At 44.8% G+C, this 120,627-nt stretch overlaps 3 protein-coding genes and 3 pseudogenes across 19 annotated transcripts in view; 4 read left to right on the forward strand and 2 right to left on the reverse strand.

The window, feature by feature from the left end:
* Abhd12 (abhydrolase domain containing 12) overlaps positions 1–4,406 on the reverse strand; it is a 72,287-nt gene extending 67,881 nt beyond the window's left edge. For 2 of the 4 annotated variants that reach the window (NR_151505.1, NM_024465.3), the window contains exon 1: positions 3,984–4,358. Coding sequence is in view for 1 of the 4 variants with exons in the window: in NM_024465.3 (NP_077785.2) it covers positions 3,984–4,174 (191 nt within the window). In the remaining 3 variants the exon portion in view is untranslated. Of the gene's footprint in view, positions 1–1,121; positions 1,163–3,692 lie in introns of all 4 variants that reach the window. The other 2 variants (NM_001356549.1, XM_006500367.4) reach the window with 2 other exon arrangements.
* Positions 4,407–9,182: 4,776 nt separating this feature from the next.
* Gins1 (GINS complex subunit 1 (Psf1 homolog)) lies at positions 9,183–30,907 on the forward strand. 3 transcript variants are annotated; one of them, NM_027014.1, is made up of 7 exons: positions 9,221–9,420; positions 12,408–12,472; positions 15,763–15,861; positions 17,496–17,586; positions 25,509–25,625; positions 27,669–27,743; positions 30,468–30,907. In NM_027014.1, the coding sequence occupies exons 1-7, from the start codon at positions 9,346–9,348 to the stop codon at positions 30,534–30,536; spliced, it is 591 nt and encodes a 196-aa protein (NP_081290.1). In that variant the 5' UTR covers positions 9,221–9,345; the 3' UTR covers positions 30,537–30,907. The 3 variants fall into 3 exon arrangements, with proteins under 3 accessions (XP_006500196.1, NP_081290.1, NP_001156948.1); XM_006500133.2 differs by lacking the exons at positions 27,669–27,743; positions 30,468–30,907 and adding an exon at positions 26,933–27,343 and having other exon boundaries at positions 9,183–9,420; NM_001163476.1 differs by lacking the exons at positions 27,669–27,743; positions 30,468–30,907 and having other exon boundaries at positions 25,509–25,699.
* Gm20550 (predicted gene 20550) lies at positions 26,907–27,326 on the forward strand (annotated as a pseudogene).
* A 1,684-nt stretch (positions 30,908–32,591) lies between the features above and the next one.
* Positions 32,592–33,917, forward strand: Gm14143 (annotated as a pseudogene).
* Positions 33,918–34,145: 228 nt separating this feature from the next.
* On the reverse strand, positions 34,146–109,038 carry Ninl (ninein-like). Of its 12 annotated transcripts, XM_030252243.1 has the most exons (25): positions 108,858–109,036; positions 79,625–79,818; positions 79,060–79,156; positions 75,417–75,589; positions 73,731–73,797; positions 70,651–70,841; positions 69,607–69,759; positions 65,951–65,991; positions 65,705–65,869; positions 63,761–63,897; positions 62,982–63,122; positions 59,395–59,569; positions 58,378–58,488; positions 58,183–58,263; positions 55,199–55,331; positions 52,933–53,039; positions 52,112–52,419; positions 48,966–50,006; positions 44,711–44,815; positions 44,208–44,277; positions 40,299–40,457; positions 39,480–39,593; positions 37,181–37,348; positions 36,574–36,687; positions 34,314–35,066 (listed from the first exon to the last, which is right to left on the reverse strand). In XM_030252243.1, exons 11-25 carry the CDS (start codon positions 63,029–63,031, stop codon positions 34,875–34,877), a joined length of 2,928 nt encoding a protein of 975 aa, XP_030108103.1. In that variant the 5' UTR covers positions 63,032–63,122; positions 63,761–63,897; positions 65,705–65,869; positions 65,951–65,991; positions 69,607–69,759; positions 70,651–70,841; positions 73,731–73,797; positions 75,417–75,589; positions 79,060–79,156; positions 79,625–79,818; positions 108,858–109,036; the 3' UTR covers positions 34,314–34,874. The 12 variants fall into 12 exon arrangements, with proteins under 12 accessions (NP_997087.2, XP_006500469.1, XP_006500474.1 ...); NM_207204.2 differs by lacking the exon at positions 65,951–65,991 and having other exon boundaries at positions 34,146–35,066; positions 108,858–109,025; XM_006500406.3 differs by lacking the exons at positions 65,951–65,991; positions 108,858–109,036 and adding an exon at positions 90,212–90,853 and having other exon boundaries at positions 34,146–35,066.
* Gm14141 (predicted gene 14141) lies at positions 91,792–92,633 on the forward strand (annotated as a pseudogene).
* Positions 109,039–120,627: the final 11,589 nt, after the last annotated feature.

The following is a 120,627-nucleotide window of genomic DNA, read 5'->3' on the forward strand; positions in this document are numbered from 1 at the left end:
GGCCAGCTGTGAACTTCCTCTCATTTTAATCTGTAGGTTAAGGATGATGATGAGACACACACGCAGGGATGCATGGCATGTAAGCTGCAGGCGATACCTTGGAAAGGCTAAAGTCGAAGGGCATGGACCCTGACCTCAGCCTCCTGTCTTTCTGATAAAGTCAGCAGCATCTTGGATGGTTGCCCTTCTCTGGATCAAGGAAAAATGGGAGGTGCTGACTGTGTTCCTTGGTATTTACATGAAGAGTCATAAGACTACGAAACCTCCCATGCAGCTCATTGTATCTGTCCATCCCTAGATTTGGTCGAAAGTCTGGGAGAAGAAAGGCCATCCCTGTAGGTTGAATACGTGTCTTCTCAGGGTCCAAGTTAGAACATGTGTACCTTCTATGCACTGTCAAGAATTCCAAGGTTACAAGAAGAAAAAGAAACTCCTACAAAATCCTTCATCTGCCCATCTCTGCTCATCAGACAAAGCAAATTATTATCATTCCTCTTCCCAGGGCATAGGGTTCCTATATTAATTATATCAAATATTTACCTTCAAAAAAAAATCACCCTTTGGCCCACCCAGAACTTAAAACAAACAAAATGGGGGCTTTTGGTCTCAAATTTTTTTCCATCTGAATTAGCTACAGTGGGATTTTTTGGTTTTGTTTTTAAGTTGATTAGACCATATTTAAAAAAAACAAAACAAAACAAAAAAAAAACCACCCCACACAAATGGCACTTAAAAATCCAGCTACCATTAAAAAAAAAAAACAAAACAACAAAAAAAAAAAAAACACCAGCAACAAACTCCTTAGCAAAAGAACTAGCATTACATTTAATGGCAAAAACCAAAAACAAACAAACAAACAAACCATCAAAAACACTATCAGTAAAAGCATGAAAGTGCCCAGTATCAGACATAGCACTTAACTGTAATAAAGTCATGAACTAGTCAAGGTACCCGGTATCACCCACAGTTCTTGGCTGTCAGTAAAGTCATGGACTAGTCAAAGATGTCCAGAATCATGGATAGTACTTGGCTTTCTGTCAGGATATACCATGCATCAGGAAAGAGACGGAAACAAGTGACATAAAAATTTGAAGACAAGGGACAAAATTCTTATTACTTACAGTTGTCATCACAGAAGACTTAGAAGACCAAAGAGAATGGACTGTAAAAACCATGAGAAATAATGTTACTAGTTATGAGCTAAAACAATAAGAATACATGCTATGATAAAGAATCCTATTTTCAACAACAACAACAAAAGAAATAATTAGGATAAAAATGCATAGGAGAGAGGCCAGCAAGATGACTTATCCAGTAAAGGGGTGTTGGAGAACTGAGTTCAACAGCAGAACCTACATAAAAGTAGAAGGGAAAACAAATTTCCTGAAATTGTCCTCTGACCTTTACATTACACAAGTAATTCCACACACAAATCATACATACACAAAATCATAAATAAATAAAAAGAGTGTATAGAATTTTTCTAAAGGAAGTACATAGGGAACAAAGAAAAAGAAAAACAGAATTTTAAGATAAAGTAATCAGTAAGGCATTTCTGAGATTTTAGGAAATGGCTGTGCAGACTGGATGTTATACATAGCTGATATATGATACCCCACTATTACATTGTTTCAAATCACTTCTTTTCATTCAAGTAATTCTAAAGTACTTATAAATAAAATCTGCTCAAAAATAGTCTAGTTCCCACCCTGAGGGGAAAAAATGGCGAGAAGAGGAATGATTCTAGATGCTAAACAGTGACAGCTTAAAAGTGTGTGACAGATAGAGGGCCATCAGAAGATTTTATCCACTTGCATGTCGCTACAAGTATCCAAAAAGAAGAGTTAAAAGAAATAAGCAAGGTCCAAATGTCTTAGGAGCAGGCAACCTACACTGACAGAGGTCACGATCAGTACTAATTCTTCAGTGCGGACTTTGGCTTTACCTGCTAGTTATCAACACACCCTCCGGCCAGCAACTCCACTTCTAGGAATTTATTCCGTAGATACTCACTTACTCAACGGGCTTTTTAAATTTTATTTGTTTGCTTGTTTGTTTGTTTGCTATCTCTTGGCATGCCCTGGGAATGCAGAGGTGGAGAGAGCAACCTACTCTCATTGCATTTCCATTCTTGTTGGGGAGGAGACAGGTAAAACAACTCAACAAGTATTCATGCGTTACAAAGTCAGGTAAGTAAGACGGTAAACAGGGCTGCGCTGGGCTGGCCTGAGTGAAGCGCCAGAAAGCCTGGCCAAGGCAACAGGGGAAAACAACTATGGAGTAATGGTCCGGTCCGATCTGGCCTTCCTTCATTATGCTTTATTCCCCCAAAGCCTCTGTTCATTCAGAGGATGTGGGCACCATCTGAATGATTCTCTTTGTACTACAATATCAATCAGGTCCTTTTAATGCAAGGAAGGTGTCAGAGCAGTATTCCTGCTGGCCTCCCAAACATGGCTGTACATAGCAATTTGATTTTTTTTCAACGAAAGAATTTCTAAGTTATCTAAGCTATATGCAAAGCATATGAATAAAAGTGCAATCGAATTATCAAGGGATTTTAAAGAAGGTAAACTTTTCTTAAGACAAAGTAAAGAGTACATAAGTCTTTCAAAAGATTGATCACCTGCTAGTTCATTTTTAATTACATGCTATCCATTTATTTTGTGTGCATGTATGTGAGGTGGTCTGCATGGAGGTCAAAAGCCAACTTATGGGAGACAGTTCTCTCCTTTCACCATTAAGTCACAAGAAGGATAGATCTCAGGTCATTAGGCCTGATGGCAGGAGCCTTCCCCAGATCAGCAATCTCACCCACGCTCTGGTAGTAAATTTTACCTACAAACAGCCAGTTCTGGTCTTTCTGCAAGATGGAGAATCACTGACTTAAAGATCTCGGTAGTTGAAGTTCATGATCTTTTAAGCACAGAGCTTCAAGCTCTGATTTTCTTTCTTGGGTAAATGTTTAACATATACAACAAACGATCAATTGATGCAAAAAGAAATGACTGCTACAACTCCTGACTTAGGAACATTGCAAACTAATATTTCTGGTCATACACTATCAAGGCTTCAAAACTGCCAACAGAGATAATAGTCTACAAACTATCAAATTAAGAAACCAGATAGAGGGAAAGAAACCTATTCCTATATAAAACAGGCTACTCAATTTTGAGATCAGCTTTACATAACTGCCTCTTCTCCATCCTAAAAGAAGGATGCAAGTCTAACTCACCGACCAATCCCAGAAGATTCCAGGACCTTACAGAGTAATTTTCAATGACCAATTCCTGTGCAGATTTCAAGTGCTTTGTAACTAACTACCTGCATAGACAACCACCAGTTCTCTCCAACAGCTGAGAATGGATGCATCCATCCATCCTTTCCTTTGGATTCTGAAAACGGCTTAACCCTTGAAAGGGGGTCGGTGAATGCAGCTCTGACCTGCGATTAGCTAGCGAAGGGAAGGACCAGACAGGAGAGTTGCTACTGAGCTCCATATACGGTCAAGGCAAAGCAGGTGAACTGGCTAAGAGCACTTGCAGGGTCTTTGGTCTTGCCGTTCACCCTGCGTGGTCCTCTTCTTAAGGGCAGCCTTTCAAACTCCTCGGGAGACTCTTTCCAGAGCCAGTCAGGAATACTGGGCCCCTGATTACTATGGACTCAACCACTAAGTATCTCTGCAGGCTAACCTGATAAGGATGCCAGCCAGGGTGCTGGGTGGGTTAGTGAGCAGCTCGTGGAGGGGGTGGGAGGGTGAGATGGGGGTTGAAGGAGAGCTCCAGAGGCAGATGTTTGGAGGAAAGAATGGGGTTGGACGGTCCCTGCGGGCCAGACGAGGGGAGGTAGTCTTTAGAAGGGTCGAAGAGGACGCCGGGAGGATGGAACCGTGTGATGCTCCCGCAGCAGATCTCTGAAGGTGGGAGCCTGGGACTACCTGCCCTCCAGGTGAGGGGCCCGCGCGTGTCTGCACCGCATCTCACCTGCCCAGCGCCCGCTTCATGCCCGCGTCGGATGCGCTGTGCGGCTCTGCCGTCCCCTTGCCCGCCAGACGCAGGTTCTGCTTCAAGCTGCAGTCGGCGTCCAGCGCCGCGGCGGCCGAGCCGGAGGAGGACGAGCCTGAGGCGGCGCAGCGCTCATGCTCCAAGGTGACGGGCTCGGTCCGCTTCCTCATCCCGCGGCCCTGTCGGCAGCAGCTCTCGGCGCCCTGGTTTCGCCCGCCCGCCTGCGCCGACCTCGCTGCAGTCGCCGCCGCTCACAGCCGTCACCACCCGGAGCCGGGAGCCCACTGCGGGTCACATCCCAGCCCCAGGCCGCGGCGCCCGCTATGGACCAGCGCCGGAGGCCGGTCGGCCACCGCGGCCAATCAGCGCACGAGTCCAGGAAGCCCCGCCCCAGACACGCCCCCGGCAGCTCCGCTTCACAAGCAGCGCGCCCAGCATCCCCAGCGCCAGCCACAGCCATCTTGGAGAAGGGCGGAATAAGCTGAAACTGCGGGTCATTTTCAGGGCAGGGCTAGTCTGAAGGGTCTTAGTGCGTTTACGAAACGGATTAGGGCCAGTTTGGATTCTCCTGCTGGGTTGCTTTAGGTGCAACTCAGGTGCCCTCTGCCTACGAACTGAGGCAGGCCCTATCTAAGATCTAAGTGGTCCGAATGGGGAGGGTGCTAGGGAGTCCTTGAGGGCACTAGCTCCGTTTGCTGGGCAAAATAGGCTCTCTCTACTCCCTCTTTAGGGCATTTGGCGCCCCTAAAAAGCTAGAGCCCCAGATGTTCTCTAGATTTGATATACTCAACAAAAAAGCTTTACAGAGAGAGAGAGACTCCAGTAGCTAATGTATTGTTTAAACAAGTTTATATTTACTTTTTTTTTTTTTTTTTTGTCTTTTCGAGTCAGGGTTTCTCTGTGTAGCCCTGGCTGTCCTGGAACTTACTTTGTAGACCAGGCTGGCCTCGAACTGAGAAATCCGCCTGCCTCTGCCTCCCATATATTCACTTTTTCTTTCGCTGAATGTAAGAAAATGAACTGCCTGCGTATGCTTTGAAGTCTTCTATTAAAGTTTGGATCTTCATAAGAACGATTAGGACTGGTAAGAAGGCAAGGAAATCCGTTTCAAAGAGGAATTTGCACTCTGACATCCAAATTTAATAATTCAATCCACCTGAAAAAAAATGAAAGGACACGTTGTAGCTTTTAATAGTTTTTGTTTTGTTTGATATAGCATGCATTTTACTAATGAGTTACTTTTGTAATTTCAACATGCATGTAATCAGTTTGAAAAATATTGGCAACTGATAAAGATTTAATAGGAACTTAGAAATGTAATGGATTATGTTGTTGCCTTTGTAATGATAGTTACAACTTGCAATTCAAGAATTTCTTTACCATTTTTGCTATATTATAACCTATGTTCATACTGTATGAATATCTACAGTCTTTAAAACATCAACAAAATAGTACTATAGATTTGAATATTCAAAAAGGAAATTAAATGCTTAAAGATAGTTTTGACCTATCAGTCATAAAATCTTTATAGAAAAACAAAAGAACAAATAGCCCTGGTAGGACATGCCTGAAGTTATTACAGAAGCTGACATCAGGAGGGTTGCAGATTGGAGGCCAACCCAGGCAATTTAGCGGCTTCTGTCTCAAAATAACACAAATAAAAAGAGCTGAATATAGCTCAGTGATAGCATTTCCTCAGTATACCTGAGGATTGGGGTTCCATTATACAGAGGAGGGGGGGGGGAGGAGGAAGAAGAGGAGGAGGGGAAGAACTGGAGGGAGGAGACAGAGAGGGTGTAGAGCTAGATTTTGTCAATATGATCCTTATCTCTTGGTCTCCTAATGTTTAAATATGCTTCCACACTGGGTACGCTCCCATTGTATCTCTGGGTCATACCCTTTCTAGATCTAAGGCTCTTTATCAAATGTTCTACTTCTTGTTGACGTCTAATAGGCACTCAACCCTCCTAGCTCATCCCCTTTCCCTCCCAAGAAATGAATGGGAACTCCATCCTTGGCTTTCTTGGAGTCAAGACTCTGGTTTCATCCTTGATTTTTCCTTTTTTTTTTCTTTTTTTATGACACCACACCCGTCATCAAGTTTTACATCAGCCCTGTATCAAAAATCCAGCCTCTAACCAGTTCCTATCTCCTCCACCAATCCCCACCTTGGACCAAACAAACAGCCATCATTCCTCACTTGGATTTCCTTAAAGGTCTAAGAGGCCTCTTGCCTTCACTTTTGTTTTGCTTCCTTCTGTCTAACATCTGCCACAGAACTGAATCTGTCACTAAAAACCCTTTGGTTGGTTCCCACCTCTCTCAAAACTGGAAGCTTGTATCCAAAAGGCTCTACAATAGCCTACCTGACAGAGCTCCAGCCCCACTTCTCAGGATCAAACTTCTCCCAGGATCACTGCCTCTCTCATGGTCCTTCACAAAGCTACACAGCCCCTCCCCAAGACCTTTACACTTTGATTCTTGTTGAAAAACCCTGCCTTCCTAAAGCCTACTATCTACAGAGTTACACCCCTGCCCTATGAGAGTTATGTTTGCCGAACACTTACTCAGAACTCTCAGACCTTCTCATTTTTGCTGCGTTCACCTTTCTGGGTTTATCCTGGCTAGTGCGTAGCACCAAAATACTTGACATTGATACATCTTTATCTGTATTGATGTTTTCCACACTGCAAGATAGACTCCAAGAAAGGACCTTGTTTACTGCATTATCTTCAGTATCCGGACCAATGCTTGGCTCATAGTACACACTTCATAAATATTTGCTGAAGGAAAGATAGAATCATCAAGGCTGCGCATGGGTATTCTACTGTTCCCATTTTAAAAGTAAAGAAGTCTAAAGGTCAATAAAAGACTCACCTCCTAGCTGAAATTGAAACTAGACATGGATGAAACTACTGGTTTGTGAATCATAATCCTATAGCAGTATTTTGAGAGTTTAATAGACACTATAGTACCTAAGTATCCCTAATTGACATAAAAAGAAAATCCCTATTTATTTAGCTATCTACCTACTTACCTATCTGTTGCTTTCTGAGACAGGGTCTCATACTCTAGCCCAGGTTGGCCTGGAACTCTCTGGAATACTCTTGCTTCAGCACCTGGAGTGATAGCATTACAGACATGAGGCACAACAAACACCTCAACAAGTGGTTTCTTTTTAAAGTGGGGGCATTGTCCTGTTTGCAGCCTTAACAGATCACGCCACACTCCAAGCAGCCTCCCTTCCTCCAGGAACAGCTACAGGAATATGACAGACCAGTGCTTTGACTCTGAAGTCACAAAATCTTGCCTTCCCCAGCTGACCCAGAAATAGAGGCAAACTGACTTTAAGCAGCTAGCATGTAGCATGAGGTACTTTCCATGCCTACTACCTTGTGGCTTTGGACCACCTCCTCCCTCTGCAACTTTTTTTCTAGGATCTCTGCTTAGTTTGGTGGAACCGAAGTACCCCTCTTCAGAGCCCTACCATACTGTATGTGAATTGATAAGTAGCAAAGCTCTCACTTGAAGAACAGTTTGTCTCAGGACCTCTCTCTGAAACACCTCTCTCAACATTGTCCAGTTACTCTAACAGTCTTGTTAGCTACATTTGCAAAAGAACAAGACAAAAATCTATTATTGTTTTATAGACGTTAACACTTTTTTCAAAAATCAGCTAAATAGTAAGGCAATGTGGCACACACCTTTCATTCCAGCACCCAGGAGACAGAGGCAGGTGGATTTCTATGACTCTGAGGTCAGCCTGGTCAACACAGTAAGACCCAATTTCAAAGGGGGTGGGTGTGGGTGTGAATGAAACAAGTAGGTTTTATGGTATGGTTTTATCTTGGGTTGTGAAGGTTAGAGAATTTTTGTCTACTTGACACAAACGTAATTATATCTGGGAAGAGGGAATCTTGAGGAACTGCCTTCATCAGAATCGCTTGGCCACTCTGTAGGAGTATTCTTAATTAATAATTGACTTGGGACAGCCCAGACCACTAAGGGGAGTGTCACCCCAAGGCCTGGGAAGCCATGGGAAGCCAGTAAGCAGCCTTCTTCCAGGATCTCTGAGTTCCTGCCCTGAATACCCTTTATGGCATGGAACTACAACTGCAAGCTGAAATTAGCCCTTTCCTTTTTAGTTTATCTTTGGTCATGGTGTCTTATCACAGAAACAGAAGGCAAATCAAGAGTATTTTTACTGTTTTTTGTTTGTTTGTTTTTAAGATGGGCTCCTTTAGAACTCCTGAACTGAATTGAAGTAATCTTTCTCTGTCACAAAAGTTCTGGGATTGCAGGCATTCCACCATCAGTTCAGAACCAATTTTAAAACTGCTGTTATCTGCGACATTTTCCAGTTTGTGAATATTTTTAACTGTTTTAAAATCAAAAAGTGCCAGAGCAGAAAGTGCGAAGCATAGAGATCCCATTCTAGTCAGTTTATGAGCCATGTGACCTGCAGAGAGTTAACTGTTTTCGTTTACCAGTTCTGCATACTAGTAATCTCTTAAGGAAAGTTGTGAGAATTAACTGAAATATATGTCATAGTTCCTACCATACTAAAAGTACCCAATAAAAGACGGTTTCTCAGGCTGGGGAGATGGCTCAGCCGGTAAGAGCACTGACTGCTCTTTCAAAGGTCCTGAGTTCAAATCCCAGCAACCACATGGTGGCTCACAACCATCTGTAATGAGATCGGACGCCCTCTTCTGGTGTGTCTGAAGTCAGCTACAGTATACTTACATATAATAATAAATAAATTACAAAAAAAAGACACCCCTCCAATCCCCAAGTCCCTGTTTAAAAAAAAAAAAAAAGGTTTCTCTTTAATGTTAAACAACCGGCACTGCAAAACTCAAACACTGCATCATAACCAGTACTTTCTCGACTTTTCTTCAACCTAAAGGTGCCTCTTGCAATCTAAAGATAATAAATTCAAATGGAAAAAATAAAAAGGAGGAGAAGAATGTGCACTTTACTTTGCTGGACAATCGAAAACAGCCCTTTGTTTCAGCCCACAATCTTAGACGCAATTTACTTTCTGGCTTTGCCAGGGAGGAAACCATTCTCTTTAACCCCAATTTTCCTGAAGCTCAGTGAGGTTGCTCAATAAAATTAAATGTCCCTTCTCGGCCACCGTAGCTCAGTTCTCTCCCACCCACCATCCCCACCCCGCACCAGTGCACTTCTATTGGTTGAGCCTATTTGGCGCCAAAGCGAGGAGCTGGTTGCTGGTGTTGTGCGACTCTGAACAATAGAAGTGCCGCGGCCTGGGAACTAGCGACCGTTTGGGGTGACTTGGCAGTTGACGGGACCACGGGACCCGGGCGCGTCCGTCATGTTCTGCGAAAAAGCTATGGAGCTTGTCCGCGAGTTACACCGCGCGCCGGAAGGGCAGCTGCCGGCCTTTAATGTGAGGAGCGGCGGCCGGGAAGGGGCGTGTCGAGGGCCAGGCCTGGGGGCCTAGGGCGGGGCCTCATGCCTTGGGGCGGAGCCTATGCCTGCTGTTGCTTGCTGGAGGTTTTTTTTTTTTTGTTGGTTGCTGGGCTAACTTTATCTCTTTGCTAGATTCCGAGATCGGAAACAAGTTTGAAACGGGGCCAAATCGTAGGAAGAAAAAGACTCATACTTAGGTTACCTGTTGATTTGGTGACTTGCCCCATCTGAGCGTTTCTTGTTTTCGTTTTTTGAGATAAGTCCTCATGTAGTCCAAGCTGGCCTGGAACTCTATTTAAAAAACAAAACAAAACAAAAGAAATTATGAGTATGTGTCTCACTTGCATGAAGGTGCTTCATGGAAGCCAGAAGAGGGTGTGGGTTATAGGTGGGTTGTGGGTGCCAGAGCCATCCCTCCAGATCCACATGCATTTTTATAGCCAGCTTCTTGATGAGCCAGTAGCATCTTAATATAACCCCAGTAGTTCTGGGGATTGCTATGAAGCTGTGTCCCAGCTTCAGCCTTTGTAAACCATAGATTTGCTTTTCTTGTTTGTAGATTTTGCCTCTCCCCCCCATCGCCCCCCCCCCCCCCCCCCCCGCGCCCCATGTATCTGGGTTCATTCGGCTGGCTAGGAGCTGACACGTCATGGAACAGGGCCATGTGGAATCATGTAGAATGCAGTCTTTATTTCTGGCCTCTTTTGCTCAGTATAATGTATTTGAGACTATTCTAATATTCAGTAGTTCAGTAGTTTTATAATGCTTGTTTTTTAAGGATTTATTTTTAAATTTTGTGTGTATGAATGTTCTGCGTGCATGTATATATGTGGCAGCGTGCATGCCTGGTGTCCACAGAGGTCAGAAGAGATCAGTGAATTCTCCTGGAACTGACGGTTATAGACAGTTATGAATCACCATATGGGTGCTAGATGTGTCGAACCTGGGTCCGGTTAAAGGAGCAACCAGTGCCCTTAATCACTGAGCCATCTCTCCAGCCCCTATTGCACTTTTCTTTCTTTCTTTCTTTCTTTCTTTCTTTCTTTCTTTCTTAATCACTGAGCCATCTCTCCAGCCCCTATTGCACTTTTCTTTCTTTCTTTCTTTCTTTCTTTCTTTCTTTCTTTCTTCCTTCCTTCCTTCCTTCCTTCCTTTCTTTCTTTCTTTCTTTCTTTCTTTCTTTCTTTCTAGACTTATTTATTTATTTTACATATGTGACTACACTGATGCTGTCTTCAGACATACAGAAGAAGGCATCAGATTCCATTACAGATGGTTGTGAGCCACCATGTGGTTCCTGGGAATTGAGCTCAGGACCTCTAGAAGAGCAGACAGTGCTCTTAATCTCTGAGCCAATCCCTCCAGCCCCTATTGCACTTTTCCAATGGCTATTTGTTTTATCTTTTAAAAATACACATACAAATATAAACTTGACCGTTTTAACTTAGTGTATGTGCAGTACTAATTACATCCACATTGTTTTCAAACCTTCCTCACTCTTTCCAAACCCATTTCATTACTCCAGCAGAAACTTTGTCACTGTTGAGTAGCACTGCCCAGTCCCCCTTTTCTCACAGGTCCTGATCATCACTTTTCTGTTATATTTATTTACTTATGTGGGTTGTGACATACCATAGCACAGGTGTAGAGGTTAGGGGACAAGAGAGTTGTCCTTCTACTGTGTGAGTTACAGGAGGTCAGCACTCTAGGAAGTAAGTGCCCTTACATGGCGAGCCATCTCACCTGCTCTTATTTTTTAAACGACAGTTTTCATTAAGTTGTCAAAGCTGGCCTCAACCTGAGATATTCCTTCCATTTGCTGGCATTGATTCTAGGCCTGTGCTGCTGTGTCTGGCTACATTGCTTTTCTATGTATGAATTTGCCTTGCCTGGTATTTCAAGTAAGGAGACTCAAACTATAGTCCTTTTGTGTCTGGTGCCTCTGGTTTAATGTGGAGTTTTCAGGATCTATCTATGTTTATCATGTGTCAGTACTCATTCCTTCTCATAGCTGAATTACATTCCATTGGGTGATATACCACATTTGGCTTATCTCTCCATCTGTTGTTGGTCCTTTGAATTATTTTTGCTTTTTGACTATTTTGAATAATTCTGCCCAGTCAGCGTATGCCTATAATTCCAGGATTTGGGGTGCTGAGGCAGGAAATGTAATGTGAGTTTTAGGTCAGCCTGGGTCACATAGTACTAGTAAGACCCTGTCTCAAGAAAACAAATAACAGGGCTGGAGAGATGGCTCAGTGGTTAAGAGCACCGACTGCTTTTCCTAAGGTCCTGAGTTCAAATCCCAGCAACCACATGGTGGCTCACAACCATCCGTAATGAGATCTGACGCCCTCTTCTGGTGCATCTGAAGACAGCTACAGTGTGCTTAGATATAATAATAAATAAATCTTAAAAAAAGAAAACAAATTATGAAACCCTAAAGATAAAAAAAATTCAAACACAACACAATTGTTTGTAAGTTTTTGTGTGAGTTGGCGATTTAGCTCAGCACTAGTGGTGGGAATAACAAAGCAAAAAGAAAGAAAACCCGGGCTTGTGTATAATAACCTAGGAGTGGAGTTGCTGGGTCATATGGTAGTTCTGTTTAACCTTTTTTTTTTTTTTTTGGTGCAGGCACAGAGCTCAAAGGTCTTATGCAAGTAGGAATATGTTGTTTAAGATAGGGTATATCTGTGTAGTGCCTGAAGACCTTGAGCTCTTGGTCTACCTGCTTGGCATCCTGTGTTCAGAAACTACTTCGTCCATTCCCTTTAACAGTTTGAATAGCTGTGGAACCGATTTCCATAGAACTATACCACTTATGCTCCTTGACAACATCTATAGCTATGAAAATATTGTGAAGCCTTTTTTTGTAGTAAGATATGCAAATGAAAAATAATATAGATTGAAATTAATAGGTGGATCAATGGATGCATATCAATATCAGTTTCTACATTTCAGGAGGACGGACTCAGACAAGTTCTGGAGGAGATGAAAGCTTTGTATGAACAAAACCAGTCTGATGTGTAAGTTGTGATAATATTGATGTTTTAAAAATAAGAAATGACATGTTAAAATCAGAACATGTTATATCTCTTTGGGGATGTTTGTTTTGTTTTTGTTTTTGTTCTTATTTTTGTTTTTTTGTTTTTTTGAGACAGAGTTTCTCTGTGTAGCCCTGGCTGTCCTTGAACTCACTCTGTAGACCAGGCTGGCCTCGAACTCAGAAATCCGCCTGCCTCTGCCTCCCAAGTGCTGGGGTTAAAGGCATGCACCACCATGCCCAGCCTTGTTTTTGTTTTTATTTTAATTCTCTTACTCTGTTTTAACCCACTTGTACAAGTGAGCATAGGACTAGATCTTAAAGGGTTTTCTGCTACTCTGTGGTTGGACAGTGCTTCATAGGTGCTAGATGCTTAATACGACTTCACGATGTGTTGTGATGTGTAACTTCTAAGTTGAAGGAACTAAAATAGACTTAAACAGGTGAGACAGGAGCAGATAAAGACCACAATGCAATTAAATACTTAGTTCCCACTCTTTGTTTTCATTAAGAGATGCCTTAGTGAGTTTGAAAGAGAGGGTCCATTGAGCAGGAATAGCAGTGATTGCTGACAGCATGAGTGGAGTTCATTGAGAACTGGTGTCACATTTAGCAGGTCAAAAAAGGGGCTGGGCTGTTTAAAACTGGGCATGGTAACTCCCACAATGGAGAATCTGGACTTTGTGAACAAACTTCAAAGGCTGCCATCACATAGTAAGACAAAAGCGGGTGCTGCGAGCTAGGTCAAAGCTGAGGTTGTAAAGTGTCGTTGTCCCTGCCCCCCACTTTGAGACAAGGTTTCTTGCTATAGTCTTGACTTTCCTAGAATTCGCTTTGTAATGCAGGGTGTCCTCAAAATTGGAGATCTACTTGTCTCTGCCTTCCAAGTGCTGGGATTACTGCCCAGTGGCAGTCAGAATCTTAACTGGAGAGGCTTATGAGTTACTTGGATATATAAATTAATAATCTGGGGCATAGAAAACCATAGGAACACAATGCATGCAGATAACAGAAAAATCTTTACCAATAGAGTGAGGAACTAAACAAACAGCAGGGCTGTGGTAAATGTGAGTCAGATGTCAGGTCTTAAACTCGATTCTACGAAGTTGTTAATTAATCCATTCGACAGACATGCTGATAAATGGTTCTGGTATTTCCTTGGTAAATAACATAGTCTAGATTTCTGTTCATGACCCTTCCTGTTTAGGAGACAGATCCTAAATACAAACGTGCATGATGGGAGATGTGCTCTAAAGGGAGGCCACAGGAGAGGATAGTGCTAGGAGACCATACAGAGCATAACAAATGGAGGAATTGAGAGAGTTCCTGAAGGAGAAGACATTTTAGCTGAGGCTTTAAGAATTAGATTTTACTCACAGAAGCAGTTAGTGCGGGCAGAGAACATCCAGACAGTGGCCCTAGCAAATGCCAAGGGTCATGAAGAGGCAAGTACTCAGGAAAGTCCACTTAGAGCCCAGTGTGGCTGGAACTGAGCAGGAGGAGAGGGTGGTAGCAGATGAGACATTTCTGTATGGGCTGGGTAGTCTTTGTTTTGAGGTCATCCTGGCTGCTGTATGTATTTAACAAGCAGAGAGGACGGGACACAGGGTTAAGTCAGGTCATTAAAAAAGTGACCTGGATGCCAGGCATGGTGGCGCAGGCCTTTAATTCCAGCACTTGGGAGGCAGAGGCAGACAGATTTCTGAGTTTGAGGTCAGCCTGGTCTACAAAGTGAGTTCTAGGACAGCCAGGACTACACAGAGAAACCCTGTCTTGAAAAACCAAAAAAAAAAAAAAAAAAAAAAAAAAAGAAAGAAAAAAAAGTGACCTGGACTATAATAAACAGAATAAAAATATATTTTGGAGTTAGCCTATTAGGTCTTGGTCCAGTAAGGGACTGAATTTTCTGTATTCTCTCTCTACTTTGTGCCATTGAATGATACTGAAATTTGTCACTTACTTTGTTAAGTTCTCTCTGGGGAGGTGGCCATTGTTTCTGGTTAAAATTATTTGTGAGGGGGCTGGAGGGATGGCAGTGGTAAAGAGGACGAGTGGCTCTGGAGAGTACTGGGGTTTGATTTCCAACACCCACGTGGCAGTTCACAATGGTCTCTAACTCCACTCACTGGGCATTTGACACCCTCTTCTGACCTCTGTGGGAACTCCACACATGTGGTATAAATACCCAAACATATAAGGTAAAATATCATTTATTATTATTTTATGTATCCATATATTTATTTATTTTGAGACAGGGTTTCTCTGTGTAGCCCTGGCTGTCCTGGAACTCTCTCTGTAGACCAGGCTATATCTGACTCCCAAGTGCTAGGATTAATGGTGTGAACCACCACCACCCAGTTCAAATAAAAAGGATTTTTAAAAACAAATAAGATAGGGCTGGTGGGATGACTCAGTGGGTAGAGGTACTTGCTACTAAGCTTGATGATTTGAGTTTAATTCCCAGGAACCACGAGGTGAAAGGAAAGTGAAAGTTGGCCTCTTCTCTGTTCTCTACATGAACTTCGTGCACAAATAAATTCATGCAAGAAAAAAATTTAAGAATAACTTGTCAACAGAAATGAATCCATCCACTAATCACATGTAAATATAAAAAGTTTTACATGTGTCTTCTAAATTATTCTATTACATTTAGGTAATCTTTTGAGAAAATATCTCAATTTGTAGCTCAGGCTTAGCTAAAGCTTCCTGCCCTGCTTTGTTTCCCAAGGGCTGGGATTGTAAACATGGTGCCACCATGCCCTGCTAGTCCATATGTATTGTATTGGTTCCTTATAATCCAGGAGTTATATCCTTACATTGCAAGCAGTTGTAAGGAATGTGGGAAATTAACCTGACCCCCATAGAGTGGCAGAAGTGTGTAGAATGGCGCTATGCGGTTAGTGGAGTAGTTTAGTGCTAGGGCACTTGCCCATCATGTTTGGGGCCTTGGGTTTAATCTCCAGCACCACAAAAACAAAACAGCCTAGGTATTCAGTGACACATACAAGGTCTAACTACTTTGTGTAGTCTTGAACACACAGATTTTTCTGCCTCTGCCTCTTAAATGCTGGGATTAAAGGTGTGCCCCACCACACCCAGTGCTGGTTTTTTATCTTTTAATATACTGGTGAAAGCCTTGTGGGGAGGTAGCTCCCCTGCCCTGGGTAACTGTAAATAGATAAAACAAGCAAGTCAGTCAGTCACCGTGCTTTTGCCACTCACCTCCCCTGGACGATGCGTGTCTGTTTCTTGTTCCTTACTTGTTTTTCTCAGGAATGAAGCCAAGTCAGCTGGACGAGGGGATCTGATACCAACCGTCAAATTTCGGCACTGTGCTTTGTTAAGAAATAGACGCTGCACGATAGCATACCTGTGAGTGTCTTGGGTTTTGCTTGGGGTGTCAGGGAGCCTAGGAGGGTTTTTGATGTAATTTGGTTTCTCAGTGGGTAGCAAGGAAGAATAAAAGTTTCTATTGTTTGTTCTTATGTTTTTTGTTTGTTTGGTTTGTTTGTTTTTGAGACAGGGCTTTATCCATGTAACCATGGCTGACCTTGAACTTACTATGTAGACAGGTTTACCTTGAACTCAGGTCTTTTTGCTTTTACCTCATGAGTGCTAAGATTAATGTCATGTGCTTTAAAAGAATTTTTTTTAAAAAAATTATGAAACAGTAGTATATTCATGAAAAGAGTGAGAATGATATTACTTGCCCCATGGAACTTAGTTCTTCAATCTTAGTGTTTTGTTACATTTCAAGATTTATTTATTTATTTATTTATTTATTTATTTAATTTATTATAGTGTTCTGCCTGCATGTATGCCTGCACACCATAAGAGGGCCCCAGATCTCATTACAGATGATTGTGAGCCACTATGTGATTGCTGGGAATTGAACTCAGGACCTCAGAAAAAGCAGGCAGTGTTCTTCAGCTCTGAGCCATCTCTGCAGCCCCTGTGTTTTGTTTTTATGCTGTACTGGTTTGGAGTATCATGTTAACTCACTACTGAATTTGTCATACTTTGCTTCTCTGAGCAGCAGGTGTTGCAGGAAATATTAAAAAACGATAGAACCAGCACATTGCCACACTTGTGCCTCTGTCCCAGCAGCCTGGCCGGCCATGCACTGGCAGGCAATGGCCAACCTGTTTTTATTTCTTGGAGACTCTGACTCAGAACTCCACAATCTCTCTCGCTACCATGCCAGCCCCATGATTCAAATTTCCACGGCCTTTGTGGTGTACATCTGGCAAACCCACGCTTTGCCACTGTACCTTTCTTGAACCCAGACAAGTCGCTGCGTGAAGGAAAATACAACACAAATTTAGTTCAGAAACAATGGTAACTCAATCTCTGGGTGCAACAACTAAAACCTAAACAACTAAAATCAGATTTTAATAAGGCTTACAAGATGATTTTTCTGGTGGCGAATCCTTGCAGATCCGCCATGATACCAGGAAACTCTAGCAGCTACATCTTACCAATCTGCTGTCCCTGTTCCAAGAGGGACCTAAGTCTCTCCTGCTACCTCTCTTCTTCCCTCCAACCTGGAAGTCCCAACTACTCACCCAGTGATTGGCTCCTTTATTCATTAGGTGTTTGGTTCACAAGAACAGCACCGGGCCCGTCCACAAGAAGCAGGGACCTCGTGGCCTTTGTAACTACTGCATATATTGTCACATTTGGAGAAATAAACAATGCCTTTTGGTATTTGTCATGTTGAAACAGGGTCTGATATAGTCCTGGCTGGCCTTGAACTCATGGAGATCTTCCTGCCTCTGCTTCTAAAATTCTGGGATTAAATGCATGTACCACCACACCACACCCAAAAATCTAAACTTCTTGTGTACATTTTTTTCCATTGTCCCAAAGATGTTTGCTGTTGATGTTTTTCTATCCGTAGCCAAAGTCCACATGCTCCATTTAGGGTTTTGTGAGTCTTGAGTCTTTTTATCAGAATGACCTTTGACCCTTTTATTCTTATACCATCTAATCTTTTCATGTCCTAGGTATGACCGGTTGCTTCGGATTAGAGCACTCAGGTGGGAATATGGGAGTGTCTTGCCAAATAGTTTACGATTCCACATGTCTGCTGAAGAAGTAAGTTAACACTTTTCAACTGTATTAAATTGCTGCTCTCTAATAGTAGTTTCCAGTGTTTCTTTGTTTTCAATGACTACTCATCAATTTCTAACTCGGACTAACTTCTTATATAATTATATAGGAAGTATGTGGTAGGGAGTAAGTCTAAGTACCATGTGGAAAACTTTTAGTATTTAATAAAATAGAGTCTCAATATGTTATTTATGAGTGATCTATCTTTGAGATTAAAAACTGGTATTATTACTTGGCTGCCTTATATATAATATGTGCATATATGTACAATAATCAATATTACAAATTCATATTGGTAATAAGTCTTGATTGATCCAGTAATCAAGGCACAGGATTACTCCAGATACTGGATTAGAGCCAGATAAACTTAAATTCTGACGATTTAAGAAGTGTCTATCGCCCTATACCTAAATTCTGTCCTTTAAAAATAATAGAGGTTCGCAAGGACTTCAGACACTAATTGCCTGAAGTTAGACCACACTTCACCTAAGTCTTCCATGAGATTTCCCCTTACTTTAGACAACAGTTACAAGTTTTGATGTCCCATGATTTCTATAGGTTCAGGATGAGTCATAAAACTCAGAATATACTTCAGACTTTAAAGTCTTGAAGCTAAGTGGGTACAAAGCAAAGTAGATATAGATCGGAACCAGCCAGACGAGGCTCACAAGGCAAGGGCTGAAAGGGTTGGAAACTCTATGGTTCTGTTATCGTATCCTTGTGGATCAGAGCTTGATATCCTCTTGACACACTCCATAATGGAGCACATAATGTTGTCATCCAGGTAGTCTTACACAGCACTGGTGTCAGTGGTTGGGGGTTTATGCTCTAGAGACACGACCATTGAATTACCAACCCTGTCACTGACCTCAGTCTTCTCCCCTCCCCTCCCAGGAGGTCACACTGTTAGTGTGATCCAGGGCCCAGTCTAGCTTCTGCTCCGTGTCATGACGTTAGCATAAACCAACCAGGGTCCACTATGAGTCATCTCATTAACAAGATACTCCTGATACTTATCTGTCCTTAACCCTATTTGCATACTGTACTACACCTATTGATTTGTGGGTGTTGAACCAACCTTTTGCCCTTGGAGTGAAGTCAACATACATGGTTGAGATCTGGTCTTCATGTGTCCATGGATTTTTGTGTTTATGCTCATCGGGGAACTTTGACTATAATGTTCTTTTTGGTTTTTTTTTGGTTTTTCTTTTTTTTTTTTTTTCCATTTTTTATTAGGTATTTAGCTCATTTACATTTCCAATGCTATACCAAAAGTCCCCATACCCCCCCCACTCCCCTACCCACCCACTCCCCCTTTTTGGCCCTGGCGTTCCCCTGTACTGGGGCATATAAAGTTTGCAAGTACAATGAGCCTCTCTTTGCAGTGATGGCCGGCTAGGCCATCTTTTGATACATATGCAGCTAGAGTCAAGAGCTCCGGGGTACTGGTTAGTTCATAATGTTGTTCCACCTATAGGGTTGCAGTTCCCTTTAGTTCCTTGGGTGCTTTCTCTAGTTCCTCCATTGGGGACCCTGTGGTCCATTCAATAGCTGACTGTGGGCATCCACTTCTGTGTTTGCTAGGCCCCGGCATAGTCTCACAAGAGACAGCTATATCTGGATCCTTTCAGCAAAATCTTGCTAGTGTATGCAATGGTGTCAGCGTTTGGAAGCTGATCATTGGATGGATCTCTGGATATGGTAATCACTAGATGGTCCATCCTTTCGTCACACCTCCAAATTTTGTCTCTGTAACTCCTTCCATGGGTGGTTTTTTTTTTTTTTTTTTTGGTTTTTCAAGACAGGGTTTTTCTGTGTAGCCCTGGCTGTTCTGGAACTCACTCTGTAGATCAGGCTGGCCTTGAACTCAGAAATCCACCTGCCTCTGCCTTCCAAGTGCTGGGGTTTAGGGTGTGCGCCACCACTGCCTGGATATAGTGTTCTTTTTTTCTGTTGTGTCTTTATGGAGTTTTGGTGTCATGGTAATGCTGGCTTTGTACAGAGTTTGTCACAGTTTAAAAGTGTTAGTGTTAGCTCTTCTTGAAAGGGTTGGTAGAATTTGACAGTGAGCCTATCTAGTCCTGAGGTTTTTTGTTGTTGTTGTTGGGAGGCTTTTTATTATTTCTCACCTCTTACTGCACTTGGGCTTGGACAGTTCTCGTTCTCCTAGGACCTTGAGGTACATTGCCAGGTAATTTATTTGATATCTAATTTCTCAATATAGGTGCTTATAGCTACCACTTTTCCTCTTAGAACTGCTTTAGCTATGTGCCAAGGGTTTTGGTAAATTGCATTCTTATATTATTTGATTCTAGGAAATTTTCAGTTTCTTCCCTAATTTCTTCAAAATTATATTATTAAGTCTCCAAGTACTTGTGTAGTTTCAATATTCTTCTTGTTGACTTCTTGTTTTACTGCAGTAATTTGATAAGAGATGAAAAGTTATTTAGATGCTCTTTTTTTTAAGATTATATTTTATGTATGTGAATATGCTGTAGTTGTCTTCACACACACCAGAAGAGGGCATCAGATCCTATTATAGATTATTATGAGACACCATATGGTTGCTGGGAATTGAACTCAGGACCTCTGGAAGAACAGTCAGTGCTCTTAATCACTGAACCTTCTCTCCAGCCCTCTCTTGTATTTTTTAAGACTTGATTTGTGGCCCAGAACGTGAGTTCTTTTCCAGAAGCTTGTGGGCTCCCTGCTAGATAGCCAGTCTGTGTACCTCTGATAAGCGCGTGTGATCTATGGTGTAGCTTGGTTTTTTAGATTTATGTATATGAGTGGTTTGCCAGCATGTATGTATGGACACCATGTGCATGCCTGGTGCTCTTGGAGGTCAGTAATGGGGTCAGATTCCCTGGAACTGGAGTTACAGATGATTATGAGCCACCATGTTGATGCTGGAACTGAGCCTAAGCCCTCTGCAAGAGCAACAAGTGTTCTTCACCACTGAACCATCTCATCAGCCCCTGCAGTAGAATTTAACTCAGAGGTTTCTTTGTTATCAAAGGGTTTTAATGATCAAAATGAGGTGTGGAGATCACCTACTACTTAGTGTACCTGGGTCTTTGTGACCTTTATAGACAGTTACCAGTATCCGTACCTCAACATATAGAATTTTTATGTCATCTTGTAATTCTTTTTTGCTTTGGTATATATATGTATCGGCTATAATATGTTATAGAGAGATTCTTCTCTAGACATGTGTCTTTAGAGTCCTAATGCCTCTTGTGCCTGAATATCTTTCTCTAGATTTGGGAATTTTTTGTTGTAATTTCATTGAGTAGAATCTCTCAAACCTTTACAATTTATCTTAACTTCTATCCTGTGGATTCTTAGGTTTGGACTCTTGCTTGTGTGGCAGAGCTCTCTGTCATTGTCTCTGTGGTGATGCTTGGATATAGTGCTTCATCTTCTGCTCCATGGCATCTTTTTTTTTTTTTTTAATTCATTGGGTTTTTTTTTTTTTTATTAACATTATCACAATATCAGAGTCTTTGCGGCCAGTTCTTCAGAAGAAAATTACTGACTTTCATCTCAATTTGCCCATTTTGCTACCTTACCCTGTGTATGGCTGACGTTTTCTCTTTAGGGTTTGGATGGAATGAAACCATTGATTTGCATTGTCTTAAAAGACATTGATCAGTCTTTACCAGTAAACTTCTGGAATTTTGGAGGAACTAGTTTGCCACACTTTCTATTTTTGGTCTCTGTCTCATGATGTACATTTCTGTCTGTCTGGATCTCTCTTCCTGTTTTATTTGGAAATCTTTAAGGCTTAATCTCCAGTACTCTCCGTAAAGAAAAAGCAAGTTTCTGCAATAGCAACAGCTAAGAAGCCATTCAAGATACAGAAATACACGCCGAGGCAGGAACGCAGAAGCGAAACTGGCAAAGCTGCTGCAGGATATGGGGCAAAGGCCATTTTTAGAGTGAGTGTGGAAATAGAAAATGAATGACATAAAAGAAGACAGCAGGGAAAAGGGGGAACTAGAAAAACAAGATTTAACACAAGAAAGGGGAGTTCAACAATTGGCAAGTGTAAGGAGAATATATATATATATTCTTAATGAGTACTTAAAACCAGTAACCTAAGGTCGAATTATTCTAAATATATAGAGGGAGCTATTAAAAAGGGGAAAACATGGGGCAAAAAAGAAAAAGAAAAGGAGAAAAAAACCCATTGCTTAACAGTGAAAATTATCTATAAACTAAATTAGATGAATCACAAAACCAAAAAAAAAACCTTTAAAAATGGGGAAGACTGTGCAAGAGGGCATAGACTGTAAGAGCCAGAGCAGTCTGCTGTGAGACTGTCGTCTAGAAATGACACGGAAGCGTCACTTGTCATACCTCAGCAATGTGGCTGCCTAACCAGGACCTGGAAAAGTGCACCTCAAGTAGACTGCTAACAAAGACAGAGGCTGAAAATAGAAGGTGTGGCAGAGTCCTGGGGTTCTGTCCACAGACACAGCACTGCAGGGAGGAGTTGACCTAGGGGTGAGCTGCCTCACTCATTATCCAATCCAAATGGTTAGCCGTGAAACCACATACATTCAAGTAACACTAAACAGACTGAGCAGACATGTGTATATAGCAGTATATATGTTTATCTACACACAGAAACATATATATATATATATATACACACATATATATATACATATACATACATATACATATATATATATATATACATATACATATACATACATATATATATATATATATATATACACACACACACACACACACACACACATATGACTTTGAGGGAGGAAGGATGTTACATAGGAGGGATTGGAGGGAGGAAATGAAAGAGGAAAATAATGTGGTTATATTTTAACTAAAAAAAAATTCAGCAATTTCTTTGATTGTTTTAGGTTTTGGTTTTTTGAGACAGGGATTCTTTGTGTAGCCCTGGCTGTCTTGGAACTCACTGTGTAGACTCTAGATGCCTGTAAGAGTTTATTTATTTATATTTTTGTTTTTGTTTTTCAAGACAGGAATTCTATTTGGAGCCCTACCTGTCCTGGAACTCACTCTGTAGACCAGGCTGGCCTTTAAATAACAGCAATCCGCCTGCCTCTGCCATCTAAGTGCTGGGATTAAAGGTGTGTGCCACCACCAGCCCAGCTATTTTTTCCCCCCACAAGTAAAGTAGAAATGTCCAGGCATGGTAGTGCACACATTTAATCCCAGCACTCAGGATGCAGAGGCAGGCAGATCTTTGTGAGCTCAATGCCAACTTGGTGTATACAGCAGATTCCAGGACAACCAGGGTTACAGGGTGAAATTGCCTCAAAAAAACAGACTTGCTTTGGGGCGCACAGGCCTTTAATTCCAGCACTGGCAGAGGCAGGTGAATCTCTCGTGTGTTCAAGGCCAGCCTGGTCTACAGAGTGAGTTCCAGGACAGCCAGGGCTACACAGAGAAACCCTGTCTCCAAAACCTAACCAACCAACCAACCAACCAACCAACCAAACAAACAAACAAACAAACAACCAAAGAGGTTAAATGTCTAAGTAACACTAAATAAGAGTACCAAAAAGAATAAAAGGTGAGGAGGGATTCTCCCAGAGTTTGAGAGAAAACACAGATAAGGCACTAGAGTACCTATGGCCATTTTTGAGGTCCTCAGCAATTGGAGCCTGCCAGTTCCATTCCTGTGGGCAGGGTAGCTGAGCCGTGGGCCTTTGTCTTCCCTGAGGTTTTTATAAGCTGTTGCTTGCCAGGATCCTGCCCACCTAAGGGAACGGGTATTGAAGTGGAACGCAGCGTTGGAAGCAGGGCAAAAGATGACGATCGGCTCTTCTGTGCTAAAAATGTAACTCGTTATCACTGTTCTGTGCTTCACTAAGTGCTAGGAAGACTTAACTCTTTATCTCTTATAATTCTCTGTGCTTGGTAAGTGTTAACTCTTACTTTATCATTCTCTGGCAGTTAACATACACTATATAGCATTGGAGAATTCAGTGAAGGATTTCTTGCTAAGGCTCCTTTCTTTATTGCCTGGGAGCCTGGCCCCTCACTGGCCAGGTGAGAGGGAGGCTTGGAGCAATCAGTCTTTATTAAACTAGGAAAAGTGAGTCTGTGCAGAGGGAAGCACTTTTATACATGCAAATATGCACAGAGACACACATTCATATATGCATTGATACATACATATTTTTACATACATAGGCCAGGCCCAGCCATCTGTCTCATCAGCTTACATACTTACACACACACACACACACACACACACACACACACACACACACTCACACTCACACACCCCTATACTTATACACACAAACACATCAGGAGGAAAGAGCAAAAGCCTCCATGAGCACGTTTCATTGAGCAAGCTCCAGCACAGAAAGAAGTCACACATTCTGGATGAAAAATAAATTCCAGCATTTATTGCATAAAAAAAGAAACAAATTTCTACCCTTTTTTGCTCAATGAATTAAATCCAAGTCTGTAAGAAAAAGAAGCCCTGTTCTTATCAGTAAGAAAAGCCTTCCTGCTGCTTTCTGCTCACTGCAGCTCCTTCTGCTCTCTGTGTTCTAACCTGCATCTCTTCTCCCCTCAGGCCTGTTACATTCTGCTGTCTTCTGCCTCTCTTCCATTCTCCTTCTGCCTCCTTAATGTCATTGTTCTAGTTTTTTGTACTTTTTTAGGAGAATAGATCACATGGTATTCCAAGCATCTCTCCTCAAAAGTTCACAAGTTCAAACAAATTCAAACCATAAATAGAAGTAACAACAAGATGTTTACATGTGTTTCCACTAAGACTAGTTATCTAAGTAGTTATCATTATCTGCCACTAACTCCACAGGTTCATATAAAGTTAAAAACTGTAATTTTAAGTTAGCACGTTTCTGTCAAGAGGCATATCAGCTGAGTATACTCTCATTAGTATTGAACTTTTGAATAGATGAAACCCCATCAATATTTCATCTTCTGCCCTTACACTAACAATAAATTGTTCATTTCCTTTGATGACCTTTAGTTAATAGTTTTACAACCTAAAGGAATGTTTTCCTTAGTTGTAAATCTGTCTGCTTTCTTAGTGCAAACAGCCAGGACATGTGAAGACTTGCAGAGTCTTTTTTTTTTTTTTTTTTTTTTTTTTGGTTTTTCGAGACAGGGTTTCTCTGTGTAGCCCTGGCTGTCCTGGAACTCAATCTATAGACCAGGCTGGCCTCAAACTCAGAAATCCGCCTGCCTCTGCCTCCCAAGTGCTGGGATTAAAGGCGTACGCCACCACGCCCGGCTGACTTGCAGAGTTCTAATTGCAGTTTTCTTATTACAGATGGCTCTAATTGCAGCTCTCTTAAAAAGAGTTCAATAAGGAAAGGCATATCAATAGCAAGATTCAACCCTGAGATTTCGCCTCTCGGGCCTTGCCTCCAGGAGCTCATTCCTCACAGCCCATGGTGAAGCATCTCAGGACATCACCTGCTCCGCTCTAGCCTCTCCTAGATGGGCTCTGACAGTTGCTCAGACCACACTGGCTACGTGTCTGACATTTGCCAGAACGGTTTTTATTTTGGAAGTTGTGATAGCTTTGTCAATTTGACACAACCTAAAATACCTGGGAAGATACCACTGGGCCAGTGGTCATGTCTGTGGAGGCTTTTCATAACTAAGTTAACTGATGTGGGAAGATCCAGTCTTAGCATGCGCTGGCTTTGAAATGGTAGTACTAGCCGGGCAGTGGTGGCGCACGCCTTTAATCCCAGCACTTGGGAGGCAGAGGCAGGTGGATTTCTGAGTTTGAGGCCAGCCAGGACTACACAGAGAAACCCTGTCTCAAAAAACCTTTAAAAAAAAAAAAAGGTAGTACCTAGTTAGTGCAATTTTTCTTAAACTTTGTCAAATGACTATTTTGTTGTTGTTGTTGTTCACAGACGGAGTGGTTCAACCATTATAAAAAGTCTCTTGCTACTTACATGAGGTCGCTGGGAGGAGATGAAGGCTTGGACATCACACAAGATGTGAAGCCCCCCAAAAGCCTATATATTGAAGTATGTGTACCTACTTTAATGCATATATTGTGCTACCCTCTATAAAAATAAAGGTTTACTGGCTTCTCCTAAAACGGAAAGAACCGAAACAAGACAAAAGAGCGAGAGGAAGACAGTTTCCACCATCTTTAGGATGGACACCTAAAATCTCATCAGTACACTCATTTTAGTAGTTCTGTCTTTGGTACCACAAATAGATGGCCACAGAAAGAACAAGTTTCTAAAGAGGTAGCAAACCTATAGATTAAAAGATAAGACATAAAACATAATGTGTAGCTCTGTCAGATTCTAGTTTCAACCTGGAAACTTAGAACAATATTCATGAAGAACAGGATCGATGATGACTGATCAAGAACACTGGCTGCTCTCGCAGAGGATCCAGATTAAGTCCTAGCACTCACATGGCAGCTCAGCCATCTGTAACACCGGTGAGCCAGTGCCCTCTTCTGCCCCTCTTGAACACTGTATGTACATGTGGTATACAGCTAGACATGCATGTGAAATGAAATTAGAAAAAATTAAAATATTCATGAGACAAGTGTGGGAACTTTGGGATATTAAATGAGTACAGATTGCACTTTGCATGCAGTAGGCTCAGCACCAGCCCCTCTTCCCCAAAGCCATTCCCCAAAAGCAGTGAAGATTTCCCTCTGATACTCTAATAGTATTTCTCACATTAAGTTAAAAAGCTTTAAAGTCATTGTAAAATTTCAGATTAATGTTAGGACATAGTAGAAGTACCTGCTACTTGCTGCTGAAGTCAGTGGCAGTCAGTGGAGTCCTAACTAACCCTTAGGAGAGTAAACTCTTTCTCAGTTCTTAGGAGATGAAATGCCTCCCTAATTTTCTTGATATCACTCAATACTCTCCCTTAAAAAAAAAAAAAAAACAAAAACAAAAAAACTCTTTCCAAGTAATGTGTACTTAAATGTGGCTGCATGTCCATTGGTAACCTGAGGACAGTTTTGGGGAGTTGGTTCTCTCCTTGTCCTGTGAGATGAGGGCATGAAACGTGGATCACCAGTCTTAACAGTAAGCGCTTTACACTTTGCTCCATCTTGCCAGTCCAGAGAGTTAGTTCTTTTCCACTGCAGAAGTTGCTGTCAAAGACTGCCTTACTCTCTACCTTCCAATAACCTATCTGCTTAAAGAGCAAGGTTAACAAGAACGATCTGGGATGATTAAGATTTACAAATTAAAAGATAACTCAGTCCAGTTTCACTTTTGCTTCTTATTATGCCACCAAATGAAAGTTGTGCTTTCATTTTCTGCTGCTAAGAATCCCTGACTCTGGCTCTCGGTCTTAGCACCATCTTCCTTGAGACTCCTGCGCCATGAGAGCGAAGTGGCTGAAGAAGAGAATGTGCAGGCTAAAGTGCAAGAGAAGAAAAATGAGGCAGAGGTCCAAGTAAGCCAGCCTGTGCACCCAGGACGCCTGCGGGAGCAGATGTGAGGGATGCTCAAGGCTGGGGCAGCCGAACAAGCTGTCGGACTGTATGCTGCTGTCGGTAATAAGTCTCAGTAGACCTGGAACATCACCTCGCCATGATAACCTGCGAATGACTGCCTTTCTTACAACCAAAACAGTCCTGCTGGCCCTCTGCCCTGGACCTTTGGCACTCTGGACTAATTCTGTTCTCTCTTATGGCCAAGTGTAACTCATGTACAATAAATCCTCTTGCTGTCAGCTGAAGAATAAAAAAAAAAAAAAAAAGAGACTCCCTGGAATGAATCTGCATATTGAAGATTGAAAGAATCTTTTCCAAAATTAGGAACTTACAAACTTCGCTGTGTCCTGTTCACATACTGATGTATGAGTGGGTTCTTCAAAAATGAGGCTTGAGTGGATTTAAATATTATATATTTAATATTCATACAGTATAATAATATAAACCAGTTATGGTGGGGGCACAGCTATACTGTCAGTCAGGAAGCTGACACAGTACAATCACTTGAGTTTGGAGAGCTGAGTTAGAGACTTACCTAGAAAACACAGCTAAGACCTTGTCCCTAAGGAAAAATAATGTTAATTTGTTCTTTCAGGTGCGGTGTTTAAAAGACTATGGAGAATTTGAAGTTGATGATGGCACTTCAGTCCTGCTTAAAAAGAATAGTCAGGTAGTTTCTGTTGACACATACTTTAAACCTTGTTAAGAATGTGTGTGTGAGCAGCCAGGTAATGGCTCACGCCTTAATCCCAGCACTTGAGAGGCAGAGGCAGGTGGAATGATGAGTTTGAGGCCAGCCTGGTCTAAAGAGCAAGTTCCAGGACAGCTAGGGCTACACAGAGAAACCCTGTCTAGGAAAAAAAAAGAAAGAGAGAAAGAAGGAAGGAAAGAAGGAAGAAAAGAAGGAAGGAAGGAAGGAAGGAAGGAAGGAAGGAAGGAAGGAAGGAAGGAATGTGTGCATGGAAATGCTGGTTTTGATAGCAAAGTAATATCTCCTTCTGACATTCTTCTGTATCTCAAACCAGTTCTGGATTTTTTCTAAATAATAAGACTTGAAGCAAATGTGTCACATGGCAAGAGAATGTTAATTCATTTATTAAGCTTGTGGTTATATTTAATGTATTTTTCCTGAGTAGTTATTATAATAGGTCTTATTCTAGTTAGTTGACAAAGTATTTGGGGACTATTAAAATGTTGAATTTCAGGGTTGGTAATCCACCTGAGACAGGAGGAACAAAAGTTGAATACCAAGCAGGTGTAGTGGAACTTGTCTTTGATCCCAGCACTTGGGAGGCAGAGGCAGGCAGAGCTCTGAGTTCCAGGCCAGGCTGGTCTACATAGCAAGTTCAACAGCAACCTAGGCTACAATTGTAAGCCATCCCTGGCAATTTTGTGAGTTCTTGTAAAAAGGTTTGGAGTTGTGCCTCATTGGTGAAGCACTTGTCCAGCGTGCATGAAGCTATGGGTTCATATCCATATACTAGAGTAAGAAACAAAACAGTAAATGAAGAAAATATCTAATAAAAAAATTTAAAAAAAGAAACAAAACAATGTTGGATTAAGCTTTTCCTTAAAATTTTAAAAGTTCTTAAGTAACCATTTTTAACTTATACTTCATTTTAACCTTGTCCTTTAGAGCAAGAAATTGTGATGTAGATCAGAAACCTTTAAATACTTAATATGTAAGCAGAAGAACTTAATAGGACAGATTAAATTTGCCAAGTTGTGAACGAACTGAGACTTCATATTACCACAGTTCATTTTTATCCTCTCTCCATTTTCTGAACTGGCAGTACAGAAGGGAGCGAGCCTCCGAAGGCCACTCTTTCTTTCTTCTTTACCTGCCCTGCCATGTGGCTATTGACCATTTAGTATCATGTTGTTGTGGGCATCCTGGAGCAGAGTACTTCACACCATCTGCTGCTCTGGCCCGAGAGGGTGACTCATCTGTTTTATTAGTGTGCAGGTGTCATTTCCCAAGACTAGGTTTTTAGGACGGATTTCTAGGACATCCTAAATTTTTTGTTAAACCAACTGTTCGTTCCCATGTGCCTCCTTAAACATAATGCATCAAAACCAGATGGTGAATTAAAATGCTTTAAAAACAAACAAAAAACAAACAAACAAACCCCTATGTTCTGGAGGTGTCAGGAGAACCTGCAGTTGCCAAAAGCAAAGCTGTCCTCGGAGCTATTTCAACTTGGTGTGGTTTTCTTGGGCTCTGAGGTTGATCTGCCCACTGTGTACGGAGGCAGTGAAGGCTGGGCCTGTTAATCTGCTCCTGTGTGGACATGTGACTAGCCTGAACAGCTTAGTTATCTCTATTTGATTCCCGTTTTCTACTGTTTAATGTTAAGGAATTTCTAAATGACCTGATCCTGGGCCAGCACAATGACACAGTAAGTAGAAGTCATAGTACACAGGCCCAGTGACTTGAGTTCAATCCCTTGATCCCTTAAGGTAGCAGGAGAGAACCATACACATCTGGCCACCTCTAAGACTGACTGTAGATCCATATGGCTCATCCACATAGTGTAGATATTAGTGGGGAAATACTTAACACGTATTCTCTGAAACTTTTAAATATGGTGTTAAAGGAACTGCCAAATGTGTCGCTGCGTATTTTCTCCTTTTTTAAAACACTTTTAATCGTTTTTAAAGATTGAATCATTTATTTTATGTGAGTATACTGTTGCTCTCTCCAGACACATCAGAAGAGGGACCCTGATCTCATAACAGATGGTTGTGAGCCACCATGTGGGTGCTAGGAATTGAACTTGGGACCTCTAGAAGAGCAGTCAATGCTCTTTTTTTGTTTTTGTTTTTGTATTTTTAAGACAGGGTTTCTCTGTGTAGCCCTGGCTGTCCTGAGACTTATTCTGTAAACCAGGCTGGCTTCAAACTCAGAGATCTACCCGCCTCTGCCTCCTGAATGCTGGGATTAAAGGCTTGTGCAACCATTGCTGGCAAATATATATATATCTTAAGAATTATGCAGTGGGACTGGTGAGATGGTTCAGTGGGTAAGAGCACTGACTGCTCTTCTGAAGGTCCTGAGTTCAAATCCCAGTAACCACATGGTGGCTCATAACCACCCGTAATGAGATCTGACACCCTCTTCTTGCAGAAGACAGCTACAGTGTACTTATTAATAATAATAAATAAATCTTTTTCTTAAAAAATTATGCAGTGACTTTTTTAAAAATAAAAACTTTACTAGTGTCTGATTAGTGGTATCAGTTTTACTTGGCTGTAACAGCCCATTATTTAAGGTTAGCTTTTGACTACACCGCTGTACAAGCTGATGAGGTATTTAATTAGCTGTTGCTTCTTACTGATGCAAACTATAATTGAGCTTTTCTCCTCTTTCTTTTCTCCTTCCTTTTACTTGCAGCACTTTTTGCCTCGGTGGAAGTGTGAGCAGTTAATCAGACAAGGAGTTCTAGAGCACGTGCTGTCCTGACTGTGTCCTGTGGTGACAGCAGCTGGATGTGAAGCTAAGCCAACTCACAGAAGGAAACGTCCTCACTGGACCTCCCCCTCCTTGGTTTTAAATTGACAGACATGCATTAACATAACCAAGATGGGCTGGGGTCCAGCTCATTGGTAGAGCACCTGCTTAGGATTTGAGAAACCCAGAGTTTCATCCCTAGTACCTCAAGAAACAAGACAACAAAAATCAAAGACAAAACCAAGAACTCTTGGCTAGGAGCATAAGCTGCCAGCTCTTAAGCCTTTGTTACAGGTTATATCTCTAGTTATTCCATTCCCACAGTAATATTGTACTCTTATAATTGAAAATAAACAGTCTTTGGTTTGAATCTGTTTTCACAATGGGAATCTCCTGGTAGCTTATCTTTGGTTGTTTTTGGTAGTGAATGCTTCTGGAATACGTTTCTAGACCACTCTGTCAAGTAAAGATAATAATTTATCACCAGGCTGTGGGAAGGGAAAGGAAGACCTTGGAATTCGGAGTACTGCAGTGGTAGCTCAACACTACTTGCAGGCTAGTGGGCACCAGTGTCATGACTTTGTTCTTAAAATGGATGGAAACTATACATTTTTTTAAAAAGTAGCAAATATTTATCCAATAGGATATAAACATCAAGGGGTAGGGGAATAAATCTATACTTCCCTTAGCAGTGGGATAAGCCCCCAGGAAAGTTGTTTTGGCTAAGTGAGTTTCAGTAAGCCAAAGATGATGCTGAGCCTTCAGGAGCTGTGGGAGGATGGACAGTGCTGAGCAGGTAAGCTATACTGTGTAGATGAGCGGGTCCTTGCACTTCTGACGAGTACGGCCCAGAGGACACCGTGGCACTGCTGATGCTTTGCCTCAGCCTCCTTAGTGCTACAATCAGTCTTGAGCTGCCTCGCCCAGATTCAGCTGCCATTCTGGTTTGAGATTCGTGTTCTTATTGGTTTGCTTGAGACAGGATCCATGGAGCCCTGGATGTCCTGGAACTCACTATACAGTATAGGCTGGCCTTGAACTCACAGAGATCCACCTGCCTCTGCCTCCTGAGTGCTGGAATTAAAGGAGTGCATCACTAAATCACCTTGGTTTTGGTTTCTAATTGGGTTTCATTTATATAGAGAATATACTTTTAAAATTACAAATAATTTTAAATATTTTTATTAACTTGAGAATTTCATGCAGTATATTTTCATCTTATTCACCTCCCAAATAATTTTTGATGAGGTATTGGGCATCATGATGATGGAACATACTTGGTATTACTTCAGTCTCTGTAATTTTTTGAGACTTGTATTAAGGCCCCAAACAAGGTATATCATGGTAAACATTACAGGTCTATTTACTACTGCTGTGTTTGTGGGTAGAGTGAGTTTTCTATAAATGCCAGTTTCCTGATCATGTTGTTAGGCCCTTAACCAGTTAATCTCCTTTCTGTGTGCACATGTGGTTGCTAATGCACAAACATTTGAAGCCCAGAGATTGAACTGGGTAGCTTCCTCAATGGCTCGTTACCATGTTTGTTTGTTTGTTGAGACAGCTTCTCTGTGTAACCTGGGCTGTTCTGGAACTTGCTCTGTAGATCAGGCTGGCCTCAAACTCAGAGAGACACGCACCTGCCTCTCCTGAAAGCTGGCTGGGATTAAAGGCATGCACCACAATAGCCTGGCTTTCACCTTAGTTTTTGAGCCTGGGTCTCTCACTGAACCTGAGGTTACTGATTCAGCTAAACTGGTTGGCTAGTAAGCTCCAGGGCACCTTCTGTCTCTGCTTTTGCTGTGATGGAATTACAGGTACACAGTGCTATGCCAGCTTTTTTATAAGGGTTCTCGAGATGTGACTAAACTCAGTTCCGTATACGCACGCACAGCAGGAACTTTACCAACGGAGCCATATCTCCTGCCCTCTAATCTCCTTTTACTTCAGTTCCAGGCAGAGCCCAAAGTAAAGAAGTGCACGTACTGTGAGGTAGGTATTTGCTTGTTTGTGTTTTCTTTCTTTCTTTTAGTCAGGGTTTGTCTGTATAGTCCTGGCTGTCCTGGAACTTGCTCCATAGACCAGGCTGGTGCCTACTTCTGCTTCCCAAACCCTGGGATTAAAGGCATGAGCCACCACCACTGTCTTTACTCTTTAGTTTTGGCAAAGCTTCTACTGGTATAACACAAACTATAATGAGACTTACTATTTTACTGGTTGGTAAAACTAGACCTTAAGTTTTAAAAGTGCTCCCTTCTGGAGTGAAGAGCTGATTGGAGTAAGGAATCCCTGTTGGTTTTCTGGTTTGTGGTTTTTGTTTTTTTCAAGACAGGGTCTTACTAGGCAGCTCTGGCTATCTTGGAATTTGCTATGTAGACCAAGCCAGCCTCAAACTCAGAGATCCCCCTGCCTCTGATTCCTGAGTGATGGAATTGAAGCCGTGGTTCTCTTAACCATCCTAATGCTGCGGTTTCTCATGTTGTGGTGATTCCAACATAAAATTATTATAGCCATGTCTAATTGTAATCTTACTACTGTTAAGAATCATAATGCGGCGGAAGGGGCGGGCCGGGTACGAGAAGGGCTGGGCCGAGGTGCCTTGGGGTTGCTGGAGGGTCGTGGGCGGCGTGCAGGAGACATGTCGGCGGGCAGCAGCTGCAGCCAGACTCCTAGCCGGGCCATCTTCACTCGCCGCTTAGCCCTCAGCGATGGCGTACAGCTCCCGCCCCGGGGACTACAGCACCACCCCAGGCTGCACGCTCTTCAGCACCACCCCAGCAGGAACCAGGATCATCTATGACCGGAAATTCCTGATGGGAGTGTCGGAACTCACCTGTGGCCAAAACACCTCCCAAAGGACCTGCCAGCCATTCCTGGGGTCACTAGCCCTACCAGCGATGAGCCTCCCAAGCAAGCCAGTCAGAGCTACCTGCCCAGCAGCCCAGAAGATAAGCCGGCAGGCGGTGAAGAGTCACAGTTTGAGATGGGCATTTAAGGGACCAGCCATAGGACGCAATGATGCTTCTGGGGCCCCCAGGGCCCTGGGAGGAGAGCCGCCACAGCAGTCAGGCTTTGTACCAGGCAGACACTGGGTGTGGGTCGGCCACCCAGTCCTGCTCCTCACTCAGGGCACCAGCTCTGCCTTCCATTTTGTGAACACCAGCGCATACCTCCTTGTGCCTCTGTCTACAGAGCTGCTACTGCAGGGGAATGACTCTCAGTCACAGCCTCCCTGCATGGAGCTCCAGCGAGTGGACACAGAGGAGTCTGTCAGAATGATCTAGCAATCCTAGCCCCAGCCTCCGGAGCACACCCACCTTTCTTTAGGGTGGGTTACCTGGGAAAGCCACACTTTTACTTCTTTCCCTGACAGGAAATAAAAGCCACATTTACCCTTAAAAAAATCATAATGCAATATCTGATATGCAGGATATCTGATGTGCAACCCTAAAGGGGTTGCAACCCACAGGTTGAGAACCACTGGTTTAAATGCATGTACCACTACACCTGTCAAGGGGATCCAAACTCTGACCTGATGCTTGGAGAGCAAGCACTTTGTCCACTGAACCTTCTTTCTAGCCCGACAGTGATTCATGTGTGAAATAATTTAAAACTTTAAAAAACTTATGAGTTAAATCAATTTTAATAGAAAAGTTTTTGAAAATACAGGAACTTTTCATGTCACAGTAGAATATTCATAAACCAAATGGTCATAATTTAGGTACATCTCAGTTATAAAACTATACCTTTTCTTTAAAAAAATGTACAATTTCCAGTGTGACAACATTTTTGTTTTTTGTTTTTTGTTTTTTGTTTTTTTTTTTGTAATGAGATTGCACTCGCAACGAACACTGCTATCCCTGAGCCACCACCTCTGATGCCGTCTTTCCTCCCACCCGCAGGATCTGCAGAGGCCTGCTGGGGAATGCCCTCTTCCTGGGGGTGCAGGTATTGACCCACATGGAGAACTCTGATGACAGCCTGCACAGGGCAGCCATGTGGTAAGACACCTAAAACCTGAGTCTGCATTTTTGGCCCAAAGCCCAACACTCAAAGTACTCACCTACTTTCTCTCCATTGTTCTTTGCTGAGGGTCTGAGTCTTTTTCAGTAAGATGAAGCTTGGCAACTTCAACCCAGGATGTTACCCAAGACCCTTGGCCAAAAGTGACTGTACCCTGCCTGCTTCCCCAGAACCTGGCACATAGTAGACATTCACTGAATATTTGTTGTGTGAACAGGAATCAGTCCTCATGTCTAGGAAGTGTAGCTAGTGAGCCATAGAAAATTATGGCATCAGAGTAGCATTATTTAAAAAGACATTCCTTCACATGAACTCCAAGAAAAGCAGCCTCTACACGGAAAGTGATGCTGGTGCCATCTTACTGATCAGCTTGTTGAGAGCTCTAACTTTTTCTTCCAAGACACAGTTTTTCTTCTCGGCTCCTCGCTGCTTCTCTTCTGTGAGCTGAACAGCTTTCATGAGGTGGGCATTTTCCACATACAGTTCCTTAAGCAGCAGATCAGATCTGGTATTCTTCTCAAACTAGACAGGGGAGAGAGCCACATTTTCCTGTGAACTGCTGTGGGCTGATAGACCAGCCTGCCTTCATCCTCTACTCCAGCCCTACCCTTGGTATTTTTGAGGTCTGGCACACATACTGGGTACAATAATTTCTCTTCTCTGATACAAGGCAGGAAAGTGAGAATCTGCAGAACTATGGAGAAAACTTAAGACAATTTTATGATCATCTTTGCCATGAAATGAAAAGCCTACAGTGTGAAACAATGAAACCTTCAAGTCTCTAGAATACCTGGTTCATGTCTGTTATTCTGCCTTGGTGATGCCACACTGGACAGACTGAGTCAGTTACCATGTACAGGGAGGCTGGACAGGTTTTAGTGATGTCAACAAGACTACTCCAGGCGGTAGCCCTTGCTGTGTCCTTTTTCAGGACACACAGGCACAGAGCTTTGAGCACTGGATTCCATGAGGCCATATGGAGGACATGGACACTCTCATTGTGCCCACTCTGGCACACCACTGCTGTGACAGAACACACTAATGATGGAGGCAGATGGAAACTGACATGCAAAGGAACCAGAGTGGTTGCCATTGTGGGTGGGATGAACAGAGAGGGGCTCTCTAAGGACAGATATGAGTGAAGCAAAGAAGCCAGTCAAAGCTGGGCATGAGCACTGTAAGCAGAGGGAAGATATATACAAAAGCCCTGTGGCTGGCACGTGCTTGGGAAGAGCTGTGGGTCACAGATTTGTTGGAGTTGAAGTGAGAACAGGCTGGGCCAGCCCTGGCTTACTTTATCATTGAGTAGCAGCTTTCAGGATGTGCCTTTCAGGATGGCTCTATGATATAAACCAAGAGCCTTGACTGGAATTACTGTTTTAGATGTTAAGTGTCAAGAAAAGGAGCTGTTTCCTGTATCCTCAAGTAAAGCCGTGAGGAGGAGCCAACTGACAGTGTTACTTACCTGTGTATATACCAAGTCACATCAGAAATACCAGGCGCTTGAGCTCACCCCTCAGCCACGCGAGACTATAAAGGGAGGGGTAGTGCAGGACTAGAATGTGACATGCACAGTTCTAGTCATGAGGTCCCTCAGCACAAGCCTCATCCAGGAAGACTGGCACAGTGAAAGACTTCTGCCTCTTTCCTGGGCTCCAGTTCAAGTGAATTTCTCCTGCATGTAAGACTCAACTACCCTACCTGTACTGACTGTCGAAGGTTTCTGTGTCTGCCTCTAAAGTGAGATCCTTGAGGCGGCCTTCACAAAGAACATGTCCTGGTCTAGAGAAGGGCACCTGATGGCTGACAAGCCAAAGGATGAATAAACAGTGTCCATCCTGAGAATGGCAGCCCAGCTCTGACGTGACGTACAACTGTAGTATGGCCTGCACTGAGAAGCGCATCTCCCTGGATTAGTAATTACTAAGGAAAATGTGTGCACTTTCTGCCTGTAGTTCTGAATGATCCCTGCACTGGATATTCAGTGGGGAGAAGAGTCTGTAGAGAAAGGGAAAGAGGCTGCACGTACCTGTTTTCGAAGCTCCTCCACCTTCTCCTGTAGCAGCCACTCCACGTTGCGTAACCGAGCCTCGGCATCCTCCACCTGGTCCTCCCTGGCCTTCAGTTGCTGCCTGTATTCTTCCTGGACAGAGGGGACACAACAGTTTTTGCACTCATAAACAGTGCCCTGTTTTGTTTTGTTTTGTTTTTTAAGTGAAAAATGGCTAAATGCAGAAATCTGAGCATGGCATAGATGATCTGCTACCTGTGCAGATATAAATGATGTTTTCATAGGCTCTGAAGGAACCACCTTTCTATCCACAGAATCTTAATAGTAAACGATCAATACCAAATGGTGGTATCCCATATTGGTATCTTTCACCCTTTACCAATGATCCCCACTGATGGCTGACTATGAAGGTATGACCTAAATCAGAATGAGTTTAGAAACAGCTATGGTCTCTGTCTGGAGGGGCTTATGGGGTTGCCTGGCTTCCTACTCTTCAACCATGAGAGAGCTCACCGTGACCCTGATCTATCCTCAGCATCTTTAGATGTCCGTGCTTCTGGTACAGCTTCCTTTCCTCCAGTGCCCTCTCGCAGCAGCCAGCCTGGAGTGGCACATCCCCTCTCACCTGCTGTGCACTCAGTCTCCTGGCTTCCTCTTCCTTGACGTTGAGCAGGTGCTGCAGTTCGGCTACACGAGCTCCGGGAACCAACTGACTCATCTGTTCCTGCAGGCGCTGGACAATCCGGCCATGCTGGGACTGTGCTGCCTCCAGCCTCAGCTGGACACTGTAGAGCTATAAGGACAATTTTTGGCATGACTGAAAATTCAGAGTCGTTACCAGATATAGTGATAGTGTTATATTCTCTGTTTAGGTCACTCTAAAGAGAGAGCACAAGGGCCCACTCCCTGTGTTGTGGGACCTGCCTGTGTATGTACAGCAGTCCTTAGACACTGTGTCTCCACAGAATGTGGTAGGGAAAGACTGTGTTTGGAACCCTCAGAGCAATAGCTCTGGTCCTTGCTGCTGGATCGGGTTCTGTTTCGTTCACTGCCCATCAAAGCCTACTTCATGTGACCAGAGAGAGGTATAAGCCTTGTGAGCCCTACCTGGTTTTCTTACATGGGGGAATTCATAGTTCTGAGACCTATAGCTTAAGTCCTAGAGTATGATTAATACACAGGAGTTGAGTTTGGGGACAGGCATGGAATTGAGTGCAGTATAAGGTTCTAAACCCAGAGGACCAGAGCCACAGAGCTCAGCATGGCTTACAAGCTGTCATTGCTATTAAACTAGGCATAACTTGGCCAACTCCTTCAAGCAAGCAATTAAAGTTAAGACAAACACAAGTTCAATGAATTTGATGCTGGATGCTTCATCTGAAATAGAACACTCTTGGCAGCTTAAAAGACCAGGCTGGCACAGTCTAACCTCTGAGACACCAGAGTCTAACTAGCTCCTTAAGAGATCCTGTCTGAAATGCAAATCAAAACAACCCTGAGATTCCACTTCACTCCAGTCAGAATGGCTAAGATCAAAAATTCAGGTGACAGCAGATGCTGGCGAGGATGTGGAGAAAGAGGAACACTCTTCCATTGTTGGTGGGATTGCAAGCTTGTACAACCACTCTGGAAATCAGTCTGGCGGTTCCTCAGAAAATTGGACATAGTACTACCGGAAGATCCAGCAATACCTCTTCTGGGCATATATCCAGAAGATGCCCCAACCAGTAAGAAGGACACATGCTCCACTATGTTCATAGCAGCCTTATTTATAATAGCCAGATGCTGGAAAGAACCCAGATGCCCCTCAACAGAGGAATGGATACAGAAAATGTGGTACATTTACACAATGGAATACTACTCAGCTATTAAAAAAATGAATTTATGAAATTCCTAGGCAAATGGATGGACCTGGAGGGCATCATCCTGAGTGAGGTAACCCAATCACAAAGGAACTCGCACAATATGTACTCACTGATAAGTGGATATTAGCCCAGAAACTTAGGATACCCAAGATATAAGATACAACTTGCCAAACGCATGAAATTCAAGAAGAACGAAGACCAAAGTGTGGACACTTTGCCCCTTCTTAGAAATGGAAACTAAACACCCATTGAAGGAGTTACAGAGACAAAATTTGGAGCTGTGATGAAAGGATGGACCATCTAGTGATTGCCATATGCAGGGATCCATCCCATAATCAGCTCCCAAACGCTGACACCATTGCATACACTAGCAAGATTTTGCTGAAAGGACCCAGATATAGCTCTCTCTTGTGAGACTATGCCGGGGCCTAGCAAACACAGAAGTGGATGATCACAGTCAGTCAGCTATTTGATGGGTCACACGGCCCCCAATGGAGGAGCTAGAGAAATTACCTAAGGAGCTAAAGGGAACTGCAACCCTATAGTTGGAACAACATTATGAACTAACCAATACCCAGGAGCTCTTGACTCTAGCTGCATAGGTATCAAAAGATGGCCTAGTCGGCCATCACTGCAAAGAGAGGCCCATTGGACTTGCAAACTGTATATGCCCCAGTACAGGGGAACCCCAGGGCCAAAACATGGGAGTGGGTGGGTAGTGGATTGGGGGGGTGGGTATGGCGGACTTTTGGGATAGCATTGAAAATGTAAATGAGGAAAATACCTAATAAAAATAAAATAAAATTAAAAAAAAAATCAAAAAAAAAAAAAAAAAAAAAAAAAGAGATCCTGTCTGTGGCAAAGCTGATCTGTCCATGTTAACAATGAATGGAGTAGGGATATGTCTGAGCCTGATGAGTTCCTGGTCAGCTGTGAAGCATTTGGTTGGCATAGTAACATTTTGGGTCTGGATGAGTCATGGAAACTGTCAGCCCACTGTTGATATTTCTCATGTCCCAGAATTGGACCAAGTGCCCCAAGCCATCTTAACCAACCCACCTGGCTTCGACTTTCTTCAAGGCTTTCTGTCAGCTCTGCCTGTGACAGTCTTAAGTACTGGCATTCCTCATTCACACGTTCAAGTTCAATTTTCAGGTTTTGGATTTGATCACCCTGTTTATAAAAACAAAACAAAAACACTTTCACAATTATAAGCAGAGCCTGACACAGAAACAAACCAGAAAGTTACAGACACGAAAAAACAAGATAAATGATCTCCCATGACCCTGCGAGCCGAAGGACCACACTTAATTTCTTTCCCCTCTTCTATAAGGTGCACATCTAATGTGAACGCATATCAGAGAGCATATAGTGTCCTGCAGTGCTGCCTTCCTTAAGGAACCTGGATCATTCCCAAACACTGTTATTTGAGAACTCGGTATCTAATGGCTGCACCATCATCTACTCGTTCACCTACTGCTGATGTTCAAATTGATTCTGGTCCTGTTTTCCTATTATAAACAGGACATCAATAAAAATACTTCCAGATAAATCCATAATGCATTTAGAAGCAGCCTTCACAAGCAAAATTATAAAGCCAATGTACAGGGACGTTCTTCGGCTCTTGCTCTTTATTTTACTTTAGAAAGCTGGAGAACCCTACCACTTACTCTCCTGAGAACTGCAGGGACACAATTAGCTCCCCTTTCTACATCCCGGTGGCTTTGCCAGAGCTGTCCAGGCGGGTCCATTTCTCGAAGAATTGCCCTTTATTTCACTTTTGGGGGTACTCACCTAACTGCTCAGCCTCCACTACCCAGTGGGCCCTCCTTCCACCCACCCACCCACCAAGGTTTGTGGGACAGCCTAGCCCCTGACCTGCTGCTCCTCCCGGCACCCTGCCTCCTCCAGCTTCTTCATTAACACCTGGATAGCACCGTGGTTCTCTTCCTTCTGTGTATGGAGACCAGAAGGCTCTCCTTCCAGCTGAAGGACCCTGCAGTTGAGCTGTGACATTTCATCCTTGTACTTTTGAGTCTATAGCAAAAAGAGTTCAAACACATTTTTATGTACATGTTATGAATTTATTAATGATTTAACTAAAGTAGGAAAACCTTTCCTTAGCTTCAGCTCCAAAGGAGAAATGTACCATAAATATATACAAGAAGTTGAGTCTAAAGAGCAGGATGTATCCAGGACCTAGAAGGTTTCTGGGAATCTTTCCCTGTAGCTGCTTCGTTCCTAAACATCATTTTTGTCTGAAGAACTTTTTTTTTGAGCATGAGCAGAAATTCACACGTCACAGATCACTATGAACAGAAACACGTGTAGTCTCTAACTCCCAAGCCTCCAGGAGAAAGAAACACTGATCAAAGTAGTTCAAGTTCTCCCTCTCAGTCTTCTCGGCTATGCCTGATGCACCCAGGCCATTGGTACAACTGAAGCTAAAGGGAAATAATTACGGATTGTGAGGTGTTGCCAGAGGAAGATTACCAAGGCTTGAACAGCCAGCCAGCCTCTATGCTGTCTTTATATATTTACCGGAGAAATAAGGATATGAATATGGAGGTCAAACACTCGTTTAAGAAAATGCTTCTAAATGTCAGCTTCATTCACATCATTCCAGAATTCTCCAACCAGGTGAGACTTTACTTGCTGTGTGCATCCTGCAACTCCTGGAGACATTTTGAGTTATCAAAGAAGCCTGACAAGTGAGCAGAGGCTGTACACAGAGCGCAGGGGAAGATCCAGCTCAGTCAGTGGCCAGCAGAGCTAAGAACTAGAAACTCCAGTCTGTCCTGTAAGATGAGACAACCCAGCCCTCCAGAGGCTGTTATGTGCTACAGCCACCAGACTACCCTTCTGATGCCTTCTAGACTTTATCATTCCCTCCAAGGTTATTTTAAAAATATATTAAGCAATTTAAAAATAATCTAAATATGGCTGAGGAAATGGCTCATTTGGGGTGAGGTCTTTGCAGTGTAAATCTAAGCACCTAAGTTTGGATCCTCAGCACTAGCTTGAAGCTCGGCAACAGTGTGCATCTGTAGCCCAGCACTGGGGATGAAGGTGGGACCATCCTACAGGCTTACTGGCCACTCTAGCCAAAACAACAAGCACCAGGTTCAGTGAGAGACCTTGTCTCAAAAATTAAGATGTAAAAGTGGTTGAGAAAGATACTCTTCATACATACCTGCATAGGTGAATGTACCACCCACGTGCATATACAATGCAAACCAGAGTAGTCCGGAAAAAAAGTTTGAATGAACTTAAGGTATGAGAATCTTTTAAAAGGGTCCCTACCAGTTACTAAATACACAAATGCAGCTTTCAGAAGGAGGAGGGAGTGTCTTCAAGTTGTGCATCTTGCTTGCCCTAACAACCACTGTCCTACAGAGAGAATGGATGAAAGGGTGAAAGGTGTAGGTACAAGCACAGTACAGAATGGCAGCTCACAAGTTGGCCCTACATCATTTTTTCACCATGGAAAACCTAACCACTCAGATTATTAGGAACTATTGTTTGTTTTAATAGGAGGGCTGTTTTTAACAAAACAAAACAAAACAAAACAAAACAAAACAAAACAAAACAGATTACCATCATACAAAACACTTCTGTTTCCACAGCATCAGTTTGGAGTCAGTGTAACCTATGATATACTTGTAGGACTGCTGGTCACAAACACCTCTCTAGGGATCCACAAAACATCATGCCAATTAAACACATGATGGAACCTAGGATCTGCTTCAGCTGTGGTCCATGCCGTTAGCATGTTTCCACATTGTTCTCGAGTTCTCAGTAATTCATGTCACTCCTCCCTTCTGTATAATCTCAGACTGAGGTTAGCACATAGCTGCTGGCAGGCTAGTATGAGAATGTCTTGCTCCAACAGTATGTTCTTTGGCAAAACTTAAAGTCACTTTCAGTATTGATATACACTCACATTGTCTCCCAGGAAAGCTCTGATTTCATTAACAGGAATGAAATATTCCTCTCCTAGGATAGTATTTAAAGTCTCTGTAAATAACACTGAACTCAGAGCAGTCTAAAGAATAAGCTCACCCTTTCAACCAGGCACCCATGATGGCATCTTCACCGACTGGTATGCCACTCTTGCCAACAAGCACCGTGTATGACTGCACACATATTCACATGCACACAGATGCACACATGTCCTTGCCTAGTCCCATGGTGTTTCCTGAGGACAGGAACACTCCTCACATCGTTGTCACCACTCTAGGTTCTGCTTCAGGACAGCAGCCCTGGTGGCTCACAAATCCCAGTTTTGACCTCTGCCCAGTGACAGTTTTCAGCCTTTTCCCCAGCAAATAATAACCTGGTGCCTCCTATGATGCTGAATCATCCTTGAATCTAGGGTGTTGCCATGGCTTCTTACTGCTGGCATTTCTGACAAGTAGAACCCCAGCCCCTTTACTAGTTAGTCATTTGGAGTTTATCTGATGCTTCCTGGTGACTCGGGTTGTACGCTCCCTGGAAGGTGCCTAGACAGGGTCTTAGAGCCCTACAGATGCCAGCAACATCTGGGAATAAGGCAACTACCATCCAAATTTCTAAGTTAAATCTTTAGCTTTCTTTGTAGAATTTGCCTCCTGGGTTCATATAAAAATAAAGGGATATTCATGTCAAAGATGATTCTACTGGGTCTAACCAACCCTTTTGTTCAAATTTCTTCTGATCTTCAAGTCACACAGACCAAAGTAACATAAGACCAAACAGCACGGCTCCCTGAGGAAGCAGGCATTAGATGTAGAACAGGGACGACCTGTGAGACAGTTTCTTCCAAAAGCCAGTGTCATGGGGTCAACAGAGCTAATGAATGACTGCAGAAGACCACACTTCCATATCTATCCCCAGCAGTGTCCCTGAGTTCTTGTCTGCCACGTGACTGGACATGTGCCTCGTGAGAGGGCCACCTGTGCTTTCATGAGTCTCAATGGGATCCACAGGGAGCACTGTACACCTGAGCCTCTTGGGTGCTGACTTTCAGTAGGGTGCTGCCTAGGACATTTCCAAGAACCTGGCTCCACAGAGAAGCACCATGAGCCCCACAATGGGACCCACAGGGAAGCACCATGCCCACAGACACATTAGGAATAGCACTGATCACCCCAGCTATCCAGTCTTCTCAGCTACATCTCTGATGGTGCTGATCAAGGGATGTCACCAGAGATGTGCTAGGCTCATTCTCTAACCCCTTCACTCTACAAACAAGGCAAAGTGGCTAGCTTATGCCAAAACAAACCAAACAAACAAAGACCCTGACAGTTACATGAAATCTATCAGCTGCTTACTGTGAAAGTTTTGGATCACGGAAGCAATGTGACTATGGTACGATGGACATGAACTAGCACAGTTAAGTCTCTTTAGCATTACAGTGGACGCTGCGAGTGTTGGGGAGAGATCTGCTGACATATTTAAGAGCAGAGTGTCATAGTACGACATAGAAAAGCACACAGGACATTCAACAATAATGAGAAACTGTTGCTACACAGAGACTCCCCCAAACTCCTCAGGGAATGGTGATGTGTGACAAAAGCCAAGCCCAAAGGCTCCATCTTTATAGTTCTACTTACATTATACTCTGAAATGACAGTTTTGGAAGGGAGGAGCCTACAGTTCCTCACCAGGGCCCTGATGAGGAGAGCTGCGGTTGGCTGCAACCGGATCTTACAGAAAAAAGATCCTCTTGTCTCCTTTCATTAGAGAGAAATTACTTCAAGACACTAAAGCAAGGGAGGTGGTAACTCATGCCAGTTAGGACCCAACCTGTGTGCTGAGCTCTTCCAGGTCACAGCAGGCCTGCTCCTTGTCTCTCTTTAAGACCTCAATTTCCTGCCTGTTGAAGAAGCAGATTAGAAACATCACTTCATAGCCTGGGCTACCATGTCACCAGCTCTGACTCACTGACCTGCAGATGTCAGGAGTAAAGGTTGGCTAGAAGTACAGAGGGCCGTCACCAGGCTTTGCTCCCCTCTAAACCCTGGCAGCCCCAGACCTCAAGCACTGCATGGAGCACGTCTGCACGAGTGTCCAATGCCATGTCCTGAGCCATGAGATGCCAGTCATGTGGCAACTTATACATACATTACAACTCTGTGTTAGCTCCGAGGGGGCAGAAATCTCGGGGCTGCTAACCCACAGAGGGTGGCTGGAACCCTCAAGCCTGTCCACTGACAGTCCCCCACTATCAGGCTGCCCCTCCTACACTCATTCTAGAGTACCAACAGGCTGCAGTACACATGTCTGGGGAACTGTGAGGCCCACCTTACCTCTGCACTTCATTCTTGCTCTCTGAAGTTTCCAGTTCCAGCTGAATCTTCCCCAGATCACTTTTTAACACGAGGTTTTCTTCAGAAAGCCTTTGTAACTCAGCCCTGTGGTCAAAGTTGAAGAAGTCAATTGAGGCCTGAAAGGGGCAAGCTGAACACACCCTCACAGCTCATAGCTCACAGCTCATAGCTGGGGATGCTGAAAACTGTACAGGCTGCATCCCTGCCCTGGAGGAGGCAAGCCCAAGGTATTCCCTGTCTCCAGGGAGAGCAAGCTCTGGTTTGTACTCCCCAAAGAACAGGCCTTTCAAACCACACCCACAACCCCTACATACACTCAGCACCTGGACTCTGTAGACACCTAGAGCCTGTGAAGAGCCAAGTCACACGCAGTGTGTACCATCTTCACAGAAGCCATACTCCAAGGGCCCCAAATCAAACAAAACAAAAACCCTGGAAGCTGAACTGAATCTGTGAGCACTACTCCTCAGAAAACTAGGCTAGCCCAGGGCACAGGATCTATGTCAGGCCTACCAGCAGCAGGGCAGAGAAGCTATAACGTGGGTACCCACACAGCTGGGACATAGAGAGGCCCAGGCAGTCTCAGGTGGATGGTGCTCCACTTTTCTGCAAAGGGAACACAGCAAAGCATCCTGTACCAAGGCTCTGAAGAGTCCTTGAGGTCAACCTCAAGTTAATGTGAACATACACCGATCAACAGACAGGTAAGAAGGTCACTGGGGATGGCCTCAGAAACAACAAACTGACTCATAATCACATCTCCTGGAACTTCAGACACTGGGACAGTCAGAAGTCAGGGTACTGCGGAGGATACTCTATACCACAGAGACACATGCTTAAGAGGCAAAGGTATAGAGACACACCTATGGATGACTGCAGGCAACGCAGAGCCCTTCGGGTACCATGTAGGTAGGCCTGGAGGGTGCTAGGCTTCTAGCCCGTCAATTGTGTTTGGGATTTGTTTTGTTTGCTTTAAATATGTAAGGGAGAAACACGCTTCTATTTTATTAAGAAAACCTTTTGACTCTCTTGGCTGTCATCCCTCCCTCTCCCTCTATTTCTTCCCCACCCCCCCAACCCCTTCCTGTAATTCTACACAGGAGAATGCCAGCAAATAAAAGAATGACCTACTGCCTGTCTGTATAGTGTGCTAAATGAGGGCTGATGGGGTTAAAGGACAACATATGCATGAGGTCATCATCATGCTGTCCCCATGCCCAACCATGGATTCCCAGGGGATGGGCTCCAGGAGCTCAGGCGCTTTTTGTTTCCACAAAGCAAGCTTCTCAGATGGAGCAGGCGGGCACTTCAGGCACTTCAGCCAGACCAGGCTCCCTGTCCTGCAACTCACTCTAGACCAGGCTGGCCTCAAACTCAGAAATCTGCCTGCCTCTGCCTCCCGAGTGCTGGGATTAAAGGCGTGCGCCACCACTGCTCAGCAGTGTTCAGCTCTTATGCGTTGACTAATGTACTCAAAGTGCACACTAGTGCACTTGATGAATCTCACTCTTCACTTGCTTGTTTCCAGCAGTGCCAGCAGCATGCTGGGTAACACCGCAGATTCTTCTTGCTCAGCCATGCTAGTATCTATGCAGTATTCCTTTTTGAACAGCACCTTTGATGCCTACAATATTGCCCTGCACAGAGATTCCTATAAATGTGGCCAAAGGAACAGCCCTGTGCTTTCTGAAGGCCTAGAGAACATACATTGCCACCCTGCCCCCAACACACACAAACTGGGTTTTCATTTTCGTGAATTACATGAAGATGGCAGCTCCTGCTGAAAGGAAATCATGTCTGCGTTTGTTTTTTTAAGTATAATATAGAGTTTACTTAGGGCATGGGGAGGGGAGTTAAGAGAGTAGCAGAGGCAGAGAAAGGCAGAGAGAAGGAGAGAGTAGAGGCCAGCCATGACCACGTGGAGAGGGGGTAAGAAAATGGGGAGGGGAGCAAGGGGGCAAGAGGCAAGCGAGAAAAGCAGGAGTAAAAGCCATGTCTGTGTGTTTTTATTTTTATTTTTTAAGATTTGTGTATGAGTATACCATTGCTCTCTGCAGACACACCAGAAGAGGGAATCAGATCCCATTACAGATGGTTGTGAGCCACCATGTGGTTGCTGGGATTTGAACTCAGGACCTTTGGAAGAGCAGTCAGTACTCCTAACTGCTGAGCCATCTCTCCAGCCCCATGTCTGTGTTCTTAAGCTGTTTATAAAGTGATATTTGTATGTCTGAAATTCCACTTTATTTTTTCTTTTTAGACCCAGGGGGATAGAACACAGGGCCTCATACAAGCTAAGCACATGGTATGTCACCGTGCCATACCCAAACCCCACATTGTCCCCCAGCATGTAAGCAACTGCATGCTATCCCCCAGTAAGCAGCAGTTGACCTTTTAGTGGAATGATTTTATTATTCACATGTGACCACCCACAATCCTGGGACACTGCCACGCACTCTGGTTGAGTCAGTTTGACAAGCCGAGAGGCTTGAAAGCTACTCATGAGGCAAAAGAGTTTCACAGAAACTCACTCCTGGAGTCTGGCGTTCTCTCTAACCCATACATTAATATTCCATTCCCGCATTAGTCTAGTGTATGGATCCATGTGCTCTCTTTTAGTATTATCCTATTATAAATGCCTTTTAAGATTGAATTCTGACATAGCTAAAGCCAGTGTTCCAACAGTCCTAGAACGTCCTTGTGCAAGGCCATGGGCTTGGAATTCAGGAAGAATGTTGCTATTCAGTGACATTCAGAATACACTCTGGTTCCACACTATCACTTAGAATAAAAGCCAAGTCGCTCCCATATACAGGAATTTACAATGGTTTAGGAAGTAGATCGGGCTGTGGTTTTAGAGTATTGCATTATTCATGAGATGGTTAGCTAGAATGGAACTCCCTAGTTGGAACCATGACTTGGGTGTGAAAGTCCTTGCCTTAGGAGAGTAAAGACCTCACACCTGGCTTCTAAGACTATAGCTGAGTTACACCCATACACACGCATTTACAACAGCCTAAGGGGAAGGTGGGCTATACAATAGACTAAAATAGAAACTATAGCAAGGGCACGAAGCCCTTGACCCTGGCTTCTAAGATTAGTGAATCTTAGGTGGAGCCCTTGTTGATCCCAGTTGTTAACAATGAATTCTATCCCAGGTGGTTCCTGTTAGACCTTCTGTGTTTGCATTCCTCTGTTTTATATAAGAATCCAGCAACCTCTTTGTACCGTGCGGGTATGTCACCCAACTTCCTTATTGTCTTCTGCATAAATACTCTGATGCTCGATTTGACATTACATTCAGATTCTACACAACCTCTTCTGTGTGCATCTGTCTGTCAATTCATCTGACGCTTTGTCCACCCGCAACTAGAGACCCGTTCCACCCAGACAAAGGGGCCCGGAGGGTCTGCAGCAGGACACACTGTGTGCCTACAGTGTATCATCAGCCCAGGCCTCTTGGCAGTCTGTCTCTACAGGAGCAGACACCTCCTCAGTGTGCGGAATGAGGGCGCTGGCAGGAGTAAAGCACGACATACATGGTCCACCATCAATCACATGCCTGCAAACCTCTCCTCCACTGCTAGAGGGACCAGGAGAAGGCTCTGGAACTCATGGCCCATAACCTGGGCAAGGCCTCAAAGGATGTTAGCATCTGTGACAGAATAGGTACCCACCCATCTCACCTGGCCATCTGGCCAACAGACCAAAACAGTCTCCTTCCCAAGAAGGGTACTCCAAAAACACAGTCCCAGCAATATCTCCAGCCCAATAGCAATGAATCTCCCAACCCCCGACAGTGCTCAGGCTAGCCCAGAGAACTGCAGCTCAGGGGCCCATTCCACAGAAGGTTTCATTGGTTGCCGCCCACTGACCAGCATAACAACCCGTGATTCACTTTCATTACAGAGCCTGGCACAGAGCCATGATGCAGCCCAAACCCTTCGTTTAATCTCAGAGGGACGAGGGTTTAGAGATGACCCACAACTCATGTGAGGCCTCTACAAAAGTCTTCATGAAATGAGAGCTAGGGACACCAGAGCCAGCTGAGTTGTCCCAGGAAGACTGACCCTTCCTGTCTCGCACCAGTTGCTAACACGCAGGGAGCAGGGGAGCAGGAGGGCAGGAGTGGGCTTGCAAGATTAATAGGAATTACATTGGGAAAACTGTGAAGGGGTCACTAGTGACAAGCCTGAGGACTTCATATACAGCTTTAAGATTAGGAGTGACAAACCTGTAACTCTCTCTGGAATCTGCCTTTTCAAGAGCCCGGACGACATCTTCCAGCTGCAGAAGTTTGATCTTCACATCCTTCATCTCACTCTCTGACATCGCCGGCATCACTGTGGCCTCTTGTGGGTTTGGGAGCTCAGAGCAGGGCAATGAGGGTCTCATCCTTGTAGCTTCTCCCCTGAACTGGAGCCAAGCCTCTTGGACACCTTCACCATCCCCAACAGGCCCCTCTGAAGCTTGTCCCTGAACCCCAACAGAGGCTGCCTTCCTGTCCAGAGCAGTTGTGCCTAACGATGGCTCCAGCATCTGTGGATGAACAGGCAAGGGCAGCTTCTGGCCTTGGCCTGTTAGGGTCCTGGCAGAAGGTTCTGGCTCCTTTGGGATAGCTCCCTCCTCAGCATTGAGTGGACGTTGATGATTGTCTCTGACACCCAGGTTCTCTGAGGATCTTCTAGACAGCAGGGTAGGGGTTGGGCTTGGCATGGCATCTATACTACAGAGCTGGCCAGGAAAATCCCTGCCCTCTGCTTTCTCTGGGCCAGGCCACTCTGCTGGTGCCCCTGTCCTTCCATCAGGGCTGACAGCTTGCCGGGCTGTTGGCTGCTGCCTGCTGTCTGGACCCAGGGACATGGAGCTGGGTGTCCTCTCCTGCTGGTCACTCACCACAGTGGTTCCATTCTTCAGGAGAGCACGCAGCACATCTGCCTCCTGGACAAGGCCCTCTACCTGCTCCCTGTAGGTTTGTTCTAGCTTCTCCTTCTCCAGGGTGAATGACCTGCAGATCCGTGCCTGCTCTTCACTCATCACAGCCTGCAGCTTCAACTGCTGCCTCCGACAGTGTGCCAGGACCTCCTGTTCCCTCTCCTCCCGCCGCCCCTTCTCCAGGTCAAGCTGAGCAGCCAGGTCCTTCACTCGCTGCAGGTGTGTCTGCAGCAGCTGGTCCTTCTCACACTGATGCTGCAGAGACAGACTCTCACAGCAGGCAGCATGCTGAGCTTCTAGCCATGACAGCTTCTGGTTCAGCTCTTCTTCAGCCTCTTGCCTGCAGAAACACAGGTGTACGCTTTGGGTTCTGCTAGCATTATTCCTAGGCTCTTCTATTCATGGAAGAAGCAGCCACCTGAATCACTTCTGCTCTCAGTGTGTAACTAACCCAGAGACTCTTTCTGTAGCCTGTTGTGTGTCAGGATGCTCGGTTCCTTTCACACACAAGGCAGCACAGACTCATTCACCGTGTCTGACAGCTTAAAGGGTATGGAGGTTACTATTAGGTCCGACTAAAATTCTTGTTCTTGGCCACACTACTAGTGTTCAGTCAAGCATGGCTGGAGGTCTTGCTTGCACTGAGTGCTCCTGGGCAGTGCTGGTTCCAGGCGTTAGACAGGTAAAATTGACCCGTAACTCAAAACATTCCCTTGAAAATCCTATAAGGACTTTGGCTGGGGCCTCATCAACCTGGGGAGACTAGAGAAAATGTGGGAGTGAGGGAGGGGGTGCTACACAGACACACACAGCCTGGTGAGGTATGGGGTGCACTCTGGTCACAGCAGGGGGTAAGCACATGGACTAGGTGTGGCTCCAACTCTATGGAGAAGCTACCAGGTGCCCAGCTGAGTAAATCCCTAGGAAGGAGGAGCCTGGCATATCCTGGATGCTACAAGCAAGAGGGCTCCCATGCCCTCCGCAGGCACCACATAGGGTCCAACTTTGTTCCAGCCCCTTAACATTGGAAGAGTGAATGTAACTAGAAGATGGCTGCTTTTCTGCCCTTCAAGACTACAACAGACAGTTCCCTCAGGTCTCTGGGAGCCCGAGTGTCTCTGCTGTTATCACACCCTGAGAAAAGGGAGTGTGAGCTCTGATTCTTCTCCCTTTCATATCCCATGTTTTCTGGCTACTCTCAATTCCCTTCCACCAAAGATACTGCACTTCAATAGGAACTGACCCCCATGACAGCCACTTGGAGCTGCTGCTGTCAGACACATGTCAGGGCTGTGTCCCTTCACTGTCAACATCTGGACCCATCCAGCCCCTGGATAACACCCAACTGAACCATCTGCTCAGTCTAGCCAGTGGGAGGGAGGCCCAGGCTCCTGGCATGAGGGCGGCCAGGCCAGGAGTTAGGGAGAGCCTGCCAGCCTGCCTGCCTGCCTGCCCCCACTCTTCCATCCTTCCTTCCTTCCTTCCTTTCCTTCCTTCTTTCTTTCTTTTTTTTAAGGGTAACATGCGTTGCCTGTGTCCCCAAAAGGCAGGTAACATTTCTCAAGTAACAGACACAATGAAACCCACCATATTCAGGTTTTCCATGTATCCCTTTCCCTCTTTGGAACAATATTTTAACTTTCTAAGACTTTCCTCACTAACCCAAATTAACTGTCTTTCTATTTAGAGGGTCCTCTGGATTTTTCTTCCTCTAATGCTGTGATGGCTAATATTAGTTGTCAGCTTTGCTACATTTGTAATCAACTCAAGCAATGGGGTACATCTATGAGGGATTTTCTTGATTAGATCATTTGAGGTGAAAGGCCTACGCTAAGTCTGGGCCATGCCTTTTGGTGGCAGCCTACGTAAGGGACATGGAAGAAAGGGGCTTTTGCTTTTTGCCTGCTTGACCTCACATTCATTGGCAAAGTCCTCTCCCTGGTTGCCGAGGCCTTCCTTAACTACTTCTTCAGGATTCCAGCAGAGAGCGGCTGAGACATCCAGCCTCATGGAATGAACTACCGGAATCCTGGCCTTTCATTGAGAGAAAGTCATTGTTGGATTAGCCTATGAAGCCATCCTAATAAATCCTCTTTTAATATGTCTGTATATGTGTGTATTTATTTCCTTCTGTCACTTCTGTTCCTTTAGAGAACCCTGACTAATACACCTAATACTTAACATCCTTAATACTTAGTGATGGGGAATACACTATCTTGCAACCAGGCAGTGAGGAAGAAAAGAACAGAGTTCAAACAGCACACAGCAAACTACTCCATGGCCCAGTGTGGATTGAAAGTGAAATCTTCATATAGCAATGTGTTCTCTGGACTCTCAGAAGGAAACTTGCCTGTTCCCAAGCACTTGATCCTGAGCAGTTTACAGAAGCCTCTGGTCAAGTTTTGGTTCTCTATGAGCAGCCCTAAACAAAACCCCATCCCAAACCTTATCTGCAGTAGCTGGTCCTGGTGTCGCAGGTGCATCTCCACTTCTAGCCGCTGGGCCAGTGTGCACAGGGCCTGTGCACAGCAGTGGGCCAGTCCAGCTGGGGCAGGCTCAGGGCTTTGTGCTGCATCCTGCAGCTGCTCCTTCAGGCCCAGGATGACCTCCTGCGACTTGGCATACAAGGCCTCCAGATCTGCCTTCTGGCCTTCCAGAACGCTGACCTCCAGCTGGAAAGCCTGCTCCATCTCCTTTTTATCCTTCTCAAAGTTTCTCTTCATGACTTCAATTTCCTTCTCATAGTAATTTACCTAAACAAAGGAATTAGGAAGTCTTAGTAACAGCTTGGCAAGCAGCATAAACAGGAGGATATCAGGCAAGATGCTTAAAAGAGCCGATGGCTCCCACCTGACCCCAGGATCTAGGAAAGGGGATGAAAGGACAGTGATGTCACCAAGGTGTTACTACACCTAAGGTGCAGTGTGCCTGCACCACCCTTTCACAGTAACCCTGAGGTGGGTTCATCAGGTATACTTAAGAGGCTTGGGACCAAGAATGGCCAAGCACCTGGCAAGTACCATGAGTCCAGAGGGTGTGACAACTAAGTAGCAATCACTAGGCTAGTGGGGACAGTACTCCACATTCTGGAAGCCTAGGGGAAGGGAAATAATCCAGATATACAGGCAAGGCTATGTCAAAAGCTTCCAGTGTAAAATACACCAGGGAATATAAATACACAATAGTAGGACAGAATGCCTGCCCTGCTGAGCAGTCTGAGAAGCTGAACACATGGCTTTGCAGTCTGAGGTCCCAAATGCCCTGACCTTGGTCTCCAGCTGCATCCTGAGCTCTTGGTAATGTTCTTTCATCTGTTCCACCATTATCTCTGTCTCCAAACTCACTGGCGTAGACTCACCCACAAACAGATTGTCTGTAAAGAAGAGGACACTGTGATGGTATGCCTAGGATGCCTCCAGCGCCTTCTTGACCCTTTCACCTGTCCTCTAGGTGGTTTCCAGCCTCTCAACACCAAGTGGCAAAGCAGCTTTCCACCCGTAACATGTGTGAGAGCAGGTCTGGCAAGACGATCATCCTGCCCTCCATCTGCACTATGTAAGAATGAGGGGCCGGTGGTAAGGGCACTCCACCCTCCAAGGCACTGCGGTTGAGGATCCATGGACAGCAGGAAGGGTCAAATTATGTTTTGCAAGTTGACACTACTAAGAACTCAGAGGTTCAAATCTTTAAAAAAATATATTAGCCGGGCGAGGTGGCGCACACCTTTAATCCCAGCACTCGGGAGGCAGAGGCAGGCGGCGGATTTCTGAGTTCGAGGCCAGCCTGGTCTACAAAGTGAGTTCTAGGTCAGCTAGGGCTACACAGAGAAACCCTGTCTCGAAAAACCAAAAATAAATAAATAAATAAATAAATAAATAAATATATACACACACACACATATATATGTATGTATGTATATATATATATATTTACCTATATCTTATGAGTATGTGTATTTTGCATATATGTCTGTGCACCATGTATGTACAATGCTCACAGAGATCAGAAATCAATGTCAGATGTTCTGGAACTGGAGCTACAGGTGGTTGTGAGCTACCATGTGTTTGCTAGAACTGAACCCAGGTCCTCTGCAAGAGCAATAAATGCTCTTAAGCTCTAAGCCACTCTCTAGCAAGGTTCAAGTCTTTACTGTATCACTGTTTACTAAGAGAAAACCAGGAGGGTCCCACTAGATTCATCAGGCCCCTTAACTCTCTGGAAGATCCTCACCAGATGGTATATTCACTGCACTTAAATTCTGGCTCCAAATGATGCCAGGAACACAAAGGCAATGGGAAGACAAGGCAGAATAACGACAGTCCCATGACCTTCCTTCTGTGTAGAGCTTCACGCCCAAGTCTCCACACATGTTCAAATGTATGCATGGGCTCACTTTTTCACTCTTTCTCTTGTGTTTTCTTGCTGGTTCTGTGTGATCTGTTTTTACAGCACACACTGACACTCACAGTCCTGGTAGTGTGAAGGCTCTGATGGGTGCGGAGGAAAGGTGAACAGCTCCACAATGCTCTCCCGGCACTCCTGACCAGGGCCACATGCTCTGTGCAACTCAGGCTCCCGAGACACCGGAGAAGCAACCACCATGCTCTACCCTCTGGCTAGGCTGGGCTCCACTGCACACTCAGGGGACTGCACCCCACACCTTTTCCTCCTCCCTTATCACTAATGGGGGTATGTTAAGGCCACTCTCTATTTCTTCCTGAGACTCCCTGGGGATTCTGCCTGCCATTCAGGCTCCACAAAAGTAAAGTTTCTACTAAGTTCCTCTTGGAGAGCCCAAGAGCATCTCTTTGGGCTATTTCTTTCCTCTTCCCAACATAAACAGCTGTAGGGTATAGAGACTCAAGAGCTCTCAGAGGCTGGAGAACAACGCTGAGGGGCTTAGGTTGCCACAGTTTAACTAGGGAGGGGTAGTCAGGGCTGCTGGATTCCATGGGCAACAGAGAGATGGGGCCATTGAGTGTCATATGATACTGCTGAAGACAGCAGAGCTGGAGTGACTGCATTGGTGACTGCCTCATACAACCAGTGGGAAGGCAGAGACTAGCTAAGTACCCACTGTCCTCCGCAAGAACTATGGCGCCTCCACAACATCCTCCCCCAACCTCGGTCTCTAAAAAAGACCAAGAACACTTAAACATGGGCCTTTGTCTGGACCTCATTGTCCAAGATCAGGAGCGTCTGCAGTGTGACTTCCACTGAACCCAGCAGACAGGATTCCCTCAGTTGAGAATATCCCATGCCTATCTTGCTATGACCTTCCATGCCAGTGACCTTCCATGTCCAGCCCTGTCACAAAGTTGCCTGTAACCTCACAGGATCCAACCTGGAAACATGCCCCCCGGGCAAATTTGTCTCCTCTGGGGTCAGGTAATTATAACCTTTGTGATTTCTACAAAGATAAATTTCCCCACCCTCTTCTCCTCATCTTTTCCTCTGGGGTGTCACATGTCCAGCTTTGTGGTCATGTCCTGGAGCCCCACTCTCAACTTACCCTCCAGACGAGGCTCCTACCTGCTGGGCCGCGTCCAGGGATCCTCCTTCTATGGGTACCTGGGGTCCCAGCGGGGCTTTGTCGACTCCTGGGCAGCCGCAGCCGCAGGCCTTCCAGCTCTGCTTGCAACTCATCATTGCGGTCCTGTAGGTCCTGTGTAGGCAGAGCCAAATACCTCCTCCAGCACTTGCAGCCACTCAGCCTTGGGGGGCCAAACCCAAGATCAGCCCCATCTGTAGTAAGCGCCCACTACAGGCTAGACTTATAGGCAGGTGTGGATCCTGGACTTTCAGCATGTAACCTTAAACCTGAACCTAAGCTTCTAACTACCTAAAGGTCCTGGCAGAACTAGGGAAACCATTTCTTGACACTCATGCTTACATCATTGGATATATGAGAGGGGCTCAAGGAAAAAGGAAAGTTGAAGCTATGGGGAAAATTCTCAACAGGTGCTGCTGACCACAAGTAGTGGGCATGCCACATGCATAGGGATCAACATCTTGGGACATGTCTGGGGCTGTGTGTCTGCTCTCTCCTCTCAGCTGCTGTGGAATTGGCATGGGGTTCTACAGCTGTAGCTGTTAGGCCTTTTGTTTTAGATGAAATGCTACAGAGCAGTGATGCACTTGGCAGAGAGAAAAGGTCTCATCTGGGAAGCAGAAGCCTGACGGGTTCAGTCTGCTGGGCAACAGGGAACTGGCCTGGGAGAGACACCCTCTGGTGAGGATGAGGGAGGAGTCTGCATTTGCGACAAGCATCACCTTTGCACTTTAATGAAATGTGTCTGGAGGAGTAGGCTCAGCCACTTGCTTATCAAAAGGACAGGAAAAGGAACTTCTAGCACACTTTTCTGGGAGGCTTGGAGTCCTGCAAAATCTTGAAAAGTATGAGGACAATCAGCCCTGGCTCACAGTCACAGCTCTGAGATTGCTCCCTAAAAGCAAGGTCACTTGTCTTTCAAGAATATGCACCTACTCAACTTGTAGGGCACTCGGAGCCAAGGACACAAACAGCAGCAGTTCCATTTCTGAGTGTGTTTTCTGTCTGATTTTTTACAGCCTTCTGTAATGTCGGATCAATTTTCATACCATGTAAAATTATTTTATAACTCTTGGTATCATAACAATGCCTCTATTGGTATCCCCAGAAACAGCTACAGATTTTCAGCATGAGTTGACTCAAAGCAAAGCCTTACAGTTAGCAAAGCTGTAAGGGATCAGACGCAACTAGGATCAGCTGTCTGCTTTATCGTTATCCTTTAGTAGTCATCTCTTCAAGATAGCTATAAATTACTGTGCTTGTTACATGTTTATTACTGTAGTAAAAGCAGAGAAATTAAATGACTGAATAGTAATGTTGACATCCTGAGATTTTCTGTCAGTGGAGTTTATTATTGAGTGGCTTTGTTTTATTTTGCCTTTGAAGACCAGACCCAGGACTTATGCATGCTGCGTATGGGGGTCTACTAATGAGATACAACCTCATGTAAAAATTTTTTTTCCTGAGACAGGGTTTCTCTGCATAGCCCTGGCTGTCCTGGAACTCACTTTGTAGACCAGGCTGGCCTCGAACTCAGAGATCCACCTGCTTCTGCCTCCCGAGTGCTGGGATTAAAGGCGTGTGCCACCACACCCGGCTCCTCATGTAAAATTTTAAGTGTCCATTATCTGAGCATCCATATTACTTATCCTTGGTCACTTGGCAATGTTGCCTCTGTAGGTGATACTAGAATCACCAGTGTTATTCCAAGACTATGACATTTTCTATTAAGTTAGCAGTTATGGCATATTTCACATTCTGATACTGGACAGCAGCAGTTTTAGTCTCCTTGATGCCTGTGATATGAATGTGCAAGTGGGCTGTGGGCTCTCGTGATCTGGCTGCTGCTTGTTTGTTTTTGAGACAAGCCTTACAACATTTTTCAGACTGCTTTGTGTTTGCTTTGTTGTAGGTTTTAAACGGGGGGACTGGTTTTGGAGACAAGGTCTCAGGCAGCCCAGATTGGCTTCCAACAGGCTTATATCATCCAAGATGAATGACCCTGAACTCCTCGTCCTCAGGCCGCCACCTCCCAAGCTCAGGGATCACAGGCATTTGCTTGGCTTAAGGTTGACTGACTTTTACCTCCTGGGTGCAAGCAATCCTCCTGCATCAGCTACTGCACTTGCTGAGACAGCACACTAATGTACATCTACCTTCAAGGGCAGGAGTTTTTATAGTGTCTAAATTTTTAAAAAGATTTTATTTATTTATTATATGTAAGTACACTGTAGCCCTTCAGACACCCCAGAAGAGGGTGTCAGATCTCATCACAGATGGCTGTGAGCCACCATGTGGTTGCTGGGATTTGAACTCAGGCCCTCCAGAAGAGCAGTCAGTGCTCTTAACTGCTGAGCCATCTCTCCAGCCCTATATAGTGTCTAAATTTAACCACACATATGCCTCTCTTTTTAAATAATGCCCCTGGTAAGTTTTACACCAATTAACTTTTGGTAAACTTAGGCTAATCAAGAGCTGACTAATAAGAATTTGTGACAGATCATTTAATAATTCAAAGTTCTTCTTCTTATTAGTAATGGGTCATTTGAACTTTGATTTCTCTTTCTGGTCTTCCTATACTGAAATTTCTTTACGAAGGTTCATTTGGAAGTACAGTCAGGGAACACTTTCTGTCTTGGGATTTGACTAGTCACTGGAGTATCTGCAGCACAGCCAAGCAGTGCCCAGGTATGGCTGACCAGAGCCTGAATAAGAAGTTCTTTCTGGAAAAGAAGCGCTTGCAATCACTTGTGGGCCACCCTGCACTTGACGGCCAAGGAGATGATAGGAAAGAGATGAGGCCTCACGTGGCCACTGGGGTCTTGAGCCAGGGAGTTTCTGCAAATCCATAGTGCTGGTCCTGTGCAGCAGGCCTGCCCTTCCTGTCATTGCTGCAGGGCAGGCTGTAGGAAGGGGACCCAGGGATGCTCAAGATGGGTAAGCAGACTCGGGGAAAGGCACGTACCCTGCACTTAAGCTCATAATCGTTCAGGATGGCTGTGAACTGCTCCTCCTGGGCCAGGAGCTCCATGCTCTGAGGCTCCAGCTGAAAGAGAGAAATGTGCATACCAGCATATCAGCTTTCCTGGGAAGACAGGACATGATGTGCTGACTCTGACCCCACTGACCACTGGAACTGCTCTGAATAGCAAAGGCTTGCCTTGTCCTTCAGCACAAACTGGAGGTCACTCTGCAGGCGTAGGACCAGCTTCTCTGAATCCGAAAGCTTTTCTACCACTTCTATGATCTCCTTCTGCAATCGACTGTTTTCCTAGGAGATAGGTTGACATGGGCTGGGTTCAGGACACAGAAAGATGCTGATAAGTCTCCATGTCACCTCTCTGTATGGTGGAGGGTTGTTTCTAGCAGCTTTTCAGGAAAAGCCCTGAAAAAGGCAGGCATGTGGCTGCCTGCTGCCTCTACACCAAGCAGGCAGGGTGAGCTGTTGGAACCCCATCTCTTATGACAAACCCAACACCTCCAAGGTGATTGTTTCCCCACTGTCTTCCCTTCTTGCTCCCACTCCCATGTTCAGAGCATTCATGAGTGAAGGAAGAAAGGGCTGGTAAAGCGTTATGTCCAAGCTGCTTTTAAAGTGATCGGTTTGAAGTTGTATCAGAATGGTTCAGAGGTCCAGCACCGCAGTGGTGGGTGTCAGAAGACAAGGATTGTGCTGAGAAGGGTCAAGAGAATGGCATCACATTAGTGGATGACGTGAGTTATGTCCAGATACTCTTACCACAACGGGCAGGGGCTGCAGGAACCAGGGTGGAGGAAAAAGGCCACAGAGGTCCTTAGGCATTAGGAAAAAAGCTGGGAGCAGAACAGAAAGAAGGCACGCAGGTAAGTGCTGCTAGAGCTTGGCTGTCCACACAGCTAAGATGGTGTTTGGGAGCCAAAAGCAGGGGAGGTACAAGGCAGGGAGGCACCAAAAACCCTAAAAGTTGTGGCTATGAATCCAGGTCATGGCAGGCCGTGTCTAAAGGTGTTCCTAGACCCTAGGGATGCAGCCATGCGGCTGTGGTAGGAGCTGATTCACTCTGATTTTGAGCTCAGATGACTCAGAACAGAGGAGGATTGAGCAAAGCCAAGACCTCCTACTTTGAGTGAGTGTGATGTCACTCTGCTCTGCCAATATGTGCCCTCCCGGTTTACAGCAGGGATGCCTCCCACCTACCTTCAGAGCCAATGTCAGCTTCTCTCGGAGACTGGTCTCCTCAGCCTGGAGACGGCCCACATCCTGCTCCAGCACGGCTCTCTGCCTGCGGGCTTGCTCCCAGAATAACTCTCGCTCCATCTCTACCTCGGACCGCAGGAGGCTCAGCCTTCCCCTGTACTCTTGCTCTAGGTGCCTACAACAGAGCACACAATACACAGTCTCTCTCAGAAGTGTCACTTGGCCTCTCTGGACACCTGTCTTTGGAATGCTTCCTCTGCTGGACCCTGTCAATTTGCTCAACAGATGAACTGTCTATGCCAGAGATAAGAGACATTGCATATACTTCCTTCATGAACTGGTGGAAAAAGGGGGTTGGGGTGGTGGTGGACACATGGTAAATACTCAAAGCTGTACTTGGAGCCCTGGGGTGAGCAAGTGGGTAGAGTTCTCTATGCAGGTACCCTAGATGTCTTGTCTCTCCACCTATCCTGCCCACATTATACCACATCATCCCAGGCAACCCTAGCCTACAGAAGCCCTGTGGCAGGCCTCTGATGCCAGATGATCAATGTCAGCCTCCACTTCTAGGAGACAGGCTGCACAAAACCTGTGGACAGTGGATTCCTGAGATGAGGGGAGCCAGCACAGGAATTTCTCCCTAACAGTCTATCCTCATCTTCCGCGAGTGCTGCCAACCGTGGAAAGCAGCGCAAGCCTTAGTCTTTTCACTCTGGTGGCAGCTACACGGCCTGTAAGTCTCTCTAGACTGCAGGACGCCTCAGCAGGGTCAGTGACTAAACCTGAGAGAAGGTGTGGGTTCATTCTCCCAGCTGACACAGCCTGGACTTTTATCTCAGCTAATAGCTTTCCAGAAACCATACCCTAAAGGGAACAAGATGGAGATTGGGAGAAAGAACAAATCTCATTTATGCTTGGAAAACAACTTGGGAAATTTTTGGTTTTTTAAAAGATATTTTAAGGGTTAGAGATTTAGCTCAGTGTATCTCTGGCCTAGCAAACATAAGGCCCTAGGCTCAGTCTTCAGTTATAGAAATAAAAAAGAGATTATTTCCACAATATATTTTATCCTATTTAGCCCTTTCACCCCATTAAAAAAACCTTAGAAATGCACAACCAAAAGAAAGTGGATAAAGATTGCATACTTACAATCGAGTCTCTGCAGTCAAGAGAAAAGAGTGAGCAGGCTTTGCACCCCTTGGTGCTTCTCCGACCTAAGGTTCTTACACTCCCTAAATAAATAAGCTATCTTTGAAATAGGGTAAGACTGGTCAGGCACAGTGGTTCGTGCTACTATTTATAAGCACAGCTACTCAGGAGACTGAGGCAGGAAGATTCCAAGTGGGCAGTCAGCCTGGAGAGCTCAGTAAGACTGTCTTAAAATGAAATAAAAAGGGGTAGGGATAGAGCTCTGTAGTACAGCACTCGCTTAGTATGCATGAGACCTGGGACGAAGGGAGAGAATGATGATGTAAGACCCGGACAGAGAAGACTTGGATTTCAACTCCATACATCCATGAGTAATTGTGAGCAAGTTATAAGCTTGTCTGACTCTCCATTTCTCCGACCGAAAATGGGATGGATGCTGGCGGTTAGGTGAGGCAGCGCTGACGCAGATGCAGACAGGATGACAACAGCTTGAGACCTCACCATCTTCTTCCTTAATCTCTGGCTTTCGGATGCCCAGGAACAGAGCCAGAGCACCCGTGGAGAAGGAAGAAATGGGCTTTTTGTCTAAACCCAACATTTAGCAGAACACAATCTAACTGCTAGGAGGTAAGGGCTCACTGCTGAGCTCCAGATGCAGGGAGATCACCAGCAGAACCTGTGGTACCTGAGGTTAGCTGCCCTCAGCTACAGAGGGTGTTGTCTAGGCCGCTGTGGCTCCAATCCAATCCAACCCTACCCTGTTCGTCCCTTGTCCCTGTGGCCATGATGGTCTAATAGTTCCTTGCCAGGTGGGGTACTGAGGCACCAAAGCTACAAAGGTAAATAAAGGAAAATGAAAATCTCTGTGAAAGCCCCAAACTCCATCAAGCCTGTGTGGGGGGCTTCTTCAGTATCCTGAGTAACACCCAGGGAGACATGTCACTCCACCTTCCCAAGCTGCCAAGACGCTGTGAAGAAGCACGGCCTTGGGATGCCAAGGTACTCGTGACAGGATGACAGACTCCTCAGCAAGTGGACAACCATTCCCCATGAACTGCCCTCCTTCTCTCCCCTCATGTAGTACAGTGCACACTGAGACGAGTGCTGCCACTCAGAGCTCAGCATAGAGATGCAGGACTGGCCCCACCTAGCCCACAGGAGAGGGGCTGGATGAAGGCTTCGGCAGAGCAGAACTGGGATCTGGTCTTGGGCAGGCCTCTTTTGGATGAGTGCCCAACTCAAGATGGAGAAGAGGGGGAAACAACCAGCACTCTCTGGTCTACATCGTACCACAGATCTGGGTGAGCAAGACCAAAGTGTGGACACTTTGCCCCTTCTTAGAATTGGAAACAATCACCCATGGAAGGAGTTACAGAGACAAAGTTTGGAGCTGAGACAAAAGGATGGACCATCTAGAGACTGCCATATCCGGGGATCCATCCCATAAATAGCCTCCAAACGATGACACCATTGCATACACTAGCAAGCGTTTGCTGAAAGGACCCAGATATAGCTGTCTCTTGTGAGACTAGGCCAGGGCCTAGCAAACACAGAAGTGGATGCTCACAGTCAGCTATTGGATGGATCACAGGGCCCCCAATGGAGGAGCTAGAGAAAGTATCCAAGGAGCTAAAGAGATCTGCAACCCTGTAGGTGCAACAACATTATGAACTAACCAGTACCCTGGAGCTCTTGTCTCTAGCTGCATATGTATCAAAAGATGGCCTAGTCGGCCATCACTGGAAAGAGAGGCCCATTGGACACACAAACTTTATATGCCTCAGTACAGGGGAACGCCAGGGCCAAAAAGTGGGAATGGGTGGGTAGGGGAGTGGGGGGGAGGGTATGGGGGACTTTTGGGATAGCATTGGAAATGTAATTGAGGAAAATACGTAATAAAAAAATATTAAAAAAAAAAGTGTCAGGCGGATGAGCGCCTAGCTACAGATGGGCTCCCCCAGGAGAGCTGGCGATGCCCCTTTGATGCCTTAGCTTTAATCTTCATGCCAGGGGCATCCTCCAATGTCTGGTTAATAAACCCAAGAAGTAATTTTGTGGTTTTCATTTTGGCCCACTGAGCCACCTTCTCTTTCTGACCCTTATGGCTCAGTCCTGGTGCTGTCCCTTCCAAATCACTATCTTGCAATACCAACAATTCCAGTTAAGACATAACCAGATAAATTCATGGACAGAGCTTAGAGTATTTCCACGGCAACAGGCACACAGGAGACACCACGGGTCACTGTACCCATATCACAAAAAGCAGAACACTGCTTGTTAGACTCAAACTTCCTTTCAAAATAGGTGTCCCCAAGGTCGTTTCAACTTCCTCTGGCTCCAGAAAGACAGCAAGATCACCTGGCCCCTGGGTCTCCAAGAATGGGAGGGAGTCATTGCTGTGGCTGCTCAGGAGCTCTAGCTGTGAGCCTAAAACCTACTTGATTTTCTTTTCCGTGAGCTGCTCCAGGGCTGAGTGGCAGTCATCCATCTCTCTCACAAAGTCCAGGTTCCTCTTCTCAGCTTTCTCCAGGTCCTGCCTCGCCTTGTCCCGCTCCTGCACCAGCTGGTCCACTTGCCCTCTGCCATGGGAAGGACAGACAGGACACTGTTGTCAGCCTGACAGACTTGCCCAGGCTTCACTGCCCCACAACCACCTCACTCTACAATTGTGACCATTTTACCAGTGCACATATTAAGAAAGGCCAAATGACAGTCTCAGCAGTAAGATAAACCAGATCCCAGCCCACCAGGAAGGCTGGGACTTTATTCAAAGGGACTTTTTCTCTATTGTTAGCCTTAGCCAAGATCCCTTGGTTACTCTTGAAGCAGGGCCCCTCTCAAACCACATGGTTTCTGCCTCCACAACAGTGAGCTCTAGAATCAGCAGGATGAGGGTCAAGTTCAAATTTTAAAACATAATAAAAGTGGCTGACGGAGTTCCTGGACATACGGATTTCTAAGCATGTGCCCATATTTAAGGATATACTTGTAGTCTTTAATTCTGGGGACACATAATCTAAGCAGTAGCCACAGTAAATGGCTACAGGCCCTCAGGCCTCCTCTGCTCTCTTCATTTGAGTTTAATTTACAAGGACAGGAGAGCAGGAAACAGGCAGACCAGGGGAGACAGAGGTAAGGCACAGGAGATACAACCTGAAGTTCTTGGGAGGTGGACCCCACAAGCAGGACTTTATCCCATTCCCTTGTGGGCTCTTACTGGTGGTAGCTCAGTTCCTGGCGGTAGCAGGCCAGGGCTGCCTGCTGGATGACACCATCCACAGTTAGCAGTTCATTGTCAAGGGCCCAGGTCAGCTCTAAGAGGTTCACCTTCTCATCCACACTGAAGTCCAGGCTCTGGAATCAGGAAGCCCCAGAAGGCAAGGCAGGGTGAGAGACTTCTCCAAGTGTACTCTCTTGCCCCGTGACAATGCAGGGGTCCATACCCACAGTGGCTACTATAGCAAGCACCTGCCCCTTTCCTGTCCGCAAGGGTCTCTGGTTGTTGGGGTGCTCTTTCTCAACCCCAGTAACTCAACTGGGCTGTCAACATTGAGCTTCTTCATCATACTATAGTCCTCAAGATCCCATTACCACAGTGGGTACAAATCGACATGGAAGAGGCCTCAAAGGCATCAAAGTACAAGCTGCAGTAAGGAGCACAGCCCACCTCAACACACCACATGGACTGAAGAGGAGAACTTGGGAGTGGGTCCCTTTCTCCCTCTGAAACCAACAGTTTTAAGTACTAAGGTAAGCCTTTGGCCCACCCATGTGGAGAGGAGAGACCAAAGTCCTGATAGAGCCACTTAACACTTGACATCCAACTCCTTAGGGCCAGTCAGGCCCCTGAAAGGCTCTTTTTTATGTGAATGAAAAGGTCTCACTATGTAATCCACAAACAGGGCAAGAGGGCTGGGAGCCCCTTGCAAGGGTCCCCAGATGGATCAAGGTCGGAAAAGTTAGAGAAATATGTCACAGCAACAGCTTCTTGTCTAAGTAAAAAGGAGACGTCAAAACTACCCTGGAGAACTGTGGGGCTGGGTCAATGGGTAAAGTACCTGCTCATAAGTGTAGGAACCTAAGTTTGAATGTTCAAGTAAAGCTTGGCGCTGTAGCTCACATCTGCAATGCCAGCACTCTTAGGGTGAAATGAGAGGAAGGCAGGAGGAGTCCTCAACCAGCTAGCTGGCATAAGCACTTATGGACAAAAGAGTTCGTCTCAAACAAAATAAAAGGCAAGGACTGATACCTGAAGTTATCCTCTGAGCTCCACATGTGCACCATGGCATCTATGCATGCATTCACACGCACATGCACAAACAAAAACCAAAAACAAAATGTATAAAGCTAGATGATGGTTTGTGCCTCTGTTCCTAGAACTCATAGGGTAGAAACAAGAGTATTTAAAACATTAAAAATGTATAGCTTCAGGAATTAACTACACAGAGCAACATCAGCCTAAGCACAGAAGTTGAGATGTGGACAGAAATCACAGAAAAACCTACTTGTCCACTCACAAGGAAGGTCTGCATAAACCAATAGTGACACAGTATGATACCAACACTAAGAAAATTAAGCTAGAATGTGTAAACACATTTGTCTATGTTTGGAAAAGTTCTACCAGAGGCTCACATGCATGTGGGTGCACATTCACAAAAGGAAGGCTGTGTTGTTGCTCTTCAGATGCAATTCTCCTAGATTTTTATTTGTTTGTTTGTTTGCTGTTGTTGTTTTGAGACAAGTTCTTTTATTAGCACCTAGGGGTTTCAAGTAGGTTAAGCTGGTAGGCCTTAGAGCCAAACAGTGAGGATCCTCTTGCCTCTGCCTCATCAGGGCTGGGATTACAAACACTCAGCTCCTCATGCATTTGTATCTAGTATTTTACCAACTGAGCCGTCTCCCCAGGCATCCTTGAATGGACATTTCCCGACTGCTTTCTCTATGTTTTAAAGTTTCAAAATAAAATTTCCTACATTTTAATTGCAAAAAAATTATGAAAAAATATTTCCTTTAGGGGCTCCTATGCATGGAGTGAAATACTGTCAGCACGTGCTCTGCTGCACTTATCTTCTGTGGACACGTGGCCCCCACATCCCCTGCTCAGCCCCACAGTGCCTTAGACACTATACAACAGGGCAGCCATAAACAGTGAGTTGCAAACCTGCAAGATCTCCCTGCCATTCTGAATGCCCTCCTGGGCCCATGCGGAGATGACCTGCTCAGGAAAGGCAAAGCCACTGCCATCGTCGACACTGGAGAAGAGGCGCAGGCCTGAGCACACAGACACGAGGGACGAGGTTGTGGTGGTGTGGCAGCCGCTCTCCTCCTGCACATCAGGAAGGAAGATGCTCTGAGCACTCAGGCATGTTAAGATCGTGGTGTCTGTGCACAGTAACAAATGTCTCACCTTGACAGCTTGTGTTCAGTATTTTGCCTTCTCATGGAAGCCTAAAAGAAGAGAACGCATACCCACAATGATCCGCAGCCCCCTTCCCGAGGGAAGACACTTGGCATAGCTTAGGGTTTACCTGGGATAACAAGGTCTGGCAAGGGACAGAAGTGCAACCGCACCTAGTCCTTGGACCCCAGCCCCTGGTCTTGCAAGGATCCCTGGACACTTGCTCTTATTTATCACTGTCACCTCATACCTGTGAGGCCTGCGCCAGCTCTGGCAAACAAGTCATCATGTAAAGAAGACCCGTGAAGGGATCTGGTCATTCCTTCCTTTGTTAAGAAAGTACAGGCACCAGGAAAACCCAGGTAAGAGAGGAAGTGACAGATGGGCTCAAAAGGGGCAGAAGAGCCAAAGGAGAACTCCACGTTTCCCAGCACTCAGTCCCATAGCCCAGTTGTACTAGGCTGTAGCAGTACTAGGGAGGATTATGAGAGAGGAAAGTCTCCCAGAGGGAAAGCTACCCGTGAGGCTTCTCTACCTCCTGAACCCAAGGGTGAGAATGATTTCCTACTCTCTCCTGTCCCACCTGGGGCTCTTCACAAGTCTCAGCTGTAAGGAACCTTGGAACTGAGGGAGGTAGTACTTGCTGAATACTAGGGAACACCGTGCACCCACTGCACCCAGGACCAACTCCCCGCTTCAGGAAACAGACAGGCTGTTGTGAACTCCCCTCACCACCTGCAGCTCCTCCATCTCCTTTCTCTTTTCATGATTCCCAGGCTGAAATGCTTTCTCCAACACTTATCAGCCTGTCCTCTCCCCATCCTAGCTTGCCCTTTGCTTGGGCCTCAGTCTGACAACTCTCCCAGAGCAGCCTGCAAACGCTTCATCAGAGTGCAGCATTCCGGGCAGGGCATGCTAGAGGTTCTCTTGCCTCCCACCATTCCTGCAGCTCTTTCAGTGCCCCTCTTGTCCAATACACCACCAGCTCTTTCAGCTGGCCCAACCTCTCCATCATGCCCAGGGAGAGGGTATTTGCTGAGAGGTGTGGCTGTCTCTCAATCCTTTTGTTTACAACAAAGCAGACATCTTGTTCCATTCACAGAGGGAGAGAATGTCTCTGCTATGTTTACTGACCCACCTGAACACAAGCTCTGATACCCAAATGCACTGAGGAATTGCTAGTCCCTCCTCTGGATTTAGAAGGAGGACAGGGTGGAGGTGAATCCCTCTGGAGCTTGCCTTCCTGGAGCTGGCACAGTCACATAAAGCCACCAGAGTCCACATGGGACATGGCAGGCTCAACCTTGCAGTCAAGCTGGTCACTTTGCTGAAGTCCTTGAGTCTTGAATGTTGCCCAAAGTAAGAGGCAGGCATGAAACAGAGACATCAGAAGGACAGGAATCTGGTGCCTTACAGACTAATCCTCTCCTTGTCTTGGCAGCATGTGCCACAAGTGCACAGTGTGTGTGCACGTACAAAGTATGCAGAGTGAGTGTGGGCTAATGTTAATATATGTACATATTTGTGTACAAACTGTGAGCACGCAGGAATGTGTGCCATGTATGTAAACACACAGTAAGTTTATACATTTGGTAAATACATGTCTGCTGTGATTATGTATGTTTACGGTATGTACACACCTGCACTTGATGTGCACATATGTATACACATGTACAGTGTTGATAAGCAAGTGTTTATCTGGGTGTGTATGTATAGAACCTGCACAGATGTTTATAGCAGGAGCACATAGAGTAAGATGTGTTTGTATACAAAGAGCAAGTATAGTAGATGTGGACATATCTATATGGGTGTACATATAGAACCTTTGTTCTACTGTGTACCTACAATGGTTGTGCATATAGAGAACCTGTGCTTGTCTTCAGCAGATGTGCACATACAGGAGATATGGAGTACACAGTAGGTACACATATACAGGAATGTGCACAGGTCAACACTGAGTGGTGCACAGAGACATTGCAAATCTATAGTGGGTACATGTGCACTGTAGATGTGAATGTGCACACATTCAGTGGATGTGTACGCATGTTTCTACCCTGGGCGATGCATATACAGAGCCTAAGCACATCTATATATAGTGGATGTGCAGGCACAGTGGATGCCATGTGTCTTCATGAAGTTTTCATGTACAATGGATGTGCACATGTCCAGAGAGGGTACACACATAGAGAACCTGAGCATGTCTAGAATGGGTGTACATACAGAAAATGTGTACATAATTGGTAATGAGTGTATAGTGAACATACGTGTGTACAACTGGTGAGCGTTTAAAGTGTGTGCACAGAAGATACACACATAAAATGGATGTGCCACATCTACAATAGCAATGCAAGTATGGTGGATGTGTGTGCACTCACTAAGTAGTGCGTGTCTAGATGATGTGTGCACAGTGAGCGCAGTACAGTATGTATGAATGCCGCTGTATGCCTGCGCTGTATACCTGTATGTAGTTTGTGAGCAAAGCGAATAAGGTGGGAAGATGGTCCAACATCCACAGTGCCAGAAGCATGGGAGCAGGTCACCAAGTGCAGGGAAGGGAAAGAAGTAAGGTATACAGAAGGGAGCTGTAATGTCTATAATATTCTAGACCATGACCTCTGCCATAGGTGAGGCTACTACGTGAAGAGGCAACTTCTGAGAAGCACATGGGACCCACAGCCCTCTTACATGCTAGCCTGTGGTGTCCAGACAGTTGCTGGGTCTTGTAGGAGGAGGTTCAGAGACTCTGAGGATTCCATTTGATAACATGTGCCAGTGATAGCAAAGCACGAGAAACACGTGGCCTCATTCAGAGGCTGTATCCAGCTGAACCCACACTGACTATGGCTTGTGTGTGTGTGTGTGTGTGTGTGTGTGTGTGTGTGTGTGTGTGTGTATGTGGGGGGAGTCTCATCTTCAGGCTCTCAGACTTGCATTTATGTGTTTATATGTGGTGCTAAGAGTGGCCCAGAGCTTCTTCTTGCTGGGAAAGAATTCCACCACAGATCCACACTCAGCTCCTGGTATTTCTGACTCGCAGGGCTGTTACCATTCTGTAGTGCCTGCCTTGCAGATCCCCACTGACTCAGTCAGACCCTCAGATTCTCAAGTGCATCTTGCCCATAGCAGTGCCTGTCCCCAGCGCTAGCCTGTGCTATGTCCTGATGCTATTAAAACAAAGGGTTGGGCCAGTCACCTGTGGGCAAGGTGGCTTGGACAAAATAAAATTCATGACTTCAGGTCAAGAAAAATAATCCACAGAGGACAAATCTCAGACAAGCCATACTACTCTACAACCCACTGCAGAAAGGGAGAGGGAGACAGCAGCCTCACTGAAAACCATCACTCGGTGGCACATAGAGGACAATCTGAGGAACGGCCGTGTTCCCCATATTGCATTATTCTCTGATATTCCTGATGTACGAGCTCAGACCGCTTCCATTTTAGAGATGAACATAGAGCTCAGAGAAGGTAAGACACAGTCAGGAATGAGCACCACCAGACAAGCTCAAGGCCCAAGAGCACTGCACACGCACAGGTGTGTGCACATTTACACAGCTTCTATGCTCAGTGCCGTGACACTGGCACAATTATCAGCCAGCACCCTCATCTGGCAAGGAGCAACACCAACTACTGTTGGTGTGTGACATCTAATTCTCCCATTTTACCTGATAATGAGACCAAAGCCTGTTTGGTTTGATCAGACTGGAAGATGCTGGAAGCGAAGGAGGCTCATGACCAAACAGGCCAAGCTGAAACTCTGCAAGACTCACTCTGCCATCTCCATCTTGGTCCAGTTTGCTGAACAGTTCTTCAAGTTCCTAGACAAAAGCCAGCACCCTTCAGGCCTGGAGAGCCACCTTGCTCTGTCCCTCTGGCTCCAAGCACCCACCTAGGGCTCTTAGCTTATCTAAAGATTAAGCTGTCTATCGAGCTGCTTTACAAAGGCTGCTTCAGCTGGGCTGTTTGGATACTCCCGCCTTGCCAGCTGGGAGGGGGCAGCATCTGCACATCCTAGCTCTAGAGGTACTCAAGTGTCCACTGGGCCAGGGCTTTGCTGGAAACCCAGCCTAAACCTTAGAGTTCATGGTCCAGCAAGGATACCAGGTAGGAACAACAACGGTGGGAACCTATGGTATCACCACAGCCACCTTCCCGTCCAAGTCTTCCCAAAAGACTGGTATCTATGCCTCTACACCTGGAGTGCAGCAAGGCTCATATGCTGGGTTGGCTGGGCAGAAAAAGAAGGATATTTGGTTCAGGCAGAAGGACGGCTGGAAGTGAAACTTTTAGAAGCAGCTGAGACCCGCAATGGCAGCTGAGAGTTTATGAGGATGAATTGTGTGGGTGAAGATGGACTCTCAAAGGTATCTCAGAGTTTTAGACAACAGCACCAAGAGCCATCAAAAGATCTGAGGTTGCCAGGCGTGGTGGTGTACGCCTGTAATCCCAGCACTCAGGAGGCAGAGGCAGGCGGATTTCTGAGTTGGAGGCCAGCCTGGTCTACAAAGTGAGTTCCAGGACAGCCAGGGCTACACAGACAAACCCTGTCTAGAAAAACAAAAACAAAACAACACAACAACAACAAAAAGATCTGAGATTACAAACTGCAGAAGAAAAACTGCTGTCTGAAGGTGAACTGGTTTTCCAGGCTCAGTACTCAATGTGACCGCTACAAATACCATGACACTGAGGTGGCCCCAGGCCTTCACCTGTTTCTCAAGACTGTGGAGCCCGATGCTTCGGCAGACCACAGCCAGCTCCTGCTCATTCAGGTGACCACTGCTTCCAATCCCCAGCTCATGCCAGATGCCCTGGACCAGGTTCTCAGGAGTGCTGAAGGAGGGGCTACAGGATTTCCGGAGTGTCCCAAAGACCTCACAACCCCAGGATCGCAGCTGGCCTGAAGCAACGGAGGGTCATAGTTAAATGCTGATAAATAATAATAATATAGAAGCTACAACTTAGGCTTATGGGCATTAGTTACTTTCATAACTCAACAAGTAACATAAAAGCCATGTCCTCCATGGAGAGCCAAGCTGGAGTATTCCAAATGACACCATGGGCTGGGCAGTAGAAAGCACACCAAAGGGCCTGTGGCCAGTGCAGCCTGACCCAAGACACAGACTGCAGGGTATTACCCCAGTGTTGGGGATTTCTGTGTGCAGAACAATGAGGCCTAGACTCGGTCCTTGGCCTCTAAGTGGGCTAGTGTCTTCTCAGCTCTACAAATACATCCACTGAGCACCTCCCCATTCTTTACAGGAGGTTTGGGGCTGGGCGGGCACTCTGCAGCCAGAAGAGAATTCAGTTTGTTCAGGCAGCCCTAGCACATCTTTCCTGGTCACTGCAGCCTAACACATGAGCGTCTTCCATCACTGGCCTCTCCAAGGGTTTACAACAACTTCCTGCTGCCCTCGGTCTCACAGGTCTGGCTCTAAAGGGCCGTGCAGTCTGCGCCCTACTTGCTTACTGAAGAACATGCCGCGTTCATGGTCTCTCTTCTCCCCTGGTCTCAAATGACTGCCTTCAGTGTTTTGGCTTTCCAACATTAGGCAGTTTAAAAACACAACTCCAAATTCTGGTATTTTTTTCTTCCACCAATACCCAGGGGTCTGTAGCCTCTCTGCAACCTCAGAAGCCTTGAGACAGCTTTCACCAGCAGAACATAAAAGAAGTCATGCTGTGCGATTGTAGGATAGGCTCCATAACACAGGAGATCAACAGCGCAGCGGGCCAGACCTTGTATGAGGAGACCGGAGCCATTATGCTATGAGGAAGCCGTGCTGAGAGGGCCTTTGATTCAAAGGCAGTCTACAGCTGAGCCAGAGACCTGCTATGTGATAACCTTCTCATCCTCCCGTGGTTCAGGACTCAGCCTTCCTGGATCTCGGCACTGAACCATGCTGCCCACCTTCTTCAACTTTTCCTAAGCACTATAATCCCCTTCCCAGAGAAGCTCTGCAGCAGCATGAAGCATTTGGCTGCTGTGGCCATCAAGGCCTGGTGCGAACCTCACTCTTATTCATAAGCTCACCTAAAACCCTCTGCATGAGCCTTGGGTTGCACTAAGTAAGAGTTGCTCAGACTGCCTTTAGCCTGTCGAAGAGGTCAGAAAGGCCTAGGTAGTTGTCCCCTGGACAGTTCCTCAGGGCCTGCAGAGTGTTCAGGCCCTGACACCCCCATGCTGCCAAGCTACTATTATCACTTCTGCGGCATGACTGGTGTTGGCAGCTAATTGCATATTGTCTTCTTGCTTTCAAATTGTTTGCCACTGGCCTTGGTATTATCTCCCCAGTTAAGTTCCAGGAGTCAATTCATTTTTTATTAGTGTGTGTGGTGTGTGTGTGAGTGTGTATGTGTCTGTGTCTGTCTGTCTGTTTGCATGTGTTCACTGTACACATACATGTAACACATGGAGATGTCAGGTGTCTTAATCACTTACCACCTTACTCTCCAGGACAGAGTCTCTCACTGAGCCTGGAGCTTACTGACTGGGCTAGCCTAAGTAGTCAGCAAGCCCTAGGGATCCCAGTGTCTCTACCTTGCCAGTGCTAGGTTGTAGCCTCCCATAAGCCTGAAGCAGGCTGAGCAAGGCTTGACTTTGTTGCCATTAAGATCATCTGGGGTGGAGCCTGCCTCTCTGGATCACTCTATTGTTCTGCCACTGCCGCTGCTGCTACCTGCTGCCTCGCTGTTGGGAGCCTACACATGGTCACCTGCAGCTGGGCTCCAAGGATGATTTGGCGGGAATGGGCTTTCCCCTCTCCTTTATAAAGCATGTCCGCCATTAAAAATTTGAACCTTGAGCAGACTAGTTGTCTTGGTTCCATTATTTCTCAACCCGCCCAGGCTCCCTCTTTTCTTCCAGATTCCAAGATGCCCTCCAGGCTCGAATCCAGACACGAGAGCTGCAGGCCGGCCCCAACACTAGATGTCAGATGTGTGCTGACAAACCCAACTTTTTACATGAGTGCTGGGAATCTGAATCAGGGTCTCTGGTTATATAACAAGCACTCCACTCAGTGAGCCAACCCAGGGTTCTTAAGCTCTATTTCATCATCTCTCATCACAGAAGCAACATAGGCAAGTAGGAGTCTGAATAAATCTATAGAACCTCTGTAATGTCTCCTAGAGTACTACTGTGTGAGTTTCTGTACCCGCAGGAACATGTAATGCAACTGCCATCGCAGAAAGGTGCTGATGGAGTCCACAGCCAGCTCATGCCTGTGCACCCAGTGGCTATTTGGAGCTCAGCATCACACACAGACAACAGCACTTCTGATGGCCAAGAGCCCCTGGTCCAGCTATACTCTCCTGATGCTCATGTACCCATTTGCTCCAACTGTGGATCTTTGGTTGCTGTGCCAGGCTCTTCAGGAGCAGGGCCATGTGCTACTCTCTGCTGGAGGAAACTCAAACCCTGGTAGGGTCAGAGACTACCCCTTCACAGCACAAGAGAATGCAAGCCGGCCAAGCAGATCCCTTTGGCCTAAGAGTAATACTTGTCGTCTGGGTTCACACTGGAACTAACTGGCCATGATTAAGAGCAGCAGCACCCTGCAACATTGTCTGGAAGCCTCTGTCTCAGCAAGTGGTAGTCTTGGAGGAAAATGAAGACCAAGTGACTGCCTCTGGGGCTATGCCAACATTCCAACCATCTCTGGAGGAGGAACCTACGAGGGCCTCACACACACACACAACATGCAGTTCTTAAGACGTCGTCCTCTCCAACAATCTGGCTCTCGGAGCTCTAATCAGGCACAGCATGAAATATGAAGCTATGGCTTACCTTGTGCTTCAAATAATTCATTCTGAGGTTCTTTTGCACTCTCAGCATCTTCATCTGACTTGAGGCTCTATGAAAAAAGGGAAGAGAAGGATGTGAGTGCCCCAATGGGTGATAGTGGATGAAACATCAGGAATAAGCCCAAAGGATGTTGGGGTGGTAGGGGTCACTAAAGATGTGCTCTGGGCTAGCACCCCCAGGCTGAAGCTCAGCAGGCTGTGGTTCCACTAAGCAGAGTCTTTGTAAAGACTAACACCCTCTCCAAAGCCAAGGGTTCGGACATAAGGTTGGTCACGAGCCTTGTTCTGCATACTCTGGCTCCTTAGCATAAACTACCAGCAAGCCACACTGAAAATACAGAAAGCTCCTGCATCCCAGAGCAGAATCCAGCCAGCTTTGACAGGAGATGCCCACATCCCACCTATGGACACCTTCAACAGATATTGTGACTACCATGGCCCTGTGCAGAATCCTTAACCATCCTATCAGCTCAGCTAACAGAAGGGCAAGCCTCTGTCCCTTTGTGTTCTGGGATAGCACAGTCCACAGTAAACACAGACAGCTGAGAAGACAGGGCCATCAAGGAAGGTGTCTGCTGAATAAACGCCTCACCGCATCGGGCAGTGGTGGCCCACGCCTTTAATCCCAGCACTTGGGAGGCAGAGGCAGGCGGATTTCTGAGTTCGAGGCCAGCCTGGTCTACAGAGTGAGTTCCAGGACAGCCAGGGCTATACAGAGAAACCCTGTCTCTAAAAAACAAAAAACCAAAACCAAAACCAAAACCAAATCAAAACAAAAAAAGCCTCACCACATCAGCAGGCCCAGAGCTAACACTAGCTTCTGCCAGTGTTAACAATGCACAGATTTCTTTAAGTGCTGTGTGACCTGATGATTCCCGATGACCAGCTGCCCTGATTCTCAGGAATCAGAATGCATGTTGGTAATAAATACTCAGTTTCATTTTTCTAACGTATTTAACCCAGCTGACATCACAGTGTTCTCTGTGTTTATACTCTGAGTCAGAGAAGAAGTACCATGATGAAGGTGGAGGGTCACTAGTTCAGACGTGTCCCCTCTCAAGCCATCAGGCTTTGTGGAGGTTCCTTTATCCACTGAAACACCTCACCTGCCCAATGCACACATTTCTTTCCATGCAGCAGGAAAGGTCCCGTTGCTGGCCACAATAGGCTCAGGGGCCAGGAAAGAAAGGGTCAGCTCCCACACTCCAGGAGGCATCCAGCCGCACCCTGCTGGACTACAGATGTGTGGGCCTTGGTATATCCTGAGGCAGACGGTGCTGTGGATTCAGTCCCCACTTTCCTAACCCTGAGGCTTACCAAAGGCTTCTTTTCCCACTCCTTGGCATGTAATGTTCCCCTGTTCTGAAGCCCTAATTTGGGCTTTCCGTAATAAAAAGAAGATGTGGCTGGTGAGCTGGGAGAGAGAAATAAAGGTCACAACAAAGTCCCCATCACTCCAAATCTGAAGGAGCGTGGTCTGGGACCAGGAATGCCCCAGAGACGAAGGCTTCAAATGAAGCATGGCTGCCATTTGTACCCAGGCTGCTAACAATGCAAGTCGCCCAGGAACTTGGTCGCTTTCTCCAGGACCATTCTTTTGGACAGTGACAAATTAACAATTACTTCCCTAATGTTTGGCATTCTAAATTGGAAGGGCTGGCTGACTGACCTCCACACTTTCCAGAGATGCAGAGCGTCTCAGCGGAGGCTTCACGCTGCCCTTGGCCTGCTGTTCTGATCCATATTTGGTTGCAGTGGCAGAGTCACCGAGCTCAGGTAGGCTCCGACGGCCATACCACTTAGAGCCACTCATGTACTTTGGAGGGACAGCACAGGAAGTAGCTGGAAGGAGAAAAGGAGACAAGTGGAGAGGGGATGGCTATGAAGCAGGCTGTAGGGCTAGATGCAGGCTGTGGGCCCTGCATGGTGGCACGACCCTCCCTTAGAGGCTGGACGATTAACCTCCAGTGTGGTTCTCAGACACACTGTTGAGCATCTGCTGGTCTGGAGGACACAAGGACACTGATTAGCTGATAGTGGATGTGCTATTACTTGAAACAAAATTGGCAAAGTCAGGTTGGGCAAGGACGCTCCTACTGAATACCAGGTGCTCTTTACATTTTCTCAAGTATATTTTGGTTTTGTTTATGGAGTGAGACACCAACAGTCCAAGAACACATAGCTAAAGAACTGAGGACCATTCCCCATAACTCAGGGTTGCAGCCTGTGCCCCAACAAGCCAGGCTCAGCCACCATCACAATAAGCCAATTAAAAGAGCCAAGTTAACAGTGAAAAGCAGATGCACTCAATGTGCCCACATTAAGAACAGGGACACATAGACTCAGTGACCCCCTCCTGTGGGAGAAAGGTACCTCCAGTGACTTTAAATTTATCACTAGTAAGTCTATCTTCAGGGTCCTATCTCGAGGTTAAGGTTTAACAAGAAGGCAAGAGATATACATAAACTGCACTCCCGATCAAGGTATGGTCCTGCCTCTTCTGTGACCCATCACTGTTTTGACTCTAGTCTCTTCTGAAGGTGGTCTGACAAGCTGTCAGCACTATGTGAAATCCTTTTGCTTTCCTAGGGACAAGATCCCCCTTAGTTCATACCAGGAGTCAGCAATTTCCTTCTCTCAGTATGAGATTTCTGGTGGAAATCCCAACTCCCTGGGTGCTTTGTTTCAATGGTCCAGATAGCCAGAGTGAGGGTCACATGTGTCTCTTTTAAAAACCCTCACTCTTTCTAGGTATGTTGGTTATATCAGGACACCAGGCCAAGGCTACAGCCCCACCCTGCAGTTATTCAGGGACAACAGAAACTGCTGCAACTTGCCCAGACTTATCTTCCTTGTGGGCTTCCTTCTGTCCAGTGGCTCCCTTCATATCTCTGCTGTCCATGTTCTGTTGTTCTAAGAATCTAACCAGAACAGCCCTAGGAGAAATCTCCCTCCGTCATGGAGAAGCACTACTCAGAAAGGGGACCCATAGGGCTCTTCGGCACAGAAGCAGCGACAGCAGAGCAAAGGCAACAATGACGGCAGCGTCTGCTCCCTACAGTGAGCTCTCCCAGGAGGTGGAACACAGTAAATCCCTGGGACCTAGCATCTTCCACCATTCCCTCAGCCAGCCCATCACATCACCTACTTGATACATATTGCACAGCATCCTGCAGGAGCCCCATTGTCCGACTAAAGTCCAGATACCTATTTGCCATTATCAAGTGTGCTGACTATTGAGATAGTGTAACAGGGTTGGAGAGTCAAATCCCACTTAGTTATATGTTAATGGCCTTTAAGAACAGGAGAGGGAGACACAAGTACAGGACTGCTATTCCTAATGCAGGCATTTGGCCACATAGATAAACACGTTCAAATGGCAAGGTGGAAGGCACTAGGCAAGAAGTAACTAGAAATTAGGATGAAGATGTTACAACTGGAACCAAAATGCAAGAAGTATAGTCAGATGGGTGAGGAGCAGGCAGTAGGGAGGCACAGGAGACAAGGAACAGGCAATTTTTTGTTTGTTTGTTTGTTTGTTTTTTCGAGACAGGGTTTCTCTTATAGCTCTGGCTGTTCTGGAACTCACTTTGTAGACCAGGCTGGCCTTGAACTCAGAAATCCACCTGCCTCTGCCTCCCAAGCGCTGGGATTAAAGGCGTGGGCCACCACACCCGGCTAGGAACGGGCAAGTTAGAGAATAAAAAAGACAGAACCAGACTCAACCCTGGAGGGGGAACCTAGAGATGACCCAGCTCTGTCACCGCAGGCCCACAACACAAGGGCAGTGAGGGTAGTAGGTAGATGTTTTCCGACTGCTGCACAGCTATTTCCTCCAAATTGAAACATTCCCTCCTCTAGTTGGGAGGAAGTTTCACAAGATGGAGAAGCAAATAAAACTTATCAGACTGAGGAAGCTCAGGAAGATACCAAGATTCAGAAGGCCCTTGCCCAAGGTTATACCAGCACTGGACAACAGCTAAAGGAACGAAGGCTGGTCGCGCCTGGGTGAGGTACCCACGCTCCTGTAAGTAACCCTAATAATTTTATGGGCTTCCCCACTGAGCTCAGGTAAAATCATGTGTTTGACCTGCTGTTAGCGCTCACACTGTTGTTCACATCTTGTCCCTAGAGTCACACAACAGAGATGGCAGAGGTTGGTCTCTCTCCAATGGCATTAGGGGCAATTTTTCAGGAAAGGCATGGGCCACTTAGGTGAGAAAAGCTTTTCTAATTCTAAAGAAAAGAAAATGAATTGGTTTCTAATTCTAAAGAAAAGAAAATGAATTGGTAGTGACCCTCTTCACATCTTTGCAGAGAAAGGTATGAGACAAATACCTGTGCAAGTGGTGTGGGGCTATCATCTTTGTGCAAGTGGTCTGGGCACTAACTTTGTCCTGCGCCCAGGGCTTCTGCAATGAGAGAGGAGGTGTGGAAGGGGCTGACCATGTCATCCAGAGCAAGATGCACAGTGTTCTGACACTGTGTGCATGGGGCTCAGGAACTGGGACACAGGGACTCAACTCCTAGCCAGCACATACTATGGAACAGGGTAAATCTCTCCTCAGGTCAACTGTGGGTAAGACAGTACTGTGGAATTTCTAAGAAGGTAGATAGAACCTACATAAAATATACATGAAGTTCAAAGCCTCACACTTAGAAGACACTTGGTATGAGCCATTCCTCCTGCCTGTCACTCATCTCCATGCCTTTGGTCCGACTAGGATCCTTCACCCTGCTATCTGGTCATACAGGAGGCCAGGGCAAGTAGCTGTTTCCAGTAAACCCTGAAATCATCACTGTCTACCTCACACAGTCCTCATGGCCATAGGCAGACCAGCCTCCAGCTGTCTCACACCTGGTCCATTATTTTGTACCCACAATCCTTGGGCTGGTGGCTTCCTGTCATGTGTCGGTTGGACTTATCATCATGTTCCTGCCTCACAGCCATTTCCACAGTGGGATTCCTGTTAGCACTGTTCGAACACTGCAACACCAGTGGCTGTGAGAGCAGATTAGTGTCCAGAGCAGAAGGCCAGCCTGCTTGCTTGGTACACCTAAGACCCTGAGGCTCCAACTCTTGCTGCTCCACACCCCCCAGTGCCTTGTCAGTGGCCCCCTACCTGTAATGCAGGTTACAATCTGATGACAGTCACAGAAGAGGAAATCCCAGATATTCTGCCCAAGTCTGCACTTGATGGTTTGTGGGTGACAGAAAAGGAGGCTAGAATTTGGAACAGTTAAGCTACACTTTGAATGGTCACAGATGACTAAAGTAAAGAAACTGAGGAGCTTACAGGAAATCCTCTTACCTGACTCGGAAGAACTACCTTCCTCATCGGAGGGCTCTACGCCAGAACCTGATGACAGCACAGCCACAAAGCCTTCCTTAAATTCCTCAAAGTTAACCTGCCGGAGTTTCAGTAAGGAGAAGACACTGTTACTTCCCATAGATTCACATTTAATTTCATGAACCAAAAGTCCCCTTGGAGTCTTCTTTTCCTCAAAAGACCTCTGATTATTGCCTAAGGGTGTTCATTTCACGTTTCCAATCATGTACTGGAAGAATCTATCACAGAAGGTAAATGTGAACCACCATATTACCACCAAATAAACCATTTTATCACACCTAACCAAACCAAACCAAACCACACAACTAAGAGAACAACAGCAGCTAGGCATAGCGGGCCACATCCACACGGCTGGGTGTGGCTGCTTATGCTCCCTGGCGTTCTTCTTTCAATCTCTAGAATAACACGGTTTATTGCTGGAGACTTCTCCTCCCCAAGTGCCTTTCTTTGGGTGCTGTGGACCAAATGCCCACACCGGTGGGTGGCACAGCTCTGCAGTGTCCCTCGGCAGGAGTCCACCACTCACCCTGGCCAAGCGGTCATCTCCGAGAAGAATGTGAAGGAGTGCCGGCAGCTGCTCCTCCAGGCCAAGCTTAGTACATAGCTGGGTCAGCTCTTCCTGATCCAGGAACCCGGTCCCTGTGGTGTCACAGCTGCTGTAGACATCCCTGAGCCGTGACACATAGTGGTTCTCTTCTTCGTTGTCCATCCCATAGCAGGCTGGTCACGAAGGAGAAAAGCGAAGTAGCAGGTTAGCTAGGTTTCTTAGCCCCATTTCCCTCAGGCCTACACACTGAACAACAGCAGATCACAGAGCTAGCACTGGAAAGACGTACTAGGAGCCCCTGTGGGGTCGAAGGCAGCTACAGGAATCAGCTTCTCTTTGCAGGGACCCAAGGCATCCGTCAGTCAGCAGTGTGTGTGTGTGTGTGTGTGTGTGTGTGTGTGTGTGTGTGTGTGTGTGTTTTAAAGCTACAGAGTAACCAGAAAACAGATGAAACCCAGCATGTGCCTCCATGCCAGCTCCATATGAGGCTAAGGCAGAGGACTTCTTGGGCCCCAGAGTCTGAAGTCAGTCTGAGCAACACAACAGTGTTCTACCTTCAAAACTAGAAATAAGAAAGGGAGAAAGGAGTGAAAGAGAGAGGAAAAAAGGAGGGAGGGGAGGAGGAGAGGAGTGGAGCAGAAAACAGATAAACAGAAAAAGCACGAACTATGCACAATTCCTATCTTTAAAAAAACAAAACAAACAAACAAACAAACAAACAAAACTGTTGCTGGGCGTAGTGGCGCATGCCTTTAATCCCAGCACTTGGGAGGCAGAGGCAGGCGGATTTCTAAGTTTGAGGCCAGCCTGGTCTACAAAGTGAGTTCCTGGACAGCCAGGGATACACAGAGAAACCATGTCTCGGGAAAAGCAAAAAACAAACAAACAAACAAAAAACCCTGAAACCTTATAAATACAAGGTCTCTCCCTTATACATAAAAATATCTACTTAAAAAACTAAATTGTTGGGGCAGAAGACATATCCAGGGTGCCCCCATCATGCTGGACAAATACATGATGGAGAGGTGGGAAAGACAAGGGAGCAGAATGGTAGGTGCACAGGCCAGACCAGGCTACACATGAGACTGTGTCTATAAGCAAATACATAAATTAGTTCATAATGTAAGGATACCCAGGGTTCACTTAAAATTTGCTCATTCCCTTCCCAATCATCTATTAACTAGCTAATCAATAATATGAACAGGCAGTGGTGGCACACGCCTTTAATCCCAGCCCTTTGGAGGCAGAGATAGGCAGATTTCTGAGTTTGAGGCCAGTCTGGTCTACAGAGTGAGTTCCAGGACAGCCAGGGCTACACAGAGAAACCCTGTCTTGAAAAAACCAACCAAACCAAACCAAACCAAACAAACCAAAACAACAACAACAACAACAACAACAACAACAACAACAAAAAGAATTGTGAAGAGGTTAAAACAGGAAATTAGTCAGTTTCTTGACTCCTAAAATATACACTGGGTAGATATGAGCTCTGTTCAGCATTTGTCTATTAGAGACCTAGGGAAAGCAGAAGTCAGTCTATACCCAGAAATAGTTGTCAACTTTTGACATTAGAAAACTTCAGAATGCCATGCAGTGATACTGCTGGATCTTTCTGTAATCACGAGACCCTGCTCCTCCCTCACCACAGATTTAGGCGAAGGCTGTGAAGACAAGACATAAAGCAGCACCCGACCCTGGGCATGAAAATCTGCAGTGTTTATCTGCGGATAAAGAGGGTGGAAGTTGAACTCCTGGCACCCACACACACAGCCCCTAACTGTCAGCTCCTAGCTGTCAGGAGATCTAATGCGTGTGGCCTACACAGATAACTTCGCTCACATCACTACACTGATACCTTTCCCACTCACACACTGACCAATAAACACAATTAAAATTAATCGAAAAGTTTGTAAAAATCTATATTTGGGTTATAAAATAATATTTAGGTATCTTTAAAGATATTAGTGCTGTAATAAAATAGTCATCCATACAATAGGACATTATTTTTTAATCTACAGCAAAAACATTCTTTTTTAAAAATTTATTTATTTTTATTTTATGTACATTGGTGTTTTGTCAGGTCCCCTGGAAGTGGAAAAGTAGACAGTGTTCTTAACCATTGAGCCATCTCTCCAGCTCCACAAAAAAGCATTCTTAAGGATGGATGTGCTATTTTTAGGATCATTTTATAACTGGTAGTATAAATACACACACACACACACACACACACACACACACACACACATATATACTTCTGCTTTTTATGTTAACAATATTTGGCTATCTAGGAAACTGTCTTTAAACAGGTACTTTATATATCTGTATTAGTCTTTTAAAGGACAACTTTATAAGCACTATTTTAAAGTGCTTTTTAGAAGATGTAATGGCCTGTGTATCTGTGGCTTTCAGAATTATGTGTCTATACATTATACATGAAACCACAGTTTGCACATTTAAAAGCATTTAAGTAAATACATGCAAAGTGATCCATGAATGCTGTTTTTAGCATATTCTGATGTAAAACCTGCTCTTTAGACATGCACACATATATACATACTACATACATTTCTTTGAGACAGGGCCCTTTAGGTATTCCTGGCTAGACAGGAATTTGATTTAGACTAGGCTGGCCCTAAACTCTGATCTACCTGCTTCTGCCTCCCTACTACCAGGGTTAATACACATTTCCCATCTATTGACTGATTTTGCTTTTTAAAACCCTGGCCTTTAATCTATTTGCCTCAACTGAATCAGCATTTAGTTATTATATATGTAAGATATACTGTCACATGATCTCTTTGCAAGTACTGATACTTGCAGGGAAACATGGGGTTGGCCTGGTTTAGCTCCCTTCCAGAGGCATGTGTCATAGGTTTTTCAGGTTAGAGTTCATGGCTCCTAGGGCACTGTGTGCCTTTCAGTTCCTGACAAACTGATGTACTCCCTCAGGCAGTGGAGTGTTTAGGTCTCCCTGTAAATCTGTGTTCCTGCTAAGTCAACAAAGTTTACAGAAGCATGACAGGGCAATTGGTCTTAGACATTACTCTTATGTACCCGATATAGCTTGTAAGTGTCACTGTGTCCCTGCAACTATCGTTGTACTGATCTTGGGAACAGTGGTTATATTCTGTTTCTGATAGGGGTATAAAAAGTCTGATTGCTTGGCACAAACTCGTCTCAGCCTCAGTCTGGTTGAGACCCCTAGTCCTGGCCAGGTTAAGACTCATTTCTCATCAGCTCTGTATCAAGTAATGGTGGCCCTGTAAGTAAGCCCAGGTGCTTATGGGTAATCTTACTGTGAGAGGCCTAAATTCTTACATTTATCAATGCTGTAGTTATATTACCCTAAAGATCTCATATTTTACTTCAAGGGCAGAAGTTGACTAGACTTCTGTGAACCTCTCCTGTGCAATAATGATGCTGACTGTAGCTGGCTCTTTTGTATGTGTGATTAGCACTCTAAAATTCAATGCTCATACACACAAAAAAATGCTCCCTAAAATGGCATTCTCTAAAACACAATTGTTAACGATGCTAACTATTTTGGTGTATATGCTTGTATAATTCTGTTTTATGGCTATTCTCCTTAGCAGAAATAATTAGATAGGCTATGATACATGACATCCCGAACTATGCCTCCTTGTAATAGGCAAATCTATAAACGAGTACTTAATTTTCAAATTAGCGTGACAATTGATGCTTTCTGTAAAGCTTTATAAGTACTGTCTGCCGACATTCTGCAAAAGCATTTGTTCTCAACAGTTCCATCTCTGTTGAGCCTCATGATGTCTGATAACATTCCAGAGAAGCACAAAGGGACCCAACTTCACCCAGATCACAAACAATATGGGATCCATGTTTGCTTGATCCAAGAGCCACTCTATACATCTGAGCTGCTTAAAGTTGGCTGTAAAGGTCACTAACACGAAGTCTTTAATGTCCGTCAAGTGCCCTATTACACTGAAGTGCTAGCTCCACGCCTATCCCCACAGCTGCTGACATTACAGTCACAAGTGTATGCACTATATCCAGTAGCAAGGACTAATAACGTGGATGCAGTAGAGTCTTAGGTCACTTAGAAAACAAAAATAATACACACTTGTACAGAGGCAGAAAGGCCAAATATAAAGACAAAATTACAAATGAAGCCGGGCGGTGGTGGCGCACGCCTTTAATCCCAGCACTTGGGAGGCAGAGGCAGGTGGATTTCTAAGTTTGAGGCCAGCCTGGTCTACAAAGTGAGTTCCAGGACAGCCAGGGCTACACAGGGAAACCCTGTCTCGAAAAACCAAAAAACAAAAAAACAAAAAAACCAAAAAACCAAAAACCAAAAACAACAACAACAACAACAAAAAAAAACCAACCAAACCAAAAAAAAACAAATGAAAATGCCTCACGCGGTGAGGAACAAACACAAACTGCTCAGAGCCTGAGCCAGTGGCCTAAGAGACAGAATTCTTACCTCAAATGGGACAAGACATAGTTTACACTGTAGCCAAATATGTGGGACACAGATTCAAGTTATCCCAATTCTATCTTGCAATGTAGTAAAAGCTTCATGAAATTTTACAGTAAGAGAACCAAGAAAATCGTGGATCAAGACACCTCCCTAATACAATGGTGCAAACACCACGTGAGTGAGTTACAGGAAAGCAGGTAGGTCCCAGAGAGAGGCCTCAGGTGCTGTCCGAAGGGACCTTTAGCCTTTGGTTGGCAAAGGATCTACCTGATAGTCAGGATGATGTTAGGCACATGCAGAGAAGAGTAATATACAGCTATTAAGAGGACTGGCCAGAGCCGGGCGTGGTGGCGCACGCCTTTAATCCCAGCACTTGGGAGGCAGAGGCAGGCGGATTTCTGAGTTCAAGGCCAGCCTGGTCTACCGAGCAAGTTCCAGGACAGCCAGGGCTATACAGAAAAACCCTGTCTCAAAAAAAAAAAAAAAAAAAAAAAAAAGAGGGCTGACCATGGCCCAAGACACCCTGGTGCTGGAGTTGGAACCGTTCAACCTCCCATGTCACTGTCAACTTTTGTATCACAGCTCCTTGCAGGGACTCGCTTCATGATAGAAGAAATTGATAAATTTGTCAAAGAAAATGCTAAATCTAAAAAGTTTCTAACACAAAATATCTAAGAAATTTGGTACACTATAATAAGACCAAACCTAAGAATAATAGGAACAGGGAAAAAAGAGAAGATTCCCAGATCAAAGGCCCAGAAAATATATCTCAATAAAATCATAGAAGAACATTTTCCTAACCTAAAGAAACAGATGCCTATAAACATACAAGAAGCTTACAAAACATCTAATAGACTGGACCAGAAAGGAAATTTCTCCTATCATATGATAATCAAAACATTAAATGTATGGAACAAAGAAAGAATATTAAAAGCTGAAAAGGAAAGGGACCAAGTAACATATAAAGGAAGAACTATCAGAATTACACCTGACTTCTCAAGAGAGACTCTAAAAGCCAGAAGGCCCTGGGCAAATGTCTTGTAGACCCTAAGAGAACACAGAAACACAGAGTAATAATGAAACTAACTGACATTATGAGTCAACTGAACTTAACATATCTACGCAACATTTCACCCAAACAGAAAAGAATATACCTTCTTTTCAGTAACTCATGGAACCTTCTCCAAAACTGACCGCACACTCAATCACAAAACAAGCTCAACAGATACAAGAAAACTGAAATAATACCTTGTATCTTATCAGACAACCATGGATTAAAGCTGGATGTCAAGAATAATAGAAACACCAGAAAGCCTACATACTCATGGAAACCACACAACTCTCTACTCAATAATCTCTGGACCAGAGAAGAAATAAAGAAATCAAAAACTTCCTAGAATTCAGTGAAAATGAAGGCACAGCATACCTAAACATATGGGACACAATGAAAGCAGTGCTAAGAGGCGTCATAGCACTAAGTGCCTTCATAAAGAAATTGGAGATATCGTATACTAGCAACTTAACAGTACCCCTGAAAGCTCTAGAACAAAAAGAAGCAAGCCAACCCCAGAGGAGTAGATGTAAGGAAATAAACTCATGGCTGAAGTTAGAAACAAAGAGAACAATAGAAAGAATCAAGGAAACCAAAAAGCTGGTTCTTCCAGAAAATAAACAAGATAGACAAACCCTTAGCCAAACTTACTAAAAGGCAGAAAGGCAATACTGGAATTAACAAAGTCAGAAATGAAAAGGGGGAAATAACAACAGACACTGAGGAAACCCCAAGAACCATTAGGTCTTACATCAAAACCCTGTACTTCACAAAATTGGAAAATTTAAATAAAATGGAGATTTTTCTGGATAGATTACACTTACTAAATTTGAATCAAAATCAGGTAAACAATCTAAATTCTTCTATAACACCTAAAGAAGTAGAAGCAGTCATTAAAAGTCTCCCAACCAACAAAAGTCTAGGGCCTGGCAGTTTTAGCACTGAATTCTACAAGACTTTGAAAGAAGAGCTAATCCCAATACTTCCCAACCTATTCCACAAACGAGAAAACAGAAGGAACATTGCTCAACGATGAGGCCATAGTCAACCTGATACTTAAACCACACAAAGACTCAACAATGAAAGAGAATGTCATAATAATTTCCTTATGAACATTCATACAAAAATAGTAAAATACTCGCAAATCGAATATAAGAACACATCAAAAATGTCATCAACCATGATCAAGTAGGCTTCATCCCAAGGATGCAGGGATTTTTCAATATACAAAAATCTATCAAAGTAATCCATTAAATAAACAAACTGAAAAAAAAAAGCCATCTCATCAGACGCCAAAAAAAGCTTTTGAAAAATACAATACCCCTTCGTGTTAAAAGTCTTGGAGAGATAAGGGATCTCTCATATCTAACACAATCAAGGCAATAAGCAGTCAACACCAATAGCCAACATCAAATTAGACGGAGAGAAACTAAAGCAATTCTATAGAATCAGGGACAAAGCAAGGCTGTCCACCCTCTCCTTATCTCTTCAATATAGTACTTGAAGTTCTAGCTAGAATATTCAGACAACAAAAGGAGATCGATGGGATACAAATTGGAATGAATTATTGCTATCCACAAATGATATGATAATATACGTAAGTGACCCCAAAAAACTCAACCAAAGAATGCTAACAGATGATAAACACCTTCAGCAAAGTGGCTGGGTACAAAATTAATTAAAAAAATAGTATCCCTTTTATACAAATGATAAATGGGATGAGAAAGAAATTATGGAAACAACACACTTCATAATATAAAATATCTGGGTACAACTCTAACTGAGCAAGTGAAAGACCTGTATGACAAGAACTTCAAGTTGAAGAAGAATCTGAATATAGCAGAAGATGGAAAGATCTCCTATGCTCATGGATAGGCTAGATTAATGTAGTGAAAACAGCCACCTTACCAAAAGCAATTTACAGATTCCATGCAATTACCATCCAAATTCCAACACAATTTTTTTTAATGTTGATCATTTTCTTATTGTATTTTTCATAGGTTAAAAACTATACATGGGTTTTTATTAATTGTTCAATTGAAAATCCAACCTCTGATTCTCAAACTAAGGAAAACATGACTCTGCAGCCCCAAAGTTTTAGGTCAAAATACCAACTGTCAGAAAAAAATTTAAAGCAGTAAGTTAAACTTGTATTATTTTTCCAAAATTATTGAGAACAGAGTAGTTTTCTTTTTTTTTAATTTTATTTTATTTGTGACTAAATTCTCTCTTTGATCATAGTAACCGTGGCCATAGATAGGCATGCTAATTTGAGCTAATGTTTCATTCTGCTAATTTAACTTATTTATTTTATTTGTTTACATTTTAAATGTTGTCTGCCTTCCCAGTTTCCCCTCCACAACTTCCCCATCCCATTCCTCCATCCCCTTTGCTTCTATGAGAATGCTCCCTCACCCCCACCCCGATTCCTGCCTCACTGCTCTAGCATCTCTTTATGCTGGGGCATCAAGCCTCCATAGGACCAAGGGCCTCCCCTCCCATTAATGCCAGATAATGCAATCCTCTGCTACATATGTAACTGGAGCCATGGGTCCCTCCATGTGTACTCTTTGGTTGGGGGTTTAGTCTCTGGGAGCTCTGGGTGGTCAGGTTAGTTGATATTGTCGTTCTTCCTATTGGGTTGCAGTCCCCTTTAGCTCTTTCAGTCCTTCCCCTAACTCTTCCACTGGGATCCCTGGGCTCAGTACGATGGTTGTCTGTGAATATCTGCGTCTGTATTGGTCAGGTACTGGCAGAGCCTCTGAGGGGAGAGCTATACCAGGCTCCTGACACAATGGTCTTACTTGGTAAGAAGGCATTTCTCCTCTCTATACAATCTGTGTAATACATCTTATTCAGGACCATTGTACTGTGTTTCCTTAAACTCTCTCAGGTTTTCACAGCTATAGAAATGAAAGCTCAATCCGGGCACCTTCCCTGCCAGAGGAGAGGTGTCCGCCCAGCCCGGGAGGGTGTTGCTGGAGCATCTGCGGGAGACATCTTGGTTCCTGGACTCCACCAAGACTAGTCTGCGCAGGTGAGAGTGTGTTTCCTGTCAGCAAGCACTTGGCATCAGCAATAGTGTTTGTGTTTGGTGTCTGCAGGTGGGATGGATCCCTAGGTGGGGCAGTCTCTTTATGGCCTTTCCTTCCATCTCTGTTCCATTTTTTTGTCTCTGCATTTCTTTTAGAAAGGAACAATTTTGGGTTAAAACTTATGAGACAGGTGGGTGGCCCCATCCCTCAACTGGGGGTCGTGACTATCTACTGGAGATGGTCTCTACAGGTTCTATCTTCCCTTTGTTGGGTATTTCAGCTAACCAACACAATTTTTTACAGCCCTTAAAAGAACAGTACTCAACTTCGCATGTAAAAACAAAAGCCCAGGATAGCTAAAATAATCCTGTACAATAAATGAATTTCTAGAGGTACTAATATCCCTGATTTCAACCTGTACTACAGAGCAATAGTAATAACAACTGCATGGTATTGGTATACAAACAGACAAGCTGATCACTGGAATTGAATTGAAGACCAACACCTACAGAAATTTGATTTTGGACAAAGAAGCCAAAATAATACAATGGAAAAAAAGAAAGCATCTTCAAGAAATGGTGTTAATCTAATTGGATGTCTGCAGGTAGAAGAAAGCAAATTCATCCATATTTATCACTCTGTACAAAACTCAAGTCCAAGTGGGAAATAGCTTTGAATGCATTGGTACAGGAGACAACATCTTGAATAGAACATCAATAGCTTAGGTACTAAGATCAACAATTAATAAATGGGGTCTCATTTAGAACTTCTGGAAGAAAAAGGACACCATCAACAGGACAAAACAGTAGCCCACAGATGGGGAAAGATCTTCAGCAACCCTATATCCAACAAAGGACTAATATCTAAAAATATAAAGAACTTAACAAGTTAGACACCAACAAGCCAAATAACCCAATCAAAAAAATGGGTATAGAGCTAAACAGAATTCTCAACAGAGGAATCTCTAATGGCCAAGAAACACTTAAAGAAATGATCAGGTGTCCTTAGTCACAAAGGAAATGCAAATCAAACTGACTCTGAGATTCCATCTTACACCCATCAAAATGGCTAAGGTCAAAAACTCACGTGACAGCACATGCTGGTGAAGATATGGGACAAGCCTAACACTCCTCCATTGCTTGTGGAAATGTAAACTTGTACAACCACTCTAGAAATCAATTTGTCCGTTTCTCAGAAAACTGAAAATAGTTCTACCTCAAGACCCAGATATACCAACCACTCTTGGGCACATATCCAAAAGATGCTCCACTATGCCCTACTGACACGTCTTCCACTATGTTCACAGCAGCTTTATTCGTAATAGCCAGAAACTGGAAACAACCCAGATCCTCCTCAGCCAAAAAGTGGATAAAGAAAATGTGGTTCATTTACAGAATACTACTCAGCTACTGAAAACAAGGACGTCATGAAATTTACAGGCAAATGGATGGAATTAGAAAATATCCAAAGTGGGGTAACCCAAGCCCAAAAGGCTTGAATCTCAATCAAAAGGGGAATAAAATAGTCATCAGAGGCATATGGAAGGAGGGAATTCAGTGGGAGAGGGGATGGGGAGGGGACTGTGGGAGGATCAGGTTCACATGTGGGAGAGAGTAGGAGAGAGGTTCCTGAATGGAAATCTGTAGCTGGCAATGGGGGAGGTCATTTCTAGGATGTGCCTGAGACCTGGGGTTGGAGAGATTCCCCCGTATCTTTTAGTTGACTCCTTAGGGTGTGACTCTAGTTGAGACTCCTTGAAATGAGGGATATGAAACCTGAAGTGGGCACCTCCAGTGTTGCAGGGGCCGGGGTGGTGGTGGCAGGGAAATGATGGTAAAACAGATGAGATCCCCTGATATGACAGTGTGGCCCATGGTGACTCGCCCTATTCCCACCAAGTAGAAACACCCAGAGACACTCAAATGTGGTTAAGGAGAAACTGGATTCCTCTACCTCCTGACCCTATTCTCTAATAAAAACTATTTGGCTTATTTTGGTCAGTTTTACCACAAAACTGGTACCTGGCATACACTTGCTCTTGCTGCCCCTGCTGCTGCTACCTTGTTATCTCCATCGCAGGCTGAGGAAGGCCAGGTTTCTGGCACCCATCCATGAACATTCCAAAGCCTGATGCTGTGGAAACTGCAGAAAAACACCAGGAACATCACTCAACACAGAACAAGGCTTGCAGCCAGCCTCACCTGCAGGGTCCTAGGAAAGGACCACCTTTTTGGGCACAGACACCATGGGTGGAAGAGAGGCACACAGGTGATGTTTCCTGGCTCAGGCCATCTCGAAGGAGTGGTCAGTTATAGGGTTATACACAATTGGTCTTTTTGTAATTCTTACCAAAACCCCGTTTTCAGGTCTCCTTGATGGAAGAGGCTCCTGCTGACTGACAGAGAGGTAGGGCCAGACCCACAAGTGCATGAGAGGAACAACTAAAAGTGTCTGCTGATCCCAGGAACACCCAGGATGTTTTACTGATTCCTTGTAGGGAAAGAGTGTCTGAGGCAATTTGGAGATTTTATTGAGGGTGATACCTCTCTGTCTTGGCAGGAGCCAAAGTGTTTCTCAAGTCGACCCCCTCCATTTCCTCCACTTGCTGTGAGCAAGAAGAGAGCTGGTGTTACTGCCCGCTTAGCCACCGAGCTATGGACACCACCTCCCCAGTAGGAAGACTCAAGAGAGACTGCCGCCTGCAAGAGCCAGACATACAGAACAGTGCCAGTTACTTTGTGGGCTCTTTATGTAGGCACCACACACAGCAGTGACACTACCACATGCCTGCAGAACTGAAATCATTTTCAAAGGACCCAGAGTTTGAAAGTCAAGTGGTTGCCTATTTTAGGCATTGTGTGTCTGGGTGAAGATCAACCACCTGGGATGAGGACAGAGAGATGGGTACCATGCTGTGCCTGCAGAAGTGTTACCAAGAGTGTCACACACAGCAACCTGGACCAACCATCTCTATGTGGTATACAAAGATTATTATTTTATTTTCAAAACCAGTTTTATTGTATATTTAGGCCACCAAATGCCACCACTTTTTCTCAATACATTACCTCATCATACCAGTAGCCCAGGTGACCAGAACCTGGGTTATTCACAATAATCCACCACACTCATAGCCTGCAGTGCATCTCTGACTTCTTCCTGCTACACACTGCCTCATTTCCATCCTTAGGTCAACATCAAGTTAGCATCTCGTGTTAGGTTCCTGTACCTGATATTTTCCTCCTTTTGTGGCTTCCTATGCTCAGCACATTTCTCTCACATTTTACCCATTTTGATATAAATGTCAGGATCTCTTTGTACTTTCTCTGAAGCAGGTTGCTGTTGTGAAGTGCAGGCTGGCCAGTCACTTGCAATCCTGGGTGGTGTGATGACAGATTTCCACCTCTTGTATTTTTAGGCCTAACCCCAAAAATTCTTCTTCCTAGACATATGGGTGTCTTGGGTTTCCAAACCTAATTATGCAGGTGTTAACGTCCCCTACCCAGGATAATGGGACTGTAGGTAGAACCAGAAAGGAAGAACTGTAATGGTGTTTGTCTACCAGACAGTTGAAACAAAGCATCTAAAATCCTATGGGGCTCTTTCCACCAGCTGAGCAAGATGCCCAAAGGGAAGAAGGTCAAGAGGAAGAAGGTGGCCCTAGCCCCCAGTGTCGTCAAGAAACAGGAGGCCAAAAAGGTGGTCAATTCTTTGTTCGAGAAGAGGCCCAAGAACCTTGGCACTGGGCAGGACATCTAGCCCAAAAGAGATCTGACACGCTTCATCAAATGGCCCCGCTACATCAGGCTGCAGTGGCAAAGAGCCATCCTCTATAAGCAGCTCAAAGTCCCTCCTGCCATTAACCAGTTCACCCAGGCCCTGGACAGGGAAACAGCTACTCAGCTGCCTAAGCTTGCTCATAAGTACAGACCAGAAACAAAGCAAGAGAAGAAGCAAAGGCTACTGGCCTGTGCTAAGAAAGCTGCTGGCAAAGGGGATGTCCCAACTAAGAGACCACCTGTCCTCCGAGCAGGAGTCAATACAGTCATCACCTTGGTGGAGAACAAGAAGGCTCAGTTGGTGGTGATTGCCCGTGATGTAGACCCCATTGAGCTGGTGGTTTTCCTGCCTGTTCTGTGTCAAAAGATGGGGGTGCCCTACTGCATCATCAAGGGAAAGGCTAGGCTGGGGCATCCACAGGAAGACATGCACCACTGTAGACGTCACACAGGTTAACAAGGGTGCTCCGGTGAGCTGGTGGAAGCTATAAGAACCAATTATAATGACAGACATGATAAGATCTGCCACCACTGGGGAGGCAACGTCCTGGGTCCTAAGTCTGTGGCTCGCATTGCCAAGCTGGAAAAAGCAAAGGCTAAAGAACTCGCCACTAAATTGAGTTAAATGTACACTAAGTTTTCTGTACATAAATATAATTACAAAATTTTTAAAATGCCTATAGGATATGATGAAGAGAGGGATGTTATAGCTGTGTCTACATAAAAAAAAATCAGATCTAACAGAAATAACTTGATGACACATCATGAGAACATGTCAGACACAGAAGCAGTAGACGAGGAGAAAGAAAATCTGAGCAGAAATAGTATAGATACAATACAAATAATTAATGCAACAGTGAGTTGCATGATGAACAAAACACACTCTTAAGCCAACTAACTAAATCAGAGAGAAGACTCAATAAAATTAGAAGTCAATAGAGATACTACAACAAATATCAGTGGAGTTCAGAATGTCACAGGACGTATTCCACCAAACTTAAAAATCTAAAAGAAATTGATGCATTTCTAGACACACTTGAGACCAAAGTTAAATCAAGTTGAAATTAATAATTTCAATAGTTCTACATCCAGTAGTGAGAATTGCCCACTAGTAAAATATTTTAAAGCTCCAGACTAGACAGATTGTAGGAGGCTACCAAATTGCCTTTATGAAGCCAATAATACCCTGATACAAAACCCAGAGCTGCCTCAAAGGGGTATCCAGAGAGAAAAATAGGGGCAATAGCCAGCAGGAAAAGGAGACAAAAGGAATAGCTGTTATTTTCTGTTACAGCTTTGTTTATTTGGTTTATGGTTTGTGTGCCATTGAGATGAGGTCTAACTGGCCTTGAACGTGTAATGATCCTACTGAGGGCTGGAATTAAAGCAGGTGTACACTAATAGAAAGGCCATTTTTGCAGCTCTGACGGCAACTTGGATAGAGCTCTGCTCACTTGTTAAGATCAACAACTCCTGCTGTGTGATGAGCTTGGATGAACAGAGTCTGGCTACAATCAATGACACTCAGGAGAGCCAGCCCTGCACCAGCAAGGTCCCCAGTGTCTCAGGAATCTTCACATTGACTTAGCCTCTCTTTTTACCAGCCTTTCCATTCTAAACCCCACTATACTGAAAGCTAGTTCCTATGAATTTTGTTTTGTTTTGTTTTCTGGTTTTGGTTTTGTTTGTTTTGTTTTTTGTTTGAGACAGGGTTTCCCTGTATAGCCCTGGCTGTCCTGGAACTCACTCTGTAGACCAGACAGGCCTTGAACTCAGAAATCTGCCTGCCTCTGCCTCCCAACTGCTGGGGTTAAAGGCGTGCGCCACCACTGCCTGGCTACAAGTTTTTTTGTTTTTTTGTTTTTTGTTTTTAATGAGAATCTTTAAGTGGCCTTAAATAGAGCCATGTACTGGCTGACAGTGTTCTCTGTCAGGGCTGGGGACACTCAGGAGCACCCACTGGTGTCCTCTCTCCTTTGTGCTTTGCTATCTCTCTGACTTCCTTCACTATTGTCTTAGTCAGGGTTTCTATTCCTGCACAAACATCATGATCAAGAAGCAAGATGGGGAGGAAAGGGTTTATTCGGCTTACACTTCCATACTGCTGTTCATCACCAAGGAAGTCAGGACTGGAACTCAGGTAGGTCAGAAAGCAGGAGCTGATGCAGAAGCCATGGAGGGATGTTCTTTACTGGCTTGCTCAGCTTGCTCTCTTATAGAACCCAAGACTACCAGCCCAGAGATGGTCCCACCCACAAGGGGCCTTTCCCCCTTGATCACTAATTGAGAAAATGCCTTACAGCTGGATCTCGTGGAGGCATCTTCCCCAACTGAAGCTCCTTTCTCTGTGATAACTCCAGCCTGTGTCAAGTTGACACCCCAAACCAGCCAGTACAACTTTTAAAGACAATTATAAAGAAATAAGGAAGGGTTGTGGATGGGGCTCAATAGTCTAGACTGTTCCCTAGCATGTATGAGGCCTCAGGTTCAATCCCCCGCAGCCCATAAACTGGGTATGACATTTGTAGCACATGCTGTAATGCCAGCACGTACTAGGTGGTGGCAGAAGATCAGAAGTTCAAGGTTATCGCTGACTATACAGAAAGTTTGAGGTCAACTTGGGCTACGTGAGACCCTATCTCAAAAAACAAACAAGAAAGAAAGAAAGAAAGAAAGAAAGAAAGAAAGAAAGGAAGGAAGGAAGGAAGGAAGGAAGGAAGGAAGGAAGGGAGAAAGAAAGGAAAGAGAGAACGAAAGAAAGACAGAAAAAAGATAAAGAGAGAAAGAGAGAAAGAAAGAGGAAGAGATAAAGAAAGAGAAAGCAAGAAAAAGAAAGAAAAAAATAATTTTCCATAGCAAAACAAATAGTTTCTTCCAAAGTCCAGAGGAGATAGGAGTTTGCCTAAAATAAATAAGCTAGGTTAGCATCTGCCTGAACTAGAGTCTAGTAACTTTTTTTTTTTAAGACAAACACAGGCATTTAACTCCCAGGAACCTGGGTGGGGAACATGGCCTATGATAGGTTTTTCCCATCAGTTGGCAGTGAGAAGGGTGAGCCTCTCAGAGACACACATGGACAAGATAGGGCTCTGATCTTACCCATGGTGCTTCTGAGTCCAGCATATCCTGCCTTGAAACAGGAAGGTCAGAGCAAAAACACTGAGGGACACTCTCCCATGTATGGGACAGTCAAATGTCCAGTCCCTGAACGATGCAAAGACTTCACAAACAACTCCCAGGAGCAGCCACGGCAGGCTGCAGCAAGTACTTTAGGAAAGCGGGTGTGAATTTCCCAGGCAGAGCTCAGCGGGGCAGGAGTCCAGCATTATCAGATGGGTATATTTACTCAGGGGGTGTTTATAAAGCAAACACACTCATAACCACCACCCAGAGTAAGAAAAGACACACTGACAACATGTCCAAGAGGTCTCACTGTGGCATCCTTGGCAAAAGCGATGGTTATTACTCTATGATGCAGTGTTTGAGGTGTCCTTTGAAGATGGTAAAATGTCTTTCAAATGGCTTTAAGACATTTTCTGGCCTCAGTATTTATAGGGGTTCCCTTGGAAAGTGATATTTCTCTTGGAAATCACAAAGCACGGTGTAATGAAGACTATTATATTTGATTTTTTCCTTCATAATTGTAACTCAAAGGTTAATCATCCAAGCATATCCCATAATCATAGCTTCCTGGAAGGCAAGTGTGGAAGAACCGCTTATGTGCAGAAGTTCACGACCAGCCTTGTCAACATGCTAAGTCACAGAGCCTTGAAAAGAAAACTTTACTCAGACACTTCAGTTCCATACAATCCACATACATGTTTTAACATGTCATAAATTTGATAGATACATGTCTAAATCTATTTTGAATTCTATCACAAATTTTGCACAATGCAAATCAGTGTCTGACCAAAGAAAATTTCAATCTTCTATAAAGTTTTATGAAACCCACACAAAATACTGAATACCTTTTAAAACCATAGTGGGCTAGAATCCAGTCAAAGTGACACTTTCACAGATGAAGACTCTGGTATCAATAAAAGCAACAGTTCTCATCTCAAAGGAATAAAAGCCATGGTTTATTCTATAGCCAAAGGTGAATGATCACGTCCTAGGAATACAGATTTGGGTCTCCCCAAATACCATATTCTGATGAAGCATCAACTTACAAAATTTTCAGTAAGAGAACAAAAAAGCCATAAATCAAGATATTTTTTAAAAATACATTGGTGGACACATAAGGTAGGCAGGTCATAGCAAGATAGAAAGGACTCTGAAATAGACCTTGGATGTCAACACTCTTAGCCCTTTTATTGGTGGATGATTAGGGTTTGTTAAGCTAATGCATTCCCAGAATGCATTTTATGTTAGTCATAGGATGTTAGGTCTGATTAAAGGAGGTAAGGAATGGCTACTCAGAGGCTTCAAGAAAGCTTGAGATAAATTATAATTAGGCTCTGGACTTGTACACCACAACCTCTGTATAACACTGGAGTTCTAATCAGTCAGTCAGCCTTTGCAGACACAACTCTTTTCCAGGAATTCTGATTCCGGTTCCCCCATTGGCCAAGCATCAAATTTTGTCCATGTTGAGGATATATATTATTATTAAAGGTTATAATGTTTCACCTAGCTAGGAAGGCTCATTTCTAGGATCTGACAGAAATGAGGGTGAACACTGGGCAAGAGAGCAATGGAACAGCTGGCAAAGCCATTAGGAAACTCCTGGAACATATCAGAAGTATTAGCCTTCACTCTGGACAAAACACAAAAGGCAAAATACTAAGAGGAACCACTTCAAGAAAGCACCAGAAAGTATGCACAAAGCAGGAGGATTCTGGAAGTGACAAATAGTCACAGGGGCACCGAGGGGTCCCCACCTTCACAGCAGCCAGAATATTGATAGAAAACCAGTCTTAGGTGTATAATACCTATAATCCCTGCACTTGGGAGTTGGGGGGCAGAAGACCTGTAACTTCAAGACAAGAAAAACTGTTTCAAAAATGGGGGAGGGGGGACAGCAAAGCAGGAGACATGATTCAGCAGTTTAAGTCACTGGCTGCTTTTGCCGAGGACCTGGGTTCAGCTCCCAGCACTCATATGGAGGATTTCAGCCATCTGTAGCTAGTTCTAAGGGATCCAATGCTCTCTTCTGGCCTCTGCATCACTAGGCATACAAAGGCTTGCAGCTTGTCGCCTGAGATTCTGGCCCTCCTCTCATCAGGCAGGTAGAGGTTATAGCCCTTCCTTCCTCAACAATAACAGTAATAACACTCATCTGGACCATCAGCGGGACCCATGGAGGACTCTGGAAGGCAGATGTGGCTGGCTGCTGAGGGCTGATGGCACAATGGAGGATATGTCTCCAGCTCTATGCTTCCCAGAGACCTTTAAAAACATGTCGTGGGACAGTTCTAAGTAGGTGGGAAGAGGTAGGAGTATCCTGGTACAGATGGTTTTGAGAGCTGCAACACAAAACAGTAAAATGAGACAGCTGTGACCCCATTCCTTACATGTAGTCCCTGAGCGGTGCACCACAATAGCCTCTGCACCATAAAAGCTGTCAAAGCAGCCACAGGCCCCTCCTTGCCACCCAGCTTATGGCTGCTGCAGTACAATGCCCCACAGGAGTCTTTAGAGCTGCTGGGGTGTCAGAATGCCGCCTGTGGGCCGCTCAGGGGAGGAGAAACGAAGGGGCTTAGGCTGTGTTTCTTCCTTGCTGCTGGAGTGGGTGCCAGGCCTCCGACACACCACTCAGTGAAGGCAAAACCCAGTCTAAGATAGGGTCCCTGCCCGTGTTTCTCTGGGTGAAAACAGCAGGGGTTGGGATGGAGTCTGTGGTTCTCAGATTCCTGTGCACCCAGATGTCGCTGGGAACCGTCAGGAGTTGAGAAAGGTGGTTCCCATCCTCTGCCAGGGACCATGAGGAGCTGGGAATGGAAGCCTGGGCTTGGGATGAGCCCAGGACATGTGTGGAATCCAGCTTAGCTCTGAGTGCCAGAAGTATAGAAGGGCACCACCTCCTGAGGTGGTTCTTGATGGAGGAGACGGTCCTTGCTTGTCCAAACTGTTTCCTTCATGGCAGATGAGGATAAACCAGAGATTAAATACCTTTGCAGAAAGGGAAGCTCACTGGCTAAACCCTCCGGGCCTATCTAGATACCTCACTGGCATGGAGAATTCTAGGTTTTCATGCTACGTGACTGTCACAGTCCTCTTGGTGGGGTGCTGTGGTCATGTGCTCCAGGACAGGAACCTGGCTGGGAGCTGGTCTGCACTCCTGCTGTTCTCAATTATGACATTTATTTGGGTTAGCAGCTTGCTACAACCTTACCAGTTCTGTCTGGTGGCATGGCCCACTGCCCCACACAGGAGCTGCCCAAAACAGCGGCTCCGGTGAAAGGGCAGATCTCTGCAGCTTTGCAGCCTCCAAGGCTGTCTGTGGTGGTACGTCTCCTTTCTCGCCTCAGAGCAGTCCACAGAGACAGACACCTTTCCTGCCTCTGCCTTGGCAGCACGAGGTGATCCACCGCAGCAACCCCTTCTTCCCTGCCTCAGCCCATAGCTTTTGTGAAACCACCGCCCCACAGGAGCCCTACAGTGGCAGCAGCTCCCTTCCAGTCTCCCCAGCAACCCCACAGAGATGGTGTCTCAGCAAAAGCCAGCTGCTGCCTGAAAGGACTTCACACCCTAACCCATGGGCCAGATGCAGGGAAAAGGTGTGTGTGTGTGTGTTTGTGTGTGAGAAAAAGCCACCAATCCCTGAGCAGGAAAACCTACAAATCCCTGAGCCTCCCCTCACCAACCTCTCCAAGCTCAGGACTTGAAAATCCTCACTCTGGAAATCTCTGCCCTGAGAAGCTCCGCCCCCTCATAAATCCTATATGGTAAGCACCGCCCCTTTGCCAAGTTCCTTGATGTTCATGACCTGAAAGCAGAGGGCAGCCATCCCTGGACCCTCCACTAACTCTCTTTCCTGAGATTCCCTGCCTGCTGTGGCTATTCTGGGAGAAGAAAACCAACAGTGAAGAGAAGCGGTGAAGAGTAGGAGAGGGGCTCCTGAGCCCCTGAGCTCCTCAGCTCTGCAGAGGAGGCTCTCCCCTGGGAGCTGCAGTTTCTGCTGAGGAGGCTTCCTCTTAGAGCTCTATGTTTCCTGGGTCCCCTAGGTTTCAGGAGACCCTTCCCTTGGGACACTGTCCCACCTCAGAGCTGTGTGGTTCCTGAGCTTCTGAGTCCCAGGTTACCTTCCATCCAAGCAGAAACACTTACGCTACACAGAAGGCCTCTAGCCACCATGCTCCTCTTCTCCCACTGAGGCCAAACAAGATAGCTGAGTTAGGGGAAAAATGTCCACAGACAGGCAACAGCTGTAGGGACAGCCCTGCTCTAGTTTGGGGCCCACATGAAGACCCAGCTGCACATCTTCTGTGTGCAGGGAGGCCTAGGTCCAGCCTGTGTATGCTCTTTTGCTAGTAGTTCAGACACTGAGAGACCCGAAGGGTCTAGGCTAGTTGATTCTATTGGTATTCCTGTATAGTTCCTATCAAGACAACTATTAAAAAACAAAACAAAAAAAAGGGCCTCAAGCATTCTCTTATAATAACTTAGACCAACAGATAAACACAGCAACTGAAAATAAGAAAATACTAAAATCTTGAGACCCACAAAGAGAAAGACTTACAAACCCTGTATATAAATTTTGTATCTATCTTTAGATGGTCCTAAACCCTGCCTACCCGGAGCAGCTCCCAACACTCAGCTGAGGATAAAACCTGAAATGAACGTGAGCTACTGCACAGTATGCAGTTTCCAGCCCGAGGCCGCCTTCCCGAGGAAATGAAAAATCAATGTGCTTCAAGAAATTCTAAGAGAACCTACAACATCTACATTGTGCATTTCACAATTCAAGACATAATTCAACATCTGCCACAGAAATTAAGTCGACAAACAGACCAGACCAAACCAAAATCCCCAAAAGCACTCTCAAGAAAAATACACCCAGAGAACACCCCTAGAAGGTCCAGAGGTCGGACCGAGTGGTTTTCAGCCCGTCTGCCACTGTGAACACTCAGGGGTGTGGAAGACAGGTTCTGCGTGTGAACCTTTCTCTGCTAAGACCAGGAACCTTAGCAGAGAAACCATTTTGAAAGGACCAGATGGAAGTTCCAAACTGAAAGCCAAGTGTCTGCAACTAAAACCTCGTCTGACTGCTTAGCAACAGCATGGAGATGGAGGAGGCAGAAGCAGGGACTTCATTTCATAAGGGGAGAGGCTGCCCAGTCTTGAGAATAGGGAAAGAGATCTAAGGCATGTGTGCACACATGTGCACACACACAGAGATGTATACGTCCAACAACGATAATTAAATAAATTAAATAGTTAAAGCAAAAGAGGCCATCATTTGAAAGAGAGCAAGAGGGGAGTTGCACTGGAGTGTTTGGAAGGAGCAAAGGAAAGGGGGAAATGAGGCAATTCTAATCTTAAAAAATATAATAAAAAAAAAGAAAAGCCCCAGAGCTGAAGAGATGGCATAGCAGCCAGCAGCACTGACTGCTCTTCCAGGTTCAATCCCAGGATCCACGTAGCAGTTTACAACTGTCCCTGACTCCAGTGCTGGGCATCTGATGCCCTCTTATGGCTTCCACAGGCAATGCACGCATGTGGTTCACAGACGTGCATGCAGGCAATATACCCACACACTTGAAACATTTTTTTTTTAATTTAAAAAAAGAAGAAGCCTCAAGACTAAAGAGTTAATTTCAAAGGCCCCAAACACAAATGCTAATAGAGCCTTTTCCCTATATGACCTATGTTTCTACACATCTTGCTCTTCTGAGTGGTTTGTTTTGTTTTGTTTTAGTCAACTGACCTTAAAGGTTGAGGGAGAAAAACAGAATGGGGCCTGGGAGGCTTTCTGAAATCTTGCCTCACGGCATGCAGGTCCTGGGATCGCCCCTCAGCACATGACTGAAATCTGGCAGAACATTTTCATAAACAAAACTAACATTTTTTTATGGAGGCAGATCCTGAGTACATTCCTAAGCACTGATGGATGGAGTCTTACAGGGGAGGCATCATGACTGTGGCCAACTGACAGGTGAAGAAAACGCAGCAGGCAGACGCAAGCAATTTGCCCAATGCTGTGGCAGAGCAAACCCTCTAGCTGTCTGAAAAGTTGTTAGCAGGCCGGAAAGATGCTTCAGTGGGTAAGAGACTTAGCTCTGCTAAAATAAATAAATAAATAAAATAAAAAATAAAAATAAAAAAAGGTGTGGCCTAAAAGCACAGACACAGTTCTGGGGTTCACTGGCCAGCCAGTCAAGCTAGGAATAAACCAAAAGCCACCAGTGAGCTCCAGATTCAATGAGAAACTCTGTTCTATGGGAGTAAAGCGACAGGTAGAGCAGGATACCCCATGTCCTCCTCCTCCTAGGGCCTCACTCACATGTGCACGTGTGCCATTGACGTCACCACACACACACACACACACACACACACACCCACATGCTCTTACACCACTGCTTTCCCACTGGCTTTGCTGTAGATGTCTCTAACTTGCTAAAGAAGTTGCCTTCTACAGACCTCCCCTGTCCCCTACAGGAAGCTGTTTGTCTCTACTTCCCTGTTCTCCAGAGAGGAGTAGCCTTCAGCTTATCTTCTCCTGATGGGGAAAATTATGTCCTTTGTAACTGCACTGGAGCCAATCCAGAGAAAAGAAGCTAAAAAAAGATGTGAGTTCTAGAACTTTCTAATCAGAAACCTTTCTTTAGATTCACAGAGCCGGGAAGCCCCAGTAGCTTAGAGAAAACAGCGTTGCCTGGTATCAGAAAAGCAGACCTCCCCACGTTTCTAAGCGCCCTCGTGTTAACCTACCTTCCTGACTCCCTTTGCAGGCCTTGCATCTACCCATAACACCCCAGCAAGGTGGTCTTTGTTGGCCACAGGCTCCACGATGGCTGTCCTAGTTAGGGTTTCTATTGCTGTGATAAAATCATGACCAAAAGCAAGTTGGGGAAGAAAGGGTTTATTAGGCTTACACTTCCAAATTGAAGGAAGTCGGGGCAGAAATGCAAATAGGGCAGAACCCTGGAGCCAGAAGCTGATGCCCAGGCTATGGAGGGGTTCTGCTTACTGGCTTGCTCCCGGGGCTTGCTCAGCCTGCTTTCTTATAGAACCCAAGATCACCAGCTCAGGGATAGCACCACCCATATGGGCTGGGCCCTCCCCCAATCAATCACAAATTAAGAAAATGCCTTAAAATTGGATCTTATGGAGACATTTTCTCAATTAAGGTTTCCTCTTTTCAGATAACTCTGGCTTATGTCAAGTTGACATAAACTAAAGAGCATACTAGCTTTCTAAATAAGTCTTTTTCTTTGTCCAAATAACTGGTCCCTTCAGTGGTTGGCTTTTTCCAGTGGCAAGAAACATGGGTCTTGGCTATAAGGATATAGAGCTGATTAAATGAGTCCTAACTCCAGTTATAAAACAAACATTAAAAAAAATATTTCCTCATTCCTACCAACAGTACACACACATTAGGAATGTTTAGTAGCTAAATAAATGTTTCAGAGTTGGAGAAATGGCTCAGCAGTTAAGAGTGCTGGCTGCTCTTCCAGAGGACCAAGATTCTATTCACAACATCCACATGGTGGCTCACAACTCACTAACAACTCCTAACTCAAGTTCCAAAAGGATTTAATGCCTGCTTTTGGCCTCCACAGCACTGGGCACAAGACTGGTGCACAGACATGTGTATGCAGGCAAAACACCCATGCACATAAAATAACATTTTAAATTAAAAATATTTCCATGAGCCCAGCAGTGGTGGCGCATGTCTTTAATCCCAGCACTCGGGAGGCAGAGGCAGGCAGATATCTGAGTTTAAGGCCAGCCTGGTCTACAGAGCTAGTTCCAGGACAGCTAGGGCTATACAGAGAAATCCTGTCTGGAAACAAACAAAGTTTCTATTAAGTGCAGGGACCTCATATCCAAAATATATTGGAATATTATCTCTTTTATTTCCCTACCAAATAGGAAGTCTTAATATCATAGAAGAATCTGTCTTAGTACCCCTAACTACAGGGAAAGAATATTAATGTCAACGGTCCTCCAAATTAAGAAGAAAAGTTTCATGCAAGCACCTCACTCTACTCATAAAAAAACAAACAAAACAAAACAAAACAACAACAACAACAAAACCCCCCACTAAGAAGCTTTCTCTTCACCAGAACTTGGGTGTAGGTTTGTTTCACATTAGTTATATAGAAAGGAAATAAGAGAAGAAAATAGCATAGCCTATAAAATCTAATCAGAAAACCCCAGGAATATTCACATTCACACAGTCTTCGAGTAGTTTTTCTAACTTCCTATCTGAAATTCCAGTCATGCAATTGGGAGCCTGAGGCATAGCGTACACTGTTGATCATTTTGCTTGCACAAACAGTCCAAAGAATCCGAGGAGAACTAATATTTTGGATTCTTACTTCTAAAGACTGAGGCCTGCTGTGAGAGTCAAAACCAACAACTGGAAGGTTCCAAAGGGATTCAGAGTTCCCCCAATTAGTCATCCTACATGCAGATAAACACAACCAGACAAGGCACCAGGCAGAGGCGATCGCTGGATTCCTCTACTGAAAGGACATGCCAAACACAATAACCTAAAAAGTTATCATCTGGGGCTGATGTGGAGTTTCCTCTTAGTCAAGCAGGAATCCAGAACCAGTGAAAATGAGACTTGGGCTGGAAACATTTCGGAGTGACTCACGGAGGGCCTCAACATCTAAAGAGACTACAGAAGTTTCTAGTATCACACTGACAGAAGGCCCAGCAGGAGACAGCGGAGCATCTTAGGGATATTGTAAATACTGCACAAGGTACCTGGTTCCTTGGGGCCAGGAATAAATTACCCAGTGAAAACAAATTCATTCAGTGAGAAAAAATCACCAGGAACCAGTAGCCAAGTACAGAAAAGGAACGTGATGGAAGAGCTGACTGCCAGGAAGTAGAACAGCTCAGGCTCATACCCGTCCAGAGGGAAGCACGCATAGCCGGCCTAATACGCTCTGCCATTCTACGTACAGCCGGCCTAATACGCTCTGCCATTCTATGACGCTAACTGAAGAGTATGTTCAAAACACTCACTCCCACTCTAAGTCACAGACAGTCAGCACTTTACAACTTTTAGGCTGCCTCATCCGTTATCTTGGAAACTTTCCCCTTGAGAGATAAGGCAAGAGAGGCACAGGCGGGTGGATTCTCCTTATTTCATGAAATGAGCTGAACCAAAGTAGCACCATCACTGTTCCATGAAGATGTTGGGCCTGATGGTCCTCGCCTGTGATCTCAGCACAGGAGGCTGAGGCTGGAGGACCTAGCTAAGGAAAACTGCATCTTCAACATGGATCCCAATGGTACCACAGATGGTTCGTTTGTTTACCTACTCTCTGTGGTGGCTGTACAGCTATCAAGTCACCTGCCAAAGCATGTCTTAGGACATGACCCCGTCCTTTCGCAAACCTATACAGCAGCATGGCCAGTCAAATGCCTCGCCCCCACCTCTACCACAGCCACTTTAAGGTCAGTCTCCTCTCTCCATTGGGGACTAGAGGTTCAGCTTCTGCCCTTGAACTTTCTGAAGCCAGCTTTGACAGAAAACCAGCTTTCTGCTCCTTTCTGCTCCCAGTCCAGGAAGTCTGGACTCAAGTGTGGAGGTGAAGGCAGAAATCTGGTCTAGAGTATCCGTATGTACAAAGTAAAGTGTGAACACAGCCAAAAGCAGGCGAGCAGTCTGGCACATGGATGTTGGTATGAGAGACAGAAAATGTTTGCACCTGAAGCTACTCAGGGGACTGTCATCTTCCCCTTCTCTCAGACACTGGAACCAGAGAAAGACACAAAACCTAAGAGGCCATTGATTCTAAGACAAATGATAAAGAAAAACAGTACCAAACCCGATGGATGCAAAGATAGTATCAATTTTAAGGTTCATCCCAAATTCAGAAATGCAATGCTAAGGATATCTTTGAATAAGGAAGAATGCAATAGACTCTAAATCACTGTAAATAGAAGGCAAATGCTTTCAAATTTTAATTTCTTTAATTTTGAGGATTCTGTACACGTATAGAATGAAACTGACCAGACCCACCTTCCACTTCTCCCTTCCAATGTCTTCCAAATCTTCCCCAGCTTGGCCTCCTCCTACTTAATGTCTTTTCGTTTGCTAACCTACTAAGACCAATTAGTGCCACATTCATGTTCAGCTCCAGGGACTTGACTAAGGTGGCAAGGGAATGAGATAAAAACAAACAGACGCAGACAGAAAGCTGGATGGAGGGATCTGTGCTCTCTGCTAGAGAAATATCAGCACCCCAGAAGTTCTGCATGTTTGTTAAATGGAGTGAGTTGAGTGGGACTATAACAAACAGTTGCACAAGGAGGTGGAGTTATACATAAAGATAAATAAGGAAACAGAGTTTAGGGTACACAGCTGGATCAAGGAGACAAATTTCACCTTGGTAGGAAGAGCATTCTCTATAGGGCAGTTTTCAGATGGAAACATGGGCAGGGGGCCTGGGAAGCAACAGTGGACATTTCTGCACACACTGTCAACACTCACATTCAGTGAGAACTCTGAGGTGACACACATTCACAGTCTACCCTACATAATGTTAGGCAGAGAAGAGCAAGTAAATGACCAAAGGAACCTCAGCCACAGCTGACACCTTGAAGTCTTCTTGTCACCTCCCTATTTGTTAGCCCTGTACTAAACTATGTTTTCCATTCCTGGCACTAGAACATCTTAATTGACAAATATCTGCATGTGTAAAACTCTTTGAGACTTAAAAACCCAGAGCTTTTTGATTTCCCTAATAGACAGCTATCCCCTCAGGGAAACTCCAACACACCAAAACCATTACTTACTACATGAAGCAGACCCAGATAAGGTAACTGGGATATCACAACACACAAAAAAAGAAAACACTGCTTTTCTCTAAAGAGATACAAAACAATGCACACACACACACACAAAATTCCCTGCAATACATGCCAACATTTTTTCCAAACTTGAGCAATCAAAATTATGTGTAGGGCTCTGGTTTCTTCCAGAAATAAAACATGACTTGCAGGAAAGGGAGAGCATGCTCCATCCAGCCTTTGGGAAACAAGAAGCCTCATGTGCTCTCTCCATCACTTAAATCTTACTAGAGACAAGGGGAAGTGCCGTGCTAGACATAGGATCCATGAACGGAGATTTACTCCACACGGCTCATCAGTTCCTTAAAGACCTCTGTTGGTTCAAACAGAACTGTCAGAATCCAGTAGGCTCAGGGTCACCCAGGAGGATGGGGGTTGGAGGAGCCAAGCCTGCTACTGAGGTCACCTTCCAACAGCTCCAGGGAGAGTCCAATCCAAAGTTTTGGCCTCCTGCTGTGAGTAACAAAATTTCTGGCACGGAGCCTGAATTTCTAATTCATTATTGAAGCCAAGGACTGAGTTAAACCCAAACCCAGAGTCACGGACACTCAATTACTGATAAGCAGAAAAGTAAGAAAGCAAAGCATACAAAAGGAAACTCTTCCAGGCCAGGAATCTTCCAGTTCAGGTGTGAGGCCAGCACACTGCCCCAAATTTTATATCCTGCTTTCGGATCGTTACTCAGCCAGGCAAAGGAGAGGTAGCTAACAGCTGCCTAGCCATGACATTACTCAAGGGCAGGTATCCACTTTAGGAAGGAGGCACAAATGTCACATGGATTATCTTGAAAATTTAGAGAGGACCACCCATCAAATAACATCCAAACCCCAAAGTTTACCATGAGAATTCTGCTGCCATTCCTAAAGATGCAAATTCTAAGAAATTTATACCTAGCTGTCAGCAAATGACCACAGCCCATTATGTCCTAGCATGGACCTAGCATGTCTTCAAATCGCAACATAAAATGAGTTCAAGAAAAGCCCATTTTCTATTAGCTTATATTAGTTTTTAAAAGGTAAATCCTAACTTTTTCTTTATAGAGTGTTCTTTTTTTCTAAGTCAGTATTGTTACATCTTATCTGAAGTTCCAGTTTTTGGAGAAAGCTTACTACTTTCTCACACTGAAAAAAAGACGCAGTATCCTCCGATTCTTACCGAATCTCCATTTTATGTAACAGAGTTCCTACTTTTCTTTACCTTATGAAGACGGGTGTTGCTAATGATGGGGATACACACTATGAAGTGTCATTCAGCAATTCCGTTACTGCACTCATATCACCATGTGCGCATATACTAACCTAGAAAGAGTTTATCACCTGAGTGGCCTCGCAACACAGTTAACAAGCTCCATATACGTGAGATGCGTGAGGTTGCTGCTGGCATAGCAGAGCATATTGCCTTACAGCAAGCAATCTAAATAGCAACACTAAGACCCTGGCCGAAGCATAGTCTTCTACATAAACAAGTAAGAGACGCTTCTCCTTCTTATTGTTACTGGGCTGGGGATGTGCTTCAGCAGGAGGCTGGCATATCTGAGACCATGGGCTCCATTCTCAGAAACCCCAAGAGTAAATACCATGCACTACACCTAACGGGATGCAATAACTCTTATAAAGCTAGATTAGACTGTTGACATCAGAGATTCATTACAAGGTTACAGGGATGACACCCCTAATGGGAATTTTTCAGTTCCTATTAGGACCACCTTCACATATGTGGTTTGTCTTCCATCAAAACATTAGTGTCTGGCAACTGACTACAGACTAGTTTGATCTGTAGTCGTCTAAGCCACTAACAGATAACATAAAATGAACAGTAGAGGCAAGCTGGCTGCTGCCCTAACTGCCCTAACTCCACAGGCACGTTCCTTCTCATTCGCGCCTGTTCTTGCACACAGTAGTTCATAAACTGACCAACCTTCTTCCCTCTTTTTCTTTTCTCCCACACACCCCTGCTTTAAAAGCAGTAAATCCATAGTCAAGAACCTGGAAATCTCAGGCAAACACCATCTTCACGGTCCCTCTCTGCTACCTGCCTTGCGCATCAAGTGAACTTCTGCAAGGGCCATTTCTGGACCTCCTTCCTGGTTCTAAAAGTCGGCTAAATGTTGTAGAGGAGAGAGAAGGCATCACTCTTTTCTTCCACCCCCATATAACGAGCTACAGAGAGCGCCTGACAATTTAGGTATTTAAGAAACTTTAAGTTGGTCTCCCATCGTGCAATTTGTTGCCTGAGACAGCTAGAGCCCAAACACCAGGTCACTGCTTCTCAATTACCGATGGACCAGCCTCGCAAGTGCACAACAAAGTAGCAGAATGGTGCGCAGGCAGGGACGACCTTGACACAGAAGCAACAGGCTTCTCCGCCCCAGAGAGAGGTGTCCCAGTTTTCAACAACTAAGTGCAAACTGATAATACAACCAGAGATCGCAAGGACGACTTCACCAGTCACAGGAGGGACCGACGCGCGGCAACAACGCCAATAGGTGCTCTCAATCAAGCATGGTCCCTGGCTTTCCCAGGGGCACTGAGAAGGGGGCTCAGACACAGGCTGGGGTCGCCTCCCGATCCGGTTCCCCTCGTCAAAAGAGGACGAAGGCGGGAAGCACGGCGGGCCCAGGCATCCCGCTCTCTGAGTACGTCAAAATTTGGGGCGGCAGCTGCACCCCACTAGCACGCTGAGTTCGGTGCGGACCACCGTTCCCGGTCCGAGTGCGCCGCAGAGCAGTGAGACTCTGGTGTGGCTTTCTGAGCGCGCGCCTGCATCGCAAGCATCGGCTCCGCTGTGTACCGGCCGCTGCACGAGGATGCGGATCCCTTCGGCCCGGCTCGGCCCTCCTCGGCCCAGCTCGGCCCCCCTCGGCTCCGCTCGGCTCGGCTCCCCTCCCCTCAGCCCTCTCCCACGCCCTACTCACCTGGGGAGTGGGAGGCTCGGCTCTCTGAACGCTGAGTTCAGGATGCGGGCTCCGGCAGCCCGGTGCAAAGCGAGCCGGGTAGGACACCCCAGCGCGCGTCCCTCGGCCGCTCTTTGTGTCTGCCGGCCGCGCTCCCCTGGGCTCCCAAGGCCTCTGGGCGCCGCCCCCTCGTTCTCGCGGGGCCTCCCCAGGGAAGGGGCGGGGCTCCTTGGGGGCGGGGCTTGGACGGGCGGGGCGAGGAGGCAGGCGGAGCTGGGCCAGGGGCCTAGCTGGTATGGAAGAGGAGGATGCAGGATGACTTCAAGGCTCTGGGAGACAGGGTGTTAAAAACAAACAAACAAACAAAAAACTAACAACAACTAAACTAAAAAATAAGAGACTCAAGTACTTTCAAGTGGAAGAATTCCACAGAGTGGTAGGCAGCCAGGAACCAGTAAAAAGCCCATACTGTACTCTGATGAACCATATACTTGGGCTGTATCCCTTTTCATGTGTCATAACTTGCCCCAACCAGTGATGGACATGACATGCCTACACCCTGTGGCAGAGGTGTAGCTGTGGGGCATATAACCAGGGCCCTGCTTCCCTCTAGATTATAACCTGAGGTTCCCAAAGTGTGGTATGCCATAGTCGCCACTGTGCAGAGTGTATTTTATCAGGACCAGGGAGATGGCTCAGTTTGTAAAAGCACTTGCCTTGCTAGCCTGATGACCTAAATTCAATCCCAGAACACATGTAAAGGTGATAGGAGGTGCTGGAGAAATGGCTCAGCAGTGAAGAACACTGGCTGTTCTTCCTGAGGACCCATGTTCAATTCTGAGCACCCACAGGGCAGCTCACAATTATCTGTAACTCTAGTTCCAAGGGATCCAGTGTTGACTTCTCCTCAGACACCAAGAGTGCATGTGTTGCATAGATATACATAGAGGCAAAGCACCCATACATATAATTAAAAAAAAAAAACCTTAGAAAAATCAACTCCACAGAGCTTTCCTCTGACTACACACACACACACACACACACACACACACACACACACACACACTGAGACACATGCCGTTCTGAACACAGACATATAAGCATCATGCACACACACATTCACACAATAAGTTTTAGAAATATTTTTAAAGACTATATATTCTCTAAATCTCCTTATACTCTGGGTTTTCCATGTACTGTTAGAGAATGAACTTAGAGTTAGATGATGAGATTCACAGGGCCATTCACTGGATGTTGGACTTTGTGCCACCCAGTTACACAATCTGGGAGATCTTCACTTTGTTCATCTGTGAAATGGAGATGTGAAAGACACTTTTTGCAGGGACATGAACTAATTGATCCAGCCAAACCAGCAACCCAAATTAGCCATCACAGCAGTGGCTCCTAGCCAGAGAGGAGCGGGGCGGGGCATGTTACTCCATCCCCCCCCCCCCCCCGACCTATAGCAAATAGCTGAGGTAAGAATAAAGAAGGGGGAATAGGGTTTCTATGGACTTGGAGTTTTAGAGATTTCAACCCAGGGTCAATTTATCTTTGTTGCTTCTGAGCTTGTGGCAAGTCACCACATCAGAGCTGGAATGAGAGTCAGAGACAGAGAGAGAGACAGGGGCTGCCAGATTCCCTTTAGGGACACCTCCTCAATGACTAGAAGACCTGATTATAGATTCCAGTCCACACCTCCCAACAGCATCACATTCTGGTGGGTCTTCTTTTTGTGAACGTTTCATTTGTTTGACTTTTAAAGGTTACACACTAACGCACTAATTTCGTTAGTGACACAGGGGTGGTGGTGGAGGAGTGCATGCACTTCATGGAGTGTACCCTTGTACAGCAAGTGCTTTTATCAGCTAAACTGGCTCCCAGGCTCCAGAAGATTGTATGTTTTTAAACGTAATTACTTCCCATCCCCCTCCCCCCAAAAAACCATAAATGGTAGAACACTGTCTCCACCCCATCACTAAAGGAATGGCATTTGGATCAGGTTTCTGAGACTACCTGGTTTCCCAAATAAAGAAAGTTACCTTTCCAGATAGAGATATACATTCTAAATATTCCCAGCAAGGCATTTTGAAGGGCAGATTACACTTGCCTTCCCAACAAGAAAAGCTGCATTGTCATAGGAGGAAATACGACCCTCTTTCATTTGTGGATATAATGTATCATTTTAAAACCAAGGATCTGGGAAAACAAGGTTTCTGATCTAGAGTCTGTGGGTTTAGCAGCCCAAGCCAGTATCTTATCTATTCTCAGCAGCACAGCAAATGCTGAGCAACTTGTTGGCTCACCACCCCAGCCTGACTTACAATTCTTTCAAAAATTATCCACTGTGCCATGGCCACATCTCTCTTTACATTTTATATTGTTACTCAGTAAAACCATTGAACTAATATTGCTTTTTTCTCTTCTATTTGTTTGTTTGTTCTGGTGCCAAACAGGAAGGTACAGCCTTCAGTTTGCTACGCATGTGTTCTACCACTGATACACATTTCCAGTCTTAACATTATATTCTCAAGATATGATGAAATGAGAAGCACTAATAAAATGTCTTTTTGCTCCGTGGATATAACTTCTTTGATTCTTTGTATTTTGTCTTCTTGTTCCTGACTGAAATAGAAGAGGAAATGGTAGCACCTCCACAGATGTTTCATGATATTCTTGAGCAAGCAGCCCTTTTTAAAAAATCTAATTTTGATTTGCATTTCTCCAATGACAAAGGATGTTGAACATTTCTTCAAGTGTTTCTCAGCCACTCGAGATTCCTCAGTTGAGAATTCTCTATTTAGCTCTGTACTCCACTTTTTAATAGGGTTATTTGGTTCTCTGGAGTCTGCCGTCTTGAGTTCTTTGTATATTTTGGATATTAGCCCTCTATCAGATGTAGGGTTGGTAAATATCTTTTCCAAATCTATGGGTTGCCATTTTTTTCTATTGATAGTGCCCCTTGCTTGACAGAAGCTTTTTCAATTTTATGAGGTCCCATTTGTCAATTCTTGATCTTAGAGCATAAGCCATTGGTGTTCTGTTCAGGAACTTTTCCCCTGTGCCTATGTGTTCAAGGCTTTTCCCCCACTTTCTCTTCTATTAGATTCGGTTTATATGGTTTTATGTGGAGGTCCTTGATCTACCTGGACTTGAACTTTGTGCAAGGAAATAGGTATGGATTGATTTGCGTTCTTCTACATGCAGACCACCAATCGAACCATTTGTTGAAAATGCTGTCTTTTTTCCACTGAATGGTTTTGGCTTCTTTATCAAAGATCAAATGACCACAGGTGTGTGGGTTCATTTATGAATCTTTGATTTTATTCCATTAGTCTAATTGCCTATTTCTGTACAAATACCATGTAGTTTTTTTTTTTCCATCACTATTGCTCTGTAGTATAGCTTGAGGTCAGGGATAGTGATTCTCTCAGAAGTATTTTTATTGTTGAGAATAGTTTTTGCTATCCTGGGTTTTTTGTTCTTTCAAATGAATTTGAGAATTGTTCTTTTTAACTTTATGAAGAATTGAGTTGGAATTTTGATTCCATCAGTACCAATCAGAAGATCAAAAACTCAGGTGACAGCAGATGTTGATGAGGATGTAGAGAAAGAGGAACACTCCTCCATTGTTGGTGGGATTACAAACTGGTACAACCACTCTGGAAATTAGTATAGTGGTTCCTCAGAAAATTGAACATAGTATTACCTGAGGGCCCAGCTGTACTACTCCTGGGAATATACCCAAAAGATGTTCCAACATGTAATAAGGACACAAGCTCCACTATATTCATAGAAGCCTTATTTATAATAACCAGAAGCTGGAAACAATCCAGATGTCCCTCAACAGAAGAATGGATACAGAAAATGTGGTGCATATACACAAGGGAGTACTACACAGTGATTAAAAACAATGACTTCATGAAATTTACAGGCAAATGGATGGAACTAAAAATATCATCCTGAGTGATGTAACCCAGACACAAAAGAACACACACAGTATATACTCACTGATAAGTTAATACTAACCCAAAAGCTCACAATGCATATGATACAACCTACAGACCATATGGAGCATAGAAGGAAGATCAGGGGGTGGATGCTTCAGTTCTGCATTGAGGGAAGAAGAGGACAATTGTGGGAGATGGAAGGAGAGGGGGACCAGGGAGGGAGAAAGGAGAAGGAGGAAGTAAGGGTCACAGTATCAGAATCTGGAGATGTGAAAAAGGTACAGATAGTCTGAAAAACTAATAAAAACAGGTAGCTGGGACGATGAGGAGCTGGGGATAGCCACTGGAGGGTCCCAGACACCAGAGAAACATGAGGCTCCCAGGACCCAATGGGATTGACTTTAGTCGTAATGTGCAGAGAAAGGGAAGATAGAGCCTGTGGAGACCACATCCAGTAGATAGGCACGGCTCCTGGTCAACGGATGGAGCTACCCACCCATCCAAAGGAAGAGCAGGAACAAAAAATGAAGGAAGGGTCAACCGGGGAACAGCCCCAGCTGGTGATCCATTATGTCTGCAGACACCAAACCCAACACTGTTGCTGTGGTCAAGAGGCGCTTGTAGACAGGTACCATGTATAGCAGTTTTTTGGGGAGGTCTGGCCAGCAACTGACCAGTGCAGATGTGGATGCTTGGAGCCAACCATCAGACTGAACTCAGGGAACCTGGTGGGGGAACTGGCAGAAGGACTGGAGGAGTGGAGGGGGGTTGCAACCCCATTGGAAGAACAACATAGTCTGGCCTGACCACCCAGTTCTCCCAGAAACTAGACCACCAACCAAGGAGTGTACCTGGAGGGATCCATGGCTCCAGATACATATGTAGCAGGAGATGGCCTTGCCTGACAGCAACAAGAGGAAAGGCCCTTGGTCCCAGGGAGGTTTGATGCCCCTGAGTAGGGGGATGCTGGAATGGTGGGGCAGGAGAGTGTGGGTGGGTGGGAGAGCACTCTCATACAGACAAAAGAGAGGGGAGGGCAGATGTGGGATGGGGTGTGTGTGGCCGAGGGGTAACTGGGAAGTGGGATGTTATGGGATGGGGGGGTTAGTGGAGGGGGTAACTGGGAAGTGGGATATCATTTGAGATGTAAACGAATGGAATCATTAATAAGAAAACTTTTTTTAAAAAAAATCTAATTTTGCCACCACTTGATATGAGTGACATTTGGTTTCAGAGTTGGGGATTGAATTCTGGGCTGTGTGCATGTAGTTATATATGCTCTACCACTGATTTCCACTCCCAGTCTATAGGTGACCTTAAGATGTCCTGCCTACCCTTTGCCCTCTTCTCTCCCTTCCTCTCTCCCTCCCTTCCTCTCTTCCTCCCTTCCTCTGTCCTCTTCCTCCCTCTCTCCCTTTATCCCTGTATCCACACCTGGCCTTCTTGCTCAGTATTCCTGATATCAGTTGCCTTGTGCTATGTGATTTCTTTCTCCCTCCCTCAATCCTCTCCTCCTTCTTCTCCATCTCCTCCTCCTTTTTTTGTGAGACAGAGTCTTTCTATGTGGACCAGGCTAGTCTGGAACTTGCAATCCTTCTGTCCCAACCTTCTCATTATCAGGATTATAGGTACTTGCCACCACTCTCTACTCCTCTCTTTCTTTTCTTTTCCTCTTTTTGATAGCCTAGTAGCTGGAGGTTCTGGCAGGGATGGGGATGAGACACTGACAGATCAGCTAAGATATTGCCTTAGTCCAGTTTTTGTTACTAAACAAATACTTGCAGCTGGATTATAATAAAGAGAAGTGTTGGGTCTATGATCAGGTGGCCCTGACTAGGGTTGGCCATGCTTTATCACATACTTGATGTCAAACATCTCTTTTTATTTATTCTAAAAAAAAAAAAGTGTAGTTAGAATTAGCCGGCCGGACTCGGGTTAGGTGATCCAAATTGTGCTGGCAACATCCAAATCATCATATTCGGAAGCTGGCAGAGCTTACACCTTCTTCTTCTCATCAGGCCCTCTCAAGGGATTGACTTTAACCACATCGGTGTCATAGAGTTTCTTCACAGCCAGTTTGATCCGAAGCTTGTTACTTTCACACCCACAATGAACACAAATATGCTGTTGCCTGTCTTCTTCACGGCTCTGTGCTGGGGTTTGGGGTGGGTGGGTGGGTGGTGGTGTTGGAATTTGGCACAGTGGCCAAGCTAATTTCTCCTGGAGGCACTCTTGAGATGGTATTGGGCTGCATCTGGAGCCACGAAGACTTCTGGAAGGTAAATGACCTGTGGCTCTTCTTTTTGTGGCTGTGGATGCCTTTCACCACAACCTGCTTGACTTTCAGTTCCTTCACTTTGGCTTCTGATTGCGGAGGGGCAGGAACTTCCTTCCTCACTTGCAGCACCATCTTGGTGAAAAGGGTTTCTGATCTCAACCTACTCTTCCAAGAACTAACAAGAAATCCATAAGAACTTTATCACAGTCTTTCCAGGGCAGTGACCCCAGTGATCTTAACCACTAGTTAGATCTAACTAACTAGGTCCTTCCTTTTTAAAAATTATTTTTGTTTGGTTTCATTTTTTTTTAACATGAGCCTAGCTATATGGTCTAGGCTGGCCTGAGACTTGGAATCTTTTAGCCTCAGCTACTTAAATACTGGGATTTCAAGCACGGAACTCGTCTATCACCTCTAAATGCCACCAAATGGGTAACCAATTGGGTGGCCTATGAAGCCTTGGAACAACCCATGTCCACATTGCAAGCACATCTCACAAGAACATGACAGGACTAACTTAGGTTTGAGAAGTGGCCAGTCTCAGTTTCTCTCTACCAGAGAGAGCAGACCCTCCCCAAGAGGACATACTCAGGCTTCAGAGACAAACCGCATCTAAACAGCAGGTTCATTTTGTCCAGTTCAGAGTATATTAGAGTGCACATTATTAGTGTATTTGCCAAGGTATAGGAGTGGGATTAAGCATCAACAAATTGGAACATGAAGTAGGTATGTAGCTCATTTGGTAGAGTACTTCCCTCATGTGCACAAAATTATGGCTTTAACCCTCAACAATGCATAAGCTAGGCACTGGGGCTCTTGCCTATAATATCAACACTTGTGAGGTGGAGATGGGAGGATCACAAGTTCAAAGTCATCCTTAGCTACACAGAAAGTTCAAGACCAGCCTGGGATACCAGGCAGGAAAAAGGAAGGGGCACAGAGAGGAGTAATTAGCACTAAAGACTTTTTGAGAAGGTCAACATGGGAACTTACTATCGTAGAAATATCCCCATATATATACATGTAAATATATAAAAAAGAGTTTAAAATGAGCTATCCTATAACATGAGAAATAGATACCACAGGCTAGCAAATAAAAAACAAAGTGACATGTTTTCTTTTAGATGAGGAGCATGGCACGTGTTTTAAGTCTTGGTGGGTTAAAAAAAACCAAACAAACATGAAGCTGGGTGGGCAGGGAGATATGGGATGGATCTGGGAAGAGCTGGGTGAGAGGGAATGAATATGATAAAAATATAATGTATGAAATTGTCAAAGAATTAATTAAATGTCATTCAGGAACAAAAAAAATCAATAAGCCATGCTTTGACATATTCTTTTGTGAGTATCTGTGCATGTTTGTCTTCTTTGAAACAATGTCTCACTATGTAATCTACGATGGCCACAAACTCCTGATCCTTCTCCCTCTGTTGCCCAGGGGAGTGCCACCACACTTGGTTAATACTGGGTCTTTATTCAGAATGACTGCAAAAATAAGAAAATGGATGCTAAAGGCAATAAATCATCTTTAACACAATTGTATGAGAATATCCAGGTCTCTTACCTTTTTTAAAAAAAAAATTAGGTATTTTCCTCATTTACATTTCAAATGCTATTCCAAAAGTCCCCTATACCCTCCCCCCACCCTGCTCCCCTACCCACCCACTCCCACTTTTTGGCCCTGGTGTTCCCCTGTACTGAGGCATATAAAGTTTGCAAGACCAAGGGCCTCTCTTCCCAATGATGGCCAACTAGGCCATCTTCTGCTACATATGCAGCTAGAGACATGAGTTCTGGGGGTACTTGTTAGTTCATATTGTTGTTCCACCTATAGGGCTGCAGACCCCTATAGCTCCTTGGGTACTTTCTCTAGCTCCTCCATTGGGGGTCCTGTGTTCCATCCAATAGCTGACTGTGAGCATCCATTTCTGTGTTTACCAGGCACCAGCATAGCCTCACAAGAGACAGCTATATCAGGGTCCTTTCAGCAAAATCTTGCGTATGCAATGATGTCAGCAGAGACAAAGTTTGGAGCTGAGGCGAAAGGATGGACCATCTAGAGACTGCCACATCTGGGGATCCATCCCATAATCAGCCTCCAATCCCTAACACCATTGCATACGCCAGCAAGATTTTGCAGGTTTCTTACCTTAAGGCTCATATTCATTAAATGGATTTCCCTTGGGTTGTTAAATCTATCTGTTCAGGTGTCTCTCTCTCTCCTGTTACAGCTGTCCTGAATCAATCACACAACTCAGACCGTCTGCAGAACTGGGCTTCTTCCCTCTTGTGACCCACTTTGCAGATGTTGGAATTCTACTTTTAAAGGCAAGTAGGAGAATCTGAACCTGGCTGGTAGAGCCAATGAGTCAAAAAGTGAAGCTAGGGAAGGGAAAGTTAGGCTCATAATGCCAGGGATATACTCAGCAGGAAAACTATTCCAGGAGTGACCAGATGTGATATTTTAGCTGGGAAAGTAGCTGGAAAGGTAACAATAGCTGGCTAATAAGACCACACGTGGGAGACTAGAGAATTCTCTCAGTGGTTTAGAATTCATACTCTTCTCACAAAGGACCCAAGTTCAGTTCCCAGTTCTCTTATTGGGCTAATCATGGTCACCTGCAACTCAGCTCTAAGGGAAACAGTGCCTGTTCTTCCCAAAAACTGGGTAAACGTTTCCCCGTCACTTTTAATGAGTGTTCACTTAAGATAGTGGAAGCCAGAGTCACTAGCCTTCATCCAACCTCCTCGTGGACATCATGGCACCATGGGCCCTCTCCTTCAGAAAAATTCTGCATTGATGATTCAGGAGGGTGACTGTCATGGTAATACAGCAAGCTTCCTTTCCACTGACTTGTCTATCTATCAGGTTGTGTTCAGATCTGCCCACATAAAAATTGTTACATTCTTTCCTCCCTCCCTCCTTTCCTTCTTCCTTCCCTTCCCTTTCCTTCCTTCCTTCCTTCCTTCCTTCCTTCCTTCCTTCCTTCCTTCCTTCCTTCCTTCCTTCCTGTGTGTGTAATCATGTGAACCACAACATATGTGTAGAGGTCAGAGGAAAATTTAGGAGAATGTCAATTTTCCTCTTCAGTGTGGGTCCCAAGACTCAGATCTTCAGGCTTAGTTGGTTGACAAACACCTTCACCAGTTGAGCCATCTCACTAGCCCCAGGTCTGTCCATTTTGGAAAGACACCTTGAGTGCCTGCAACATCCCCATCCATTGGGTAAACTGTCCGACTTGGCCTTTTCTCATTCTGTTAAGTCCAATGCTGCAAAAGCCCCACAGTTTGGCTTTACTTCTCCAAACTGAATTGAACATCTCTACCATGAGGAATGGTCTGCGTGCCACCTCTCCTAGCAGGAGCCTGAAAAACAGTCAGGTTCCACATTTTATTTAACTCTGCCATAGATTATATGTACTCTGGCAATGATTTCAATGAATGTGGCTTGGAAAACGTTTCTAAAAAAGTAGATATTTCCATCACTATGTAATATATGGAGTCATGACATGCCAGCAGTTTTCAGCAGTTGGGCTTTGACAAAGCCTCAGAGACTGAATTTTGTTTTGCTTCTTTTTTGGTTTTGCAGCAGTGCTGTTAGTTCATATTCATCTTCCATAGTGCAATTAAATAAGAACTACCAGAACTGTTCTTTAAAACATAGAATTTTATTCTTTAAAAAAAAAAAACATCCAGGTATGGTGGCATGCACCTTCATTCACTCTCAGCACTCAGGAGGCAGAGGCAGGTGGACCTTCACTCTCAGCACTCAGGAGGCAGAGGCAGGTGGACCCTTGTGACACAGCGAGTTCCAGGATGGCTACATAATTAGAGACCTGGAATGTTCCTCAATTTTGAGTTTGTCTGATGTTATCTGATACTTACACTAGTATTATGGGCTTTGAGGAAGAACATGCAACGAAGTGCCTTTGTCACCATATCCTACCAGGTAGTATCTAACATTCACAGGGTTTCTTGGGGACAACATTCTGCTTTGTTGCCTAGACTGGTCTTAAACACGTGAGCCTGAGCAATCCTCCCACCTCTGCTTCACAAGTAACTGGGGCCTCCGATGTGCACAGCTGCATCTGGCTCCATGACATTATTGGTGATGGTAATCTTGACTGCTTGGTTCCTCTTGGTTCAGGTGTTGACTGCCGGGTTCTCCTCCACTATAGTCTCAATTTCCCTTTCCATATCCTGTTCTTTGGAAGCAAGACACAAACTCAGCACTCATTCTAGGAGAGGATTAAATTTCATCTCCTGGAGTGCGACTTAATAACATTTATTACTTAGTATTCTTTATAGGAAAGACCTATCTCTTATTCCCCACTAATTTATGTTTGTAATCACTTATTTATGTAGGTATGGAATACTGTATACTTATTTTATATTTTTGTTATTCCATAGTTAAAATTATTTCAGCTTTAGCTCCCTTGACATTCTCTCATGTTTTTATTTTAGGAATTCTCATTTTTGGTTCCTCAGTTGTCGGCACTGTTCAATGTTCTAGGCTCCTCATGGTTTATTGAAATTGCTATCATCTGCCTACTAACCTAACTATATACTAGGTATGTATGTATACTACATGTCAAATTACTCACTCATACCTAAGCCTTCGATTTAAATGTGACACTATGGGCTTTAATTAAATAATTCCTTTCAAGATTATATTGCTTTAGTGTATAAATTAATGGATTTCATGCATATCATTTTACTACACACATATTCAATCCATTATTCTCACACATCCCTTTTTCTACCTACTGTTCATCTTCTTTCCTGCAAATATTTCACCTGCTTTCAGATCATGTGTAAATATATTTATATGCAGACTCTGCATGAGAATAAACATATATTTGTTTTCCCCATTATCCTTTCTTTTGCTTTCTCCCCATTCCTTTCAGATTCTATTCTCTCCCCTGCCACAGTAACCTTTCGATTTCCGTGTCCTACATATATCATTAAAATCAAATGTAAATTACATATGAGTCAAAACATATTTGTCTGAGTCTGGCTCGTTTTGCTTAACATGATTTATACAGCTCCATCCATTTTTTAGCATTTTGGCTGGTTCCATCTTTGACTACCAGGAAAAGAACTGCAATAAACACAGGTACACAAGTATTTCTGGTTTTTACTGATTTTGATTCCTTTGGGTACATACACAGGAGTGGTATAGCTGGATCATACAATAGTTTTTATTTATTTATTTATTTTTTGAGACAGTGTCTCACCTGGAACTTGCTATGTAGAGGAGGTTGGCCTTGAAGTCCCAGAAGTATTCATGCTTCTGCCCCACAAGCTCTGGGATTACAGGTGCGTACCACCACATCTAGCTTTTTTTTTAAGATTCTGGAGGAACTTCCATGCTGATTGCCATAGATGCTGCACTCATTTAAATTCCAACCATCATTGTATACGGCGTTTGTTTTCTTTTCTTCTTTTTCTTTTGAAATATTTGTTTACCTTGTTTGCCTTTATTTCAATTTTTGAGTCATTGTCTCATGTAGCACAAGCTGGTCTTAACTTACTATGAAGCTAAGGATGGCTTTGAACTCTT

The sequence above is a fragment of the Mus musculus genome, chromosome 2 (genome assembly GCF_000001635.26).
Source record: "Mus musculus strain C57BL/6J chromosome 2, GRCm38.p6 C57BL/6J".
Classification (NCBI taxonomy): Eukaryota; Metazoa; Chordata; class Mammalia; order Rodentia; family Muridae; genus Mus; species Mus musculus.

Bases quoted from the DNA above. Each gene is read 5' to 3' on its own strand.
- Gins1 (NM_027014.1), top strand. From the start codon at position 9,346: ATGTTCTGCGAAAAAGCTATGGAGCTTGTCCGCGAGTTACACCGCGCG. The intron at 9,421-12,407 runs GTGAGGAGCGGC...TCTACATTTCAG, and splicing joins GGCAGCTGCCGGCCTTTAAT to GAGGACGGACTCAGACAAGT. The intron at 27,744-30,467 runs GTAGTTTCTGTT...TTTTACTTGCAG, and splicing joins TGCTTAAAAAGAATAGTCAG to CACTTTTTGCCTCGGTGGAA.
- Ninl (XM_006500406.3), bottom strand. The intron at 39,594-40,298 runs GTCAGGGGCTAG...TTTTATAAACAG, and splicing joins GGTGCCGGGAGGAGCAGCAG to GGTGATCAAATCCAAAACCT. The intron at 36,688-37,180 runs GTGAGAGGGGAT...CCCTCTGTCCAG, and splicing joins GGAGACTGAGTGCACAGCAG to GAAGAATACAGGCAGCAACT.